At 40.2% G+C, this 111,648-nt stretch overlaps 9 protein-coding genes across 12 annotated transcripts; 6 read left to right on the forward strand and 3 right to left on the reverse strand.

Moving 5' to 3' along the window:
• Positions 1-1,626: 1,626 nt before the first annotated feature.
• ep400 (E1A binding protein p400) lies at positions 1,627-26,694 on the reverse strand. Its single transcript, XM_083902650.1, is given in 56 exon segments — positions 1,627-2,554; positions 3,131-3,208; positions 3,309-3,458; positions 4,383-4,537; positions 4,737-4,911; positions 5,066-5,284; positions 5,408-5,547; positions 5,631-5,832; positions 5,994-6,100; positions 6,179-6,224; positions 6,310-6,480; positions 7,253-7,331; positions 7,419-7,475; positions 7,595-7,731; positions 7,831-7,878; positions 7,966-8,139; positions 8,244-8,479; positions 8,954-9,107; positions 9,217-9,261; positions 9,356-9,487; positions 9,620-9,694; positions 9,795-10,094; positions 10,305-10,416; positions 10,538-10,734; positions 10,914-11,083; positions 11,194-11,396; positions 11,524-11,813; positions 11,911-11,981; positions 12,179-12,331; positions 12,493-12,666; positions 14,091-14,384; positions 15,430-15,602; positions 15,729-15,898; positions 16,222-16,408; positions 16,507-16,643; positions 16,738-16,912; positions 17,121-17,290; positions 17,377-17,513; positions 17,600-17,777; positions 17,853-18,043; positions 18,124-18,237; positions 19,059-19,148; positions 19,255-19,312; positions 19,409-19,440; positions 19,587-19,665; positions 19,760-19,900; positions 20,001-20,186; positions 20,363-20,653; positions 20,746-21,140; positions 22,815-22,934; positions 23,018-23,064; positions 23,066-23,075; positions 23,187-23,268; positions 23,884-23,991; positions 24,102-25,426; positions 26,595-26,694. Coding segments are annotated over 55 exon segments (9,399 nt in total). The 5' UTR covers positions 25,392-25,426; positions 26,595-26,694; the 3' UTR covers positions 1,627-2,260.
• Positions 26,695-28,995: 2,301 nt separating this feature from the next.
• On the forward strand, positions 28,996-37,888 carry LOC310938303 (dnaJ homolog subfamily C member 5-like; the record flags this gene model as incomplete). The annotated part of the gene is made up of 6 exons (XM_083902795.1): positions 28,996-29,108; positions 31,725-31,938; positions 33,778-33,931; positions 34,573-34,632; positions 37,633-37,730; positions 37,823-37,888. The coding sequence occupies 5 exons, from the start codon at positions 28,996-28,998 to the stop codon at positions 37,728-37,730; spliced, it is 639 nt and encodes a 212-aa protein (XP_083758921.1). The 3' UTR covers positions 37,823-37,888.
• Positions 37,889-40,446: 2,558 nt separating this feature from the next.
• Positions 40,447-44,650, reverse strand: LOC310937891 (putative deoxyribonuclease TATDN3; the record flags this gene model as incomplete). Of its 2 annotated transcripts, none has more annotated exons than XM_083902274.1 (10): positions 40,447-40,694; positions 41,610-41,687; positions 41,792-41,904; positions 41,991-42,046; positions 42,218-42,327; positions 42,421-42,483; positions 43,296-43,380; positions 43,470-43,543; positions 43,637-43,669; positions 44,597-44,650. In XM_083902274.1, the coding sequence occupies 10 exons, from the start codon at positions 44,648-44,650 to the stop codon at positions 40,551-40,553; spliced, it is 810 nt and encodes a 269-aa protein (XP_083758400.1). In that variant the 3' UTR covers positions 40,447-40,550. The 2 variants fall into 2 exon arrangements, with proteins under 2 accessions (XP_083758400.1, XP_083758399.1); XM_083902273.1 differs by having other exon boundaries at positions 41,610-41,690.
• Positions 44,651-44,970: 320 nt separating this feature from the next.
• Positions 44,971-49,351, forward strand: LOC310937890 (plasma alpha-L-fucosidase-like; the record flags this gene model as incomplete). The annotated part of the gene is made up of 7 exons (XM_083902272.1): positions 44,971-45,161; positions 45,680-45,867; positions 45,966-46,305; positions 46,617-46,827; positions 47,527-47,717; positions 48,049-48,157; positions 48,425-49,351. 7 exons carry the CDS (start codon positions 44,971-44,973, stop codon positions 48,563-48,565), a joined length of 1,371 nt encoding a protein of 456 aa, XP_083758398.1. The 3' UTR covers positions 48,566-49,351.
• Positions 49,352-50,635: 1,284 nt separating this feature from the next.
• LOC310937889 (plasma alpha-L-fucosidase-like) lies at positions 50,636-56,631 on the forward strand. Its single transcript, XM_083902271.1, has 7 exons — positions 50,636-50,905; positions 52,218-52,405; positions 52,489-52,828; positions 53,151-53,361; positions 54,429-54,619; positions 54,847-54,955; positions 56,148-56,631. The coding sequence occupies exons 1-7, from the start codon at positions 50,715-50,717 to the stop codon at positions 56,286-56,288; spliced, it is 1,371 nt and encodes a 456-aa protein (XP_083758397.1). The 5' UTR covers positions 50,636-50,714; the 3' UTR covers positions 56,289-56,631.
• A 1,382-nt stretch (positions 56,632-58,013) lies between these two features.
• LOC310938738 (uncharacterized protein) lies at positions 58,014-76,797 on the forward strand. 2 transcript variants are annotated; one of them, XM_083903316.1, is made up of 7 exons: positions 58,014-58,081; positions 65,056-69,000; positions 70,584-70,741; positions 70,870-71,045; positions 72,084-72,182; positions 72,276-73,063; positions 74,198-76,797. In XM_083903316.1, the coding sequence occupies exons 2-7, from the start codon at positions 65,149-65,151 to the stop codon at positions 74,579-74,581; spliced, it is 5,457 nt and encodes a 1,818-aa protein (XP_083759442.1). In that variant the 5' UTR covers positions 58,014-58,081; positions 65,056-65,148; the 3' UTR covers positions 74,582-76,797. The 2 variants fall into 2 exon arrangements, with proteins under 2 accessions (XP_083759442.1, XP_083759441.1); XM_083903315.1 differs by lacking the exon at positions 58,014-58,081 and adding an exon at positions 62,375-62,512.
• A 1,220-nt stretch (positions 76,798-78,017) lies between these two features.
• txlnbb (taxilin beta b) lies at positions 78,018-86,540 on the forward strand. Of its 2 annotated transcripts, XM_083903010.1 has the most exons (11): positions 78,018-78,146; positions 78,241-78,362; positions 80,501-80,746; positions 81,511-81,602; positions 81,724-81,894; positions 84,662-84,856; positions 85,157-85,276; positions 85,347-85,421; positions 85,518-85,610; positions 85,814-85,909; positions 86,010-86,540. In XM_083903010.1, the coding sequence occupies exons 3-11, from the start codon at positions 80,530-80,532 to the stop codon at positions 86,475-86,477; spliced, it is 1,527 nt and encodes a 508-aa protein (XP_083759136.1). In that variant the 5' UTR covers positions 78,018-78,146; positions 78,241-78,362; positions 80,501-80,529; the 3' UTR covers positions 86,478-86,540. The 2 variants fall into 2 exon arrangements, with proteins under 2 accessions (XP_083759136.1, XP_083759137.1); XM_083903011.1 differs by lacking the exon at positions 78,018-78,146 and having other exon boundaries at positions 78,223-78,362.
• A 6,173-nt stretch (positions 86,541-92,713) lies between these two features.
• Positions 92,714-105,097, forward strand: LOC310938019 (afadin-like; the record flags this gene model as incomplete). Its single annotated transcript, XM_083902410.1, has 21 exons — positions 92,714-92,809; positions 93,127-93,319; positions 93,496-93,602; positions 93,753-93,883; positions 93,958-94,055; positions 94,587-94,628; positions 94,736-94,941; positions 95,033-95,178; positions 95,842-95,936; positions 97,152-97,423; positions 97,721-97,864; positions 100,299-100,497; positions 100,605-100,696; positions 100,779-100,865; positions 100,973-101,038; positions 101,160-101,233; positions 102,051-102,169; positions 102,245-102,403; positions 102,508-102,581; positions 103,193-104,070; positions 105,004-105,097. 21 exons carry the CDS (start codon positions 92,714-92,716, stop codon positions 105,095-105,097), a joined length of 3,372 nt encoding a protein of 1,123 aa, XP_083758536.1.
• Positions 105,098-105,451: 354 nt separating this feature from the next.
• Positions 105,452-107,770, reverse strand: LOC310937833 (dual specificity protein phosphatase 23-like; the record flags this gene model as incomplete). Its single annotated transcript, XM_083902206.1, has 4 exons — positions 107,697-107,770; positions 107,286-107,329; positions 106,000-106,279; positions 105,452-105,637 (listed from the first exon to the last, which is right to left on the reverse strand). Exons 3-4 carry the CDS (start codon positions 106,267-106,269, stop codon positions 105,452-105,454), a joined length of 456 nt encoding a protein of 151 aa, XP_083758332.1. The 5' UTR covers positions 106,270-106,279; positions 107,286-107,329; positions 107,697-107,770.
• Between the last annotated feature and the right edge of the window lie 3,878 nt (positions 107,771-111,648).

Raw genomic sequence — 111,648 nt, forward strand, 5'->3', positions numbered from 1 at the left:
TTTACAAATGTCACGTTATTTACGAATGCACGTCTGTATTTGTAAAAATTCACATACGAGTTACAAATTGGATTTTTTTTTGTGGATCTCAAAACACGCATTCAAATCAAATCACAATCTGCACATAAACAAATATCAGTGGAGCAAACACCTGCGTTTCTAAACCACACAGCTTGTGTTTGCCGTTCCTCAGCACAATCTGCATGTTTGCACTTGTGTGTGTAAAGAAGAAGAAGAAGAAGAAGAAGGTGCAGTTTATCTCCACCTGCATCTGCTATAAACTCTAATAAACACTGGTTCATCTGCTCTGTCTCTGTGTGAAGCTCCTGAGGAGACCAACCAAAGTGCTGTGATTCATCTTCTCCATCAACCGCATCACGACAGCTCGTGCACTATGAAGTCTGCCAGCTGCTCCTCCCTGCAGTTTGAACACACACACACACACACACACACACACACACAGAAATATCCTCTGTCTGTATTTCCTGTTTGTCTATGAATAACTGTGTGAGATGGGATTTGCTTATCTGTGCATCTATCCACAGTTTCCCTGGTTCAGCAGTGAATGTTGAGCACAAGCCAGAGAAGAGGAGGATAGGTGCAGAATGTGTGTGTGTGTGTGTGTGTGTGTGTGTACACACACTGAGGAAGAGCAGACGGGAAATTTCAATGAGCTGGAAAATCCAGAACAGTGGGGCCTTCCCCTGAGAACGTGCAGGTTCATATTGATGCAGCAGTGCCCCCTATGGACAAATATAACCACAACTTTTATTTTGCCTTCTAAGAAGTGAGCAATGTGGAGATTGTTTTTGTTTCTTACAGTTTTTCTCAATTGTTTACACAGAGATTCTGGTACTTGAGACACAATGACCACATCAGGTAACTCATGCACCAACTCTGCTAAACTACAAGCACAATTCCTGCTTTACACTCAAATTTCAGTTGTAAAACACACTTTTTTCAAAACACTACACACAATTCTCTGCATTTGGCACAATTTTCATGAATCTCTCGTTTTCACAAAAGAACACACTGTCTTTCAAAAATTCTACAGTTAATTTCCCTGCTATGCAAACGGACTCATCACATGGGAAAACACCTGTCACACAGGTTTACAATTTTGCAATCAGTGCGTGAGCATAAAAGCAAAAATCAACAAAGCAAAAATCTGGTTTGGTGTGTGTGTGTGTGTGTGTGTGTGTGTGTGTGTGTGTGTGTGTGTGTGGACACCCGAACCACTGTGATGCATCATCACCCCCTGAATAAAAATGCATGAATGGGGCCGTTTGCACAGCAGCCATTTCGACAGGTCACGGTGGGAAAAATGCAGCTATGTATATTTCAAATGAATGAGTGATGGCTGAGTTCCATTTCTTGACTTCCAGAGTGTGTACGAGTCGATTGTTCAGACTCACAGTAAAGAGGACTGTTTAGACAAAACCACAGTGAGCCACCAGCTAAATGGAACACAGCCATCATTAAAGGAACTGTTCACACCTGTGCTTTAACTGCTGTCTGAAGAACAGCCTCTCAGACGGACTTGCACCACAACACAATAATTCACAAGATGTCCAAGTACTTACAACAGATTTAATGCAAAGAAAAGGGGAAAAAGATGAATTTGTGTATAAAACCAAAACACTTTATTACAATTAGGCTGAAAAAACCCAATGAAAACACAACTACTTTACAAGTACAAATGTTTTTGTTGATATTTACATTTTTTTTCTTCCTTTGACATCAATAAAAAAGACACATTTATGAGAAAACACAAAATACTAAAGTACATGTTTACAGTTTGTTTGCTGCAATAAAAAACAAATGACTAAAGGAACGTGCATTACTCTCCATTCAGTATCTATAGACAATGAGGGAATTGGACATAAAAGGGACTAATCATGAAAACACTTACTCTAATGGACAGCTCAGGACTCACAAGCCTCCGCCTCGTATCTCTTGAATAATATTACACTGAAGGCATGATGTGTCTGTTGTGTAATGTAGGGGACGGGTTTTCTTTTTTTTTGGGTACTTTAAAGAATCATTCAACATATCATGAATCAAACAGACAACTTTGTTTTGTTGATTTAGTAATCTCACTAACCCTGTGGGCAGAGGTGCAGTGTGTGGACACAGTGAAATGTTTTCTGTTGAGGAGTTCAGTCCCTCTGCCCTCAGCTGCTGTGAGATTCACACAGATGTGTTGTTACATGTGAACGAGAAGAAAACATTAAATTAAAGTTTAGTTTGTGCGGCTCTTCTAGCCGCTCCCCCCGCTGGGTTTGGCAGGAGTTTTGGCTCTGATGCCTCCCTGGCGTGCTTGACCCTTGGTGGGCTGCTGCACTTGGGACTCTGCAGCAGAGGGCGCCGTTTGCTGCTGGGCGGGGCTGTGGGGCGGAGGCGTCTGGATCTGCGGCGAGGCGGCTGTGGTCACGACCTGCTGCTGCTGGATGATCTTCTGCTGCACCACCTGGGCTGTTCCCGCTGGAATCATCTGCACCTGAGCAGGAGCTGATGAGGCTGCCTGGGTCAGAGTCACAGTCTGAGGCTGGATCTGAAAACAAGCAATACAAATGAATACTATGTTTACACTAGCATGGGTATTTTTTATTTTTTTTTAAACGGAGACTTTCCCCTTGGTTTGTGCCTTTCGTTTTTTGCATTTGCAAATATAGCTCCTATATTACGTAGAGGAGCAGAGACTTGTTAGGGCACAGAGGTCAGCAATTTCAGAACTTCTGTCACGAGAATTTTAGGATGTCACGATCATCGTTGCCGTCACTCTGTCATTTGAATTTTTAAGTCCAAACATCGAGGGTCAGAGGTCAGTCAGTCGTCTTTGTTGATTCTGATCGGCTCGTATTGCTTTCTCCTTCTTCCTACACTGCCGCCCACAGGCTTGGTGAAGTTATGACGGCTCTCAACAGCATATTTATGCCGGTTAATTTATGCCGGAAACTTTTTGGGAAACGGCAATGTGTGCACAAAGTTATTTTGGAAAAACAGAGGGAAGAAAATATCAGTTTATCAAAAAATCCTGCCGTTTAACACGTATGAAACAACTTTGAGGTTTTAGTGATAAGCCGAACACAAGTTACCTTCAGGAACAACGTTCAGCGTATAACCCTACCTGCTGAGGAGAAGACACAATTTGCTGGATATTGGCCACAGTTGGTTGTTGCTGCACTATTTGTGGGAGCTTAGCCACCTGATAAGAGGAGTAAACAAGAAAACATCACACCAAATCCCATTTCACCATTTATCTGCAAGTATTTACTTTGCAATCATAGCTGCCAACGACAGAATACCTGGATTTGTTGGGTTCCGGCAGATTTCTGAGCCTGGGTTAAGGAAGTAGTGAAGAACTGGGTCTTAATGCCTGGTTGGAGCTGGGTAGTGGTGGCATAGGTCACCTTCTGCTGCGGCTGCTGAGCCGACTGTGCTGCCTGCACCGTCACCTGCTGGATGAGGAATCACTTAATTCATGTTCATAAAACACCTGTATTTCTATATTCATTCTATGTTGTTGACTGTGAGCTCTCTATATATATATACATATATATATGTGTGTATATGTATCTGTATATATACACAAACTGAGTCGATCTAATCACGCAGTATTGTGTATTTTAATACATTTTGACGGACTGAAACGTACCAAAATACAGTTGTCGTTGCGTATTGAACCGAACGGTTCGGTAAAATACAGAATACCGTTGCATCCCTTATATATATATATATGTATATATGTATGTATGTATATATATATATACATATGTGTGCAAGCATCTTTTATGCAGCGCATAGAAATTGCTTAGAAGTTGGATAATGGACAGACACTCGCTCTACAGCGCCACCCAGAGCAAGCGTCATCACCCGTCTCTTTCACTTGGAGCAGCGTGGTGTATTTGTAGTTGTAGTTTCTGCGAGTGGGTTAAAATGTTGTTTATTATTGTTGGATAGCACTAAACTTTATTTATTTTTAAATTGTGGTTTAATTTGATCTGCACTATTGTTTAAATAAAGTTTGTGGTGTGATTATATCTGTGCTTTTAATTATTTTTACAATACAATATTGCCTTTGCTAGTCTGAGTAGTTTTATATTAAGATATCAAAACTGTACCGATACCGTGGCCCCAAAACCGTGATGCATACCGAACCGTGGGAAAACTGAACCGTTGCATGCCTTGTGTGTGTGTGTGTGTGAATTAAAGTCATTATCAGATTGCAGTGAAAAGCGCTGATTGCTCAGCACCGTTCTCACTCACTCATGTTGCATAACCACATATCAAATACATATTTGATCGACATCGATTCGCATGATTGAAAAACCCCAAAACAAAACAGATGTGTCATACAGATGTGTGCACAACATGTTCACCTTCTGCTGGACAGTGGCCTGTCCTTGCTGCGTCTGCCCTGCTTTCTGCTGGGCAGCGGCTGCAGCCTGGACGGCCGCTGCCTGCTGCTGCTTCTTCATCTGAAGCAGCTGCTGGACCTGCATCTGTGGGAAGGACGGTGTCAGCACCGGCCCACCTGACAAACAAGAGGAGAAACCAATGACAACATGTGACACACGTGATAATGATGACGGCACAGTTTGTCATGAGTTGTTTTGAGACAGATGATGAAGGTGCAATCAGGTTTATTATGTTTGGTTCGATTAGTGTCTTGCCAAACAAAGTAAGCTGAGGATATTTCTCATCAAAGAGATCCAATAAGACGTTGAACAAACCTGCTTTCTGGGGCTGACCTATGGCCACACTAATGCCTGCCACTGTGACTGGAAGTGTGGTGACACCGGCTGTAGAAACCACAGCTGGCACAGAGACCACAGGAGGCTTAGTGAGGGTGACTTGTGCTGTCTGTCCAGCCTGGGCCTGGATCTGACCCTGAGTGGGCACTCGTGTCTGTCACAGGACATGGGGGGGAAAAAAAGGGATTTAGCTGGATGAACTGACAATGTTTTCTCTGATACAACAATAGTAATGCAAGACGGACTAATCAAATGGAGAACTACTTCTCAATGTTTGTGTGTAATGGAATAATTCCACATAGTCTTACCAGTCTGGCCACCTGCACAGTGGTGCCAGTGAGCACCGCTCCAGGTCTGGTTGCTGCCACGGCTGCGAGCTGAGGAGTGGCTTGTGCAGCCTGCACAGGCACCTGTGCACTCTGCTGAGTCCCTGCAGCCTGTTGACCCTGGGCTGCTGCAACTGCTGCAGCCACCTGTTGTTGCTGCTGCTGGAGCTGCAATTTATGCTTTTGCATCTTCAACAACTCCTAGGACCACACGGATAATCAGTTAAATACAAGTACATACAGGTTATTACAACACTGATATCTTGCATCTCAGTTACAGCTGTGCAAAGACCCCACTATGTGAAGATGGTGGTGATGGTGTACCTGAGGTTTGACTACTGCCTTCATTTGTGGAGAAGCAGCCTGCTGCTGCTGTTGTTGCTGCTGCTGCAAGTGTTGCTGTCGGAGCATCTGCAGGTGGGCCGGAGTGAGAGGCTTTCCTTGTGACAGCTGCATACCTGTGGCTGGATGAAGGACAGGAGAGAAGTCAGTCCTGTAAAACAGTGGTGGCCATTTGTCTGATTTCTAATGAGGGAAGATTTGGTACCTGGTGTGACCTGAGTGACTAGTGGGCGAGTCTGTGACTGCACTGGGCTCAGTGTGGTAGAAACTACTGCAGAGGCCGTAACTGGGGTAACGGCTCGGACACCCTGGCCTGTAGCTATGGCAACCACTTCGGCAGGGGCAGCAGCAGCCGTGACAGTCCTCTGTTGGGCATGGACCACCTGAGCTCCTGCAGCACCAGCAGGCTGTAACATCAACAAGAAGACTAAGGCTACGACACTGACTGTAGTGATCACTGTCTTCTGTAGTGTGTGTGTTCTTTATGGTAATTTGCATCATGAATTCTCTTTAGTCGATGGGTAGCCGAGCTTAACCAGAGCAGCAGTGATTAATGAACATGACTCACAGACAGGGTGCCTGGAATGACTGGAGATGCCAGGCGTTTGTTGGACTGGAAAGGACTTGGAGGAACGCCAGCTACAGTGTTCACAATCACATTTCCCCCCACAGTGGCTGCAACAAACAAAAATAAATGAGTTAACTATTGGAATTCCAACGCTCTGTAATGTCAAGTGAACCATACAATCGTACCAGCCTGGATGGTTGTGCCTACGGCAGCATTTTTAATAGCCCCAGCCTATAAAACATGAAATGCATATGTAAAATTTGTTGTAAATCACCATATGGAAAAGAACAATGGTGTAAGATGATTTAATTCTCACCAGAATAGCTGCATTAGGAACAGCAGCAGCCCCGGCCACCGCAGTAGTCTGTGGGACCTGAGCCTGGCCTGGAGCAGCAGCCTGGGCTTGGCCGGGCGCTGCCTGAGCCTGAGGAGTTCCAGTCTGCTGCTGCTGAGCCAACTGCTGAGCCTTCTGCTGCTCTGCAAGGGCCTGAAAACACAAAAACAATCAACAATGACATGTAAATAACACACTTTTGATTAAACAGAGAACACAACTCGTGATCTATTCATTTACAGTTCCACTGACCCAAATGAACAACAAGTTAAAATTGATGTATACACTGATAATTGATATACAGTACATAGACTAACTGGAGCCAGCTGTCTGATGGAACAGGTTTTTTAAATTACAAATATCATCTGTCCTTAAAGGGCCTTTTTACAAAAATATTAAACGGATAAAGACAGAATACATTAAAAATAATAATAATACATAGTCTTAAGTACAGGGCTGTTGCTGAATTAGTGGCTTTCTTAAAGGTGGTTAAGTCATTTCAGGTGGAAATGGGACTTCCAGGAATTTGCTCCTTTCTCAAAGAAAAGCTGTCTGAACAAATGCATGGATTGGAATGGATTTTAAATGGTGACAGTTGATACTTTCCTTGTTTTTATACATTTTACATAATCGGCGCGTATGGAATTGGAGGGAGATCTATTCTTTGCATTGATGGGGCAAACCAACATTACAGTACTTGAATGGAAACATCTGCGGTAACATGAACACAGGTTGTCACTCCAAGTAAAGGCTACAGAGCAGATTTCTGTGATTAGCTGTACACACAGTCAATCCACACCCAAGAGAGCAGCATGGCATTAGCATGGCATTAGCATGGCATTAGCATGGCATTAGCATGGCATTAGCATGTTGTTAATACACATACACATTTGCAAGCATTTGTTGGCACAAGGCTGACAGTTACCTTCTTCTCCTTGGCAATTCTTTCAGCACGTTGAGATGCAACCTGGATGGGTTGTAGAGGCTTGTCATAGCTGATCCCACTGATGAAAAGAAAGATAGATGTTACACATTCTTCTTTACTCTTGATTCAAATAAATGAAAAGCAAACAGAGCATTATTAAACAAACCTTTCTGCCAAGACTGATGCATGCTTGGGGTTCTTCTGGAATGGATTCATTCCAAGCCTGTAAATAATGTAAAAAAATAAATGAATGCACCTGAGCATAAATTCACAGTGACTAAATGTATAGGGTTGTCAACAGTCATATGCTGGTTACTAAATAAGACTACATTGATTGATTACAGTGGTTTTATTGGTGGACTCCTCTTGCTGGCAATGATCTTCATGAGTTCAAAGCGACTGTTGTAGAGCTGCATGTGGGTGGCATTATCATCCTGTGTGTAGATCTGACAGGTTCTGAGAGGACGACTGTTCTTGGACTGAGAACAAAAAAAGCACAAAGACAAAAAGAAAGAACAAAATTGAGGCTAGGAAATAAAAAACGGTTGTTAAAAACAAAGAGCACAGAGATATGGTACCTTGTATATGCTCTTGGTTTTCTTCTTAGGGTTTGCCTCATACACCAACTGAAATAAGGTGTGGAAACTGTTTAGGTCAAAGAATGTACAAGACGAGAAAAAACTATTTCATAGAAAAAGTAGAATGACCGTTACCTTGCCCTCTTCTCTGGGAATAATGACATTCTCATAGCGGTTGCGGCACTGCTTTGGCGAGCGGTAGATGCGGCTGCAGGAGTTCACCACATCACTAACCAGATCCCAGTTAGGAGTGTGGGCAGGTGACACGATTGTCAGGTTCAACGGCAACTCCAGTAGCTGCTTCACAGCCTGTGGGAAGAATAAAACATTGAATTTATGGCAACCCTTTCCAAATTTAGACAGTAGATGTATTCTTCTTATTGAACACTTGATGGAATGGTGCAGTAAATTACCTGAAGCAGGGCCCAGTCCTCACTGATGAGCCACTCAGGGTTGTCCTGGCCAGCCTCCGTGGCAGGTTTTACAAGTGAGGGTAAGGGCTTGGCAAATGGTGCCTGTTGTTTGAGGGAGAAGTTCTTTTTCTGGTCCTTGCCCTCACGGCGAACCTTCAGCATGCTGGCCTTTTCGAAAAGGGAGCGTGGAGGAATGACTGTCTCCCCATGACCCTTCTTCTTCTTTCTGGCTGCTGCTGTACAAACACATGTGAGTAAGGACTGAGATGCCAAACAAACATGCATGCATCTATTCTTTAAAACTATTTCACTTTTAAATGGGACCCGCATTACATGGCTTGTTTTAGGATTCACTGGCCGATTACTTAATTGGGATTTAGCTGAAAACAATTGATATGATTTTTTATTTTAATTTCAAGAGTGTGTAATTTGTTTCACAAAAACACAGTGGGCTGCCTGAGAGACCCTAACACTGGGCTTAGCAGGTTTTCTGGGGGAAACACTGGAATAGTACTTTAAAGCCCAGTTTACACAGGGTGCGTTGTGTGAGACGCCTGGTTTTAAAAAGAGAAGCCCGTTTCCCCTGTCACCTGTTAACACTCATTCGTTAACTTTGGCACCAAAATGAAAATATGCCTTAACAAAGTGTGAACCAGGCCTTAGTCATGTAATTACAGCCAGTGCAGCACCTAATGACAATCTCCTCTCACCTGATGGATCCATCTTGAGTCTCTTGTGCTCCTTGCGGACGTAGATAGGAGGCAGTTTGGACTCCGGCATGGGTGAGGTGTCATACATCAGCATCATTACAGAGTCAATGTAAATGTCATTGTCATCCTGTGGTGGTGTCGGGGGAGTCCAGAGCTGTGTAGGAAAAAAAAGTTGGACAGTTATTCAGAAGACAAAGAAACAGAATAGAAACATTCTGCACAATCTCTTCAGTAACATCACAATTGTTATTCAAGTGTCTTACTGGCATGATTTCTGTATGACCATCATCTGCATCAAACACATACTCCTGTTGAAACACAGAGAGAATATTCATGTCAACAACAGTGCACCACAGTCCACACACCCATTGCTTGATTTGCAGTTTTGCTAAATCCACCCACCATGTTGTAGGCGTCCTCTCTGGTATAGGTGAAAAGATCATCTCCCTCCATCAACTGCTGTTCCTCTTCCTCCTCCCTAAGCTTCTGCAGCTGCTGCAGCTCCCAGCCTTTCTTAGAGCACTCCAACCGCTCCTGAGAACAAAAAAACATGAAGTCAATTGTATATATATATATAAACAAAACCTTCATGTATAATGTTTACTAATAGACTACAATGCAAACATAGTAGAGCTGAAATAAATAGTTGATTACAGTTGCAGTTACCTTGAGAGCAGTTTCATCATCACTGATGTGGAGATACTCCAGGTAATGGAGGGCATACCTTTCGATTGGTGTGAGCTGTTCAATGATGAAGTAAATATAGAACAAGGAAGTAAGAAAATGCACTACAATTTGTAATAATGTATCTCTTGAAATAAAAATAAAAGATTAAACCTACCTGTTCCATGACTGCAGTTAACTCTTCAATCTGTGCAGGCTCCTCTTTAGTTTGGATCTCTGTTTCCTGGATCGCTTCTGCTAATTCTTTGCCTGCCAACGTCTCCTCCTCCTTCTGCTGTTGCTGCTCCTTGTCCTCTGGCAAAGCATCCAGGTTTATGCTGTGGAGAGCCTGGATGTAGGGTCGGGCCACTCTGGGAGAAATGGCCTCAGATGCTGATGGCTCTTGGTGAAGAACCACAAACTCTTCGACTTTTTCCCCTGATCCTGCCTCCACCTCAAACAGATCCTGGATTGTCCTCTAAAAAACACAACATCAGGAGAGTCACTTTACGTCCACCGTTGAGTGAAATCACACTGATGGGTGTCGATTCCAAATGTGCGTTAACGCATATGTAGTTTTGCAGCTTATAGTGTAGAACTGTAAGCTGATTAACTAATTATCACCAAACAGGATTGTGGGTGGGTTAAGTTTCTTAAAGTCCAGAACAAGACTAACGGACAATCTTACTTGTGTGAGGAAGGCCAAGGTGTAGTCCATGCCCTGGGCAGCAACCTCTCTGATCAAGTCCTTGGTGCCATTCTTCAGCAACTTCTCCTCGATGGAGTTTCCACTCTCCAACCTACAAAAGACAAGAACAAACCATAAGTAACATCCAAGTCTTTCACTTCAAGGAAGTAACAGTACTGTTTATCGCTACTACACCACTACACTGCACCAAATGTTGCTATAAATAATATTACCTGTATATATGTATGTCCTTGGAACGACCTATTTTGTCACACCACTCCTGGGTGCGGGCATCCATGCTGGGATTGAGGTCTGTGTCATAGAAGATGATGGTATCTGCATCAAACACAGTCCCGACTGCAGAGCAGCAGCGGTTAGTCAGGATGCTGCAGAAAACCTGCCGGTTCTTGTTAAACTTCTTCATATTGTCCTGCAGGGAAAAGAAACAGAATTGTACATATAAAGAATGAGAAGGCCAAGAAATGATTTAATGGATTTTCTTCAAAATCCACCTTGAAAACTGGGGAAATCAACACCAGCTCAATTTAAAAGCTCATGCCTCATAGGCCGACTTCATTTAAGGTAAGGCAGTTGTTATTGTGATTTTACCTGTCGTTCATTAGGAGTAAAGCTCTCATCAAGCCGCACATATGTGAGCTGTCTGTAATCTAGGAAGGCCTCCAGGATGTCGAGCATCTTCACCATCTGTGTTAGGATGAGGACACGACGGCTCTCTGACCGAAGCTTCTGCAGCAGAATGGCAAGTGCTTCCAGTTTACCTTCAGAAAAGAAGAATATCCAGTTACGAGCCATGGCATATTCAACTGATATTATTTTAACTTTTTGTAACAGATTTTTTTTATTTTTTGTGAAATTAAACTTGGCCAACCTGAGTCCATTTGCATTAGCTGCAGATCAGGAAAATGGAAGAGACGTTGGGGTGTCAAGTGGTGGATGTCAGCACTGTGGGGGGCAGAGGCGGCTTGTAACCGACGGCGAAGAGACTTTTGCCCAAGGCTGTAGGGAACCGGGGGATTGGCAGCATACAGGTGAGGAGGTTGTGCTACAGCTGGAGGAACCACACAAACCAGCCTAAAAGAGGACAGTAGTGGTTAGCACTGATGGGTAATTACTGACCAAATTATGTCAATACAACGACAATACATTTTATTTTTATTTTATTTGGTATATACGGGTCTTCCACACGGATATGAAATACCTTTTGATCAGGCTGTTGGCTGCCTCCAGGCGATCCTCCACAGAGAGCAGAGTGGACTGCAGCGTCGAGGTGGTAGCCACACAGGTTCTCTGAGCCCTGAGGCAGCTCTCTCTGCCCACCCACCTCCAGCCTCCGGCCTTCAACGAATACTGACCAGGCTCTGAGCTCAATGTGCATGCCTGGAGCAGGTCTGAGCCATACAACACTCTGCGACTACAGCGTCGCTCATTTGCTTCAAACAGACGACTCAAACGCTCCTTTAACTGTTGAGTCTTTTCTTCTGAGGACACCTGAATGTTACAGGGAGATAGTATTTATATTTCAATAGAATTTGATATGAAGATGTAATTTTTGAACATGAACATGATTTGGATATACTGCACTTACGTGAGAACCAGCATGAGCTGCAGTTGTGACTTTATTGGGGACAGAATTTGCATTTGTTGTCCCTCCCAATGCTAAAAATGTAAAAAAAAAAACTGTTATTGTGATTGCCAGGATTAAATCTGGTGCTCAAAAACAAGGTAGCATTCTATGTCCCATAAAAATGCATTATATCAACACAATGGTGCTGATGATGATGAGACTGCAGGACTAATTCAGTGACAATTAATCAGATACAAATTATAGAATATTTGCCATGTGGATGGGTCACCTTGTTGTGCTGTTGTCATTGCAGCATGAGGTGTGCCAGGTGATGATGAAGCATTGGAAGCAGGAATAGCTTGTGGTATTGTTTGCATTACCATGGATCCCTGGGGCCTAATAATCTGCTGACCTGGAGCCGATACAATCTGCAAGATGTTTCCTAAATCCACGACACACAGACAAACCAATATAAAACACACACTCTCAAAACCAAACACTTGAAACAACATAAAAAGTAGAGGAAATACACATGAACATATCAAAAGGAAAGAATGAAGAGAAGGAGATGTTGAGAAAGTGTGACAATGGGATGTACATTACCGAGTGTACCTTGGAGCTGCAACGGCTGTCCAGTGGTGAGCTGGCGAAGCTGGCTGGGTGACAAAGTGAACTTGTTTCCCTGAAACTGCAAAGTCACAGGCGTCTCTGGCTGGGAGATGCGATTCTGACTGCCGGTTATGTTAGCCAGCTGAGCTATCTTCACCACATCTCCACCTTTTATGAAAAGGAAGAACAGACACTGCATCACAAATAGCATTTAAACGTTTACTAAAATTATAAAACAGTGTTCTTTGCATCAGTTAGTTAAAGGGTGAAAAAAAAGACAAGACATGCAGAACTGGGTGGATTAATCAGTGGAACAAGCAGAGCCGCCCTTCAACAGAACCATAACAGCTCCTAATTTTACAAACCCTGGAGGGGAAAGAACATGGATGTAAGGGCAGTCATCAGGTGAGACAGAGAGCCTGAAACACACAATTCTGAATGAAGATTTTAGCTGAAATTAAATAATCAACCTTGGTTTTTCCTCAAATTCACATTGAATGAATCACAAGTGAGTAACCTAATGTGGGATGTTCAACAATATGAAACTGTCAGTGAACCTCCCAGTAAATTTTTTTAAAAACAACACAAATGAAAATGTAGGATAGTACATGTTAGAATCTTGAAAATCTTGAAAACGGGTGCACAAATAATAACAACTCAGCCCATTAGTAATAATAGAAAATTATTCAATATGGTCTTTTGCACAAATGAAAACTCATCATGCTATGTAGATACACTGGCAGTAAGATTTAAGGGTCACAGTCTTAATGGTAAACATCATTGAACATCCCTTTGTAGAATGGTAGATGTGTGGGCAGGAGATAATGTGTGTATAACGTTTTAACACAAATTTATGTGCACCATCTATAACAATTTTTTACCAGAGACCTGTGTGGCTAAAAGTATATTTAAAAAGAGGATTTCAACATTCACATGTTTAGCAAACTTTCTGCAAAACCACAACGTTGGATCAACAAAAGAAATATGTTTTATACTTCAAAATAATACTCTGTGTTTTGTTGAAAAGGTTTCTCTGTTCACAGTTAAGGGAGAAAAGGTTGGAGCTCTGGGATCAACTCCACATGCTTTGCAGTGATGCTCAACATCAGTGAAATCATAACACAAAGAGAAAAATATAAAACAACCAAAGCTTTGGGATTTCTTCCTGCAGCTGGGCTGATGCAAAGACAAAAGAAAATTAGTATACTGGGAGAAAATTATTAAAAGAAGGGGAGGGGATTCATAATTAAGTTTAGCAGTGTCGTGTACTGTACGTGTAACATGAGAAGGTTCTTCATAGTGTTCATGCAGGTTTTGAGAAAGAAACCGAGGAGTGGTGAGGCTTTGGAGATGCTGCGGACATGTTCTAAATATAATGTATGTCACATTTTTTCCATGACTTCTAAAACTACTGATAAATGGCGTCTCTGTCATGACAAATAATGATGCACTGTGGTGCTGCTAACTTTGCATGTTTGAGTCTATGTAAAAACAACTTATTGGGAGTACAATCAGAACACATGTCAGCAGGGTCCCAAGTTAATGCCTCAGAAGTGGAGGGGGAATGCTGAGAGGGAGGGGAGGCCACTTACTAGGCAACCGTGCCTGGGCCTGGGATGTAAGAACCAGCCTCTGGGATAGTAAGCTCGGCTGGATGGCATGACTGGGGGCTAGCCTGGGGACCTGTGCTAATCCAGGCTGGCTGATGGGAGCCATGGATCCCACAACTGTGCCAGCTAAGGTCTGGCCCAAAGCCACAGCGGCAGCCCCCAAAACATGCTGTCCAACACCACTGTTCCCAGGTGAGGCTACACTGGAGGCAGCAGTGTTGCTGCTGCTGGTGACAGGAGGGGTGGTCTGGGCTCTCTGAGAAGCTGTTCCAACTGCTGTGAAGTACAAGGCAATGGGGTATGGGACTACAAGTTAGGGATAACCCAATATATGATAAAATCACTAGTGTGAACAAAAGTTTTATGTCAGTATTCACTCAGCAGTGATGGGCCACATAGCAAGCAGGGCCTGGGCTGTTATTACAAGGTTACTTACAATCATCTGTGACAATTGCTTTTTTTCTTTACATCCTTAATCGACATGCTTTTCCATCATTTTATTAATGAACGAGCAGTTTCACAGGTTCTAGGCTCGTAGTAACTCAAGACCACATGGGGCATGGGAAGCTTTAGCTGCCTTGCATTTAGAATCTACAGGTTGTGCTCTCCTATTTGGCCCACCACTGCTACATGACCAATTAAACTTCTCAGTAAAGGCATATGTAACCACTCCAAAAATGTGTTGGTTTATGACTAGTACTGGGTACGTTAACGGCAGTTAGTGGCGTCAGCGTTAAACACATTAATGCATGATGTGTTTCCATGACGACTGACCGGAAGAAGATGTGCGTGGCATCATGTTCTCGTGCCGCTGCACCGGAGTCCAGGCACTGGTAAAGTTAGCTCCTTTAGCATGCATACAGTGGAACTGGAGCGGTCCGTTTATTAAATGAAAAGAGCAGCGCTAGAAATAACCAGCGTACCCGTGTACTGCGTATGTGTGCCTCTGTTTTTCAAGTTCAGCGTTACTGGAAAGACTCGGGAGTCACGTAAACATGACGTCATGTGCGTCTTTCTCTGGTCAGTCGTCATAGAAGCGCGTCATGCGTAGAATGTGCGTTCATTTACAAAACTTGTACATGTTTCTGACATTTTCTACAAACAATACGTGAACAGATTTCAGGTACATTTAAATCCAAACCAGTGTCACAAACAATGCACCACAACATTGTAACAATGCACAGCACACTAAGAGAAGCAAGCTAAAGGTACCAACAAAATTGGTATTTGGGTTCGTTATGACACGATCTGGAAGATTTGAGCCACTGTAAAAACAAGCCTTCCTGTTCTTTACTGAGCTCTGCCCCTGAAATGGTCTTACCATGAGAGGAAGTGGTAGTAGTTGCATTGGTGACAGGAGATTTGCCTCTGCTCTGGGCTGACTGGCTGGTGGTGGAGACAGATGTACTAGTAGTAACAGAGGAACTTGTTACACTTGGAATTGCAGCCATACGACCTTCGGGCTTTGTCCCGTACTGTACTGGCTGGAATAACCTAATAAGAAAAAAACATTATTGTTATTATTATTTTAAGTTAGTTTACATTTAAGAGCAATTTGAAAATGAGCATCATCACATCACTATGTCATGTTAGATGAAACTTGGAAATTGTAGTGCTGACCTCATGGGCTTTATCGGGCATTGCTTAGGACGTGGCGGAGGATCTGGACCAGTGTATATCTCCTCTATGAGCTGCTGAGTGACCTTCAGTTTGGGCACCACCTCCTCCGTCTGATACCTCGTCAGTGTGTTCTCATTATTAATCAGATTAAATATGGACATGTTTGCAGTCTAAGTGGATAATGGGGTGAAAGACAAAAGGCTGTTATCAACACTGATTATATAATACCAAAACAATACATCCACCAAGCAAACCACAATCAGTACTGTATTCACAAATCACACACAGAAAAATCCATGTTTATAAAGTGTTGAGCAGTGTACTGGTTTCATCAATTTCAACAATTATTGGATTATCCCAAAGCTCTAAAGCCAAATGGAGACAAAAATGTTGTTTTGGTGTGTACATACTGTCCATAGTACATATAACTCGCATATTGAAGGAAAACTTATGTGTAGTGTAAACATCAGAAATGCAAACCATCATTGAATACCTCAGTGGAGTTATTCTGAAGAGCTCCTAGCACCAGAGATGGGACATTGTACTGCAGAGAGGAGCAGAAATAGGAGCTGTTGCTTTCTCTGGGTGCCACCAGCTGAGGGTGGTTGCACACTCGCTGCAACTGCATCAAGACCTGAAGAACACTGACAAAATGGCCGGTCTTCAGTGCTTCCTGAGCTCTATATGAAAAAACACCCATACACCAGACATAATTATGAAAAGGAGTTAAAGGAAAACAAAAACACTTTGCACTATGCACGCAGAGCTCATATCTTACCCTGGTTGAGTGAGGATATCCTCGTAAAGGTACTTCTGTCGGTTAGAGAGACGGCACTTCAGGATGTGCTCATACTTCTTGGGCAGCTGTTTTTCCACGTCCCTTTTGGAGCGTCTCAAAATGAAAGGTTGGATCACCTATAGCAGAGAGTGAAAGGATTTCATATCTTTTGTGCGTTCAATGATGGTGGGTGACCTACGTTTTCCTCATTTTGTTGTGTTGTAAACCCACCCTGTGAAGACGGATGACCAGTTTGTGGCAGTAGTCCTGGTTCTGGTCTGTGCCTGCCTTAACAGGGAAGTCAGAATATGGCCGGGTGATTCCTGGCAAAAGGAAGTGGATCATAGTCCACAGCTCCTTTAGAGTATTCTGTAGAGGAGTGTTGATGAGAAGAATCCTCTGCTCACTGAAAGATGCATAGAAAAATCTCAGTTACCAAGACAGAGGAAGCCAATTAGCCTCTTGACAGAATTTTCAAGACAAAAATACAGTACTACTTCCGTGGATACACAAAAACAAATCACTCTTGAAAACTCTTAGTGCTGTGACCACCTGAAACTATTATCTGTGCTTAACCTAAGTGGAATCTATGTAATATTTTTCACCCAGCTCACCTTCTGAGAGCAAAGACCGTTTCCCAGTGTTTCTCAGTCATGTTTTTTATGAGCTGCACCTCATCCAAGACCAGGTGCTTCCACCTCCTCTTAAGAAAATGGCTCTGGTCTTTCATCAGCAGTTTGTAGGACGTCACACATACGTGGAAACTGTTGGCTTCACCCCACCACTGTAGAGTAGATAATATAATTTTTTTAAAGGCCTCATTTACTGACAATATCACAATGTGTCTTGTTTAAATACAGCAAAAACTACCATTCGCTTAGATCTGCGCTCCCTCTTGTTGCCAAGGTACAGGAGGATCTTTAGTCCAGGGCACCATCGCTTAAATTCCACCTCCCAATTTAGCAACTTGCATGTCCTCACTACAACCAGGTGGGGTCCCCAGATTCCTGTAGACAAAGGTATATTTCTTAATATATATCTAAGCATAAACGGTCAATGTTTTACTTACACCTATCTTAGAACAGAGACATACCCTCTTGACCAGCTAAGTGAGCCATGTAGGCTACCGTCTGTACAGTCTTGCCAAGTCCAGTCTCATCTGCCAGAATGCCATTGAGGTGTTTCTTGTGAAGGTTTACCAGCCAGTCCACACCAATTTGCTGATACTCTCGCAGTGCTCCATGCAGTAGAAAAGGAGCTGGGCTGCGGGACTGATGAATAAAAACTCAGTTAAAAACAAGATTAAAGATTTTTTTTCTTCTAAAATGCGTTTGTATGTGTCTTACTGAAGAAGTGGTCCTGAAGCTGCCCTTGGGCAGGATGAGCTCTGTTGCAGCAGCCACTTCAGCTATGTCTCTGGCAGGCTTCCCACTGGTGTCACAGGAACTAGATTTGTCACCACCGCGGTACTGGTCCACGCTTAGCAGCGAGTCAATAATGACTGCTTCAGGTGGACTCCGCAAAGGACTCTCCACTTCTGAAAAACAAAGAAGATCAGATATTTAGGCTACTAGCTAAACAATTTTGAGGATTATTATAATTTTAAAGACAAGGCACCTTCAGTCTCTTGCATGCCATCATCATCACTATGATGACTCGGCTGTGGCCACTGAAATCCATCAACATAAGCACCGGCATACTGCTTCATCAAAGCATCAAGAGGCATCTCGGCTAAAAAAGCAAACAGAAAAGAGTTGGATTGAGCAATAGAAACACATGTCATTCTGGTGCTTAACCACTTCTTCCCTGACCCTCTTTTTGGAGTCCCTGCTCGAAAATGACACGCCCAAACTAAATAGAGTAAATATAACTCGCTGTAAATCGGTGCTCCCTGTGCGGTGCGTAATAACAACTCTGTGACTCTGCAACGTCTTCAGTTACGCAGCGCCATAGCTCTGGCTATGGTCAATTAGGGTGATTGACAGCTTGTTTTAAACCTCTAAACCGGTAGAATCAGACCCCGGTTTCCAAATGTGTGTGAATCACTTCATTAGCGAGTCAAAAGGACATGAATGCATATGATGCATTTGTGCGGACATTCGCCTTTCTCTAATCAGAACGATCTAATGTCGCTCTGTTATGATCAATCAGACCGCGATTTATTCCCAAAGCATGCTGGAAAGTGTAGTTCTTCACTGTAACATTTTTTTTCGCTCCTGCTGGTTTGATCTGTCTGTGTTTTAACTGTGTTTGTGAACATAAGAATGGTTTATATGAGCTTTTAGCTGAGTTTCTGACTTTTCTGTGGGTATGCAGCATGTCTGTGTTTGTTAAAGTTAGACATGGTTTTATGATGCTTTTGTCGCTGCGTCTGACGCTGCCCCGGGTAACGGGGGCATATAGTAAAACTTGTCGGTAAAACTGCATATAGATAGATTCTCTATCTTACAGAGAATCAGTGCTGCAGTCTACTGTAATATAATGGCAGGAAGAAAATATGTCCACCACAATTCTGCCTTTCCTTATATGAATAGAGAAAAAACAGAATCTACCGTTTCTTGCAAGGTCAACCAATTCTGATTTGTGGTCCGTTTCCCCTTCCATTGCCTCCTGTTCCTCTATGGTGCTCTCTTCATCTCGGCCTACAAGATCCCATCACAAATGACACATAAAAGCTCTGTGGAAACATTCTAACCATCCACCTTAATATTATGCTTTATTTTAAATGTGTAATTCAATGTCACATACCATCTTCACCAAACATGGACAAACTTGTTTTTCTCTTTCTGTTTGAAGTGGCCACCTCCTACGAAAAAAAAAAAGACACAACCAACATTTAAGGATATAGCCAAGATGAAGTTATTTACATTTCTTGTCATAAGTTAATCAGTGAACCACTTACCTCTTTAACGGAGCCTGTTGACTGACTGGGTACTGTAAAACAAGTAATTCAAGTTTATAACCAAATCAAAGAGTAAGTACAGGTTAGATCAGCTTCGCACTAAAGAAAATGGATGGAAAAGTGACACCACATGATACAGAGATGCTCTTATCTTTGGTAGTGGCTCAGGAGGACGTACCTTTGGCTGAGGCTTTTTGTAAGCTGAGTGCTTTGAGCTTCTTTTCATAAATTTGAAACTGGAGTTTTATTTCCACAACCTGACCATAAAAAAAAAAACAATCAGACAAGTAAAAATGATTTACAATTTAAGACCCAGGAAACATAAATAATAAAAATTATAAATAAAAATACCTGCTCAATGTTTGACCAAAAGAATTCCACCTCTCTGGCAATTGTGCTAGCAATGTGCCGAAGATGTATTTCCCTTTCTTTCTTTGACCTCTCTTCATTTTTCTTCTGCTCTTCGTGATGACGGGCACACGTACGAACAAGCTGCAACAAAAACACATAAGACAGGTTGGCTTTTAATAAACAAAGAACCAAAAACATGGACCTAGCAGTTTCTCGCTTAATTATTTCTCATCAGCCATACCTTCTTGGCAGCAGCCTCTTTCCATCTTCTCTCCTGGGCAAAGTCAGCTGCCATCCACTGCATCTCCTCCAGGAGATAGTCCCAGTGGGACTTTGGACGCGAGGCTTCCACAAGTTTGGGGAGTCTACTGGCTGACCACTGGCCCTCCTTCCTTAGCTCAGAGATACGCTGATGAACTTGACTCTCCTGAAGAATATTATTAGAAATAGGGCATTTAAAAAATTATTCCAGTGGCAACACTCAAACACAAGGCAAGGCAGTTGAAAATAAATAAATAATTTCCTTCAAAAAATAAAGCATTTAATTCTGAAAGGCATTTTAGGCATCGACTATTCCAAACAAAAGTTTTTGGGGTAACTCACCAGTTTGGCTTGTTCAACTTGCTTATCCTGAGAACCCTCCTGTGAGGACTGCAAAGGTGCAAAGCCAGCCGTTTTAACAGTGGAAATACCATTGGTTCCAGTTAGTTTGGACTGGGTGCTTGGGTTGATGTTAGAGGCAGGAGGACGGAGAGGAGTTGCAGTATGGGGGGTTGTAATACAGTTGATAGCAGAGAGGGGAGCTGGTGGAATAGACGTCATGGATATTGAGTTGGTCATAATCCTCTGAACTGGCTGGTTGGACTCTGTACCTGGGCGAGCAAGTGCCACCGTCTAGTGAAGAGGAAAAAAAAACTCTATTATCCCCATTTAATTATCAAGATGCATTGTTTTTTTTAAACCTATATGAATTTATGTTTACTGACTGCTTGTCCTGACTGTAGAATGGCCTGTGGTTGTTGCTGCTGGGGTTGCAGCTGAAGATGAAGACCTGGCTGCATCTGCTGTTGCAGTTGGGCCTGGAGCTGTGCGTGTGGGTTTAATGCCGCCAGGATAGGACCACTTGCCTGGACCTTCATCTGTGGCTGAAGCTGGCCACAAGGTTGAGTCGTATTCTCCACCAAATGAGCCTGCTGAGAGAGTGTCATGGGCAGCCCTGCCATAGGGAGGCCACCTTGGGGCAACCTGCTGGGCAGCTGGGGTGGAGGGGTGTGCAGGCTGGCTGCATTCTGCACTGGCGGTCCTTTCGATGGGTCGTATTGCTGCTGGGTCTGCTTCTGTCCTGCAATCTGGACCACTTGAGGAGTAGGCGGCATCCCGCCTGTACAAATTTTAACCAAATTATAGCACACGCACAAAGGAGTGGTACAGAAAGCAACAAAAAGTAAACCCTAAGGATCAAGTTGTTAATTTGTCATCTGAAGTCTCTTCTAGAATTAATCGGGTTTTTAATGTTACTTATTGTTTGTTGGGTTTCCCATGATATATTTGAGAGACCCATACCTTTTGATGCTAACAGGTAGAAAAAAAAAAAATAACGTTTACATTTTAGGACTGTTTGAACTTTAGCTATTAGAGCTCCTCGGAATCTTGGCTTAATGAAGGAGATGTACTGTATGAATCAACACTAGTATACTACTTTCTGATGATCAGAGCAGAAACTAATGAAACTCATACAGCAAAATGATTACAGAAGAAATGAAATCAATATGAGAATCTACATGTCTCTCAAATAAAATACTACTTTGAATAATGCAAAACAAAAACATTTTTTCTCAAAAGTTGAGAGAAAATATGGGTAAAAACATACAATTTATGCATGCAATAAGAGGGGTTTATAGAGAGGAAAATAGAAATGTTAAAAGGGAATATGAAAAAAGAACTTCTGAGAGTAAAGAGACGGGGAGAAGAAAGGAGAACTAAAAAAATACAGAGCGGGCACTCACAAAAACACCATATGTATATATCGGCATGCATGAAACAATGTCATTCTAATGATAACCAAGGCATCTGGATGCCTCACATAGCAACAGAGCATAGAAATGAGCAAAAGGACATACATGGGTCTTGCAGACAGCAGGCATGAGCGGAGCTGTGCAAGCTAAAGCAGCGCCTGCCTTACCTCCCTGTACGCCACACCACCTGGCCTAGACGCCATCAACACCTGGCCCTGACACACCCACATCACCGCAAACGCAAAAACCTGTGCTGTGAACACAAATCCTCCGTGATTTCCCTCCTACTTAGACTGAGGGAAAGAAGCCAAGTCAGAACAAAATGCCATGAATAACATGGAAGAAAACCAACAAAATGTGAACATGATAAGACAATCTTGAAGATGTATTGTATGAATTAAAGATGAATGATTTTGAATCCTTGTTGATGTGTAGACGGGCAAGTTGACAGGGACAGAATAATGAGGCAGGATGATGGCAAACCAAAAGGAACCATGAGATGTAAATTCATAAAACGGGAAAACAAGCAAACTCCACTGGAAAGAGAATTTATTCACACAGGGTTCCCACTTTCTGTGATCCACCTCCAAATATGATGAAAATCCATCAGTAGGGAAGGTCTGTCCAAATAAAGACGACTAACAGGAAAAAACCTCAAGAGATGGAAAATGACGGGTGATCAATAGTTAAAACAAAAAAGAAAAATCATAAGACATGGCATCTTCCCATTGAATGGCTACTCTTCTTCAGACTTGAATTGTCCTCTTCCCCATTTATCCTGACATAGCTGGTGCTGGTACAGCTAAGCCTGAACGTGATGTGGACTACTGAGAAATCCAGCAGATGAAAGAAGATTTTTTTTGTTGATGTTGGTTTGAGTTTTTTTGTTGTTGTTTTTTTTAAATTGAAGATGAATGTTGAGATTCACTTTTACTTTTTTTTTTTTTTTTTTTTTTTTTTAAATCTTCATAGTTTTAGGAAGGTGATACGTCCAGCCGCATTGAAGAGAGCACAGAACGGCCTGGTAGTAGCACTCCTACCTTGCGCAGTTGGCATAAGCTGCTGGAGTGGAACGCCAGTTGATCCTAAAGGAGCTACACCAGGATGCTGGAAAATCAGCCCATGGCGACCAACGTCAATCCGGGACCTCTTAGCCTGATCTGGGATTCAAAACACACAATACCCTCATAACGCAAAAAAAGCACTCGGCAGAAAGCAAAGACCTTCTGAAGACCTTACAGGCCACCTCTCCTTCCTCCGGTTAAGACTTCAACAAAGAGCGCTAGTAGGATGCCAAAAATCTAAAAGCAGAAGCAATTAGAGGGGAAAAAAGAAAACGAACAGAAAACAAAGCCAACGGGGAGGAAACAAAGCAACATAGGAGATAAAATTATTTAAAATCCTTGCCCTACCTGCTTGCACCATTGCCTGTTGCCTCTTAAAGGCATCCATATCTCCAGGGTTTGTGATAGTGCCAGGAACCCCTTGATGTCCCTGTAAAAACAGGCTCTCAAAGAGTTATTGAGAGATTTAGACAATAATTTCGATCAAATTCAGGAAAATAGTCATTTCATTATTGTAAATGTTTAAAACAAGTGTATGGAATTAAATTTGTGTCAATATTTTCAAACACTTTTCAAGAAGCATGCAACACTTTTTCAGAAGCAAAAAAAAAATATATTTTATCATTCAAAAATATATTTTTGTATTTGTTCTTTCTGTTCTTTTCGCCATCGTGGGTGTGAGTCGATATGTTTATTAAAATGGAAATGTACTTTTAATCTCTCTCATAAATCTGCAACTCCGAGCCTGTGACGACATCCAGTCCATTGAGCTGTCACTCCAAATCTCAGTAGCCAATCGGCAGACAGCTTCCTAAAGCCCGCCAAACAAACAAAAAACCATGGCGCAAAGAACATATCAGGGAGTCCAAAGAACAAATTGGGGAGCGCAAAGAACAAATGTATTTTCAAACAATAAAATAATATATTTTTGAATGATTAAATCAATATTTTTTTTGCTTCTGAAAAAGTGTTGCTTGCTTCGTGAAAAGTGTTGTTTCAAAATATTGACACAAATCTAATTCCATACAAGTGTTGCCTCCATCACCTGAAACTGCTGTTGGGTAGAAAAAGCTGCAGAAACATTGGGGGGAAGCTGTGTTGCTATGGCAACTGGTGTTACTGCTTGGCCATCCTTTCCAGTAACAACCTTTACCTGAAAAAAAAATGTTGATGTTAAAAGATGAGCATTATTCGTTAAATCTACATCTCTTTGATTGTAAAATCCCTACTGGTTCTTACACTATTACCAAGCCAGTGAAATACCTCATCATTTATGACCTCAGATTGTTCTTCTTCTTCCTCTTCATCTTCATTGTCCAGGTCATTCTGTCTCAAGTAAGTATACAAGGGAACACATGGCTTCTTCTTAAAAGCTAAATAGTCCATCATGTTCCCTTGGAGGTGCTGCAGAAAGAAAAGCTCAATCAGATATTCTTTGAACACTTCCTTTAAACTCTCCATCTTCTTATTGTGGTGCTCCAAGCACTGTTTTCTCAGCTGGGCAATCTCTGGTGTGGAAGGAGCGATTTCCTCTAACTTCCTGGGAGCATGTTTTTTCACAGTGCCCATTGCAATGCTGGTGAGTGCAAGAGGGTTGCTGGACATCCCTTGAGATGGACTGGTCAAGGAAGGGCTAGATGGTGGAATGGAGGAGGGTATAGTGAAAGTTGCAGTGGTGGTGGTTCCTACTCCAGCTACCACACCCTGCTGTGTCTTCTCAAATATCATAGGCCGTGCCAGTTGTCCTTGAATGATACTGCTGATTTGCGGAGGTAGGTTCGAAGTGGTGATGTGGCCAGGGCTGCCCAGAGTGGAGAGTGTGGCACCAGTGGCAGCTGGACTTTGAGGCCCATGGTGGTGAATGGTGCCTCCAGTCTGTGAGTGGGGCTGAGAGAGCCGACGTTCCCTCACAGATCCTGGTGCTCCTGCAGAGGCCAGCTGTACCTGGCCAGGTGTGGCTGTGGCAATCTGGGTCAGTCCAGAGGGACTGCCTAAACTGATTTGTCGCACTAACATACCAGCTTCAACAAATCGTGTTGGACTCTGTCCACACACACCCAGTGCAGCAGGTGCTCCTGGCCTTGTAACACCTTGCAGGGGAACTGGACTATGCTGGGTGGGACTTTGTGGCTGCAGTGGTTGGGGAACAGGTGAGGTGACCTGGATGTAGGAGGATGGGGCATGCTCAAACCTCCACTGAGGTGTAGTATGCTGGAAGCCAGGGGATCCTGGGTTCTGGATAGGGAGTGGGGTTAGGGTGATTTGCTGATTACCAGTCACCATCTGACCAACATTTTGTAAAGTGATGTTCATGTTCTGGCCAGTAACTGGGCTACGACTCATGATTATCTGATAATTGGGTGATTGGGGGGCTGAGGGGCTGGCAGACGAGGAAAATGTGGTCACAGGTGACTGAGGGTGGTTAACTGTAGCTTGCTGTTGCGTTGCTGCCATGTTAGGCTGCTGCTGCTGTTCCTCTGCTTCAGACCCACTGATAGACTTGGATCTCTGGAGCTGTCGTTGCATATTCTGTGATCCACTTCCATGGTGCATTGCGTGACACTGTTGAGATGTCTATACACAATATTCTGTAAAGAGACAGAGAGTCAGAGAAAGGCAGACGAATGAGAAATGTGTAGGGCTGAACAAAATCTAAATGCAATGTGCCTCACATAACGCTATTGCAATTAGTGTTATCTATACCTTGGGTGTAATTGGTCAGCCTGCGCTGCAGTGTTGCTTTAAGCTAATGTTTGGTCACTCTCTATATATTCCAATCATTGTGTTGACGTAAATTAGAAAAGAAATGTGCTTTCTCTTTCTTGTCAACAAAATACACATAATGGATAAAACAAACATTCCCTTTACACGGATTCATCTATAATCAACTTCTTTTTCATATATATATATATATATATATATATGTTATTATTATTATTTTTTAACATACTGTCAGGTGAACAGAGACTGAGTAGCTGCTTGGCAGGTACACTTGACAGCTGGTGCATATACATTAAAATATGAGTATAAACAACATTGGAGTTAATGGTAATAAAGAAAACAGATGTCATATTTAAGCCCAGGACATAACTAATTACAGCTATACAAATGTATGGTAAAGACGAAATTTAATCTAACAAAGCTATAATTCATCTAAATACTATTTCGGCTGGTAACGTTAAACATAAAATAATGAACGTCATTGCAGATACAGAATGTCATTGAAACAATAGGTTTAACTGTCTCTAACGCAGATACACCGCTTCATCATAAACAACAATTAATATACTGCTAATTTGAACAGCGACTGTAGGCTAGTTATAGTGAAATTACACACTTATTTTTACGCTTCGCTGCTGTCATTGAGTAAGCAACTCAAATTACTTACAATATAACAGTATTTTATCTGTAAACACACCAATTCTCATTTTGTGTTCGGACGTTAATGAGCCTCATACTACGAACGTATCTGCGAGGCGGACCGTGAGATACGGCTTGCTAGCCAACAGCATTACAATATCTGTACATTAATTACTGTCATAATCCTTTACCTGGTTTACAATTAAACAGAATGCATAATGAAGTTGTTACAAAATACAATTACTATCTGCACACACTGGGTCTATGCAATTTTATTAAATACAAGTCGCGATACGGTATTCGTGCTAGCTCATGCTAATGATGTTAGCTAACTACTGCTAGCAGGCCAGCTGGCAATCAATAAATACATTTTATCACCTTAACGGTGTTACTTACAGGGGAAGGGGCTTCTGTGGTAGTGTCATAAATCCTAAGTCATATTTACAATAAGTCACATGCTGTAACAAATGTCATTACGCGACAAAATAAAATATCGATATTGCTAGCGGCTAGTCAATGTTTTGGAGCTAATTTCATTCAGCAACATGGCGTCCGCGGCAACCTTTAGCATAACCCGGATGTCATTCTGTCTACAGGAAGTGGAAACACAGTGACATGGTGACGTTACCCTACAATTAAAAAAAAAGAAACAAAACAATGAAATGAATGGAAGAGTATCATACGTGGCAACGTAACCTTGGATTTAAAAACTGATGTATTTTCAGTTTTATTTAAAAGCATTTATTTTATCTTCCCAATATGGAAGATACTGTACAGCAGGGGTCTCAGACTCAAATGACCTGGGGGCCAATGTGCATCTATTGTGGACAAGAGGGGGCCGGCCTAGAGAACAAAAAGTGGTGGAAAAAACAACTGTTCACAATATTGCATCATGATATCACACGTATACTATTTATGATATCAACGTTAATGTATTAATATAAAAAAAAGAGTTTAAATTACATAAATAATGGTGTGGACAACTGTAATTAAAATTTGTATCAGGAGCCGTTTCGGCCACTGAATTAGTATCTCAATATATTGACTTAGTGTCTCAATATATTGACTTAGTATAATGACTTACTATCTCAAAAATAATGACTTAGTATCTCAGAATAATGACTTAGTATCTCAATACATTGACTTAGTATCTCAAAATAATGAGATAGTATCTCAAAATGATGACTTAGTATCTCAAACTAATGAGTTAGTATCTCAAAATAATGACCTAGTATCTCAAAATAATGACTTAGTATCTCAAAATAATGACTTAGTATTTCAAACTAATGAGTATCTCAATATATTGACTTAGTATCTCAATATATTGACTTAGTATCTCAAAATAATGACTTAGTATCTCAAACTAATGAGTATTTCAATATATTGACTTAGTGTCTCAAAATAATGAGTTAGTATCTCAAAATAATGAGTTAGTATCTCAAAATAATGAGTTAGTATCTCAATATAATGACTTGGCATCCCAAAATAATGATTTAGCATCTCAATATATTGACTTAGCATCTCAAAATAATGACTTAGTAACTCAATATATTGACTTAGTATCTCAAAATAATGACTTAGTATCTCAAACTAATGAGTTAGTATCTGAATATATTGACTTAGTATCTCAAAATAATGACTTAGTATCTCAAACTAATGAGTTAGTATCTCAATATATTGACTTAGTATCTCAAAATAATGACTTAGTATCTCAAACTAATGACTTGGCATCTCAAAATAATGATTTAGCATCTCAATATATTGACTTAGTATCTAAAAATAATGAGAAAGTATCTCAAAATAATGACTTAGTATCTCAAAACAATCATAAATCTGTCCCTTTTCCCCCCTCGGTTAATCGAGTAATCATTTGGTCCATAAAACGTCAGAAGAAATTTGGAAAATGATGACGTTCTCAAATGTCTTGTTTTGTCCACAAACCAAAATGATTCAGTTTTAATGATTTATTTTGTTATATGGAGCAAATAAAAAAAATCTGAAAATATTCACATGTAAGAAGCTGAAAAAATCAGAAAACAAATAAAGTAAAGTGAATTACTCAAGCACAGTAATTACTCAGTAAACCCCTAAATTGTACAGTTTTTCTTTCTTTTATTTGTGAATTATTGATCAACCATATTATCTTAAATATTCAATATCTATTTATAATAATTATATCACGAATGTTCATGTTCTGTTTGTGATAAAACTGTGACTCTCTGTAGAAGTTTCAGCCAGGTGTCCTCACAAGTGTATAAACTTATAACACATACACACACACAAACACCTGCGCGCGCGGGTTTATTTTTTTTTACTTTTGAATAAACTTTATTAAGTCAAACTTCCTGTTTCTCTGCTGCCGCCGGTGTTTGACAGCTGTGCCGAGCTGCTCCGCGGTCCAGGTGATTTAAATTAAAGGAGTGAGGGGAAAACATAGCGGTCAAGCTTCACTTAATGAGTCTAACTGTAGGAAAAGCAGAGGAAAACCGCCGGAATCTATGAGTTCAACCGAAACACCCGCATTTATTCGTCCTGTAAGTACAATTCAAAGTGAAAGTTCCGCGCAGTGTTAGCGCTAAACGGTTAGCTGTTTGTGCTAGGGCTTTAAACATAGGTGGTAAATATTTGCCTCAAACAAATGTGTATTTTAACCAGTTTAAAAGCTGATAAAAAATGTGCCGTCAGGACTTTTCTGTCTCTTTTAAGCGTCACAACTTCGCTGTCAAGTCACTTTTTTTTAAAAACACTGTGAGTTAATGTTTGTGGTTTTATGTCGTAAGGCGTTAAGGTGTGAAACATGGACGAGCCAGCGGAGCCTCAGAGGAAGATGTCAACAGCAGGAGACAGTCTGTACAAAGTCCTGGGTCTGCAGAAAGGAGCTTCTCAGGACGAGATAAAGAAGGCCTACAGGTGTGTGTGGGAAGCCTCATTATAATAACTTGATTAGGAACACCTGTGCAAGTAAAAGTCTCAACTCTAGTGAAAAAAAGCAAAGGTAGAGTTGACCTTGCATTTATTAATAGTCAACATTAGTCATTTATTACATATTTATACTTGGATTATGTTCAGTGCAGATATAAAATCTGATAAAGGGTTAAAGAGAATAGATAATTATTTATACAAATTCATTAGCAAAGGCCAGTGGTAGCACTGATTTCTAATGTATTCCCCGTAAAAAAGTACAGCATAAAATGTTATACTTGGGTATAAGTACTGAATAATTATCATATATTGCGATGAAAACCTCCACATTAGGTTATAGCGAGTGCATTTCTATTATTGGGCAAATGACGAAAACAGTTAAAGGTGCCATATGTAAGAATGTGGCCACAAACGGTTACTACATTCAAATAATTAAAAAAAAAGAGGTCTTTAAGGTTTCGTTTTCTGGCGTAACTGGCAACCCATGGTTGCTCGGCATCTGAGACTCTTACTGCAATGATTGGTAGACGGCGGTAGGTGGCGCCACATGCCAAAACATGATTTCAAAACATACATGATTTGCAGTCTGCTAAAAAAAATTTTTTTTTGTCTGTACTGTTGTTGTTGAGTCTCTGTGACATATTAGGAGGATTTTATGGCCAGTTGCTTTAGATTTATTACATAATGCACCTTTAATATTGCACATCAGAGATTTTAGGGTTGCTACTCTATTTGAATGTATGTTTTTTTTATGCTTGCTCTCAGTCCAAGGTATGTTTTTAAGCTTGTTTTCAAATCTGCCTAAATCTGTTGCACTTTTAGACTTGAAGTGTCGAATAAATTATGATGCGACCACCAAAACTACAGGAAAAAGTGGTTTTGTTTTGACAAACAGTGCAAAAAAAAGGGGAAATGGATAAAGAAAGAGAAATAAAAGACAACACCGCAACGTTCATACCACCAAATGTAGATGAGAGCAAAAGTGAAACCAAGAAAACATTTACGCAAGGGGATTTTGATTGATGTATTTTCTTTAAACCAATGAACGCTGAACTGGCTCTAATTCCTGCATGACTTTTATTTTTTGTCACTTTAACGATCCTACTCATGTGTCACCCTGCCTCAAAAACAAGTTTCGCTTGTTTTCACTGTTCAAAATGAACAGACCTGGGAAATTCTGACCTGGGACGGAGCTTTTGAAGTGATAAGATGATTATTATATGTTAAGAAGCCATCAAGTGGGTCAGGGAAAGAAGGAAATCATATGCTTTTATCTCTGGTGATAATAGCCCAATAAGATGATTACTGTAATCTGGTGTGAGCCACACCCACCTCCCATGGACCAGTGCATCCAGAGAATGAAGGCTGTGTGAACCGTTTGAAAAATAGTGTCAAAACTGCAGTGATTTGATTTAGTTTTTAATCTTTGTCTTTAAGGTTTGTCTTATAAGTAAATACGCTTCTTTACAGATGTTTATTTATAAAGACTAATCACCAACACGTTTCTCTTCCTGTGACAACTGGATAAAAGTCGAGCTGTGTTTTGTCTGTGAAATGCCTGATGTGGTAATACAGCAGGTGGAAGTGGAAAAACTCAGTAAAACGCTGAACTTCATCTCAGATGTAGTTTAACTTGTTTCTGGTCAGGCTGCTGGTTCATAATGTTGTTTTGTTTTCTTTTGAGGATTTTGCCAGGTTGATGTTGCTCAGGCAAATATTAATGAGAAATGTTATGAAAATGTTATACTTGGGTATAAGTACTGAATAATTATCATATATCGCGATGAAAACCTCCACATTAGGTTATAGCGAGTGAATTTCTATTATTGGGCAAATGACGAAAACAGTTAAAGGTGCCATATGTAAGAATGTGGCCACAAACGGTTACTACATTCAAATAATTAAAAAAAAGAGGTCTTTAAGGTTTCGTTTTCTGGCGTAACTGGCAACCCATGGTTGCTCGGCATCTGAGACTCTTACTGCAATGATTGGTAGACGGCGGTAGGTGGCGCCACATGCCAAAACATGATTTCAAAACAAACATGATTTGCAGTCTGCTAAAAAAAATTTTTTTTTGTCTGTACTGTTGTTGTTGAGTCTCTGTGACATATTAGGAGGATTTTATGGCCAGTTGCTTTAGATTTATTACATAATGCACCTTTAATATTGCACATCAGAGATTTTAGGGTTGCTTCTCTATTTGAATGTATGTTTTTTTTATGCTTGCTTCATGAGATGAAGTTCAGCGTTTTGCTGAGTTTTTCCACTTTTGTAGTGTCAGATTTGTCAGCTTCTCTTAAATGACTAAACTGCACACAATTGCAAATAATTCAGTGAGTTAGTGAATAAAGTTTTGATGTCACACCCTCCTCAAAAAAAGAAGAAAACCTCCAATATCATTCTGTCAAATTCTGTCGTTTAATGTTTTAATGTATGAATAAATCGCACACAAAAAACTGCACGTAATATTTAGTGAAATCTAATCATTTTACATGTCAACATTATGAGTAATGTCTACCATGGAAAAAAGCAGTCCTATCATGTTTGAAATAATATATTTTCCAGATTTTCATCTTTAACGCTCATCCGTTTTGTTTTGGAAAGGAAACTGGCGTTGCGTTATCATCCCGACAAGAATCCAGACAATCCAGAAGCTGCAGATAAATTCAAAGAGATCAACAACGCCAACACTATTCTCAAGGATGAGAACAAACGCAAGATCTACGATCAGTACGGCTCCATGGGCCTCTACGTGGCAGAGCAGTTTGGCGAAGACAGCGTTAAATTACACTTCCTCATGGGCAAGTGTTGGTTCAAGGTGAGGGGTGTCGAGCATTTTTCTTCTAAATTATTTTAGAATATTGTAGTAAATGTATGCTACAGGCAGGTATTGATCACAACAAGAGCACTCATTGAGCTCAGACCAACAGTTAAAGCTATTAACAAAGCTATTACTGTCTTACATCAGCATGACGGAATTCATCCTGATCTGTTTTGATGTCGCTGAGATATACACATCTGAATTTGTTCAATTCCAATTTAAAAAATCCATAATCTGGATCAGAACCAGCTGAAACTCCTGATATGTTTTGACAAAAACTGTTAAAACTGTAGACAGGAAGTTGCTTACAGATAAACCTACACATAGGCACCTAACCACTGTCATGCCCCCCAGTGGTTTGAAATGGTATTGTTTTGTCGCTGTTGTGCGACACCATGACCTACTTTTTACCTTAAAGCGGAACTCGACCGGAAGTTCCTATTAATGCTGTTTTTTAGTGTGTATCTGCGACATTACCTTGTTTATGAAGCCCTGAAGGTTCTAAACAAACAGTTCAGTCACTGCTGAGAACGCTGTGTTTTATTGTAATCTCGGGCTCAGTGAGATCTCTGAAAAAACCCGGTCCGGTTACGTAAACAGCGGTTCTCCTGAACAGCAGATCCTCCTGCTCCGGGCACTAGTCCGGGCACATCCGGTTGCGTACATTGAACCGCAGAAGAAGAATAACGTCCGTTGTGGAGGTGTTTCACGAGCGACAGTGTCTTCTGACTCTGGGTCTGACTCCGGGTCAAAGGTCGTCAAAGGGACTGAGGTGGGGAGTCGTGAAGAAGCTATTTTTAAACACTGTTAAAACAATGTTTTGATAATGAGGAGCAGTGCATCCACCGTTCCAGAGGGGGGAGCTGTGCTTCTGAGAGTGGGTGTGCTAAAAATGTCACTTCCGGGTACTGGCCAATCACAAGACTCTGTCTTCTGGGGGTGAAAGTTCACTCTGAAATATCGCGGCTGATGAACATCGTCAGAAAAGAGGATTTCTATCGGCTCCTTTACAGCAACTAGGAGGTTTTTGACCATAAAAACAAGTTAATGTATGTAAGTAGACCTCCATAACTAACATATATGTGCAACAGGACCACTATGGGAGCTTTAATTTTTTTGTTCTGGTCATTTTAGCTGTTCCATCATCTGCAACAGCTGTCACTGGTGTTAAACACCAGTTGAACACTATTCTCTTGTTGTTTTGGTCACACTAGACATAGCACAGTTCTGTTTTTTCTCTAAATCCAGGTGTCATTTTCCATTGACAGCAACACAATCCTTGGTTCCTCCTCATGGTACAGCTCTCTCTTTTTTTCTTTTTGCATTTCAACTGTCAAAAGTTGTGAAGTAAAGAGAAAAACTAACCCATTGACATGCTGCAGTCTATTTATTGGTTCACAGAACTGTCATTTATTTCAGGTAAAGAGGAATGGAATGGGGAAAATGCTTTCCACAAAATTGGCATTTCTATAATGTCAACAGCAGTGCATGTGTCACCGCATTCTTATTCTAATTTGAATTTACAACGCATTGTGTCATGTTGGCAGAATGTTGATGCTCTGCCAACCAGCATACACACCCTGTAGTGGAAATGTAAGCACGATCAGGGTTTATCTTTGCTCTGGATTGCTGAGACGAGGCACAGCTTCAGTGACAGCAAGGTTTAGAGATTACTATTGTGGATAATGTAATTTTTCTATTGCCATTTTGAGCCAAAAAACCAACAAAGTGAGTGTACATCTACCAGTCATAATAGTTAGCAGTCTAAAGTTGTAGTACATGGTACTTCGTGTACATATTTGCATTGTCTCTAATTGGATTTACCTTGTGTTTTAGACCCTTTTGGCGTTGGGCTGCATTTTCACCTGCTGCTGCTGTTTCTGTTGCTGCTGTTTCTGCTGTGGGAAATGTGGGAAACCAGACGAAGAGGAAAGCTCCTTCTACATGGACCCTGACGACCTGGAGCCAGAGGTCGGAGAGGAGAACGAAGGTGAGGGACCTTTGGGTTCATTTAATGAAGAACAGACGCACACACAGGTTCTCACAGCTATCCTTTTAAGGACTGTCGTTGACTTATATTTATAACAGCCTAAACAAAGCGCTATCCCCAACCTTAACCAGTTAATCCTTAATCTTAACCTTACAACAGTTCAAATCGTAGCCCTAAACTTCATAACTGAGGTTCTGCCTAATTAGGACCAGGGTTTGGCGGTGTTTATGCCAGAAAACATCCTAAAGCAACAACAACATACACACAATCAAATCAAACTAACCAAAAAAAGACAATCCACACAAAATGGCTAAATCGTTCAGTTAAGATCGCTTGACGTTAAATGTTTGACATTTTGGGAAGTGACTATATTGCATTACCTTCCTTTGACTAAGTATAGCACTATTACAACAAATAAGACGTAGCTTGTTAAAGAGCTTTTTGTGGTGCTGGAGGGCAGTTTGTTGCCCTGATACATTTAACACCAGATACTGTACATCAGACATGTAAAGACCACGTTTTCTAACATGTCAGAACGTTTCTTTAAAGTTTTCTCCATGTTTCTAACCACAACAGTCACTGACGTTGTTCTGTTAAAAAAGCAGCGTGTGGTTTGTTCAGTTTTACATTTTGTTTCACAGCAGGAGATCATGTAATAGTCATTCAGCCGAGCTCTTCAGCTGCTGCAGATGAAAACTCAGGTAAAGTCGTCTCTGTTCAGGTGATGCTCACCTGCTGCTCTGAGCTGCTTCCCTTCTCTAACACTAGTTGAAGCGGTTTCCTCACAGCGTGCTGCCACTTCCTGCTGTGGCAGCTTCTAACAAAGCTACTCCTCTCAATAGAAAATCACTTACTAACCTTTCATATAATGGGGATTTACCTTTATAAGTCACCAGGAGGCGGCAAAATCAACATTATAACTTTGCTTTCACTCATTGCTGTTGATAATGTTACCAGAGCAGTGGCTTTTATTTCTGGAAATTTGGGAGATTATTATTTTTATTTCTATCTAAACTTGTTTGTGAATCACTGATCTCAAGATGCTTTTATGGGATGATGATCAAAATCCTGCGTTAACAAGAGTTTAATTTACTATTAATTCAGGGCTTTCTTGTGCTACATTTTCATCCCTCTTGGTTTTTTATAAATCCGTTGTTTGATGCCGTGTTTAAAAAGCGTTGTGTTTGTTTTGTAGCGTAGAAAGCAGCGTGTGTCTTTTTTTTTCTCAGTGTTTAAACTTTACTTTACAGCAGGAGGTCGTGTTATAATCATTCAGCCGAGCTCTTCTTCTGCTGCTGATAATAATCCCCGTAAAGGTCTGTCTCTTTACAGCAGATTTTCACCAACAACAAAAATCAAACATAAAGATAGTCTATCTTTTGGAAGAGCAAATCTCACAGTTGCTCCCTGATGTCATGTGATCAGTGTTATCAGTCAGGGCTGCAACCAATTTATTATTTTATAATTCTTAAGTAATTTCCTCCATAAATGTTGATTGATGTTTCCCACAAACCAAAATGATTCATGTTTTAATGATTGTTTTTATGAAGCAAAGAAATCAGAAAATGTTCACATATGAAGCTGAAAAATTGCGTTTATTTATTCAAGAAAAAAAACAATGAAACCAATTAATCAATCAAAAACAGTTGACATAAATTAGTAATCAATTAATTGTTCCTGCCAGAAGGAATGCATGTCAAACTCTTCTTTAAATCACTGTCTCCATTTGTGTTGATCCGTCTGGAGACTGAAGACGAACCACATCAGTGTCTGAACTTGTTGTGTTTAAAAAGCAACGTGTGGTTTGCTCAGTGTTTACATTGTGTTTCACAGCAGGAGTTTGTGTAATATTTGTTAAGTCCAGCTCTGCTGCAGAAGATGAAACCTCAGGTAAAGTTCTCTCTCTTGTCAGGTGACGCTCACCTGCTGCTCTGAGCTGCTTCACTAATCTAACACACGCTGTGGAAGCTTCTGACGCTGCTGCTCCTTCAGTGTAAAATCACACACTTACATTTCTCATTTATAGGATTTTAGCGCCATCCGAGGCAGCAAAAAATCAACAAAATCAACTATATCATTGTTTTGCCTGTCAATAACTTTCCTTGTTCTCACTCATCACCGTTGATAATGTTCCCAGTGTTATTGTTCAAGCAGCGTATGCTCAAAAATGCAAAGTGGAGTTTTGACTAATAACTATGACTAATGGTTGTAGTGTGGAATCAAGCCAGTGGAGGGCAGCAGAGGGTAATTGACATGATGCAGTGAATCTCTCAAATACATCCCTGACTGCTGTTTTTCAAGGTTATTGGAGCAGTTGTTTAGTAAAATCATTATACTTTTTTTATTCTTTATTTATTTATTTATTTATTTAAGGAAAGGGACAATGCATATTAATAAACATTATAAGTGTAAATATGCCAGGTTAGAACCTAAGGCTAATTCCATGTACTATACTTAGATTATCACAGCGCATAACTCAGAAAAGGCCCATTTCTGCCCTACATGTGTTACCATGTGAATCACTTTAAATCATATGTTTAAGAACCACTGAACTGGACAGTAAGAAGATACTAATAAAAACAAGCTGCTTTTAAATGAAGGCTTTCTTCAAATATCAAATATTGCCTGTAGTGATTGTGGCGCTACTGGCTGCTGATTGTTTACTTACAGAGTAAGAAATGATATTAAAAACAGACAAAAAAGAACATACCATTCAGAAGGTTCAAACATTTCCCTGAATCTGTCGTCGGCTCCATATCCTCAGATTGAAGATCCTTCAGGGACTCGGTTTTTAATGTTGACTTTGATGAATGGACGGCTGCCTGTTTTTATTTGCACTTGGGTATAAATCACCAGAACCAGGTTCTTTCTCAGTGTCTGAAACGATATCAGCGATTTATTATCTTCCATTAAACACAAAGAGAGCGAAACTTAAACTGGAGCACAGCAGCAAATTCAAGCTCCTTTCAATCAGCAACACCTGAGTATAATGACCTCAAATAACCCAGCATGACCCTGGGCCAGTGTCAGCCTCAGGCGCAATATAAGAAATTAAATACAACCCCCTAGTGGTTGGGGGGAAAAGCTCACAAATAAGATGAGAAATGGCTTCTGCATTGTGCAAGTGTTCAGTTTCTGCAGTAAAAAACAAAAGAAAAAAGGAAGACAATTGCATCAGATAAATTGTATCATCAAGTGAATAAAACTACATTCATAATTCATCATAGATTAGATAGCACTCGGACAGTTATAAATCAAATATCTCATTTTTTTCTTCCATGTGAAAGAAAACAGGTTGTCAGAAAACTGAACTGTGGCACTGTGATTGTGACGATTATCAACACAATTGATTATTTTCTTGATGAATTAAGTGGTTGTTTGGCGAATGTCATAAAATGTTGATTGACGGTGATGATCTCAAAAGTCTGTGTGGTTTTGTCCAGTTATGATTTCTTTGTTTTATAGAGCAAAGGAACCAGGGAAATAGTCACATTAAAGAAGCTGAAAAATTAATTTGAATTAAAAACACCAAAATTGCTTAATCAATTATCAAAATAGTTCACAATTGATTTACAAATAAATTAATTGTTGTAATCTAATGGTTATATGGATGATTTTTCCTTTTTTTAAACTACCGTACTTTTATCCCTTTTGTATTAATTGTAGAATGAAACAAACTAATTTTTCCCCCACATATTCAGGTGTGAACGCGCCAATTGTGATTCAGCCTCATGGGATTGACGTCACTGATGAGACGGATTCGGTGGGGTCTGGAGACACCCAGGAAACAAACGAATGAGTGAGTCCTAAAACTACATCCTAGCACCACTGATCACTTTCAACGTAGCTGCTGATGACGAATAGAAATACACTTATCTTTGTTTTCCTCAGACACTGCGGTTGAGCCGGATCTGTTTACGTGAATCGAGCAGTGATTTGATTGTGCCTTAATTCCCGTAGGTTTGTTCCTCGTCCCCATCTCGTTTGTTTATCTTCTTGAACGTGGGGCCACATCTCTGCTGCAGCTGAGAAACGACCAAGCCAAACAGATCAAAGATCTGGATCGACTTTTTCACGTGCACTTTAAAATCCTCAGCTGATATTTTCTTTTAAAAATCACAAACCTGCCTCCAGGAGTGAACCAATACCATGCTCAGCATCTCAGTATCAGTCTGATACAGGCCAAAAAAACACTGCACTGGATACTGGAAAATGAGAAAAATGAAGTATGATCTGTAACGACTGATTCACACACACACACACCAAACCAGGAACTGTGGCAATCGTCATGGTATCCCATGTTGTTGTTGGCGAGGTACGTCCGAGTTTGAAATCTGACTTCCGACTACAAATGGAACGCACCCTAAGATGTCTGTACGACCAGGTCATGAGTGAAGGCTGCAAATGTCCAGCGTGTTGCTTCTTAATTCTGTTTGTAGCCAAGTCAAAAGCCTGTATCAGACTGATATCGTTGACATTGAAGGTTGTGATATTGGCGTGGTATCGGTACACTACGTGTTTTTGGCTCCTTGGGGATTAGGGTCAGAAATTCTTTTTCATCGGCAAACTAATGCTGTTCAGATCATCGAAAGGCAACAACTAATATATACACGAGAGGATAAAGATCTTAATAAATCATTATATATCTGCACATTTTGTGACTTTGAAGGAAAAAACATGTGGTGTATACTGTATATATATATATTTTTTTTAAAGGTACTAATTTGAATCACACAAATAGTTTGAACTCCTCCTGAGAAGCCAACACTGTTTAGTGGTAATTATTATTACTATAATTATGACTTTTTATTTGCCAAACATGTCTGGTGTTTGTTGAGGCTCCAGATGTTTGAGAACGTCTTTTAAAACAGGTTTGGTCTGTGTTTTTTGAGCAGATTTACTGTGTGTAGATGCCAAAATCATGTTTTTTTTTTTTTGCAAATCCAGATACATTACGAATGTTTTTTGATACCGTTATATTAACATATAGCCTTAAATGATGCCATATTTTATCATGTTTATATTTCTACTGGGTGTGCTTCATTGGGTAGCATTATTTATTCAAATCTGTATGTTTTCTCTTTGGAATCAAACCTGTGACAGTGTACTGTATTTAATGATTTCCATAAAGGTGCTGGAATATATTTTAAATGGGAAACAGTGTTTTGTTTGTGCTTTATTTTCTTCTGTGATCTTAACATTCTCAGGTATTTTACAGTTTCTCTTCAAACTTGTCCATGTTTATTAAAAAGTAGTTTCTGTTAAAAAAAAAAAAAAAAAAGCCATTTGTCGGATGAATAAACTTGGTGGGAAACTGGTATTATTTATGTCTATTTAAGTGTTTGGCTGCTTTTCAGTGTCCCTTCAGCTTTTTTCTCTCCAGTCTGTGGACAGAGCAGATTCTCAATAATTAAAGTCAACATTAAGGACCGAGTCCCTGAAGGATCTTCAATCTGAAGATATGGAGCTGCCAACAGAAATGGTAAGTTTTCATTATTTTTTTTTAATTATTTCTTACTCCTTTACTGCTTTATAGTGTTTAAATCACATACACTTTTATTTACTTATTTTCAGAGCAGGAGCTCAGAAGAGGACACATGCTCTTCATCAGAGTAGAGTGAAGATGCTGTGAGCCCCAATGACCTGGAGAAGGACACGACTTTGTCATCATGTTCATGATCATGGAGGTAAATGGTAAGATTATTAAAATGAACATTTTCAGAATTTACATTAACCCAAAGATAAAATATTTATGTCCTCATCTATGAGTTTGGACAAAGACACATGTCCTCAGTCACACATTTAAAAAAACCCCCCCAAAAAAAACCCCTAAAACCTGATCAATGTGTGTATATGTATATACATGTGTATATGTATAGTATACATGTGTATATATACGTATGTATATATGCATGCATATATATACACATGTATGAATATACGCATGTATGCACATGTATGTATATATGTAGTATGTGTATATATATATATATATACTGTATGTGTGTGGGTTTATACATACAGTATATACACATGCATATACGTCTATATATATATATATATAAATGTGTATATATATATATATATATGTGTATGTGTGTATATATATATACATATATATGTGTGTATATATATACATGTAAGCTTCACACCATGAACTATTTAGGTAATAAAACAGCTCCTTTACATTTTAAAACAAAGGTGTAGCTCATACAACTGTGAACTGTGACTGATCCAGGCACAGTTTGACATTCATTGAGTGAAACATGAATCACCATTTAAATATAAAGAGCAACAACATTGACATTAATACTCAAGTGAAAGAGTATTATTGCTCTGTTTTGCTCAGTCCATACAAAGATTTTTATTAATATAGTCACAATCATACGTTAAAACAAATTATCGCATGAACGTCGTCAGTGAGTTGTGTTGTTACGTGACAGAGTGAACGGTTAGATGATGTAGATGTAATGTACACGGGAAAAATGCAGCAGTCTTGTGTTCATAATGTTATGTTTATTTATGAATGGAGGTATAAACATTGACTGACCCTCTGTTTGTTTACGCCTGATTAAATCAGAAAAAGATGACAGTAGTGACAGGAGGCGTTAAGGCCGCGTCAGGGTCTGATAACTGACTTTATCTTGGGGAAGAGTCGAAGGGCGTTCTGCGTGGTCACCTCCATCACCGTTTCCAGCGACACTCCTTTGATTTTACTGATGTACTCGGCAGAGATGGAGATGTTTTTCGGCTCATTTCTCACCTGCAGCAGTGACGCAAAACAAGAGCTAGAGTAGATGTCATGTCAGCTTTTTGCATCTTCTTTTATTGCTACTGTTTATCATAACTGGATGTAAAGCTCAATTAAATATTTTATATTTTTCATCCTTTTTCTCATATGCATTTAACTTAATCAGGTAAAAACCCATTGAGATTGAAATCTCTTCTCCAAGGGTGACCTGGCAAATAGGAAGTAGACTGGTTATATATAATAATTTTGACAAAAAACAAAACAGTAATGTAACAGTGTACAAAGTGCAGGAGTTGAGGTGACACAGGCACCGTTTACTGGTTTATTTTTGTCTGTCTAATAAGATCGAACCAAACGCTCCATGTGAAATGTGTTCAGACATTTTCAGCTCAGTCTGGAGAGTGTTTCCTGCAGGAGTGGCAAAGCTGAACGCTCTTTTTCCTAATTCTGTTCGAAACATGTGCAACACAAAGGTGGGAGAACTTCACTAACATGAATAAAACAGTGGCTTTGTGTGTACAGACATACACACACTGGGTTTTATAGATGAATAAAAGCCAGTGTGTGTGTGTCTGCGTACACTCAGAGAAAGACATTCAGATGTGTTCACTGTTCAGACACTGTAAACATATAGTCTAAGCAGCCCTATACAAAACATCACCATAATATAGTAACGGAAGAAAGATTTATTTCTGTGATTGCAACCAATCTTTACCCTAAGATTAGATACCAATTTCACAATATGTGCTTTGAAGGAAAGTGTACAGTCAATAAGAAAACCCAAGTACTTATAGTGTGAAACATGTCAGCAGCAGCAGGCCTATCTGATCAAAAACTTAAAAAATAGAAATAACTACATCTAGAACTCACCGATTACTAGTGAAATACTCCATTTGGATTTCAGAACATTCAATTAAATGAGCTCACCTGCTTTTCTGGACCCAAAGCAGGCGAATCCGTTTCCAGACATATGTTTTCTAATGGCAGTTGTTTTACAAGTTTCTGCTTCTTTGGAGAAAATAAAGCAAACAAAACAAGAGAAACCATCACCAATCATTAACAGGTAACACAGGTGAGTATATTTGACTCAAGCAAATGCTCTGTTTCACCTGTTCACTCCGTACTATGGAAGGTGGAATTGAAAAGAAATATCCAGCCTTCACTCCCTCCATGGCAACAGACGGTTTCCCATCAAAAGCATGAAGCAGGGCTTTCTCGACACCTAGTGACAATTTAGCAGAACTGCAGTTTACTGCAGGAGTCCTTTTTAGAAGAAGAAAAAGATAGAACCTAAACTATACTGTGTACCTTGCTCTTTGAGAAGATGGATGGTTGGTCTCCCTGCCGACCGTGAATGAACATTTCTAGAAATAAAACACGAAAGAAATGTTTCATGGAAGTTTGTTTGCGACAGAGAAAATGCTGTTCTTATTACATTAATTAATTCATCTTCTACCACTTTATCCTCCACATGAGTCACAGGAGGTGCTGGTGCCAATCCCAGCTGACATAGGGTAAAAAAACGTATTACTTACAGAGGGAGATCCAGCTCCTTAGCTATCTGCGCTTGGCGAATGAGGACCTGCCTTTGACTGTCTTTATCAGTGTCATTGCTGACATATCTGGGTGTAAAATCCAAACCAACCTTTAACATAAAAATAAGAGAGAAAAAAAAGATTGAAAAGCAAGATAAATAAAGTCTGGACATAAATTGCGAGAGTGATATTAGTTATATTACCTCCCCAATAGCCACAAGGTGGTGTTGGTATTTCTCTATGATGGGTAGAGCAGCATCGAGATCCTGCAAAACAGACAGGAAAGAAAAAACATATTTTAACTATAATGACCATAAATAATGATATGATCAATCAATTTGAAGAGGTTTGTACTTCTAAAGGTTGTAGATAATTACAAAAACTGGTTCTGAACGAATAATTATCTAATTGCTATTTGATTGAAATTGTGATTGTTTTCGCCAATCTGTGCGAAACAAAAATGCTTTCTTCTGTCTGTAGAATATGATGTGTAGGTCAGGACAGGTATATGATCTAAAAATGGTATTTCACACACATTTTTGGCTTGAATAAATATTGCGCTTCTTGTGATTTGAAAATGTCAGTCAGCCGTATTGAGATTTTTTGGGGGAATTTTAGAGGTTTGAAAATGTTCTAACCCAGCATGAACAAAACATACAATGTTCACCTTAAATTCTAGTGGTATGCAGCCATGTTGATATCCACAATTTGGGATATTAGACCATATATTTATATATACAGCGCTTTATATATAGCTTGTGGAGTATGTTAATAGTTTATTTTATCCTTATATTATTTTGAATAATATGTATTATATTTTGAAGCAGATTTTCCACATGAGATCAATAAATATGTCTACTTTTCTATGCGTGGTCATCAGGGAACAGTCGTTCCATTTATTTATTTGATTTCCATTCTAAAAACTTACAGATGTATTTGCCTGAATTGTCCTGAGTTATGGGAGTATTGTTTCCGAATATAAGTGAGCACCACGAGTACTGTACGTTCAAATGAAATCACATATGTGACCATAAACACCGACATCTTGGCTGAACCAACCCTTTAAAGTCAAACCTACCTGGAGAGAAGCACCTCTCTGTTGCTCTGGGGAAACTTCTTGAACAGGATGGACTCCTAAGCAGGGGAAAATAAAATCTGGAAACCTGTGAACAGGGTTTTTTGTTTTTAAGAAAAAGATCAGAACACATTATACATCAAAATTTGATCAAGCCTCTCGTGACACTGCAGTTACCTCTGTGACAATGAAATAATCTTTTCAAATTCCCCTGCATGTTCTGCCACAGCTAACAGCGCCAACAGTCCAGCCTGAGGGGGAGAAAAAAGCAAATAACTTGGATCTGATACACACAATAATGACAAGTTTTATGAATATATTAGTTTACAGCTGTGACATTTCACCTGTTTGGAACGTTCAATCACATCCTCTAAGTCCTGACAATGACAAGAAAACAAGTAAAGTGAAATTAAATAAATAAGATAGACAGATGTTAAACAACCAGACGTGAAATTAAAACCTTACATCACTAAAATACTGTTCAATAAAAACAAAAACAAAAAAACAACCACACATAAGAGTATTTGAATAGGACGCTAAGTGAGACGAGTTAAAAATGTACATCACAATTATTACAGTTTTTTAGATTCTTAAACAGATTCTTAAACAGATGCAGCTTTTTTTTGGTGAAAATGATTTAATAAGCTACAGATGATGAATGAATGAATAATAAGGCACATGAGCTCCATTAAGAAAGAGATCATAAGCACTATATGCTGCGGAGTGAGACAGGATTTTCCAGTCACTCATGAAATATTGATGTTTTTCTTTATTCGTGATTAACACAATAATATCACATCGCCACAATTTAGATATTGTACGTGGTTTAATCCTGATACACAAAAACATTATTTATTATCCAGTCACGTTGGCTAAAGAGTGACAATACAAGCAATACGACTACAGGAAGAGAACATTACTAAAAACGGTGTAAAATTAATAAAAGTTAGGGTTAAGTGACTAAAAGTTAGATTTAAATAACAACATGATAGATCAAAACGACTCAAAAACCGTCTCAATTGGTTGAAAGATAGACTAAACGAAAAAAAGGTCAGTTAAAATTAAAGAGACAAAACGAGAAAATAGGACAAAAAGGACGTACAAATTAATAAAGACAACATAAACATAAAAGGATAAAGGTGAGGTTACTATGTCCAACAGATAGGACGAAACGACTAAAAGACAGGGTTAAAGACTGAGAGGTACACTGAAGATTTAGAATGCCTAAAGTAGGCGTTCAAATTGTACTTCGTAAGATATTTAAACGAACACAACATTCATATTAATTTCTTAAAAAGTCGCACCTTGTCAAAATCCCCCGCAGAGATGTGACAATGACAGTCAATGTAGCCCTGCATGTGGACAAAAACAAAGTCACGTTACTGTAAAAAACTAAACAAACCGGCTTCCGGGAACAAGTAGACTACGCATGCGCACAGCTGTGGGCGCGCGTGACATACACCGCGGCGTCGCCCAGGAGAGCGGTGTTTGCTGAGGCTTCAATCCAATTGTGTGTAACTGCGGGCCCGCAGGAGACACGACGACGGCGGCTGAACCGTGAAACATATCGAACACCTCCCGCGGTAAACGTTTACTTCCTTCTTTCAGAAGCAGGCGTTTGTTTTATCATGTGACTTTAGAGCTTTGTGTTTACTTGTCTGCGTGTGGAGGACAAAGAATGGAGGCTTTAACGCTCCTTCCTCTGCTGTTACCGTTGCTGCTTTTCGACTCTGGCGACGCCAAATACGAAGCGAACTGGAAATCCCTTGACTCCAGACCTTTACCGGAATGGTACGACCAAGCTAAGTTCGGCATCTTCGTTCACTGGGGGGTTTACTCTGTGCCCAGCTTCGGCAGCGAGTGGTTCTGGTAAGTTTGGCCCATTTTTATCACGATTGTAGATGGTTTTTTTTCTCTTATTTGTCCAGCTTCTTAAATGTGAATATTTTCTAAAAAAAAATTAAATTAAAATAATTCTCCATATAACAAAGAAATCATTAAAACTGAATCATTTTGGTTTGTGGACACTGAATAACATAATTGTTGGTTCGCATTATAAAATGTAGTTCCTTTAATGGGATTAGGTAAAAGTCTGGTTTTGAGAGTTTGAAAAAAGCAAATGGGTTTTCATAAAAGGGCTGAGATCACAAGTTCACTGCAATGTTGATTAACTTGATTTCCTGGTTCATTTAGTCCTGATCATCATTGGAATGTGAATCTGCACAGCTGTCATGGAATGAAAAGTGTTTCATTTCCTTCTATAGTTCAATGAAGGCAACAGGGAACTGATTCAAAAACACAGTACCAATGTATTTATTGTACAACAGGTAAATCACATGGATTAGATAAAATCCTTCATGTGTTTTTCATAAATGTTTCTTTTGCAGGTATTACTGGCAGCAAAATAAATATCAGCCATATGTCGACTTCATGAAGAAAAATTATCCCCCTGACTTCAAGTATCAAGACTTTGCTCCACATTTGACTGCCGAGTTCTTTAATGCCAAAGAGTGGACGGATATCTTTGCCTCATCTGGGGCAAAATATGTCGTCCTGACGACCAAACACCATGAAGGTAAAATACAGGTTGTCCATTTATCTAGGATTTTTTTTTGGTTTATTTAAAAGTACACAATCATACCTTCTCATATATATACACAATAAAACCCTCAGGTTTCACACTGTGGGGTTCAAAAACCTCATGGAATTGGAATGCAGTCGATGTTGGACCCAAAAGGGACCTGGTGGAGGAAGTGGCGACTGCTGTCCGTGCTAACAGTGACCTACGTTTTGGGGTGTACCATTCCCTCTTTGAGTGGTTCAACCCGCTCTTTGAACAGGATGCCGCCAATTCTTTCAAGACAAACTATTTCCCGACCAGTAAAACCCTGCCAGAGCTTTATGAGCTCTTCCTCAAGTACAAGCCTGAGTTGCTGTGGTCTGATGGAGACGCAGATGCACCGGACACTTACTGGAACAGCACAGGTTTCATAGCCTGGCTGTACAATGACAGGTAATGGAACTGATTCACAAATACACCACGTTCTTGACTAAGGGGCCATTCACATGCAGCATTTTGATTCACTGTCAGTGGAGAAGAGTAACACAGTTGTGATAAGCATCCATTCCAATACACCTGCTTTTTGTCTGTGTAGCGCTGAAACATTTTTGGAACGCAGTGAGTGCCTTGAAATTGTAAAGTTCTGTCTTTGTCTAATGCTTTGTCAGTAACAACGAGCAAATCCGCTTTCTTTCAGAATGTTTTTAGAGGCTGCATGTGAACAGTCCCTGACTCAGTTAAGTGTGTGTGTTTGTCCTCCACAGTCCAGTAAGAGACACTGTGGTGATAAATGATCAGTGGGGTCATGGCACCAGATGCAACCACGGTGGGTATTACACCTGCGAGGATCGCTACCAGCCAGGACACCTGATCAAACACAAATGGGAAAACTGCATGACCATCGACAAAAGGTCCTGGGGTTATAGACGAGATGCTCCGCTCAGTGACTACCTCACCATAGAGCAGCTTGTGGCGGTGAGAGATGAAATTCTCATTAACCTATATAACAAATCTGTTGCTCTACTGCTCCACCTATGACAAAGCAGCTGGTATGATTTAATGGTTTATTGAAGAAGAAGAGTCCTGTTGTATTAAAGTATTAATCATTTTGTGAAACCAATAGTTATAATTACCTTGTGTCAGGTGTGCAGACCTTAAACAAGATGATTTTAAAAGCATTATATTAAATTACTGCAAATGCAGACTGAAGGTTTCACTTCCTACAAATGCAGTTTCACATAAAAGTAGCAAACCGCGGCTCGACGTTTATTTTCGAAATAATGGCAAGAAGGGAAAGGAAACTAGAATTTACTTTGCTTTTGGGTGTATCCCTTCCCTCCTCCATGAATCCCTAAAGTTTCACAAACAAACACTTCAGCCACTGAAGGCAGGGTTTTATTGTGTCTGAGCTCTCCCAAGCTGCTGTATTTCAGTCCAGTGACTGTGCTCCGGTCATGGAGGAAATACTGAACAAATACTTTTTATTAATTGATTCGAATGATTCAGTTGCACTGAAAACAACTGAACCATTTTAAAAACAAGAGGAAGGACTTTTGTCCTCCTCCATGCAATGTCAGAAAATAATGAAAAATGCACATATAAAATACTGATAAATACATAAAGTGATTTTACTGACTGTGAAAAAAATGTTTTGTGTGTGTGTGTGTTTTTCAGACCTTAGTAGAGACGGTGTCCTGTGGTGGAAACCTGCTCATGAACGTTGGTCCAACACACGACGGACGAATCGCTCCCATCTACGAGGAGCGTCTGCGGCAGATGGGTCAGTGGCTGAAGGTGAACGGAGAAGCCATCTACAACACGACGGCGTGGCGAGCTCAGAGCGACAGCATCACTCCTCATATCTGGTGAGTTCTTCTATGCGTTAGCATCGTATTTGTTTGCAGTGACCACACTGGAAAAACAACACGGGACGCATGTATCAATGCATTTGGACGTTTTCCATCAAAGAGTAGTTTTTCCGTTCAAAATGTTTAAATGTGTAAGAATTCGTACCCTCTCAAGGTGAGACCAGAAGCTCTCCTAAATGTAATAAATACTACTTTAAACTTTAAAATACTGACATATTATGCTGTATTTTCTCGACCTGGTTCATTATAAGATGAAGGGTATATATTGGTCTTTTTTAAAATCTATAATATAGCCATAGTTCATTAATGGGTCTAATTGTATCAACAGGTACACTTCCAAACCACAGGAAAAAGCCATCTTTGCCATTTTTCTGGAGTGGCCCAGTAACGGAACTGTGATTCTGCATGAACCTGTGGGTACACAAGGAAAGACTCAGGTAAAACAAGACCTATAAAAAGCATCATGCAACTCATCAATCTGAACAAATGCTAAAGAATATTTGACATTTCTTAATGTAATTCCAGAGGGTTACCAGTTCAGTTGGGTTAATTGGACACTAAACTGCACCACACCCAGTGTACTCCTATAGTCCTGGTCCCAAGTGTAGATTAATGGTAGGGTTGTGTCGGGAAGGGAGAAGGTCGCATTTCTACTCCTATGTCCACCTTATTTTCATGTATTGTTTTGTTCCAAATAAAAAAAGGTGGTGCTCCTCGGTGTCGGGACTCTGCCTTGGCAGCCTCTGACTCCCAGTGGTGGACTGACGATCCTGCTGCCCCCTCTGCACATCAGTCAGATGCCATGTCAGTGGGCCTGGACACTGAAGCTGACAGGTGCCGCTTAAAGGGAAACCAGATCACTTGAAGAGGCCAGACAGAGCCGGAAGGAGCCGGGAGGGAAACTAGCTTTTTATCACTGAAATCACTGAAAAATCAAAGGCTGAGGGCAAAATATGTGCACTATATTGTAATTTTAGCTTTTTATGGGTTTTTATAAATGATAATGTAGGTAAATGACGACCAAATGCACTCTTTTATACTGCTTTACACTACCGTTCAAAAGTTTGGGGTCACCTATACAATTTTTTTGTATTTTCCATTAAAAGTCACACTTTTTTTTCATCAAAAAAGTTGCAAAATGAATAGAAAATATAGTCAAGACATTGACAAGATCAGAAATAATGATTTGTATACAAAATAAAAACTTTGCTTTCGTCAAAGAACCAGCAAAACTGCACAAGGGTTTTCTAATCATCCAATAGTCTTCCACGCTGGCAGCTAGAATAGTCGTTTACCACATTAACAATGTATAGAGTGTATTCATTTAATGTTATATTCATTGAAAAATGTGTGTGAAAAAATAAGGACATAAGTGACCCCATACTTTTTGAACAGTAGTGTGTGTTCTAGCTGTGGTTTGTTTACACTACAACAGGTTCCATATCATGGGTTTAGTAGTAACGGGGAACCATGAGACAAATGTAGCATCAGAAAATGAGAAAACATTGTTTTTGTCTCAGTTTGTTTGCACACCTGTGATTGTGTTTTTATATTTATATTTTCATATCTGATTACATAATGAAGAATCTATGAATGTCTGTGTTTGAATTTGCTCAGGGAAAACATTTAAATAAAATTAATGATTTAAAAAAAGATCTAATGTTTGTTGTGGTTGTGTGGTTTGTCAGAGGTGCAGACACACCTAACACTACATGTGTGAGACTCAATCGCACTGAGAAACACAAGGAAAACTCCTATAACATCTACATTTCCCTCTTTGTCTGGCTGTTACATCAACAGTGAACAGTCAGAAACTATCATTTGTAAACTACACACTCTTCTGCACCAAAGTCCATAGAGAAAATGATCATTTTACCTTGTTTTTTTTACCTACAGGAGCTGCTGGTCTACTGCTGCCTTGTTTGATGCAGTTTATAGTTGTGATGTTTCACCTGTTTGGAATGTTCCATCACATCCTCTAACTCCTGAGTCCTGACAATGACAAGAGAACAAGTAAAGAGAAATTAAATTAATAAGAATAAGGCAAATAGAAACCTTATATCACTAAGATACTGTCCAATAATTGTAAAACCACACATAAGAGCAAACATTTGAACACAGCCAAAGTGAGACTTAAAAAATGATGATCAAACCTACTACAACTATTGAGCACAAGCACTGTATGCTAGTGAGTTAGACAGGATTTTCAAGTCACTCACATGAAATATTGATGTTTTTATTAATTCATGATTATCCCGATAATATAAATTATCACTTATTATAAGTTGTTTTTATTCCTGATACACATCTTGATTCTGGTTCCGTAAGAGATGTCTTACTTTTGCCTTACTATGTACAGTGCCTTGAGATAAGCTATGTTGTAATGGCACTATACAAATACATTTAATTGAACTTAAAGGGTTAAAATATAGGCAAACATGACTGCAGAAACGGAACATTAATAAAAAGCGCTAATGTGAATAAAACAAAAGTGACTAAAAGTTAGATTAAAAATAACAGAAAACGCCTCAAATGCAGTCTAAATTGACTACAAAAAATGGACGGATACAATGACTAAAACGAACTAAAGCATAAGAATGACTACAATTATACTTCGTAAGATATTAAAAAGAATACTAATATACAATATTTGTATTTCTTAATACGTTTTAAACGTATTAAAAACCAAAACAAACGGTCTTCCGGGAACAAGTAGACTACGCATGCGTACATCTGTGGGCGCGCATGACATATACCGCGGCGTCCCCCGGGAGAGCGGTGTTTGCTGAGGCTGAGGTCTTACTGCTTAGAGACACGACGACGGCGGCTGAGGCGTGACAAACATCGAACACCTCCTCCAGCGGTAAACGTTTACTTCCCTTTGTCAGCGGCACGGGCTCACTTTATCATGTGACTTTCCAACTTTATGTCAACTCGTCTTCTCGTGATGAGACTGTGAAAGTAAAGCGTTCAGTATCAGGTCAACAAACAAACATGGAGGCTTTAACGCTCCTTTCTCTGCTGTTACCGTTGCTGCTCTTCGACTCTGGCGACGCTAAATACGAACCGAACTGGAAATCCATCGACTCCAGACCTTCACCTGAATGGTTCGACCAAGCTAAGTTCGGTATCTTTATTCACTGGGGGGTTTTCTCTGTGCCCAGCTTCGGCAGCGAGTGGTTCTGGTAAGTTTGGCCCATTTTTTATCACGATTGTAGATATATCATGATTTAGTAAACCATACACGGTCAGTTAGGTAATCACACGTTCGAATTGAGTGTTTTTTCAATAATTAAAACACGATGTCAGATATTTCCAGCTTCTTAAATGTGAATATTTTAATTTATTTTGCTCCATATAACAGAAAAAGTCATTAAAACGGATTTTTTTTTTTATGTTTATGGACATTGGAGAACATCAACACTTCCAGGTTTGGTCATCAAGGAACTACATTTGTTACATTCTGCAGTCTCACCACTAGATGTCACTAATTCTTACTCACAGGGTATCCGTGGGGTCTTTAAAAGTCTTAAAGGGATACTTCACCGATTTGAATGTGGCTTTGTTTTGCTAGAATAGCAGTAGTATTTTTTAGAAAATGTGCTTCCCTCCCTCAGTTTTTCACTGAGTTGTAAAAAAATCTGTTTTCCATTTTCAAAATGTGCCCTACTGTGATGCAAAACGCGTCATTTGACTCACAGATTTTTTTTACAAGTCAGGGAAAAACTGAGGGAGGGAAGCACATTTTCTAAAAAATACTACTGCTATTCTAGCAAAACAAAGCCACATTCAAATCAGTGAGGTATCCCTTTAAATCCATTCATTTGATTTAAGGCCTTCAAATGTCTTAAATTTTCCTCAAATCTCATTAAAGTTCTTAAATACAATGTTGAAAGGTCTTAAAAATCTATTAACGTGACTTTTATTTAAAACATGCATAAACTTCAGTCTCGCTTTGAAATGTTTCTATTTTTGAGGATGACATAACAGAACTACAACACGGAACTAAAGTAGTCCACCTGTGCTGCCCGGGGAGAATTTATCGAGCACCACTAGCTAGTGTGCTGTGCTTGTGTCATGGTGTGTTACAGCTTAGCATAACGGCGGAGAAAACTTAATGAAAGCCCACAGCTAAGAAGAATTGCAAGTTCAACGATTTGTGGCTCCAATTTTCCTTCATGTCTTTTGCACTTTTTGCCAGTAAGGATGTGAACTGGGTCTTAAATTGTATTCATTATGGTCTTAAAAAAGTCTTAAAAAGTCTTTAATGTGACTTTTTGAAACCTGCAGAGACCATGTATGTAACGAACCTTTCAAATTCAAAACACGGTATCAGTATTAGGCATTATTTGTACTGTGTGTACAACAACAGGTCAAAAATATTGGTACATAAAGCATCTCTAATATTACACAACTGTTTTTAAATTATTGACCAATTCAAGGAAATAAGCGTGGATTAGTGAAAAAAAAACACTTCATGTTGTTTTTCTTTTGCAGGTATTACTGGCAGAAAAATAAATATCAGCCTTATGTCGACTTCATGAGGAAAAATTATCCCCCTGACTTCAAATATCAAGACTTTGCTCCACATTTAACTGCAGAGTTCTTTAATGCCAAAGAGTGGACGGATATCTTTGCCTCATCTGGGGCAAAATATATCGTCCTGACGACCAAACACCATGAAGGTAAAGTATTTCTGTTCAAGGATTTGGTGTTTTGTTTATTTAAAAGTACACAACTTTTCATATACATATAATAAATCCCTCAGGTTTCACAATGTGGGGTTCAAAAACCTCATGGAATTGGAATGCAGTCGATGTTGGACCCAAAAGGGACCTGGTGGAGGAAGTGGCGACTGCTCTCCGCACCAACAGTGACCTACGTTTAGGGCTGTACCATTCCCTCTTTGAGTGGTTCAACCCGCTCTTTGAACAGGATGCCGCCAATTCTTTCAAGACAAATTATTTCCCGACCAGTAAAACCCTGCCAGAGCTTTATGAGCTCATTCTCAAGTACAAGCCTGAGTTGCTGTGGTCTGATGGAGACGGAGATGCACCAGACACTTACTGGAACAGCACAGGTTTCTTAGCCTGGCTGTACAATGACAGGTAATGGAACTGATTCACAAATACACCACGTTCTTGACTAAGGGGTGTTTTAGAGTTCAACGGTTGCGCATAAGCATCCATTTCAATAGGCCTGTTTTTGTGTCTGTGTAGCAGTGAAACTAAATACTTGAAATTTTTGCAACACTGAATGCGCCTTCAGTGCGCAATTTGGTCCAGGAAGTAGGTGAAACTGGTTTTTCTTGACTCTGAAATGAATGTTTTTTTTCTACACATCAAATACTAAAAGCCAACACTTCTGCTTAGAGGCTGCACGTGAACGGTCCCTGACTCAACTAAGTGTTTTTGTTTTTGTCCTCCACAGTCCAGTACGAGACACTGTGGTGACCAATGATCGATGGGGTTACGGCTCCATCTGCAACCACGGTGGGTATTACACCTGCTCCGACCGCTACCAGCCAGGACACCTGATCAAACACAAATGGGAAAACTGCATGTCCATCGACAAAAGGTCCTGGGGTTATAGACGAGATGCTCCGCTCAGTGACTACCTCAACATAGAGCAGCTTGTGGCGGTGAGAGATGAAATTCTCATTAACCTTTTATTACGTAACAAATCTGTTGAACTGCTCCATCTATGACAAAAGCATCTGGTGTGATTTAATGGTTTACTGAAGAAGAAGAAGAGCCTTGTTCTCCAGACAAAGTAATAGTTTTGTGACATATATCTACAATATTTAAAGCAGCTTTATCTGGTCTACAACATCTTCACCGGCACACAGAGCCTTTACCAGTTACATTTTAGTTTCAGGTGTGCAGATCTAAAACATGAAAGGTGCCTTCAAATATAATGCATTATTATTATTATTAAGATGATTTTTAGAGCACAATAATAAGTTACTACAAATGCAGACTGAAGGTTTCACTTCCTACAACTGCAGTTTCACATACAAGTGGCAAACCGCAGCTTGACTTTTATTTTGAAGTAGAATCAGCATTAAAGATCCATTGGGATTTAAAAAAATGTTTTGTGTTGTCATAATTCAGTGACCCTTCACTTACTTTACACTTGGTAAACAACTAATCTATTAAGTGATTGTGAAAATAATCATCCCTACTTATCGATCTATAAGTTATCTTTCAAATATTTCATAACCCCAAAGCTACATGTTTTTTATCTGTTAACTTCAGGTTGACCAAAGACGCTGTTGTTTTCATGGTCGTGTCTTTTGCTTAGTTTCTATCAGCAGATCAAGTTTTGTCAAACTTCCCATTTTTCTTATCATCTGCTGGACTTTTCCCTCCATGTTTAGTGATGCTTAAAAGTGGAGCTTCACAGTTCATTATTGACGTTGGAAACGTTTATTTGGCTGAGAGCTTCAGAACAGGAGAGAATGAGGAACTTTAGTTGAACAGTCTGAACCACAATCAGACAGAAATTAAAGAACTAAAGACCACTTTTCCTCCACATGAAACCATTTTAAAAACAAGAGGAAGGACTTTTGTTCTCCTCCATCTACATTATAGCTTGTTGATTAATCAAGTATGGAATGGCAATGTCAGAAAATAATGAAAAATGCACATAAAATATTAACTGACTTAGGGAAAAAAAATGATTGGTCTGTGTGCGCTTGTTTTTCAGACCTTAGTAGAGACGGTGTCCTGTGGTGGAAACCTGCTCCTGAACGTTGGTCCAACACACGACGGACGAATCGCTCCCATCTACGAGGAGCGTCTGCGGCAGATGGGTCAGTGGCTGAAGGTGAACGGAGAAGCCATCTACAACACGACGTCGTGGAGAGCTCAGAACGACAGCATCACTCCTCATGTCTGGTGGGTTATAGAAAAAAAACAGAGGATGCATGTATCATTTGAAAAACTAAATTATACAAACATATTTGGGTATATGTATTGTAACATCCCTGCTCATACACATTTATCACAACTAGAAAAACTATCTTTCTCATAAGCTTGTTTTAAGATGAATGGAATATAGTTAATACACATTTTTGTATGTAGAGAATTCTAAAGTTCATTAATGGGTCTAATGTTATCAACAGGTACATTTCCAAACCACAGGAAAAAGCCATCTATGCCATTTTGCTGGAGTGGCCCAGTAACGGAACTGTGATTCTGCATGAACCTGTGGTTACACAAGGAAAGACTCAGGTAAAACAAGACCTATAAAAAGAAAACAATCCACATTGTTACCTGAAATATAAGTGACTGAAAATGATGTATATATTTATTGGTCTACTGACCTTTTAAGATGTTACATTAGGGTCAGGAAGACATGAATTCTACAATATTTGCTCCCAAAGAAGCTTTTATCTGGGCTACGACGTCTTCAGAGAATCTTTACTAGTTCCTGACAAACCAATAGTTGCCTTGTGTGCAGACGTAAGACGGCATGATTTTTAGAGCACAATGTTAAGTTACTGCAGATGCAGACTGAAGGTTTCACTTCCTATTAACATGGCAAACCACAGCTCGACTTTTATTTTGAAGTAATGACAAAAAAGGAGATAATTGTCCCAGTTCAATGGCCTTCACTGGCTAAACAACTCAGTCTACTGACCTTTTAGACAGGGTTTCTCACTCCTGGTCCTGAGGAGCCATTGTCCTGCTTTACATGTTTTAGATGATTCCCTGATCAAACACACATTATTCAAATGTTCAGCTCGTCAGTGAGCTCTGCTGAAGCCTGATAACGACCCGTGTATTTGAATCAGGTGTGTTGGAGTTGTTGAGATGTTATATTATGGTCAGGAAAACATGAATTCTCTCTGGAACATTCCTCTCTTTGTTGTTCTATCGTTATCTACTGTATGTTCAGGTCACTCCAGGCTCTGATTGGCTCCTTACTGGCGAAGCATGAACACAACATCTTCGCCTTGGTCTCAACCTTGAATTGGCTCCAGTATAGTGTCTAATTCACAGCATTCCACTGCTGAGCCATGTAGAGAGCTGTGATTCTGAAGCAATAGTACTTTAATAACTTTAGCTACCAGATCATAAATAACTATAACAAACTAGACTAGTCTAGAAATCGCTCTCCATATTGGCCTAGTGGAAAGAGAACTCGCATTGTAACATGGTCAAGATGGCACAGACTATATATTACTATATAATTTAGTTATAGCGTGTAATTTACATTTCTGATTCTGAACTGGACGGTTACCGGCTCAATTGGGTTAGTTGGACACTCTAAATTGGGCCACAGTGTCAGTTCCAAGTCTATATTAACGGTCGGGTGGTGTCTGGAAGGGCAAACTTTCACAGAGCATTTCTACTCATCTGTCAACATGTCCACCTTATTTTCATGTATTGTTTTGTTCTCAATTTAAAAAAAAAAAAAAAGGTGGAGCTCCTCGGTGTCGGGACTCTGCCTTGGCAGCCTTTGAATCCCAGCGGGGGACTGACGATCCTGCTGCCCCCTCTATACGTCAGTCAGATGCCATGTCAGTGGGCCTGGACACTGAAGCTGACAGGTGCCGCTTAAAGGGAAACCAGATCACTAGAGGAGGCCAGACAGAGCCAGACAGAGCCGGAAGGAGCCGGGAGGGAAACTAGCTTTTTATGTTGAAATCGCTTTAGACCACCTGAATGACATGAGGGGAAATCAAAGGGAGAATATGTGCACTATAGTGTAACTTTTATTTTTTAATAAATGATTATGTATGTAAATGGAGACCAACTACACTCTTTTATGCTGCTTTATGTTCTAGCTAGCTAGTTTTTTAGTAGTAGATTTTTGTCTCCGTTTTTCCTGCACATCTGTGATTATTTTATTAATTTTTTTGAGTTTTAAACTGACGAATGTAGTATGTTTGTGTTTGAGTGTGCTCAGGGAAAACATTTAAATAAAATTAATGATGATTTTAAAAAAGTTTTCATGATCTAATGTTTGTTAAGGTTGTGTGTTTTTTCTGATATTCTACACCTGCTTACGTCTACGACATATGAGCAATACATTTCCCTCTTTGTCTGGCCGTTACGTTGGCAGCGTACAGCCAAAAACTGACATTTGTTTATCACACACTCCCCTGCACCAAAGTCCATAGAGAAAATTATCATTTATCAAACAGGAAACGAGAGCTGTTGGGTCTAGTGCTGCCTTGTTTGGAACGTTTACATATTTTATGTAAATCAATATAAAGATTTTTAAACACTGAGGTCACAAATTAATGTTATTGATTTGCAAAATGCTCCTGGTCTCGAGCTTTTCTGTTTCCTCTCTTTTGTAAATCTGATGTTTTGTTTGTAATCTGCTGAACTTCTCTTTCTGTCGTTCTTCCTGAGGCTCCTCTCTTTTCCCTCTGTACCAGGGTTTTTACGCAGTTCTTCCTGCCTCGATGTGAGGGTCAAAGGGCAGAGGGTGTTGCTCGCTGTGCAGACTGTAAAGCCCTTTAAACTATATTTGAACTAGATGATGATGGCAACACAGAGGACCAACAACTAGTGTGATGTAATGTAAAGTTGATGTTTTTTTTAACATGTTATCATCATGTATTTAATTTTGGTTTTATTTATTGTTTATATTTGTTTTATTTATTGATTACACACTGTATTGTGTATTTTTATTATAATTTTTTTTAATTGCTTACAAGTGAGATCTAGCCACCTGCATGTCTTCTACATACATTTTTATTTATTAAGCATCATCATCATCATCATTATTATTATTATTATTATTATTATTTTTACTAGTATTATCCGTTTGTAGTATTAACATTAGTATTAGTACTCGTGCTTGTCTGGTCTGGAGTATCTCAGATAATGCGTGCCTCAGGCGCCCCCTGCTGCTCACATCTGTAATCGCACCACAACAGCGCGCACACGATCAGCAGGAAAACGCCAACATGAATCGTTTTTGTGCAGATAAACACGTGTGACGAGTGCAGGTCTGTGCAGGAGGCAGAGGGGGCGCTGCTGAGTCTCTGCTCTTCCAGCTGCTTCGCGTCATTTCTTCTTCTTCTTCTTTTTCTTCCCTCTCTCTCTGCGGTACATGTAGGTGTATTTGTCACCTGAGATGGTGAGTTCAGTACAGGCCACAGCTCACTGTTGTGTCTGCTCTCTGTTGCACGCCTTTAAAGTGGGTGGTCCCTCTCCTGCGAATGTTCCATGACGTGCACATGGGGGGTTTTCAAGGGGTTCTTCTCACGTCCGTGCATTCCCCCCTCTGCTTCAGCAGCAGCAGCCGCAGCAGCAGCAGAAGGCAATCCCCCACTCCTGACAGCTGATCATCCCCTAAACAACAACAACAACAACAACAGCAGCAGAGACCACGGGAGGGTGAGAATCATGTGTGGACTGGACAATTCTATTACATTATTATTCATTATCTTCAGAGGCGTGCACAGATATTTCAGGGGCAGAAGTCAAGCAGGGGCACCCATTTATAATAATAATAATAAAAATAATAAAACAAATATAGTAGCAAATGTATACATGTTATATATATAAGATTGTGTGTTTATATATATACATATATATGTATATATATTTATATGTATGTATATATATTAGGGGTGGGAATCACCAGAAACACCATGATACAATATTATCACAATATTTAAGTCACAATACGATATTGTAATGATACTTAAGTCCCAATACGATATTATTGAAGTCACAATACAATATTGTAATAAAAGTTAAGTCACAATATGATATTATTGAAGTCACAATATGATATTATTTAAGTCACAATACGATATTGTCACAATAGTTAAGTCACAATATGATATGGTCACAATATTTAAGTCACAATATGATATTGTCACGATAGTTAAGTCAGGATACGATATTATTGAAGTCACAATATGATATTGTCACGATATTTAAGTCACAATACGATATTATTGAAGTCACAATACGATATTGTCACGATATTTGAGTCATGATATTGTCATGATATGATATTGTCATGATGTAGTTTCATACTATAAAATTCCACATGATTGAAGATTAAGTTAAAGTTCAATTAAGGCGAAATTGTTTTCATTTGGCAGAAATATAAGCTAAGATAACTATATGTTAATTTTTCATTTGTATACAATCACCTGATTTTATTACCTCATGTAAACCTCTTATATTTGTTGAAAAAGCAGCGCTCTCTTTGTGGAGTTCTGGCTCTTGATTGGATAAAGTATTGTGAGATAATTCTGATTTAATGTCCTGGTTCTGATAGACCCACGTTAAGGACTCTTGCTCAGAGAAAGGTGTTGGAATATAATATAGATATTTAACACAGATTTAACCAACAGCTGCTTCAATGTGATGCTGAATGACACTGTTAAATGCTTTTAATGCACATTATCACATACAGTCAAACAGTCAGTGATGCTGCAGCCCTCGTTTTTCCGCTCATTTCTACAGCCTGTGATCAGTGGCTGTAATTATATATGTAGACAGGAACTGGAGGAGGGGGGGGGAGTTAGAGACGTTGGCACAGTTGCCATGGAAACACACTCATGTCAGTTTATTTCCAGGTACTGCTGTGATAATGTGATAAGTACAGTATGAGCCTGGTTTAAGAGGCCACCTTAAATAGATGGATAAATCAAACGATGGTTATTTTATCGACAGAAAAATAATCTGATTATTATGTGTGTATAGATATAACTATTATTTTTTTTAATTAATTAATAATGTATTAAGTCCAGTGACGTGGAGGCTGTAGAGGGGATTATACACAGCCTTTATTGGTGTTCAGCTGTTTGTCCAGTGTGTCCTGTATGTGATATCTCAGTCATTATGACAACAACTGCAGCCAGTGGGGAGGAAAACCTCATTCCTTCCATTCATAAACAGCACACACACACACACGCACACACACACCCTCTCTCTTCCCCTCCCGCCTGTGTTGCCACTAATAATATCATTAGAGGCCTGCTCGCCGTCAGGTGCATGTGTGGCATTCGATCACATGCACATTTGTGGCAGGTCTGAGCCGCTGAGTGAGCCCCGGCGCAGCTTTAGGTGGCGGGGAAATGCCCGGCAGTGTGGAACATCCTGAGGGACAGACCATTATATTTATAGCGACGGCTAACTTGACCTTCACTGCACATCGAGTATCAGCCATTTTAGCACGGCTCCTCCACACACTGAGTCCAGTATAATGGATCGCCGCAGCAGTGCAGCGTAGTTAGCCTCGACTTCATCTCCAGCTTGTTAGAGGCTGTGTCTAATAATAGCGCTCTGCAATTCCATACCGTGGAGCGACTCTGTCAATACACGCTTGCTGCATTCACTGCTTTTTTTGGTGCACGGGGAGGGAAATGCACTGTGAAATTACAGTTCTGCTGTGCGGGAAATAAAAGCTTGCCACCGGGGAAAGAGTTTGAACTCGAGGTGAAGTTCAACTGTGAGAAGTTACGCAAGTTTAAAGCCTTATTTTCTGCTGCGTAAGCTTTTATATCAAGAATAAGACCTCTGTTACCATAGTAAGCACAGCTGGTGAAAGCCAAGGACTCCTATTCATAGAGACGCCCAGTTGTTCTCACCCGATGGCAAAAGAGTGAAACTGAAGGAGGATGGTCAAAGGAGGTGAAGTATTTTTACTTCTGTCAACTATATTGTATTAAAAGTTCCAGAGTTTCATACAAATGTGCACAGAGTGATCATGACTTTATGATTTAAAATCAGTGCGGAAACTTTTGTTTGTTGTGTTGAGGGCTTTAAAGGTGCCATATGTAAGAATGTGGCCAAAAACAGTTACTACATTCAAATTCAAAATACAGAGGTCTTTTAGGTTTGGTTTTCTGACATAACTGGCAACCCGTGGTTGCTCGGCAGCTGAGACTCTACTGACTGCAATGATTGGTAGACGGCGGTAGGTGGCGCCACATGCTATAACATGATTTCAAAACATAAACATGATTTGCAGTCTGCAAAATATATTTTTTTTATGCAAATATTTAGTCTGTACTGTTGTTGTTGGTGAGTTGGTCAGTTTGTTATATGAACATTATTCCTGAGTCTGTGACATATTAGGAGGATTTTATCATTTATTACATAATGCACCTTTAAATTAAGACTAGACAAATTGATATTGGTACCGCAGTTTATCAAAGTCTGCAAATGGATAACACTGGATAAGCACATACCTGAAGCAGGTTGTTCAGGTGTGGTTGAGAAGCTGACAGAGATACAGCTCTGTCTGAGCTGTGTGCGCCCCCTGCTGGCACACTGCACCAAGAACCACTTCAAGACTGGCATTGGTCACCGTCACTGAAAACATTAAAAGCCTCACATTATGAAAGGTGCACGTGTGGCATGATATTTGTAAGAATAGGTTTTTGTTTCGGCAATAAGACTTAAGCTTAAACCTTAAAAGCTCATTCTCCTGCACCAGAGTCAACTGCTGTTTTTAATCAACGGACTTTGGTGCAGGAGAGTGAGCAGCTTACAAAGCTACACAAAGGCAAAAAAAGGGACTGTTTAATGACAAAATGGCAAACATATTCTTTAGATATCGCAGGTGTCAAATTCTATATCTTGGGCTAGCCATTAGCATTAGCGTTAGCAATACCACACAGTCGCTAATAACGCTACACTGATGTACTATGAAACAAATATGACAGAAAAATAGTAGTGTTTGGACGAGTGGCAGCCATTTTGAAATCCCACAAACTAACCTCAAACAAACACACATCGAAAGACCTGAATTGTCCGTTTATCAGAAACTTCTTCTCATCTCAATTCTAAATATAACGCACACTTTAATAATTTACATATAAGATGTATGTCTCTAGTTGTATAGGCAAAATAAGGGAACATACTATATCAGTTTGTGCATTAACATATCGTCAAAGAGGCAGTAATGTCATGGCTGAACTCGTACATTACATTCACACTGCAGCTGCACATAATCTGCAGCATTGTCCTAGTTTTTCTTTTTCTTTCTTTTCCTTTTTTTTTTCCCTTTGCCGCGTTAATGACACCCCTCTCTCCATTCACAAAGCAAAATCCTGTCGTGACGGGAAGAACTGGCTCTGAAAAAGGCTGTGGGTGTCTCAGAGTGTGGAGAACATGTCCTCACAGTCAGCCACATGCTGTCTTTTTCATCCAGTTCCTCTCAATATACGCGCTTGAATAGGATCGTGTACATTCAGAGCTGCTGCACTGTGTGATTAGCGTCTTTCAAAGCACTTCTCATCTCCTCTGCTTTGCATATATGCATATATATATATATTCACATACATATGCTCTGTCCAACAGATTTATACAGATAGATAATTATATACGTGTACCTGAGTGAATCTGTCTGTACCATGCTAAAACAAGTGGATGAATGGACTGCATCTCTCTAGCTCTCTACATCATGATATCCTCCTCCCCACTTTGTGTGCAGAGTGAAGCTGCTGCTGCTGCTGCTGCTGCTGCTGCTGCTGCTGCCGCCTCACTCTTTGAAACACAGCGAGAGAGGAAAAGCGTCCTTTAACGTGGGCTGTTGTGTAATCCCTCCCAGGGCCCCTTTGCTATTTTTGTGCCTGGGTCCGCACGTCACGGTTGGGTATTTTCTCTGGTGACTCGCTCGCATCAATAGATCTTCTAATGTACACCCAGTCAGCCAGCAGCTTCATGACTGATGGGACTTTGCCTCGCTAATTTATTTCACGATTGTGACCCAGGCATGAGGAGAATGGAGAAACGGAGTATTCAGCATGAGGAATGTCACATGTGACTGTCGATATGGGACAGGGACTATCCAAATGCCAGGTTTGTATGAGGATTATATTTGATGTGTGAATGTCAGCTGCTGTATGCGCCGAAGCCTCTTTTTTTTTTTTCCCTCCTCCATCAGATCCTGTGCTTTATGCCGTTCTGATCACAGTGAGAGCTGATGATCGAGTCTGCATGCAATGTGCTGTGCTGCTGTTAGTGTACCACAGAGGGTTTTACCATCCAGCCTCTGAAGCCGGTCATCTCCCCCATGATATTTATGGATTTGTTGTCAGCGTGCGGCTTCATGCCTGCTCCCTTTAATGGCTAAGTTGGCCTCTAATGATGTAATGTCTCTTCATAGCCTGCATTTCTTTCTTCTTTTGCTAATTTTGAGTCTCTTGTGTATGAAATCACTAAGGGTTGTGAGCCACGGATGTCGCCTGCTTAAATAAATGCCTCCACAATTAAGTCATTTGTCCGTCCATGCAGACATTCTGTACCACATTCTGCCCACAATTGTCCCCGAAACACACCTACTGCCGCCCACCTGCCTCCTGTTGTTGCACGTCATTGCTGCCGTGTCATATATTTTCATATGGGTTAGTGCTCGTTACTGGTAGCGAGAGAAATATGTGCAGCGAGAGGTTTTTGCTGCTATGAAAAGTCTAAAAATGTGCACTGAGACTTGTCAATGTGAATATGTCAGCTCTGTTCCCTCTCTGTCGTGGCTACTTCGAAGGTATGCATTGTTTTCTGAGGGTCTTATCTGGCTGTCACTCTGCACACATATACCCCTTTCCCTCCTCTCATGGCTCAGAGAGGATGGAAACTAAGCAATGAGGTCAGACCGACCTTGAAAGGGAGCTTCCCTACCAGGCCTCTGTATGTTGTTACCCCCGGGCACCCCACTTAGTTTACCTCTGTAAACCTCCCCGTGTTGGAACATGGATCATTCCAGTCCACGGCCGCCCCCTCTCACCATCATTCATACTGTAAGACTTCATCAATCCCCCCCCACCGTCTCTTGAGCTCCCCTCAAGTCTGCCTGCAAGCACAGCTGCTCAACCACAAACAGGCAAAAGAGGGAATTAACATTTAATAAAACAATACATATGTATATATATTTAGAAATGGTAGCATCTCGAGTCACCTTGGATTCATATCCTCTGTTTTGTGCTGGAGAAGCATGCGGTGTGCTAACAAAGAAAGTGAGAGAGAGAGAAAAAAAAAAGAGAGCAGAGGGTCGGAGGATGTCCTAATTAAAGGGAACTCGGAGGGTTTGAACCAGATAATCTTACATAACCTCGTTAGGGAGGACACAGCGTTTGAAACGGAGAAGATGGAAACGACATGCCCTCAGAGACGCGTTCCCCTCTGGTGTGAAACGACAGTGTAGCAGTGAAACCACTTCGCTTTAACCGCGGGTGCGATGATGATGCTGCTGCATGCTGAGGTCGGGTGTGTTTATGTACAGTCAGTGTGTGTGTGTGTGTGTGTGTACAGTAAAGGGTGGCGTGCAGCTCAGCGTAACGGCACTGGGACACAACAGTTGCTGATACAGTGGTGGAATTTCTTTTGTATTTTATTGTCAACAGTAGTTAGACTTGTCATCATTTTGTGTCCACGCTAACGGTGTTAGCGGTGAGGTATCAACTCACACCTTCATCAAAAATGTCTCGTATCTTATGTAGTTTGATGTATTTCATGCGGGCAGATCATGTTTTGGCATGTACTCCAGAGGAGATTAGGGTTTTGTTTTTTTTCAAATTTGGTGAAAGGACTGATCTAGGCATAAGGCAAGTCAGCCTTGGCTATAAATGAAGTGGTATGGAGCACTAATTCCGCCATACAAATAAACATGTTCTGTACATGACACAGTGAGGTGTGTGCTAAACACCTGTAGCTTACTTTAAAAAAACAAAACAATTTCCTATGTCAGTATGATACCAAGTATGTCAATAAAACTTAAGTGCACTATAGTGGCTTCAAAAACAGCTCTGAATGATTAGAATAAATTTAATCGTATGCAGACGTGATTTTGAGATTGTTGAAGCATGCAAGGAAAAGAAGCTGTGATGATGATGATGATGATGACGATAATGATTCCTGTAGGATTTAAACTCAGCTCTCACACACACACATACACACACTACCACACAAATACACATGTGCAGCCATAGATGATAATGAGAGACATACGGTAGGATTAGCATGTGTCTTTATCCACAGGCGCATCCTTAGGTGTCAGCAACGTTTAAATATCTGCTCGTGTTGACACAAGGTGCCATTGGTTTTTAAAGTGTCTGATAAACAGACCGATTCTTTTTCCATTCCTGCTGTGACTCAGCTCATTATGACTTTTACAGTCCAATTTTACGAGGGGGATTTTTTGGTAAACAGCCTAGAATAGTACTGATTCCAAAGTAGTGGATTAGCACACGATTTCTTTACACCCATCAAATTGTTGAGGGTTAAACTTTCGGTTTTTCATCATGGTTACTTTTCAAATGCATGTTATGTCGTTGATCGATGGGTGATTGACGCTCACATCCCACATTTAAGTGGTCTAATTCTCACTTCTGTGTTATCTCTTTCAGATGACCCTTCCCTACAATCAAATCCCATGTACATTGCAGTTACATAGCAGATATTGTCCTTGAAAATCAATCCCAAAGAAAGACGTTGGATTCATGGAGTCACTTGAAACTACTGCAGGGGTGAAAAGCTCCGCAGAGGGTCAAGACAGTTATGTTGCACAGAAAAAATGCACACCAGAGGCTGCACAGACTAGGAGGAGTCCATCGGTGGAGCTGGAAGGAAAAGGGTGGCACCAACAACTGCAAGAAGCTCCGAGCAGAGACTCGTGTGGTTTCAAAGAAATGTCTGACTCAGGGAAATCTCTACATTTAGAAGATCAGCACTCCCAATCCCAGTCCACAAGCCACTCAGAGTATGAGGTGTCTTCATATCCAGTGCAGTCCACAAAACAATTTCCCGTAGGTAAACAGAAAGCTGTAGGTCAGTTAGTCCCTGCACAGTCCCCGGGGCCTGCATCTCACAGGAAGTCCTCTAGTTCACTTGAAGTCCAACAACAGTGTTCCCATTCAGGGATGGATCAGCTGTCAGACAAAGTGGAACCTGTGTGTAAGGTGGAACAGAAACCACAAAAGCCTGGGAAGTATGTTTGTGATTACTGTGGAAGGGCATGTGCCAAACCGAGTGTGCTGAAGAAACATATTCGCTCACACACCGGGGAACGGCCCTATCCTTGTGTCCCCTGCGGATTCTCCTTCAAAACCAAGAGTAATTTATACAAACACAGAAAGTCCCACGCTCACTTGGTCAAAGCTGGAACCGTGCCATTCTCTGAACTTGGTACTTATAATGCCAATGCAGACCAGGGGTCTTTTGAAGGAGAAGGAGAGTTATTCTCTGATGCTGAGCAAAGCACGGACACGGACGAGGACACTCTTAACGACCCACTGCTGCTGTTGGACTCTCCAGTGGAGGGATCGGATAACACTGCTGTAAAAGTACTGAATCTCATTGCTCAGAAAAAGGGAGCCACTTCCATGTCAGCTCAGGATGGTTCATCCCAGGCCCAAGAAATCAATGCACCTTCTGCCAGTGCCGAGGCAAACCGTGCAATTCAATCTTGCACAATCAAACAGAGGCTTGCACTTCGCCTGTCTGAAAAAAGAAGCAGCGACTCTGACCACAATCTGTCCCTTCCGAGTCAGTCGAGCAAGGGCAGCACGGACTCCGGATACTTCTCGCGCTCCGAGAGTGCCGAGCACCAGACCGGTCCTCCGAACACTAATGCGAAGTCCTATCAAGAAATCATGTTTGGAAAGTGTTACAAGCCGAGCCCCAAACAGATGACGGCTTTTGTGGCCTGCAGCACAGACTCCAGTGCATATATGAGGAAACACACAGAAAAAGGCGTTTCCCGTGTGTTCACCCAGGAGAAGGACACCGTCGAGTCCATCAAAATAAACACAAAGTCATTTGCACAGGAGGAAGTGAAAGAGCCCCAGTTAGACCCCGGCTCCGACGTGGGCCCTCTGATCAGAAGCAACTCAATGCCAACGTCCTCAGCAGTTTGTCTGACTACGCCTCAAGCCCTCAGAGGCAGCCATTCGTTTGATGAGAGAACAAGCACCGGGGGCATGAGGAGACTCAGGCGGCAAGCTGCTTTCGAACTCACTGCACACGACGCGCACGCAGACACGGACAGCCATGGAAAGATGAGCGAGTGCGGCAGTTCACCCTCAGGAATGGAAATGGAAAATTATCCCTCTATGGCATCTTATATGAGCCACCAGAGACACGCAATGGAACTGGCAACACGAAAGCGTCGGAAAGAGAAGCGGGAAGAGGAGGATTTGCCCTGTCAGTATGAGGGTCAACATGAACCGTGTGATGACATGTTCGATTCAACTAAGGATTATGACACAAAACAAGCTGCAATGGGCATTATTGCTTTAGGGAAAGGACATTTAGGTATGCTTGATAGGTGTGACATGGACATATCAGTGAGCCCTGAAATATCTGCTCGAAAAACCTTGGGGAATGTCATTTCTGTTATTCAGCACACAAACTCCATAAACAGGCCTCACTGTGAACAGTTAGAATCCTATAAGTATCACGGGCAAAGGCAGGAAAGTATTTCTACACTTCAAGCTATGGAGGCGAGCGAATCATACGAGATGGAACGAAGTGATGGTCGACAACGGCAGTCGTTTCAAATGGTGCCTAAACTGGTACGACAGCCCAACATACAGGTCCCAGAGATCAGGGTCACTGTGGAGCCCGACAGTCCAGAAAAGGTTCCAGAGGTGCAGGTGAAGGAGCCGGAGAAGCACGTGGAGGAGTTTCAGTGGCCTCAAAGGAGTGAAACATTAGCACAATTCCCTCCAGAAAAACTCCCTCCAAAGAAGAAACGGCTCCGCCTCGCTGATATTGAGCACTCGTCTGGTGAGTCTAGTTTTGAGTCTGCCTGCACCAGTCTCTCCCGCAGTCCGAGCCAAGACAGCAACTTATCTTATAGCTCCGCCTTCTCCTTTGACCGCGAGGAGAGCTTGAAGTCCGTCTCTCCTGCAAGACAAGATGAATTTGGCAAACCGCTGGAGCTCTTAGCTGTGCCAGGGAGCGGGCACTCCCTCTCTGTGCTCACCCAGCGTCAACAACATGAAATGAGACGCTCCGCCTCAGAGCAGGCGCCGTGTAACTTGCGCAAGGAGTTCCCAGAGGTACGCAGCATATCGTTTGACTATGGCAGTCTTTCTTCAACATCCAAAGTTAGACACGTGGACATCGGTGCTGGCCACGGCGCTCTGAAGGAGAGGAGGAGGGGAAACTTGGTGCGACAGGAGTCACTGAATATGGACACCGAGGTAACACAAGTCCCATCACAAGTGTTTGCACAGTATCACAGCAGCACCCCCCCTCCATTCACAGCACTTGCTGCTCTGCCACAGACTTTGCCAATATTCTCCACTGGGAACACATTTCCCCAGCTGTCACATCCAAGCCTGCTCGTTCCCGTGAGAATACAAACCCATGTGCCATCCTATGGCAGTATCACATACACCTCAGTATCACAGGTTTTTGACAATCAGTATGAAGGTGTCGGCTCTGTCACAGTCACCTCTAAGCATCATCAGACTTTGCGTTTGTCTGGAAATCTTGACTCTCACAACGGATTAGCTTACAGCAGAACATCGCCACACTCGCTCAGTGTCGAAGCCCTCGATTTGTCATCGACTAAGCTCAAGACGGGCATCCCTCTCTCTCTGACGTCGAGAACCATCTCAACCACTAATGCCTCCAGCGGTGGTGCAAACAAGCGGATGCTATCCCCCGCTAGCAGCCTTGATCTTTTCATCGAAGTCAAGCAGCAAAAACGTGTGAAAGAGGAACGAATGTTTGGGCAGATAGTAAAGGAGCTGAGTGCTGTGGAGCTAGGGAAATGTAATTTGAGTGAGCAGAAGGGGCACAGGTCAGAGATGCAGGGTGCATCTACGCTGGACTCACATCGGAGTACATTTATCACACTTCCGCAAAAAGTGACAGAGGCCACTGACCTCAGCGGTGAGTCAGCTATGGAAACCGTCTCTCCTCCCTACTCCATGATATCAGTCAGAGATGTGAGAGATGTTGGCATGGATAAAGAAGTGAAGATGGATGTGGCGGCACAGCTGGTTACCAGTCAAGACAACCTGATCTCAGACACTGAGCATTCGAGGCCGTTATCTCAGTTTCCAAGTCTTCGCACGACGACAGGTGTGAGCTGGTGTTACCTCAACTACACTAAGCCGAGCTGCTCTCACAGCAATTCTCCTTTATTCTCCGTTTACGCCACCTGGTGTGTGAGTTCCCACAACCCAAACCCTCTGGAGCTGAGCACCAGCGCCGCTCTGGCTCTGCTGCGGTCCAAACACAGGGGAGACAAGCTGATCTACACGGTGGCGGCCATGTGTCAGTCTGGCACAGGGAAACTGGTTTCATCCCTCATCCTATGGAGGCAGACCATGGAACAGGTGAGGAAATGAAATAGAATGTTTGTGCACTTTTTGTAAAAGGATAGTTCAGTTCTTTTTTAAAGTGTTTGAATTGAGCTCTCCCTGAAAACATGCGCTGCCAGCAGGCACTTAAGGAAAAAACTGATTATAGCCACTTAACAAAAGGCTCATTTAATAAAATCTTGGCCCATTTAGTCTATGATGTCTATGCATTATCTTACCATTTGACAGCCTTTTGTGACTGGAAACATAACATTATAAAGTGCTCACTTTTCTCTGTCCTCCAGAGAAGAAGAATAGGAACAAAAACTTTGTTTTCAGGACGTGAGGACACAGCTGCTGCTCTATTGCCATCTTCTTTGGCAAGTTTATGTCATTCAAAAGGTCACCTTTAAAAAATGAGTTTAAAAATGAATAGAAAATATAGTCAAGACATTGACAAGATTAGAAAAATTAATGATTTTTATTCAAAATAATAATTTTGTCCTTTCGTCAAAGAACCAGCTAAACTGTTTTCAGCTGTGCTAACATCATTGCACAAGGGTTTTCTAATCATCCAATAGCCTTCTAACACGACTAGCAAACACAATGTACCATTAGAACACGGGTGTATAGAGGCCCATTTCCAATGTAAATATTCCATTAAAAACCAGACGTTTGCAGCTAGAATAGTCGTTTACCACATTAACAATGTATAGAGTGTATTTCTGATTCATTTCCCTTTTCCTTCAAAAATAAGGACATTTCTAAGTGACCCCAAACTTTTGAACGGTAGTGTAGGTAAATCTGAATGAAGGATTTCAAACACAGAATTAACAAAATAACACGTCAGAATTTACTGACAGAGGCAGCGATGGATGAACAAGCCAATTTTCTTTATGGAGATGGATGTGGAGAGTGAGTCGTTTACAAAGCAACACAAACTTCAGCTTCCAGTTGGAAAAAAAAGTGGTCTAATGGAGAGAAAAACATAAGCAATTAAGAAGGCCTTCATTTGATTAGGTGAGCCTCTTTTAAGAGGCACAAACTCTGCTTTTTCTTGTATTTCTGCTGGCAGCCATGTTTTCAGAGAGCGTGAGGGACAGAACCTCAAACAACCACACAAATTAAAACTACAATTTTAACTTTCCTCCTTGGTGACCCTCCATCTCAGTAAGTGATAAGTTGGAAATAGAAAAAGTTTGAAGGACCTTATTATTCAGAATTTGGCAAAGTGCACACTACAAATCTTTTGGCAGGAGGGTCAGTCACCATTGGCAAGTGTGTGTAAAGAGCTTTTGGCCGTAATGTCAGAGTTTTGATTGATACCTTACGCTGCATTTCCCCTTTATAATCTGATACGTGCTGGCAGTGAAAATACCAAACCTTTTAGGCTGATAAGATTGGAAAACTTTAGAACATAAATCCATGTCTTCACAAAAGAATAAAAACATTAAATTGTTTTTTTTCTCTCTCTCCCTGCAGCAGCATAATGCATGTTTGCCCAACATGCTGTGTAACAGCATGTGTGCCATACAATATCACGAGCATCGCATTACGCTGTCGATACGGCGTCTACTTGAAATGGATGTTAACAAAACGTTTGTTCATCTGATTCTCAGCTGCAGAGGAAACCGGAGCCCAAAGAGGTGGACATCGCCTACGGGAAGAAGGTGAAAGATATTGGCAGCAAAGTGAAAACTGCCAAGGAGGAGTGGAAGGAGAGGGAGGCATCCACAACACAAACCGTGCCAACTCGCATTAAGATCTTCGAGGGAGGGTCAGTGAAGATTATCATAATTCCTAAAAATTCTGCTGACAGCATATGCAGCAACAACCTTAAAGGCTTGGCTGTTTTTACACATGTGTACTCAGTTAATGCAATTCAGACTGTGTCCTTTTTTCCAGGTACAAGTCCAATGAAGACTATGTGTATGTGAGAGGTCGGGGCCGCGGTAAATACATCTGCGAGGAGTGCGGCATTCGCTGCAAGAAGCCGAGCATGCTGAAAAAACACATCCGGACCCACACAGACGTGCGACCGTACATCTGCAGAGTTTGCAACTTCGCTTTTAAAACTAAAGGTGGGTAAAAGATGATGGAAATGTATTTTTAGGTTCTTAAAAGACATATTTGTGATTGTTTTTAATTGTTTGGCTCTGCCCCCACATCTGAACTTTCAATTCTCCATAATTTCTTTGGTACTAGAGTGTGCAATGATATTTCACCACACTGAGTTTGGAAAGTCAGCTTTTTCTGCTGCAAATAAGTGCAAAGCTGCAGCAATAGCTGCTCGGCTATTTTAGCTTTTATAAAAACAACTTTAATGGTCTGATTAAAGGTGCATTATGTAATAAATGTAAAGCAACTGGCCATAAAATCCTCCTAATATGTCACAGAGACTCAGGAATAATGTTCATATAACAAACTGAACTCACCAACAGTACAACAGTACAGACAAAATATTTGCATTAAAAAAAATATTTTGCAGACTGCAAATCATGTTTATGTTTTGAAATCATGTTTTGGCATGTGGCGCCACCTACCGCCGTCTACCAATCATTGCAGTCAGTAGAGTCTCAGCTGCCGAGCAACCATGGGTTGAACCAGTTAGGTCAGAAAACGAAACCTAAAAGACCTCTGTATTTTGAATTTGAATGTAGTAACTGTTTTTGGCCACATTCTTACATATGGCGCCTTTAAAGCTGATTCTGACACTTGATGGTTCCAGTGGACGTATATTTAAAAAGCATCTGTATGTACCATGTGTTGTCTTTATGTTGTTTCCACCTGCCATTTAAAGGACGGCATATGTAAATGAGCTCTGAGCTATAATCTAGTTCATTGCATCAAATGGTAACATCCATGTTTTAATTGTTTACAGCTCATTTTAAATAGATCCACAAGAATTTGAAGAAAATCTGTCCCAACTCTCTTTTGACTGAAGAGAGTTGGGACAGATTTTCTTCAAATTCCTGAGGTTGAAAAAAACAATTTTCACTGTGTGGGAACATAACATTTAAGTTAATTGCCTCTTAAAAATCTGCTTTCTACACTTTTTTGGTTGAAACTGGCACCAAAACCCACGAGCCTGACTGTGTATTGATTCCATTTTGCTGCAGGAAACCTGACTAAACACATGAAGTCAAAGGCACACATGAAGAAATGTCTGGAGTTGGGAGTGTCAGTGACGATGGATGAGACGGAGATGCAGGAACACGGTAAGAACGTGGCATTGTTCTTAAACCTGCGTACATTTATAATCAGAATCCAGTACAAACTGTCGCTAAAACTATTGCCTTTGTCTTTAAAAGTTGACGATATCCAACGAGAGACAAAGACGGAGGTGACGGTCACAACCAAACATCAGTTCTCGGATGCAGAGGAGTCTGACGGAATGGACGAAGAAGCGGATGAAATTGACGAGGACGACGACGAGGAGGACGACTACGAAGGCGACTCCACTCCAAAGTTGCGCTCGAGAAGCACAAGTCCTCAGCCGTGCGGCGTGACCTCGCTGTCGGTCACAGCCACCGCCGTCATTCACGGCTGCTCCCTCGCGTCTCTGCCCGGCACCGACATCGGCCAACAGCCATGGGGCAGGAAGACGGGCTCAGACTATCGACATGTTCTCACCACCGAGCAGAGAGAGAAGTCTGTCGATGAGGACTCTTTGACCATGCTGTCTCCGGACCAGGCCAGCTTCCTGTTTGACCCTTACTCCTCTTGCCTGCTCTCTCCTGGATGGGAGTCTCCCATTAGGGAGCCGTCCCCTTCACGTCTGCGATATCCGTCTCCGAGACGCGAGCTCTCCCCGCGGGGTCGCTCCTCTCCCAGGTGGGACACCTCACCGCTGAGGCCCAGCTCGCCCAGCTTCTCGCCCATTCAGCACCTCTCCCCGGGCTCCATCGAGCGACCCGTGTCTCCTGGATCAGAGCTGGCCGGGAAACGGGAATCCTCGGTCAGGGGCCGGCAGAGGGTTGTGCTGAGGGCAGTTTCACCACGCAGAGGCTCGCACCAACACAAAGGCAGCGGTGATAAGAGCAGACATCAAGCAAAGATGGAGATGGCTCAACAACAAGGGGCCTTTGAAATGGAAATGGTATGTAAACTACGACTTAGATCCCATTTTTTCTCTCCCATTTTTCTGTTGATGTGTAATTAAGCAAGGTATTTACACTGCCGTTCAAAAGTTTGGGTTCACCTATACCATTGTTTGTGTTTTCTATTAAAACTCACACTTTTATTCATCAAAAGAGTTGAACAATGAATAGAAAATATAGTCAAGACATTGACAAGATGAGAAATAATGATTTTTATTCAGCAAAACTGTTTTCAGTTTGCAGCTAGAATAGTCGTTTACCACATTAACAATGTACAGAGTGTGTTTCTGATTCATTTAATGTTATATTCACTGAACAAAAAGTGCTTTTCCTTCAAAAATAAGGACGTTTCGAAGTGACCCCAAACTTTTGAATGGTAGTGTACCACGGTGGAAATGTATCAGCATTTATTTGGCATGTGTTAGCAAGGGGTGCAAATGATTAGCCAACATTGTTGACAAACAATTGTGACAAAATGAGTTGCAGATTGATTTAATGAAGGAAAGAATGTTGGTTACCTCATCGCACACGTCTTTTTCATGCTGTGGAGCTGAACAACATCACGTTTAAAAGAAGCGAATCACTTTCTTACCGTCTCTGCTGTGTTTGATGCCGACACTAACTCTGTCTAGAAGTGTTTTTTAAATGTTCTCCGATCAGTCGACGATCAAAAAAAAACGTCATTGGTGGCAGCGCTAGCATTAGCATGCAAACACAAGGTAGAGCTGGGGGACATAAGTAAAAGTCAAAGTTGGTAGGATTTGTATTCTTGGAAGTTTGATTACTATTCTTTTAAGTAAGTGATATTTTAAGTGTGGACCAAAATAGTAAACAGACAATACCTATAAGTTTTAGCCATAACCTTGAAACAAAACTGGCTAAAAGTTATTGTTTTATTTTATTCTCTTTCATTGTTGCTTTTTCTTTTATTAAAATGTCCAATTTTGGAGATTATTCAGTTGTGGATGAAATATATAGTCCATCATTCAAGCGTTTAACCTTGTTTCGTTTTGTTTTTTTACTAAATCATATTTTATTTTTTGACATTTCTGCCTTTGGTCCAATTACATTTCACCAGAAATGATCTTGGCACTGCTCAAAGTGTTCCTAAAGCTGCCAATATGTCATTTCAGGATCAAAGGAGCAGCTTGGCTTCAACTTTGCCCGGCGCTGCCAGTTCTCATCACCAGAACATCCTCAGCCACCTCCCTCTGCACTCGCAGCAGCAGACCCAGAGTTTGCTCCCTGTTGTCCCCATCGGAGCGCTCCAGATGTTACCCTCCTCCCCACCCTCCTCCAGCACTGATGTCACCGCCTCCTCGGCACCGAGCCCTCAGAGCAGCGAGGGCCAGCGTTGCAGCAGCAGAGAGGGATCTGTACACGAGACGGAGGCGGGAGAGGACATGAGAGGTCAGATGTCCTCTCAGGAGAAAAGCCTCAACAGACAGGAGGAGAGCGTGCAGACGTGTCTGAACGCCATCGCCTCGCTGAAGATCACCACGGAAGACCCTCATTAAGAACCCCGCGTTTCTGTTTCCGCGGTCTGATCCGAGACCAGAAAAGCCCTCCTGCTACCACCTGCAAACTTGTCGTGCTCAGCCCTTTATGCACATAACCTCATCTCGATCCCATTAAGAGGCAATATAATAACACTTCCTCTGGTCGTGCACATATACCCCACACAGCTCCTTTAAAATCTGAGTGGAGATCGAGCCTTTGCAGTGAAGAGCAGAACCGTCCAGTCCGATGTGCGGCTTCTCTTTGACGAAACTGGATGAGCAGCGAGATGGTTTTGCAAGTTGGAGAATCATTATTGGGTGCTGGTGCAATATGGAAAGATATAATGCTAATATGCCTTTGGTTGATATAGTTGTTTGCGTACAATTGCACATAAATTATATTTATGGATTCTGTACAAATGTCCTTAACATTATACTCCTTCTTAGATGCATTAAACCGTGTATTTTACTGTATGTGTACTTTGAACAATAGACTGTTTAATGTAATCATATCAAGGTGTGATGCAGTAGTGCAGTAAATAAAGACTATTTATAAGGAAAAGTATGGGAAAAGTATGTGTATTATGAAACAGTCTGACCAAATTTTACGTAGACGCTTAATGTGCAGTTTGGTGCTTCTAATCAAGCGGCAAAGGGTCTGTGCCTTTTTTTGCTTTTCATCATTTTCTTTATCAGAAAGTTGCTGAGTAAGGAAAACGGTCGAGGTACTACTTTATTTAGTCGGCGCTGTCGGAGGGAGAACGCTCGGAGGAGAGCGCTTTCTTTTTTGCTCTGTCCGTTCGTGCCGACAGACGAATGCAGCTTGATTCATGTGAAACAATCTTAACACTAAAATATTTCTTATGTTGCATTTTTTCTTAATGTTGTGATTTTTATCTTGGTAAAAATGCATGGTATTTGCTATTGCACAAAAATAGAGGACGTTATTATGTAATTATGAATACTGTAAGATGTATTTATATATTAGAACGTAAGCACTTATTGATACTGGTAAATATTTGACTACTATTTATATGGTATATCTGTACTTATGCAGCAGTGATGCAGTTATGCAGTGAGCCACGTTGCTTTTGATCTCACGTCTTTGCTTTGATTAAAACAGACGGCTTTTTTCTCTCTTCTTCTATGACCATTAAGCGTTTTATGAGTTTCGATGATGCACTTTTCATTCTTTCATCTGTGACGTTTGACCGACAGTCGGTCGGTAAAAAAAACGGGGAGTAAAACACGTCGCGTTCTCGTGTGGTTTTTGAAACATTCCAGTTGTTTGTTTTTTTCCTCCTTCTTCTTCTTTTCGTTAAATTTCTCATTGTGCGAAAGATGTCGCACACAAATCCAAGGGGCTACGATGACGAGTGAATCCCGTTTTTCTTGCAGATTTTCAAGTGTAACTGGATGAATCAATATCACTTACTGTAACTAAAGTAACGGCGTTAACATCGTGGGTTGGTTGAATATTACTGTGCTTCTTCAGCTCAAAATGTAAAAGTAATCATTCACCAAATGCATTACTTCTTCTCTGTATATACACCTGTATTTTTATGATTTAAACTATTTTTGCAGTGTTGAATTCTGAAAACTTTTTAAGTGGATTGTCTATATCTCTTTGAGAGGTACAAGAGGTACAGTGTCTGCATATATATATATATATAAATATATCAGAGGTGAAATGAGGGAAAAACTAGCACAGTGTTGATGGCGAACACCGTGTGTCTCATCTTTAAAAAAGAGAAAATCTTCGAGCGGTTACAGTTTGAGAATGGATTTCAAAAATCAGAAAAAAACACTTTGTTCACTCATGTTTACATAAGAAAACTTTACAAGGTGCACTGCTTTAATTTTGTGTTTTCCCTTTCTGAAGATGTATGTAGCTTTGAGTTCATGGTTATGTATGTTTATTTGTTGTGGTAATGGTGCAGAATGCTCATAAAGATGTGAAGGGAAAACGAAGCCTTTTTCTTTGCTGTTGCATACAAATGTACTCAAGATTGTGTTTGTGTTTTGTTTTAATTGTGTATTCATATTTACTGAACTGCATTGTGCCTCTCATGTCTATGAAATTCCCTGTAAAACACACAGAGGACAAATCATTTTACCTCTCAGCTACAAATTTGTTTTTTTGAGGTAAAAAAAAAAAATCCTCAGTAGCCAATACATTGTTTAGCTACTTGCATCAAAAGTGGTTAGTCAGGACGGAGTGCCTCTTTTATGCTATGGGGAATTTATTGTTTGGTGCTCTACTTTTTCAGATTAAATTTAAAAAAACAAAAAACATTGTTTTAAAGAATATACTTCTAACCCAAGGATGTGTGTTTTTCATGTTTTTATGACATCTATGCTTCTCCTCCTGCACAATTCATCGTTGTTCAAATCATAGACTGCATATAAGAGTGGAGTTAGCATTCTGGTTGCTAAGCAAACTCCACAAGGATTGTGGAGTTTGACCAGCCACACAAACAGTTTTAGCAACCACAAGTTCTCAGTCACCATGCACGTAAAGAACAAGAGATTCCAAAACACTGGGTCGAGACCCACTCATGGGTCATGGGAGAGTTTTTTGGGCCCCCAAACCAATTTGTAGTGTTTTCCTAACCTTTAAGTTAAGATTTATGTGTATATGTTTTAATTAACATGCAGAAAATAAAGTTTAAAGTAATTTACCAAACATCTCACGGAAATAATTTGTTTTATCGGTTCAAAATTATATTCGGTTTTACAGATATGGCTGTAAATCTATATCTGTAAAACTGTAAATAACTTCTACTGTGATTTGCGTCACAAATTATAGCAGTTATCAATCACAGGTGCATCATATTTGACTAAAAAATGAAAAAGAAAAAAAAATCTAGTGATTTTAGACAATTAAATCTTAATTTGTGTTATACTCCAAGTGCATTATAGGCTCATTTTCCCATCGAGTTATTTGGAGATGCCCCCTGGTGGCCAACTGCTACTTCCGTCCTACTTCTATGTACAGTCTATGGTTCAAATTACAGCACACAAGGAAGAGTTCACATGAATTCATTCACAATAAAAAAGGAGGGACTGTTGCAGGAGACATCGTCTAGAGAAAGATTATTACTGCGGTGATAACACGGTGCAAGGGAAATAAATGAACGCTTCCAAAAATAGTCGTCACCTTGCGGATAATATTCAACCATCTTCAGGATGTGTTTTACTGCATTGAAACACTGTTGGACACACACAGTACTGTAGTGGAGGTAGATGAAATGACTGATCTCACATGATGTGGCTTCGTCTCAGTGTTGGTGAGGAGGACTGATCTAATTCTGGCCAATCAGAGACGCGGTAGATTTTTTTTTCTTCTTTCCTGCTCAGTGACTGGGGCCTGTCAGACCCATTTGTTAGAATAATTATATGGCTTTTAACAGCACTGCAGCTCATAATAAAACCAGTCCTGCCTTATAGTTTAAAGCAGCAGAGGCTTCACTCAAAATGGCTGATTGGGATCTTAACAGGGGAAAAAAAAAGGCTTTAAAAAGTGATCCTGGTTGTATTCACACATTGTTGTTCACTCAGCTGCTCTGTGTCTCACTCTGGGGTGAATTCCTGATAACAATCACACGAGGTCTATGATTTGTTTTCTGTACGTGGGGTGTCCTGAGTGTCTCTGTCCTCCCTCTCTCTTTGCTCAGAGCCGTTTGCTCCTCTGGTTTATTTTGAGGGGGTCGTATCACAGCTGTCGTATCTGTGTTGGTAGAAGCCTTGCAGAAGCCCCTCCACACTCTTCCTTTTCCCCCACTGGCCCTTGGTCTCGGTAAGAACCCCGTTTGCTTCTCTCGAGATCATTTTACTCTTAAATAATCGTCCAAAATAATTATTTTGCATTCTTTAAAACAGCTTGTCTGACTATGATAACCTTCTGACGCCCACAGCGTTTGTTTAAGATGAGGAGATGTTGAGTTTATTGAGACTTGCATGTGTTGTTTGTCCAAAAAAAGAGATTACTTTTAAACTTAAACTGCAATATTTCTCTTATTGTGTCCTTCAACAGTGAAGACATGAACGCGGCTTTATCTTACACTCACTTATTTATAGTTGAACTTTCTTACAACATGCTGGAGACAAGGTCGCTTACGACGGCACTCTGATGTTTTCTTTTAAATAGTTGCAGCTTTTGTACACGCGTCTGACATTGACATCAATAACAGTGGAATAGAAATTAATAAATAACTTGCCCATATTAAGAAGTTCTTAAAATAGCATGTGGGGCCTGGAACAGGTGCCATGTGCTCTGCTTGTGAAAGCACAGACAGTGTGAAGGCTGCACTCATTTATGCACGTAAACAACACAAGACAGTGAATCGCTCTGTTTTAATCACTGTGCTGCACTAATATTCAATCATCTTTTGTCATCATTGTCACGGATGAGTAATAAGCCAGTTTTCCTTTAACCAAAAGAAAAAAAAAGCTTGACATTTTCCTGTCTTTGCTTCTTAAAATACTATATTTATAGAAAAAAACCATCTTATATTTACTGAACATACAGCAGTTTATAATATATATAATATCATACTTCCTGAGGGATGTGGTGCTTAATGTGTGGATCAACCACCTGGTAAACATCAGTCACTTATTGGCAGAGGTGGAAAGTAATAAATTATATTTATTTTAAATATGTTCTTTTTTTGAGGTACTGTAACACGCTACGTTTTAAAATCACATCCGTTATGGAGTGAAAAAGTGAAAACTGAATTTTAAGTAACTTATACTCTGAGTACATTTTAAACAAGCTCCTTTTTTTTTTACTTTAACTTGAGTCCATTTTTAGACCAGTACTTGTACTTATGTAAAATGTTATCAAAATAGTGGTACTTTTACCACTTCAGTACTCTTCCCACCTCTGCTTATTGGACACTACTCCGTTATGTTAAACGTCAAAAAGGCACTTGTTAAAATTCACCAGAGCAAAAGGAAATATGGTTATTAATCCAATCACAGCTTCCAATTAAGCTAATTTCAGTGTAAAATGTATAGGTTTGTAACACCGTCATTTCGTTATTGATTAATGCGTCGATTCTTTTCTAGACAAAATCATTTGGACCACAAAGTAAACACAAGTAAATATTTACATAGATGTCAATGTCACACACACCACTGTTAAGCAGATCACTGGCACCAATCTGACACCTGTCGTTTTACTACCACGACAGGTCAAAAAGGGCTTATTTCTATTTACACTACCGTTCAAAAGTTTGGGGTCACCTATAAATGTTTTTGTGTCACACTTTTATTCATCAAAAGAGTTGCAAAATGAATAGAAAATGAAGTCAAGACATTGACAAGATTAGAAATAATGATTTTTTATTCAAAATAATAATTTTGCTTTTGTCAAAGAACCCGCAAAACTGTTTTCAGCTGTGCTTAAGTAATTGAACATGGGTTTTCAAGGGTTTTCTAATCATCCAATAGTCTTCTAACGCCATTAGCAACACAATGTACCATTAGAACACTGGATATAGGCCTCTATACACCTATGTACATATTCCATTAAAAACCAGACGTTTGCAGCTAGAATAGTCGTTTACCACATTAACAATGTATAGAGTGTATTTATGATTCATTTAATGTTATATTCATTCATGCTATTAAAAAAAAAAGGACATTTCTAAGTGACCCCAAACCTTTCACCGGTAGTATATTCACTGAAACTGAGTTCTCTGAATGAACATTTCACTAAGTTATTCTCAAGTAACCAGGACACCTCAGTCATTACTTTGATAGAATCAGTTTAAATGTAAAATTCATGTTGAGAGTCTGTGTTTCGAGACTCTGTCTCTGAATACCGGCTGAACCGACGACACTGATTGAAAATGTGTGGTCACCTTCATCGCGACAAAACTGATCCATGTGACAATGTCAAGACGAGCTGAAACGTCACCTCTTTTCCGTCAGGTCCGTCACAGACCAACTCTGACAGAATAATGGAGAGTAGCCCCGCACCCACTGGTCCTGAGGCATCGCCCTCCGAGGGCGGGCACATTGACCTGACAGAAGACCTGGCCCAGCAGCTGGAGGACATCATCAGCACCTACCAGGCTGACGAGATCCCCAGTGAGGAAGTGGAGGAGGTCAGGGCCGTCAAAGAGACGGACACCCGCAAGGACCAGAAACTGGAGAAGAAGATGCTCAAAAACCTAGGTGTTTTGTTTGTTTTCGTTTCCTCCAAAAAATGTCGTATTGATTTTTTAGCTAATGTGGGTTTTCATTCAGCTCAGTCAGCAGAATTACGCTGAATCTGATAGGTGTGTAAGCAGAGCTGCGACGCGTGTAAGTGCATCCATCTGCAATGCAAGGGCAGGTAAAATAGTATTTCCTCATGCCTTTCCTACCTAAACTGTATCCGCTTCATGATAAATGACTTAAAGTTTATATATTAGCATGGGCATTTAATTAACTTTATTGTTTGGTCAGAAAATTGTGACAAATTGTAAAAATTATGACGTTCTCAGTCCAATAAAACACAAAAGAAATGTTCCATTTACTCTCATAGAGGAGCGAGGAAACAGCTGAAATCAAAGAGAAGTTTTACAAAAAAGAAAACAAGGAATTTAAACAAAAATGTCAATCAGTGTTTCCCAAACCTCAAAATGACAACCTTTACTGCCATAGAAGAGCTAAAAAAACAGAACACATTAAGTTAAAAAGCTAGAATCAGGGTGTAGGGCTGCAACAAAATTGCTCCAGAAAATGTCAAGCGGTTTACAAAACATCAGACTGACGACATCCTCAAATGTCTGGTTTTGTCCAAAAACCAAAGATGGAGGAGCTACAAAACCAGAAATTGTCTGCAATTAAGAAGCTGAAATGGTTGCCTACTGAGTACTAATTGATTGGTTAATTAACTGTCGCAGCACTCATTTTCCAAAGAGATCAATAAGAGACTTTTGATTGATTCCATTCAGGGAAAGAAGCGATGCTGCTGATGCAAAGTTTGAACAAGCTGGACAGTCCTGAACAGAAACTGGAGGCCATCATCAAGAAGCACGCTGAGCTGGTGAGTGATGATGATGTTGATGAATGACGGCAACATACTTGTGTTCTGAGCCACAGTAAGCTGGAAAGAGGAACGGTATTTAGGAGAGATTATGGATGTGTGTGTGCGTGTGTGTGTGCAGCTGGAGGAGCACCGCAGTGATCAGAAGCAGCTGAAGGTTCTGCAGAAGAAGCTGCTGCAGGTGATGAAGGAGAAGGACCAACTGCAGAGCGAGTACAGCCGGACGGTGCTGGCTCGCAGTAAACTGGAGGGGCTGTGCCGAGAGCTGCAGAGGCACAACAAGACCTTAAAGGTACTGCAGCTCTGCAGCAGACAAACACTGATCTACGAGGGAAAACGGCTGCAGTGAAAGATGAATCAACGTAGAAGCAGCTGCTAATGACGGTTCAGTTTCTCAGTGTTTTGAAAAGTCATTTTTCAGTTTCATTTGAAGGGTCAGAGAAGCTCAACTCATTTTGGCCCAGCATTATATTTTCTTTTCTTAGAGCATTAGCTCAGTGAACAAAAACTGCTTTATTTAAACGGATGCACAATATCAGCCGTTATTGGCTTAAAAAACTATGATCAAATATCGGTAAATATCCCCTAATACAACAAATAACTAAAGCACACTGAACAGGCTGCTGCCTCCTTGACCTCTATGCTGGCTATCTTTATTTATTTTGCACAATTTACACAATGTATGTATATCTACATCTGAGTATGTAAAAAAAAAAACTGATGCTAGTAGAGCTGCAACTAACGATTATTTTCGTAATCGATTAATCTGTCGATTATTTTCTCGATTAATTGTTTAGTCCATAAAATGGCAGAAAATGTTAAAAACGGTGATCAGTGTTTGTCTAACCTGGAAATTACGATGTTCTCGAATGTCTTGTTTTGTCCACAAACCAAAATTATTCAGTTTTAATGAATTCTTTGTTTATGTGGAGCAAAGAAACAAAGAAAATGTTAACATTTAAGAATCAGAAATCTTGTTTTAATCATGAAAAAGGCTTCAAACTGATTATCAAAATAGTTGACGATTAACTTAGTAATCGATTAATAATCAAATAATTGTTTCAAGTGCTCAATGGGGTCTGTTCCCACCTACTTAAATGCTCTCATAAAGTTTACCCCTCGACTACTGCGAGACTAACGCCCCCCCGACCAATCTCATTCATGCACTAGGATCCACTTCTGCACTCTCACCCTCTGTCAGTCTACTGTCCCCATCTATTGGATTTACTTCTTCTACGTATTCGTCTTTTGTAAGTTGATAAAAGCGTCTGTTAAATGCTTTAAATGTTAAATCAAATCACCACCCAAGTATCATCAGCAGCTGAAATGACCACGTGCTGAGTGTTGTCAGCACGTGTCGTGTGGAAGTGACGACATCAGCTGCACCAACAAAAACCAGCCATGATGTCAAAGCTCAGGATATCACCTGTCAAACTGCCAGAGCTGCTCAACACCATGGTTTAATAGTTCATGACAAACAGCTTCAAAACAACTTGACTCAAAATGCATTGTTACTTATCCTTCCTGAAGATGCTGTTTGCAGAAATCCAATCTAAAAGTATACCTATTTTTAATTATTATGAAACGTGCAGTGTTTCCAAAAGCCTCTGGGTTTAAATGTTCTTCAATTTGCAAAGTTGACATTGAATCTAAACAAGAACTTTTAAGAAAAAATGTGGCTCACAATGACTTTGTCCACTTGTCAAGATAGGGATTATTTATGATCCTTCATTTGTAACAGGCACAAAATATTTCAATTTCAGTAATGTTCTCTTTGTGGTTCTACACTGCTGATGGTAAACAAATGTGTGTGCGTCTCAAAGGTTTTGCTGTAATTTTCCATGACCTCAAATCTCTGTTCCAAAGTTTGGAACATTCTGGTCTATTAAAGATCAAGCACAGTGGAAAATATGTGACCCGTATAATACTAATATTAATAGATGAATCAATATTTATAATAGTAATAACAATTTTAAAAATGGGAATCTTACAGGATCATTTCTAGTGTTTATATACTGTATGTATCGATGCAGCCGCGAGACCAGACAGGTTGGATTTAATGCTTAGCCCCCAGTATAGACACCAGTATAGATACCAGTATAGAGACCAACTGGAGCTGCAGCAAGTTTATTTTAATTAAATTAAAAACGAAAAAGAAAAATGGGCTGTTCACGGTTTAGTTTGAGAAAAATAAAGCAATAATTATGGTGTTTCTTTTAGTTTCCAAATTGAGTACATCATTCATATATCATTGATTATATTATTATGACTCTGTATGGTAGACGCCTCTTGTTTATTTGGGGCAGGTGTAATAAAATATTTAGGAACTTCAACCATTCTTTTTTTAACTACTTCATCAATACATCTTATGTAATGTTTAAATTTAAAATTTCATTATTTATGAAGTTCATTTAGACATTGATCATATTTGACTGGATTTAATGCAGAGTATGTCATTTCTAGCACTGGGTATAGCAGTCAAAACAATAACAAAATACAGAGTTTGATGACATCGAGCTCAGTGGCATCATGGGAATTTGTTTGTCTTATTGTCAATATTTCATGTTATACATTGAAATAAATCCATTAAAGGTGCATTATGTAATAAATGATAAAATCCTCCTAATATGTCACAGAGACTCAGGAATAATGTTCATATAACAAACTGAACTCACCAACAACAACAGTACAGACTAAATATTTGCATTAACAAATATATTTTGCAGACTGCAAATCATGTTTATGTTTTGAAATCATGTTTTGGCGTCATGTGGCGCCACCTACCGCTGTCTACCAATCATTGCAGTCAGTAGAGTCTCAGCTGCCGAGCAACCACGGGTTGAACCAGTTACGTCAGAAAACTAAACCTAAAAGACCTCGCTATTTTGAATTTGAATGTAGTAACTGTTTTTGGCCACATTCTTACATATGGCGCCTTTAAGTGATTAAGTGACACCCACAACTTTTAAAGTCGAAAAGCCAACGTGTCGTAGCTGCAAATGCATCTATTGCAGTGCGTTTTGTTGTGTGCTGAAATGTTGATGTTGTGTTAAACACAGGAGGAGACCCTGCAGAGGTGCAGAGAGGACGACCTCAAGAGGAAAGAGATTACCACACACTTCCAGGGGACGCTCGGCGACATTCAGGCCCAAATCGAGGAACACAGCAGCCGCAACACCAAGCTGTGCCAGGAGAACAGCGCTCTGGCGGAGAAACTGAAGGGCCTCATTTCACAGTACGACCAGCGAGAGGCGGTATGGATCCTGTCTCATTATACAGAGACATAGGTTGCAACATTTGGGCAGTTTCAGAAAAAGCATTATATTGTGAATTTGTACTAATCCACTACATACCTTTTCCCTGAACTTGTAAAACCTCACACATCTGGTCCCCTGGGCTCCCACCAAACCAATGAATTATTTGCAAAATTTCACCCAGGTCTTACATTTATTAGCTACAGTGCTTCAGTCATGTGTAGCCAAAGCTCCCTAAGCAAGAACAGAAAGAGCTTTCTGTATGAAAACGGCTCATAAATCCTCCTGAATGTCTTCCAGAACCTGGAGAAGGTCTTCAAACACAGAGACCTGAAAGAAAAGCTGCTGGAAACAAAACTGGCGCAGGCACACATGATACTGAAGGAGACGGAGGAGAAGCACAAGCTGGACAAAGAACTTGTATGCTCCACAAGATTTTAAATCTCATGTCTGGAATATTAATCCACTTATAATCCAATGTATTCCACAGATGCTGAAACAGGTGACAGAGTTTAAATTGCAAGTGAAGGTCATGAAGGAGCAAGAGATGAATATGAGAGCCCAGGTATACAGTAACAGAGCATCATGAGCAGAAAATGGCTCGTCGTTCCACCTCCCCAGAGACACACATAATATCTTTTACTCCACCATTTCTCCTCAGCTCGATATGTACTCCAAGAAGTTTGATGAATTCCAGGGCACGGTTTCAAAGAGCAACACCGTCTACAGCGGCTTCAAGCAGGACATGGACAAAGTAAGAAGTGCTTTACAGAATATTTGAAGTTTGTCTCGGGATATTTGTCAGATGATCTAGTTCATCTGCAAGTAACGAGATAATAAAAACAAGAAGAAGAGTCCCATGAGATTTAAACCAACACTTCAAAAATGTCCGACACTCACATTATTTTTAGAAGTTGCTTTGATTACGAACGGTTTAATGTGTTTTCTGTGTTGTAGATGGCCAAGAAAATGAAGAAGCTGGAGAAGGAGTGCCAGTCATGGAAGACTCGCTTTGATGGCTGTAACAAGAGTTTGGTCGACATGGTGGCAGATGTAAGAAGCATTTCACATTTCACGTTCAGCCACAAATAAGGACTAAACAAATAAATAAATAAATACATGCAAGACTGATATACATTTTGATCCACAACAGAGAACGATCAAGGAAAAGGAGTTTGAGCTGGTCACTGTCAAGAACCAGAAGCTTGAGAATCTGTGCAGGGCTTTGCAAGAGGAGAGGAAGAGTCTTTATGAGAAGATGCAAGGTACTGGAGGTCAACAGGACGTCAACACAACGGAGAAGGAGGTTCCTGAGGTGAAGGAGACCCCTGAAAACGCACAAGACGACCCCCCAGTCCAGAAAAGCGAAGCCCCCGCCACTGCTGCCCCGACTCCACTGTCCAAGGAACTGACTAAACTGAAAGCGGAGCAGGCCCGTCTCAAGGAGATCGCCACTTCTTTCACCATCTCCCATGTTATACCCACAGAAACGGTGGAGAGCCAATCACAAGGACCGTCAGAGGGCGTCCACATAGAGGAGAGCAACGGTGAGCACCTCCAGGAAGAGGAGAAGGCTGGAGTCCAAGATCAGAGAGATTTGGAAATGGAGTCCGTTGATTGATGTTGCAAATGCTGTGACCTGCTTCCTGTGAGATTCATAAAAATACAATTAAAAAAAGCTGGCTTTATTGTTCAGTGTCTGAGCCTGATTTGTCAAGACACACACACAAGAGATGCTTATTCTAGGATGAATTCACATAAATAGCTGTGTGGCTTTACAAACGATGGTTAAGTGTGTTGTTATGGGGACATTGAGGGCTGTCTCCACTCGCCCTACTGTCTGTTATCAGAAAAACCAGCCCTGCAAGATCAAGACCACCAACCTGGAGTCCTCATCAGGAGGTCCAGGCACAGATAGTGTTTTAAGATGTTCGTCATGACAGAAGCGGCGAAAAAGAAGCAGAGCAAACCATTGTTGGATGAAGCGAGCGAGAGGAAATTTGCCACTTTTTTTCCGAATGGCGGGAATTGAAAAACACCGAAGCGTGCGAAACTGATTGTTTTTCTTTATTTAAAAGGTGCCACATATAAGAAATATATTACATTAAGACGTTATATGACCAATTGACCATTATATGTCTTCTCTGATATCGGCTCCCCCAGTATTTCCCAAAATACATTTTAATTAGCGGAATGTTTTGGTTCGTGTTTTGTTCTCTCTCTACTGCCACACACACAGTAACACAGCTAGTCGCACTTCAGCACATGTGATGCCTGCAGAGAGCATTTAACCGCTACCATGAGAAAATGCTGCAAGATACAGAACTAAAAAGCCTCAGTGGCCTTCTCAAAAACTTCTCAGGCCGGAAACGAAAAGTAAAACAAAGCTCTGCAGTGGAAATAAAGATGGCTGAAAGTGAAGAAGATGATGGCGGAGCAGGACAGACATGTCCATGACCTTGACGACTACTCTCATCAGCTGACATAAGAAGAAAGGTGGGGTAAACCCCAGTATGATTAAAACACACCAACCACAGTAACTACCAATATTACTACATATACTGTATATAGTGAGGACTGCTTGCTGCCAGTGTTTCTACAAACCAAATATAAACCTTTTTAATGCCACTTTGGATTAAATGTAATACCAACTGCACGAACATAACAGTTTAAAGGATGTAATAGATTCTAAGCCCTAGAAAATTATGTTGCATGACAGACCTACAAAGCTGATGACTCCTGTAAAAAGATTTTCTTAAAGTACACATGAAACAAGCATCTAATCTCTGTAACACTTATCTAATCTGTAACCCTCCAGCTCTTTTGAATATCTGCCGTGTGACAGGCCGAGTAAAACTTAACACTTGCATACGGATGCTTAAGTGTCCCTTTAAATTGAGCTTTTGTAGAAAACCGTTGGGCTCCAATTAGGCCAGAGTGGATTTGGAAAGGAAACAGAGGTTACTTGACAGCAGTGCGCTGATAAGAAGTTGCATATCTGATTAAACTATCACTGATCCACATTCAGGCAGCAAATGGCTGGAGGAGAGAAACCAGCTGCGGACTCTTGTGTAAAAGCTCTGCTGGAGCTCGCCGACGAGGAGAGCAGAGAAGGTAGGCAGCATTTTGTGAGGCCAGACAAGTGGGCATAAAAATAGACACACAGACACCACGCTCTGCAGCTGGCAGGCGATTTACGGTTGTATGGGGGCAGCAGAAGGCCCGTCAATAATTAGACTTACATAATCAATTCTTACATCCTTTACACGCTAACTTCACGTACGCCATCGCACACAGTTTCTCTCCAAGAATTCATCAGGCAGAAAAATCCACATTGAGCGATAACAGTCGCTGCTGCTGGTCCTGACTGAAGCTGCTGCTGCTGCGTCCTTGTACAGGAGGTTATGAGCAGTGTTTGTCCAGCTCATGTCTCAAAAGTTATTGTTAACTCTGCACCACACATTTATGAGGCCTTTCAGCATCACACACTGAGCTGTAAATGCATATTTGCAGGAATGAGCCGTTTACCTCTATTTTTGTCTCATTTCACAGTCTGTCTGTAAAAAGCGAAAATTATGCAGAGGATTTATGGAGAAAAAAACAATGAGTCAGAGCAAGAAATATTTACCCCTTAATGGAGCGTGATGTCCCTCTATTTACAACAGACGGATACTATAAATGCACATTATAAATCTTTACTTCCACGGTGTTAAAATACATTAAAGGGATATTTGAGTCACTTTGCACACCCCTAGCAACCATCACAGAGAACCAAGGTAAAAACAGATTTTAGCCACATGCTAATCACAGACTCAGAGAAAATCAGCAATGTTACCTTAACACAGAGGAGATATTGATTCACTGCTGCTGCTGCAGCCAGAACATTCAAATGTGTAATTTGTGACTTCAGTGTTTGCAGAGGTCGAAAATAACCAAATACATTTACTCAAGTTACTGTATTGAATACTTTTTGTGTATTTTGTATTTTTTAAGTACAATTTAAAATCAGGATTTTGTATTTTACTCGAGTACGTATTGACTCAAGTATTGTACTTAGTTACTTTATAAATTCTATCCGTTACTGAGTAAAAATAAAAATTCAAAAAGAACTACATGGGGAAAATATACACCAGAACCAGACCAATGATGATAGACATAGAGGGCGTGGCCTAAAGTGACGTCATATCCTGCGTGAGCTCTAAAATAGTTTTGTTTTTCTGACCTTGTCATATTTCTACTACCCTCACACCCCACACAAAGTAACTAAGTAACTTTTAATTAAAAAAGTACATTTCAAATGAACTACTTCTACTCGAGTACATTTTCAGATGACTACTTTTACTTCTACTCTACTTGAGTAAAGTTCAACAGTGAGCAGTGAGTTATTTACAATAAAAAAAACATATCAAAAGTATTCTCAACAGAGCCGTCGCCTGGACCTTTTTAATCTCAGCGAGTGTGGCCGATGTAACACAGGTGCAGTGGGATTCCTTTTCACAGTGTTTGGATGATGAGTTACAGCTCGGTGCTGAAATATTAGCTGGGGACCATCAATCAAAATGTATTTCAGCAGATACACCACACGTTGATGCCAAAACAGGAGAGTGGGTTTGATTCACTTCTTTTTAACACAACCTCATGAATTATCAGGCTAAACATCTGTCAAGATGAATGCGCGAGCATTTCGTGTATTTTACCTTTTGCCGTGCAGAACAGTGACACTGAAGAAATATCTTGGACGAGGTAAAAAAGATCCTGCTGCTCCTAATCCGTCAGTTCAGTCCCGTCTGTGCTGTCGACTCCATCTTAAAGATCTGGAGAATAATCAGGTAAAAAAGGACAATTAAGCATCACAAGGCAACATCCGTGTTTCTGTGTCATAGATTTCATGATATGATATCATGAAAACAAATCACCTGACACAGAAATCTTACTTTTTTTTATGAATAAATATATATTTTTTAAATAATTGTTTTCCTGTTTAGTTTTTCGTGTTGTGTCCCCACTTAGGCCTTTTAAAAATATATACATGTTGCCTGTATTTTGCAGCTGGGAGGTGACTTTTTTTTTTTTTCACTGCTGCTAGAATTCAGCAGACCGTCGCACAGTGGGGGACATTTTTATCTACACTGTGAAGATTAAACCTCTTCATCCACAACGGTGATTAATTAAATGAACACAGAAACGGGTGATGTGGGCAAATAAATGTCTCATATCAGGTTTAGAAGGAGAGACATGACTGTTCAGCAGAGTTGTGAATAAGTTAGTAAATAAATAAATGAATTAATATTGTGCCAGCTTTGAAATATATATATATGAAAACTGTTCAAAGAAAATGAAATGAACATGCTCTTACATTATTGTACTCATATAAATACATCCAGGGAAAAGTTAGTGGGCTTTTTACTACGGAGCCCCCGAAATGACGAAAAAAAAAGAAAAAATGACGAGATCTCGAGTTTCCCAAAAAAAATGAAAACAAAAAATAATTCAAATTATTATTATTATTTTTTTTCATATTTTTTGGGGAAACTCGAGATCTCGACTTTGAAACTCGAGATCTCAAAGTCGAATGTCTGATGCATTCTCAGAGATTTTAGCTTCTTAAATGTGAATATTTTCTGATTTCTTTGCTCCATATGACACAGAAATCAGTAAAAGGTGAATCATTTTGTTTTGGGATCAAAAGTACTTGATTAATCGAGAATATAATTGAAAGATTAATTGATAATGAAAATAATTGTTAGTTGTAGCTCGTCAACCAGTTTAAGATGTGGATAAGCAACAGCTAAAAGAACTCATTGACAATTGGACCCACTGAAAATGTGAATTATATTTTATATATCTTTATGTGACTTTTTAGGCCATTAATCTACGTACTAGAGGGAAGAGGAGGTATCTACACATTAAACATCTCAAAACAAAAGGACATTGCTTTATTGCGTGCAGGAGACTCAGCGACGGTCTGCCCAACCCTCACTACACATCCAATAAATATTTGGTTGAAAGGCAAATGTTATTGTTTATTCCTGAGAACCATTCTCAGTTCTTTTTAGCTGAAGCTTATTTGATGTTTACTGCCAAAACGATGTCTCTTAAAACTAGAGATGTTGCTGCTGTGTTTTTATTGGTATCAGTCCAACACTGGTGCAAAATCACTGAATTGGATAAAATAATGGTAATAAAAGCTTTGAGACTCTTAGAAATAAGGGTTCCAAAAGTGTCCTTTTACAAGGGCTGAGGTTCTACCTGGAACCATTTGCTTCCGAAAAACCCTTTCCGGAAGAAAGGGTTTTTCAAGGGTTCTTGGTAACACTAATGGTTCCAGTAAGAACTATTTTGATCCAGATCACCCTTTAAAACCCCTTTCCTGAATAAAAGGTTTTAAAAGGGTTCTTGGTGGAACCCTCCAAAAATGGTTCCAGGTGGAACCTTTATAAAAAGGTTCTACCTGGAGCCAAAAAGGGTTCTCCTATGAGGACAAGCCGAAGAACCTTATATGGTTCTACTTAGCACTTTTATTTCTAAAAGTGCAGGTTCCTACTGGTACGATACGACACTGGTGCCCACGTGTGACATAATTATCGCCCATTTTACTCTAAATACAAAATTGCCATCATTCATGACGTCCCGAAACTAGCGATTGAGAAAATTAACTCCTCAGGGAAATGTTTACAGACGAGATGAGGAATCAAGTGGAAAATAGGCTTATTTTCTCATAACCATTCAAAGAGACGACCAGTGACTATTCAACATATTTTTTACTCCTGCATTGGTGTCCTTGGGAGAACCATAAAACTACATCCAATTTTTATAAATAGTTTATGATCACGACCCAAAACCTTAATGACTTGCAATTCTCCACTCAAGAGCGATCCTGCAAATTTGATGTTGGTTAGCGCTAAAGCAACAGGCTAAATTTAAATGATCATAACTCCATAAGAGTCATAGATTTCATTCCAGCTGAATTTCCAACACAGATCTGGGTTCAGATGCGATAGTTTTGGTTTATTTTCTCTTTTGAGCAAGCGTGCAGATAAATAAATGTGAAAAATGTGAACACTTGTTGCCCTGTGTACCACAAATGAATCATCGTGACAGAAAGTATAGCGTGTTTTTCCCTTAAAAGCATCCAGACAACAATACCCTTGATTGTTCAGCTTTGTTTTATGCAGTACTGTATATATAATTGAGGGTTGGTTTTCTTAAAGGCTTTTGTTCCATTGTAGGTTTACCCAGAGAGCTTCAGCGTGGCCAACAAAAGCTGTCCCACATACATGGCGCTGCCTGAATGGGACGACATGGAACCGTAAATTGTGTTGAAAATCACTGGTATGCATGAGAAGTGGTATTCCCTCAAGCGTGAATGAATACAGAAGGACGATGTCGACACAGTCAGCGTCACACGGCGACTCCTGCGACGCATATTACGAAAAAAAAAATAGTGTTTATATAGTTGTAGGAGCAAAGCCAATAGTGAGGAAACCTGATGGAAACGATAATGAATAATAGACATCAAATTATTTGATAATGACTGTTTGCCTGTGAAGGATGTGTGATTAGGAAACTGTTTCCCTCACATAACAAAGACCCAGTGACCCGTTAAATGAGGCCAGAGGGGGGCGAGGGCTCAAAGAGGGGATGTGAATGTGGAGATGAAGCAGGCAATTACGTTTAAGAACTCACTGCACACGACAATGAGTTTATAACTGCTGGTGGATGCAGAGAAGAAGAGGTGGACCCTTAATAGATAGACTACTCTATGACAGATACAACAGGGTTTTACAGGGTGTGTGTTTTTTTTTAGTCCTCGCTTTCGATTTCTGGAGGAAACCTGCAGGAGTTGATTGGTGAAAAATGCCGGAGGAGGAAGAACGAGAGAAAATAGCCAAAGTCATCCGACAGTGGAACAACAACAGACTGGACCTGTTTGAGATAAGCCAACCTGATGATGTGAGTCGTCTGTGAGCGTCAGTCCCATTATACACATAGATTGGATTATTAGCTTAGATGTACCTTCAGTAATTCATTTTGAAAATGAATCAATTTATCGGTTTAAAGGTTGTTGTTTCCTGATTGTTCAAATGTTACTATTTTCTGGTTTGTTTGCTCCATGTAACAAATAAATTATTAAAACTGAATAACTTTGGTTTGTGTACAAAAACAAGAGAACAATGATCAAATTTTTTCAAGATTTTTGGGGCATTTTTTCTTTAGAAATAGCGAAAACTTGAGGAATTCGGTTAAGAGGATGTTCCATTTCCTTTCAGAACCTGGATTTTCACGGCGTGATGCGCTTCTACTACGAGGACCACACTGAGGGTAATGTGGCGACCAAGTGCCTGCGTGTTTGCAGCAACTCTTCGACTCGTGAGATCATTGAAACTCTCTCAGAGAAATTCCGGCCTGATATGAAAATGCTGACAGCTGGTTATTCCCTGTACGAGATCCACGACAAGAAGGGTAAGCATTTTGTTCCTGAACGTACAGTAAATAACGAGATGTCATTGAATTGCCGCTATTTTTATGAAAATTGTGATGTTTTCATAGTTTTATCCGACAACAGATGGTTGACACCAATGTTAATAATTGATTTTTAAGCAAAGCTGGACATTAAACTTTGTTTTATGTGGATGAAGAACGCAAACTGGACCAGGATGAGAGACCTTTGATCGTTCAGTTGAACTGGAACTCACACAACAGAGAAGGTCGTTTCGTGCTGAAGAACGACCAGGAGAGTTGTCAGGTATCCTCAACCTATTCCTGCGTGAATCAAGTAGTCGCATCACTTTTTAAAATTAATTTAATTGTTTTTTTGCTACAGAAATTGGTATATTTTATGTCCTGATTTGTCCACAAACCAAAAAAATGTCCTGTTTACTTTAATGTGTTGAAGGAAAATTGTCATGAGAAGGAGAAAAGAAGCATGATCCAAACCTTCAAGAGGACACTGTCCTCAAGAAAAGACAAGAAGACCGATACGAGCAAAACTAAAGCTGCTGATAAGGTTTCAGGAGAAGACGACAGGTAAAATGTTTCGTTGTTCATGATAAATTGGGTTGTCTGTGCTTAACTGTCAAAATTGTCCAACCAACATCCAGTTCAACTGAAAAGCCACAGAACAACAACATTTATGCGTCTCAACGTGAGACGAAACATGGCACTGAAGACAAAAAGACACTGAAGCAGGCTGCTGCAGGCGAGTAATTGCTTTTTTTTTTCCAAACTGACCCTAAAATAACTCAAATCTTAAAAAAATGTCACAGTTTAATGCATCTACAAAATATACTTTCCCAATACTGCCACATTTAAAGGTGCATTATGTAATAAATGATAAAATCCTCCTAATATGTCACAGAGACTCAGGAATAATGTTCATATAACAAACTGAACTCACCAACAACAACAGTACAGACAAAATATTTGCATTATAAAATATATTTTGCAGACTGCAAATCATGTTTATGTTTTGAAATCATGTTTTGGTGTCATGTGGCGCCACCTACTGTTGTCTACCAATCATTGCAGTCAGTAGAGTCTCAGCTGTCGAGCAACCACAGGTTGCCAGTTACGTCAGAAAACTGAAACCTAAAAGACCTCTGTATTTTGAATTTCAATGTAGTAACTGTTTTTGGCCACATTCTTACATATAGCGCCTTTAATTTATAACTGTATTTTACAAATATTTTTGTTTACATTCCCCTTGAACTTTTGTCTCCTGGCTTTGCAGATCAGTCTGAGTTACCATTAGGGCTCAGAGTCAGTGACACCTGTGAGTATGAGATACAATGGTCTCCTTGGATAGTGTCATTTTCACCATGACCTTCCTTCACCTAACAGCCTCTTCCTGACCCCGACTGCTGTGCTTCCCCTTTTCAGCTGAAGAAACCTTCCTCTCTGCAGTCATAAATTACACCAACAGCTCTACAGTTCATTTCAAGCTGTCACCAGCATACATCCTCTATGCCACGGGACGCTTCGCTCTGCAGCGCCATCGCAGCCAAGGCTCTCCGCTCTCAGGACAGACCCACAGCGTAACCTCGGTCGCTAACAAAATGGTGGCCATGACAGGGAAGGTCATCCAGGCAAGTCTGAGAAACCAATTTACTTTTGTTGCGCAGTTTAATACCAACAAAATCAAGTTTAAATAATACTGCAGCTTTGTTTGTTCTTCAGAAGCAGCAGACCAGCGCTGGGGCTCTCGCCTTCTGGATGGCAAACTCCTCTGAGCTGCTGAATTTCTTCAAGCACGACAAAGACCTCAGTCTGCTCACACAGCAGAGTCAGCTCGACCTCTGCCACCTGGTGCACGAAACTTACAGGTGAAACAAACTGCACATTTTAGGGCTTTGGACTCCGACTGAAACTGCAAACGCAAACGACTCAACACATCATCTCAGGCCACAGCTCTCTGCCTCCTATCAAACAAATCACTGACTGTACTGAAATGAAATCTGATCCAAATCACCTCAATCCTTTTTTTTGCCCTGTTAAAAGCACTACAAGTCTCAATGCACCAAAACAAGCAGCTTTAAAAATAGCTTCTCTCGAACTGCAGCAAATCCCAAACATCCATGATACACCATGAATATTAGCTCTGCAGGAGAATTTTGAAGCACTGAAAAACAAAATCAATGCACGTATGATCACAAATAAGGTTATAATTGAACTCATTTGTCAAAGAAGGTTCCATGTTCAATATTTGTGTTGTTAATTGGTCAAATTAGATGACGACTTCTCTGGATTTCAGGATGTTGTTCGTTGTTTTATCAATGTTCCGAGAAATTGCAAAGTCATTTTTAGTTGCGTCCCATGAATATTGCTTGTTTTTCTTAAAATTGCAATGTTTTGTTTTGTGTTGTTGACTCTGCAAAAAGAATTGAGCTGAGCAAACATTTCCCCAACTCAGGTCACAGACAGAAGTGAAGTCTTAAAATTCATTGAGTACAACTCAAAGCAATGCGTCTGTTTTTTTGTCTTCCAAGTTGCCTGCTGCAGTGTCTCCACAACGAGTTAGCAAAGCATTTGCCAACTTTTTTGATCGATCCTGAGCAACATGGCAACCTACCGGCTGGAATTGGTAAACACTCATCTATTATACTGAAAAATATAATACTAATATATCATGTTAACTTAAAGCTGCTGTCAGTGATGTCATGTTTTTGTGAACTTCCTGTCCACTGACCTCTTGATCACTGATAGCCGTCATATATATGTGTCACATATTTGAACAAAAGACAAACTCCTGTTGACAAACAATTGCTCGTGTTTCTACCAGAATAGACTTACCTCACACCTCAGGTGAGTCTGCAGAGCTTTCTGCAGGGATGACTCTGGGTCAGTGTTTCTCATTCCTGGTCCTGCACGTTTGAGGTGTTTCCCTGCTCCCACACACCTGATCAGAATAAATGGGTCGTTATCAGGCTTCAGCAGAGCTTACTGACGAGCTGACCGTGTGAATCAGGTGTGTTTGAGCTGAGAAACGTCTCAAACATGCAGGACAAAGAGTGAGAAACCCTGCTCGAGGTCAATATTCCAACTGTTCTCTCTCAACATCCGTTTAAGTTTAGTTTCACAATCTCACTCATGTCTCAGAGGACTGAGGATCATTCACTGCAGTCTCACTTTACTAGCGTAGCCTTCGTTCCATCAGTTGCGATGGACACAAGATCTAACCACTGCTATTCTGAGAAACACAGAGTCATGTTAATGTTATTCAGCTTTGTGTTGACTCATATTATAAGTGGGTGTAACTGACTTCCATGTATACTCACCAACAACAACAGTACAGACTAAATATTTGCATTAAAAAATCTATTTTGCAGACTGCAAATCATGTTTATGTTTTGAAATCATGTTTTGGCAGTCAGTCAGTAGAGTCTCGGCTGCCGAGCAACCACGGGTTGCCAGTTAAGTCAGAAAACGAAAGCTAAACGACCTCTGGGAGCAGCTGTGGCCTAGTGGTTAGGGCTTCAAGCTTGAGACCGGAGGTGTAGCCGGTTCGATCCCCGACCAGTCCTTGAGCAAGGCCCCTAACCCCCTCAAGGCAGCTCGCTGCTCCGGGTTAGCGTGTACTTCACCTCGCTGTGTGTGTTCACTAACTCACGGATGGATTAAATGCAGTAATTGGGACTAATAAAGGATCTTAAAGTAAAGTATTTTGAATTTGAATGTAGTAACCGTTTTTGGCCACATTCTTACATATGGCACCTATAAGGTTGGAATACACATATATAACATAACTGAGCATAAACCCTCTGCTGAAGTCTAACGTCTCCTGTCCTGTCTGTTGCAGAAATGGTGTTAAACACCTTAATGAACACCATGTGTCTGTTACGCCGCTGTCGGGTCAGTCCTGCTCTCACCATTCAGCTCTTCTCCCAGCTCTTCCATTTCATCAGCGCCTGGCTGTTCAACCAGCTGATGAGGCCGGAGGCCAACGCTCGAGGCCTGCGCTCCCACTACTGGGGAGCAGCTCTTCGCCAGAGGCTTACCGCCATTGAAGCCTGGGCGGAGAGGCAAGGCCTGGAGCTGGCTGCTGACTGTCACCTTGGACACATGATCCAGGTCAGTCCGTCCCTAAACTTCAAGTGTACACAATATTAAAAACAATACTTCAACCTTGAAATTAATACATACAATAAATGAAATTTTTGCAAATCATTCTAAATCCACACAAAGTGTAATTATACTGCAGATGGTCCTTTAGAGTATTTCACACTGAAGCTTCTTTGTGAGATCATTTCTGAACTTGTTTCTGATTAGTAGATTTTTGCCTCAGGTTTAATTCACCATGTCTGAGCACATTCACTAAGTACAGGCTGCTAAAATAGTTTTTTTTTTTTTTTTCCTGGCTGTTTCTAGGCAACCACACTCCTGACCATGAATAAGTACTCAATGCAAGACGCTAAGGACATCCAGACTACCTGCTTCAAGTTGAATTCTGTGCAGCTGCAAATGTTGTTGGCTGGATACGTCTATGCAAACACAGAGCCACAAATCCCCTCTGTGAGTAGTATTGAGTGTTTTCATCCTCTCATGCTTCCATGTTTCCTGATAAAACAATGATGGTGCTTCAGAGACAAACTCTTGCAAATCAATATCTAGTCAATCAAATTGAAATAACTATTACAAATCAATTTGATTCGTAGGTTATTTGGTGTTGAAAACAGCCCAAATCAGATCACCTCCATATATAAATATAGTGTTTAATTTAACGATGAGTGTGGTTATAGCCTCGGCTGCAGAGGAGAAACTAAGCAGTATGGATTTAACAATATGAATAATTAACAACAATGAATATGATGATGAATAATAAATGAAAAATAGTAAAGTGAGTTGTCACATTATCTGATTGCTTCGGAATGAAATATTTCTCCAATACTTTGCTCGATATTAGGTGTGGGGAGAAAGAAAAGTTAATGTGACTACCTGTTCCGAGCCAAATCGAGTTTTGCCATTTAGCGATTATTACAGGACATAAATTCTGCAGGCGTGCATGACAGCATTCATTTACATCATTACTCTCCGTTAGTGCTTGGGGTTTAAATTTACCATCAGCCAATGTGGCCCCTTACTAAACAACAATAACCCAGCTGGAAATGTGCCATGACCTCAATTCAGCCACTAACAGTCAACCTCAAAACAAACATCAGCATTCATATTTAATCACTGGAAATATCAACAGAGTGAAGGCATCAAAATGCAGCGAACAAACACCACTTTCACTTGGGCCCAACACAATTTCTGAAACACACAGGAGGCTGGTTAGTATTTAGTCAGTTTAACTATGAAGAGACCAAAGTAAAGTGTTTCTTATTGACGATATGTATATTTAAGTTTTGATAGTTACTGTATTGTATTCCATATGCAGAAATGTTAGATTAAAACATATGTTTTCTATGTTTTGGCGGAGTTAATCTATTTCTCAAATTCACATGACCTGTGGGCCAATGAGCATTGACTTTGGTCAGGAGAGGGTTTAAAATCCACCATCTATCCATCATCTACCGCTTTTATCCTCCACTGGAGGGTCGCGGGGGTGCTGTGCCTATCTCAGCTGACATAGGGCGATAGGCGGGGTCACAACCTGGACAGTTGACCAGTCCATCACAGGGTCACATATAGAGACAAACAACCATTCACTCACACTCTCACACCTACGGTCAATTTAGAGTGACCAATTCACCTAATCCCCAAATCGGCAAGTTTTTGGACTGTGGGAGGAAGCCGGAGAACCTGGAGAAAACCCACGCACACACGGGGAGAACATGCAAACTCCAACCAGGGCTCAAACCCAGGTCTTCTTGCTGCAAATGTCAAAGCGCTAACCTCTACACCAACCGTGAGGCCCGGGTTTAAAATCATGTTTAAAAAAACCTGTAAAAATACTATTATTGCCGGTTAAATAGCTTTGTTAGAATATGACACATATATTCTTCATTATATAATATATATCATGAATTATATCATATATTCTATATATAAAAAATGAACACTAGCTCCAACTCTAATGTTGCACTGATGCTGACAGATAATAGAGACACTAACTTAGAAAGATAATAAGCAACAGCCAAACCAAGAGCTCAGTTACGACAAAACATCAACTGGCAAATAACGTTGCACAAAGGAAGATGAAAGCATTGTAAGAGCAGTTGCAATAAACAGCTGTAAAAAGAACAAAAAATAAACAAGTGTTTGCCGAGATGCTAACAGAAATCTCAACTTTGCACTAAGGCTGTCTTCAATATTTGTTTATCTATTTGGTCCATATAATAGAAATGTTGAAACATTTTGAATCGTTGTTTCCCAAAACCTGATAAAAAAAAACATTTTTGTTATTATGGACCAAAGAAACTATTCACAGTGAAGAATATGATCATTTATCAAATTAGTTGGCGATTAATTTGCATTCCTACTGCAAGAGAGGGAGTTTGTTTTGCATGTTTCCTTTGAGCCAACATTTCAAAAAAAAAAAAAAAAAAAAGTAGGTCAAACTGGTCTTTGTCCTCCCCGAAATATGCTTTGAACCTCACATCATCCAGATGAAGCTCTTGAATCATCTGGATGATATTTTCTTTGGGTATGACATCACAACATTTTTTTGAATGCATTAATTAATTCAGTGAGGCTGCAGCAATTTTACAATTATCTCAGCAGCTGCCAGGTTTTGGTTGCTTCGGCAGTAATGACAGATGTGGTGGGAGTGCAAAAGGCAAAGGCATAGGTTAAAAACACCTCTGGCTTCCTCCCCGTGCATTTTAAGACACTACATGTGAACAGTTTAAAAAAGTGTGGAATTGATTATAGGACACTGGGAGTGATCTGCAGGAAGGTCTTCAATACTTTGCTGAGGGCATATTGAAGCCTTGTCGCACATTAAAAAAATGCACTTACCCAAATGTTCTTCCCCAAAATATTCCTGTTTTCATCCCCACTGCAGGGTTTGATTGATGCTACTGTGACAGCCGCCGAGGCCTCAGCAGACAGCTTGATCCGGAGTGAAGGACGAAACATCCAGTTGGAGGAGAGCCTCGACCTCCACCTACCCTTCCTGCTGCCCGAGGGAGGATACTCCTGTGACACCATCAGAGGGATCCCACCAGGGTTGAGGGAATTTATGGAGCCGATTTGCCAAAAAGGTGTTTGTTTCTGAAAAGTCATCAAAATCAGATTACAGTGATGTGTTGATTCTTAGACAGAGACAACTAAAATAGGCAATTTGTCGGGTTGAAATCCTTCTCTTCAGGTCTTTGCTCTTTAATACCTCAACCCAACTCCAAAGGCGACTGGACCGTGTTTTTCAGGGAATCAAATCCTCTTGCAAAGAGCACATACTTGGTAAATATTCAGAAACCCAGATGAGTTAAAATGTACGTTATGCATTAGTCATGTATTTATTACTTCTATATTTCTTTGACAGGCAGTAAACGAAGAGCCCAAGATTGTGACCACGACCCTGAAGAAACCTCTCAACAGTGGGATGGGGGTCAGCATCGTGGCTGCAAAGGTGACTGCCTCAGTTTTCACCATGTGCTCACTAACTATTTAAACACGAAGACGATCAACAAGTTGTTTTTTAACAAACTAAAACATTATGCTCTTCTTCTTGTACAGGGAGCACAGCAAGAGAACCTTAGGATTTACATCAAATCTATTGTCAAAGGAGGACCAGCTGAAATGGTGAGATGTAGCGCATTTCTGTTGTAGATGAACTTGAAACTTGAAATTAAAAGTAAAAAGGGGGAACAATTTTGTTGAGCAACCAAATCAAATAAATCTGTTGTGTCTTGATTGCACACAGAATGGTGGATTAACAGCTGGGGACCAGCTGCTCAGTGTGGACGGTCAAAGCCTGGTCGGCCTCAGCCAAGAAAGGTAGCTGCATAACAGTCGGTAGAAAAATGTTTATATGTTTTTATCCTTGTGATGGATGGCACGAATGAACGTCCATAACTCACAGAGATGAGGACTGGAGTCATTACGACGTAGAGTCTCTGTTTTGATGCAGTTTCCAGTTTGAAGATAAATTATAAATAAGTATCTAATACAGTGGTGGCTCGTCAATAGGGGGCGTGAGGGCGCCACAACCATCAACAATGCAGACAAAAGAAGACTTCTGTCTGGACCACCAGTTTAAAATACATGTATCCGATAGTTATGTAAAAGAACATAAGACAATAACATTTTCTTATGTTCTGATTGTTGCAGTTGTAAAAGTTAGTTTCCTGCACTTTGAAAGTGGAAAAGTGATGCAATGGAGGCACCTTACAAATATAAAGTTTTGTGACGTATGTATTATTGACATATTGTGATGTATAAAATGTAAAGCAGCTATTAACTACTAAAAGCTTAAACGTATTTGATGAGGAAGATAGTCCTGTATTTGTCCCGCAGTGGGGAAATTTACATCGTTACAGCTGCAATGACCGTAAAGATAATAAATAATAAACATGCATTACCAAAAAAAGTACAATATATAAATATATTAACACTAAGACTATAAAAAAGGTTAAAAATAGAATGTGTAATGTACATTACAGACAGTATTTCATATTTCATTACATCTATAGAGTGCGGACTAGATATTTACATAAAGAGCAGCCCTGGTCTAAGTACTGCCAAAGCTGAATAGATGAGAGTTTAATACACCAATGAAATGAATGGTGACTGTATTGATTTTATATTGTTTTAGGGCAGCAGCCATCATGTTGCAAACAGGCCCTGTTGTGATCTTACAGGTTGCAAAGTTTGCCGCTAATTACCACGGCCTGGGGGCTGTGCTGAGTGAACCAGCCCCAGACAGGAATACAGGTAGAACAAACAAAAATGTCTTTCATTTTTTTATGTCCTTCATGACCTAATAAAGGCCTTTTATTGCTTCACAAGGTGATGAAATCACTGCTAAGCCACACGGTAAAGCGGGTGTTTTGTACAGTGCAGCAGATCCTGGCGCCTCTGAACAAATCCACGGGGAAAGCAGAAGAAACAAAGAGCAGATGATGCAAAGAAACAGGCAACTTTATCGCTCCAACCCTAACATGACCAGTGGGTACACTTGCACTGATTTCTTTTGCTAATGTGAAATACTATGTTTAATGCTTGAGGGTTTTCCAGAAGAATAAGCCTTTGTTTCCTACTTATTTCAGCAGATCTGGACAGAGATGTTGTCTGTGATGTGAGAGGGAACATGACCTCTGTGTCCAGTGTCAACCTTTACATGGATGTAAGATAGCAATTCATTTATTCTATTTTTGACTGTTATATTATTGTACATGTTGAAATCCATTCATATCTTCATATATTTTTGATGATGAACTCCATGTGTTTAAATCAATCACACAGTAAGTGTTAAATTGAAGCTTGAGTTGAAAACAAAATTGCAATATCAACATAATATTGATGTATCACAAAACTTAAGTGGGCAATTGTTTCTTTTTTTTTAAATGATAAAAATGTTATTGATGTGAGAACCCCCCCACCCAAAAAATAGTGTTCTTGATCACTACTTTGTTTCTTTTCAGACATTTCATAGGGAATACTTAACACTTCCAACCAAAAACTCACAAGACAAGGAAACATCTGAATCCAGTCGACCGCTGCAACATTTTGTGCCTCTGGGGCCTTTAGATGGAAGAAGCCCCACTAAAAACAACTTTATGGTAAATTTTCCAAGTCCTTCAGGCTGTAAATATCTTATATATCATCATAATATGTTCTACTTAGTATTTACAGGAGGTGTAAACAACTGAAAAGCTTTCAAAGAATGATTTACACAACTGGTTAAATGTTATTATTATTATTATTATGATAATTATTAACTGTTTTAACCCCCAGCGTCAAGCACTGTCACAGGAGAACTTATACATGGAGAGTGGACGCCCCCTGCTGGACAAAAGACAAAACATGTGGGGGCAACAGGATTGGACTGCAAAACAAACCATGAGCCACTCTTCATCATTCCCGATTCGCTCCAGCGTTTCTACTCATGACATCCTCTCTGATTTCACATCCCCTAAAAAGCCAGAGCAGAGAAGCGGCGCTGGTGTCTGGAGAACCCCCTTTCCCCAACATTCAACACCAACGCCTTCGACTCAGCCCATTCGTATAGACATCCCAATAACCAGAGCAGTGAACGCACAGTCAAAGCCTCCACTCATCACCTTCCAGAGTCCATCAGTGCAGCCAGAGAATATGAGACAAACTCTAATCGGACATAAACGGGGTTCTCGGAATCAAGCTGACCACACGTATGCGATTCCAATCTCTGCAGCCAAGAAGCTGCCTCCACCCTCTCTTCCATCACAGCAACACAGACGCAGTATCTTCAAGGGTCAAGCAGTAAAACCCCAAGTGAGCATCACGCCAACAAAACACGTCTCCTTCCAAGAACCTCCCATTCAACAGAAACAGTTGCAAAAAGACCCACTGGGGCCATGTGATCCGTGGAAGAGGGAGACACGGGAGAACCTGCAGAAGCAGCACAGGCTTCAGGCAGTGGAGCTCCTGGAGCTGGAGGTGGAGGAGCTGCAGGCTAAAGTGAAACGCTCAGCGGACGAGAACGACAGACTCCGCAATCTCAGCCTGGAGTGGCAGTTTCAGAAGAGGCTGCGGGAAATTCAGCAGAGAGAAGACGAAGATGAGGATGAAGATGAGAGTTTGGGCATGATGGTGATGATTCAGCAGCTGGATACAAGAGCACAGGTGGGATACGGGTCACAGGTTTTAGTTCAACAGAAAGTCTCCCCAACTGCTAAATAATATTGTTTAAATAAAATATTTTTTATTTGTTAAGCAGCACACCAAAAAAAAGGTTAAAAAAGATTAAAATTACATTTAACATGCTGAATGTATAATATAAACATTCAATTACTTTTTATAACTTTAGTCAGGCCTTGTGAACACATTTTGTATATACGTTACGTATGTATATATATTTGGTTTATATCATACAGATTATACTGTTAAAACTGTGGGATTTTACCAGAGCTAACTGGGATTTGTCATAAATTATGAAAATAGGTTTACATTTTATGAAAATTCTATAACTGCAGAGTTGCATCAAAAATTTAAAACAACTTTTCAGCAACTCCACAGTAGATTGCGATTTATCTGATTTATCTAAATTAATTAAAGGTGATATTTAATAAACCTCTACTGCGCACAGAACATATATTTTCATTTGTTTTTTTTTAGAGCAAAATAAATTCTGGAGGAAACACCAACAGGTACAAAGAGGAGGGACAGCAGACAGGAAATCATGTCTGTCAAAATGAAGATAAGGCAAACACAGGTGAGCAATCACTCACTCGTGCAACACGAATAAATAATGAAATGCTCAGTTTAATAAGAGATTCAGTGCTTATCAAATATATGTGCAACATTTCTATGTTTGGCAGGTCAAAGGTCAAGTGGACATACTGAAGACATTCATGATGTGAAATCAAAAGAGTGAGTTGACTGAAGCAAAGCACTACAAATTAAATGAACCATGACACACATTTCTACTTGTGACATACACTATCAGAATAAGCTGATCTGATTACATATAGCTTTGATTCCTGAGTAAAGTAATTCCGCAGACAGACACCAGTTTCCCTCTTTGTAAATGACTCCGTATTTCTGTTCTTATCACTGTTTATTTGCAGAAACCACGAGGAGAGAATCAAGAGCGCGACTGCTCCTGAAAAGCTCACGTTCAAGGAGCGTCAGCGTCTCTTTGCCCTGGCGTCCAGTGCGTAAAATCAAGATTAAGCCACATAAAAAGAATATTTGTCCATATGAAGAAAAGATAATCATGTGTTAGAAAAACAAAATGACAGTAGAATTTTAAAAATATTAAAAGGCAGGTTGTGCGTGTACTAACTGTAGCGGTGTTTCTCTTTGAGTGCAATTAACACTGGACTTAAGTTAAGTCCAGATTTTTAGTTTCATGATTAGTTTCCTGCTGTATCGTACTTATTTTCTTATTTCTTGACAATATCGGAATTGATTTAGAAATACAACTGAGGCACCTCTCCTCACTGTTTCATACTTGTTTAAGAATCAAACATTTCCTCATGGTATAAAACTGTTGTTTGTTCCCTTGTGTAAAAGTTACTTGGTGCGCTGATAAAACTGCACCACTGCTTTCTCCTGTTCTTGAGTTTCGATCGATCCTTGCCGCAGTCTGCGGATCTCATTGATGGCGTCGATGCCTGAAATCTTCCTCTGCTTGACCAGGTAGCAGGCCAGCATCGTCCCTGTTCTGCCATGTCCGTGCATGCAGTGAACTGCAACACCCTAAAGAGAAGCAGTACAACATTTTCAGGTTAGGGCCTGATCTACACAGAGACAGAGTTTTCCTTCAACACGGCATTGTTTTAGTAGATTTATTCCATGTCAGTGTTTCTGATTGCTCCTGAGACAGGCAAGCACAAACTTGGCTTTATTTTAAAGTATTTTTCAATCTATGTTTGACAGGTATGGAATTCTGTACTCCGACAAAGAATATTACAGTCTTTTCCCTAAAGGGAGCTACATTTTCCTCACTGTGTCATGTGTCAAAAGGTGTAGTGATATTCTTGACTTTGCCATGTCGTGGCAAGTTGTGAAAGTACATAATAAACATAACATCACAGCTCATCAAGTATCTGACATCTTACCTCCCCCTTAGAGTTGGCCTCTTCCACGATGGAGAGAAATCTATCAATCTGACTCGCCGAAGGAGGAGTGAAGTCGACTATCTTGATGTGGTGCAGCTGTAACTTTGGGCACGAGTCATGATAAGGTGGTTTTCTCTCACACAGGCAAACCAGGTGCTGGATGCCGTTGTCCAGCAGATACTGGTATTCGCATGTCATCCTGGGCAATGCCAGTCCGGCCAGTTTGCCTGGCTCCACCCAGGAGAAGTTATGTGGAGGAGTGGAGGCCATGATTATTTAACTAAGGACAAAAAGAAGTGTTTTATTAAGCATACAGCATTGACGGTCATTATTAAGACCCTGTTTCAACATCACATATATATAGGGGTAACAAAACTGTCCTAGCCGATGTTCTTACAACCTGATCTCACTTCCATGCACTGTAACACATGAATGCTTATGTCTATTTGTGGGAACAAAATTTTGTTTTTGACAACTTTGGCTGGACATACATGCCAGTTGTGAATGTGTATGTGTAAAAAAAAATAGAGCAGGAGGGGCCGAGTGACTCAAAGCACAAACATGTTTGTTTGTATGCTTTGTTGTATGCTTTTGCATACTTTAAGCTAAAGACACACACATGTGGGTGCACCCTTTTACTGCAAGACTGAATTAATTCTGTATTAAATGCTGTCGTGCCTGCCATTGCCACTGGGAAGATCTTGGTGCTGCTGTTGTAAGAGGCACAGTATTTTTTCATTTCCTGAAGACAAAATCATAATGTAATCTAATTATGCAGCTCATAGATATTCCATCCATGGTCCTATGGATGCATTACTTTAGCAGTTAATAGACGTTGTCTAAAAAGGTTTTGTGAGCATTGTTACAGTGCTTCATTTCCCCACACAGAACACACAGTTGTTAATGTTTGACAGGTGGAAGAAGAAGTAGTTCTTAGCAACTGAGCCTTAAACTTGAAGTGAAGTTGTTAACAGAGTTTTATGTCAGTTCCATGTACATCATTAAATGTAACACCATAAATATCACAATACTTGTACCGCAACAGCCTTTAGAACCAGGAAAAGACATCACAGGAGCCATATAATTATATGATAGGAATTCACAATCTAAGACAATACCTCTGACTCATGCCACACAATATTGATATAGACACTGATACTTAACACAGCCCAGCCCTACTACAACATAGACATACACTGTGAAGCAAGCACCACGAACACACAAGTGTAACCAAGTATGACATGTTCATTCTGGCAATAATTATCAAGTAATTAGGTAAATATTACCTTTTTAAGCAAGTTAAACAGTTCAAGTGAGGCGGATGAAGAGCCTGTGGGGAAAATCAGAACGTAAACACAACAGACCGTGTATCTTGTCGAGCTGCTATTTGTTTAGCAAACGTTAGCATACCGGCTATTCTGGATAGTTCACTGTATTACCGAGGGATTAGACTCATTCAACTGTGCATACTTCATCAGAACACGACAACTGTTTGGATGGAACACACTCATTAAAATCCACCTCGTTTTTTACAAAAGTTTAGTAACAAGAGAAGCAAGTTTAGCTACCGTAACTAGAGAGAAACTACTTCACAGCGACGTTAGTAAACTAGCTAACTCTCTATGTAACTATACTCGCTAAAACAAACGTTTACCATATCCGCATTTTATATACAAATCACATGTTATGTTACTTACAGATCGTTCTCGTTGAGACGAATCCACTTGGCGTGTTCACAAAGCCGATGCTAACCGTCAAGCTAACATGCTAAGTGGACTGAGATGAACTCCGTTCACGCTCACTTCGCGGAAGCTATATATACACACACATATATATACACGTGAAGTGTGGTGCAAAGAAGTGCATCGTAAAGTCTAATGGCTGATCCATCAGTGACGACGTCATTTCAGCGTAAATTCATAGACAGCCAACGGGTTTACACCTTCATGTGCCCGTATGTCGTTGTCCTCTGTTAAACGGCCGTACAGTTTGTCAGGATGGCCGAGCGGTCTAAGGCGCTGCGTTCAGGTCGCAGTCTCCTCTGGAGGCGTGGGTTCGAATCCCACTTCTGACAGGAACACTTTTACATTTTTGTTAGTTTCACCTGAGTCAACTTGTGAATGAGGCTCGTTAGAGTCACCTGAGACACAGCATAGAAACAGTCTGACATCTGTCTGCTTTATGACTATGGAAGAGGATTAGGGCCACGGAGGAAAAAAACATTTGAGTTCAGACTTTAAACTCAGAAATTCTGACTTTATTGTCAGAAATTCTAACTTTAAACTCATAATTCTGACTTTAATCTCAGAATTCTGACTTTGTTCTCAGAATTCTGACTTTAATCTCAGAATTCTGACTTTAATCTCAGAATTCTGACTTTATTCTCAGAAATTCTGACTTTAATCTCAGAATCTCAGAATTCTGACTTTATTCTCAGAATTACACTAACATGTCAGAGTGGTAAAGATTAAAAGAGGTTTTGCTATGACAGCCCTAAATGACCCTATACTGACAACATTAACGTGAGCAAACGCCAACAAACAACACCATGAGTCACATCATTGAACACAACGGCTGAAATGACTTCTCTTTGTAAACTTTGATCATGTACAGTCGTGTAGTTAGCGTCTAAATACTCACTGTGTTGCTTCGTGTCCGCCGTAAAATGACGTAAGGGTCGCTCGGAAAACATCGTTACCGCCGTCCGTCCTCGGCTACGCTCGGCTCCGCTCGGCTCGGCTCGGCTTTCCATCTTTTCTCCGCCGTGATTGGTCGAATGTTGGAGCAGCGCGATGGTGATTGGTCGAATGGACCTGTCCACAGTAGAAGAAGCAGCACAGGTGGAAATCATCAAATCACTGATGGACTTTCAAACACAAAACAAAAAAAAGTGACATTTTTCACCATGTACCAAGTCAGGATGGCCGAGCGGTCTAAGGCGCTGCGTTCAGGTCGCAGTCTCCCCTGGAGGCGTGGGTTCGAATCCCACTTCTGACAGGAACACTTTTACATCTTTGTTAGTTTCACCTGAGTCAAGAGTCAACTTGTAAATGAGGCTCGTTAGAGTCACCTGAGATACAACACAGAAACAGTCTGACATCTGTCTGCTAAATGACTATGGAAGAGGATTAGGGCCACGGAGAAAAAAACATTTGAGTTCTGACTTTAAACTCAGAATTCTGACTTTATTCTGAGTATAAAGTCAGAATTCTTAGAATAACGTCAGAATTCTGGCCAGAATTCTGAGATTAAAGTCAGAATTCTGAGATTAAAGTCAGAATTCTGAGATTAAAGTCAGGATTCTGAGAATAACGTCAGAATTCTTAGATTAAAGTCAGAATTCTGAGAATAACGTCAGAATTCTTAGATTAAAGTCAAAATTCTGAGAATAACGTCAGAATTCTGGTCAGAATTTTGAGCTTAAAGTCAGAATTCTGAGAATGAATTGAGAATTCTTAGATTAAGTCAGAATTCTTAGATTTAAGTCAGAATACTGGTCAGAATTCTGAGATTAAAGTCAGAATTCTGAGAATGAATTCAGAATTCTGAGAATAAAGTCAGAATTTCTGAGTTTAAAGTCAGAACTCAAATATTCTTTTTCTCTGTGGCCCTTATCTTCTGTACATATTAATGAAATAAAAGAACATAAAAATAGAATATAAAAATGAAAAAAAAGACTAACATTAGGACCATTAACCCTAACTCCTTTTACACACACACAGTGTAATTATGATTTTGTGAGAAAACTATTTAACACTAAATAAAAGTCAAATCTACAGAGATGAAAAAAGCGTTTGAACATGACTACATTAGCACAAGTGCTAGCTTGGTTTAGCACACTAACATGTCAGAGTGGTAAAGATTAAAAGAGGTTTTGCTACGACAGCCCTAAATGACCCTACACTGACAACATTAACGTGAGCAAACGCCAACAAACAACACCATGAGTCACATCATTGAACACAACGGCTGAAATGACTTCTCTTTGTAAACTTTGATCATGTACAGTCGTGTAGTTAGCGTCTAAATACTCACCGTGTTGCTTCGTGTCCGCCGTAAAATGACGTTAGTGTCGCTCGGAAAACATCGTTACCGCCGTCCGTCCTCGGCTCCGCTCGGCTTTCCATCTTTTCTCCGCCGTGATTGGTCGAATGTTGGAGCAGCGCGATGGTGATTGGTCGAACGGACCTGTCCAAACATTTGGACAGTTCACAGTAGAAGAAGAAGCACAGGTGGAAATCATCCAATCACTGATGGATTTTCAGACATTAACTGGTCACTGTAAAAAAAACAAAAAAAATGTGACATTTTTTACAGTGTACTAAGTCAGGATGGCCGAGCGGTCTAAGGCGCTGCGTTCAGGTCGCAGTCTCCTCTGGAGGCGTGGGTTCGAATCCCACTTCTGACAGGAACACTTTTCCATCTTTGAATAGAATAAAGTCAGAAATTCTGAGATTAAAGTCAGAAATTCAGAGAATGAAGTCAGAATTCTTACTTATTTCTCAGAATTTCTGACTTTATTCCCAGAATTCTGACTTCAGAATTCTGAGAATAAAGTCAGGGTGAGGGTTATAAAATCAGAATTCTGACTTTATTCTCAGAATTTCTGACTTTATTCCCAGAATTCTGACTTCAGAATTCTGATTCTGATTCTGATTCTTCTAATTCTGACTTCAGAATTCTGAGAATAAAGTCAGAAATTCTGAGATTAAAGTCAGAAATTCTGAGAATTCTGACTTTATTCTCAGAATTCTGAAGTCAGAATTCTGGGAATAAAGTCAGAATTCTGAGAATAAAGTCAGAAATTCTCAGAATAAATAAAGTCAGAAATTCTGAGAATAAAGTCAGAATTCTGAGAATAAAGTCAAAATTTGAGAGAGAGGGGGAAGAAGGAAAATAGAAGAAAAGGGGAAATATAACCATTCTGTGAAAAGAATAGAAAACTGGTCTCTAAGCCTTTTCCCAAGTTTATATTTTTTTACTTATATTGACCTTTATATGCTGAATTATTTTTATTGTATTAAACTCTCTAACTTTTTGGTTGTGATTATTTTTATCACTATACTTGGCGTATTTGACGCCAGTGATGAATGCAACCTAGATATAGAGGCTATGTACCAAAAACAAAATACATATTAGAATAAGCATAGAATAAATACTTTTTGACTTAATAATTTCATAATCTCATTTCTTTATTTATTGTATTTTATTCATTAATTTATCTGTGAATTTATTGAAATTGTGCCTGCAAGCACCATACACAGTCAGGATGGCCGAGCGGTCTAAGGCGCTGCGTTCAGGTCGCAGTCTCCTCTGGAGGCGTGGGTTCGAATCCCACTTCTGACAATACTTTTTTTGCTCTGGAAAAATCTGAAATAGCATAAACAATACGCAGTGAAATGATCTGTCATGTGAATATAAGTCTAAATAGAGTCATTATAAGTATACACACCCTTATTAAAATGTCAGGTTTTGTATTGTGATGTAAAATAAATAAATAAATAAATGAGACCATGATAAATCATTTCAGAACTTGTTCCACCTTAAATGTGACCTCTAACCTCTACAAGTCAATTTATATTCCTTAGTATTCGTAACGAGACTGTGTCTCTAGAATATAACCTGTCGTGGTTCGCGGTTGTTTGCTGC

This window comes from Microchirus variegatus, assembly GCF_963457635.1.
Source record: "Microchirus variegatus genome assembly, chromosome: 16".
Classification (NCBI taxonomy): Eukaryota; Metazoa; Chordata; class Actinopteri; order Pleuronectiformes; family Soleidae; genus Microchirus; species Microchirus variegatus.

Coding starts and splice junctions, on each gene's coding strand:
- LOC310938738 (XM_083903316.1), top strand. CDS start 65,149: ATGGAGTCACTTGAAACTACTGCAGGGGTGAAAAGCTCCGCAGAGGGT. Junction 71,046..72,083: donor CTTCGCTTTTAAAACTAAAG/GTGGGTAAAAGA, acceptor ATTTTGCTGCAG/GAAACCTGACTAAACACATG. Junction 73,064..74,197: donor GGGCCTTTGAAATGGAAATG/GTATGTAAACTA, acceptor ATGTCATTTCAG/GATCAAAGGAGCAGCTTGGC.
- LOC310937889 (XM_083902271.1), top strand. CDS start 50,715: ATGGAGGCTTTAACGCTCCTTTCTCTGCTGTTACCGTTGCTGCTCTTC. Junction 53,362..54,428: donor ACATAGAGCAGCTTGTGGCG/GTGAGAGATGAA, acceptor CTTGTTTTTCAG/ACCTTAGTAGAGACGGTGTC. Junction 54,956..56,147: donor TTACACAAGGAAAGACTCAG/GTAAAACAAGAC, acceptor AAAAAAAAAAAG/GTGGAGCTCCTCGGTGTCGG.
- txlnbb (XM_083903010.1), top strand. CDS start 80,530: ATGGAGAGTAGCCCCGCACCCACTGGTCCTGAGGCATCGCCCTCCGAG. Junction 84,857..85,156: donor AGTACGACCAGCGAGAGGCG/GTATGGATCCTG, acceptor AATGTCTTCCAG/AACCTGGAGAAGGTCTTCAA. Junction 85,910..86,009: donor TGGTCGACATGGTGGCAGAT/GTAAGAAGCATT, acceptor GATCCACAACAG/AGAACGATCAAGGAAAAGGA.